Here is a 144179-nt window from a genome sequence, read left to right on the forward strand (position 1 = left end):
AGCAGGGTATCAAGCTGATGGCATCCACAACAGGTGTGAGCAACTCTGATAGTCTGGCGGTAAGACTTTTTCGACTCTGGCAGTTGTTGGTTGGAGGTGGTCCTGGCGGTGGTGGAGTGTGCATCCTGCGGTGATGCGAAGTCCACGCAGGTCAGGACTCGATTTGATGTATGAGCCCTGGTGGACCACAGTTGAGGCCGGAGGCAGCGGAGAGTGCATTGCGCTGAAGACCCCCAGGCCATCAACCTTGAGGCCATCCAATATTCGAGGAGTGTGTGGCTCACTGGTTAGAGGCGGCAGACCCGGGAGCAGAGGATGGCCCAGGACCAGGGTTCAATTCCCGACGCAACAGGGTTGTGGACCAGGGTCAGCGGCCTCGATAATTCTTACCTCAGTGACTACTCTAACCAGGGATCACACTCTGCAACTCTGGGCATTAGCTTGCCTCATCTCTACATCAGCCCCCCACATACGCCGGGGATGCCTGGTTTCACCTTGGAGATACCCAGTAAGGACCATCTCACAGGGAAAGCCAGGACGGGTTCCCCAGCGGTCTATTGCGCAGAGATACTCCTTTGGGAGTCGATTCTAGCGCGTTAGAAACCCACAATTAAATTAAATTAAATGACTTGAGCTGCACGGAGTTAGTGGTTCCTGATGCACTGCGGCCAGCACAGGCACACCGCCATGCGAACTGAGCGGTCTTCGTTGATGTTGAAGGTGAATGTCACGGAGTGTTTGGGGGGACAGTGGAAGGTGTCCTTCCAGGGAAGGATGTAGAGGGCAGAGGCAAGCAGAAACAGGCAAATGGAGGAGTAGAATGCTACAGACTCATCATTACCACCAAGTCAGTATCAGCTACATGATGATGAAGACAACCCCCTGGCCATAGACTCAGACGCCACCAAAGTTCAATCAGAGTATGTCCATGAATTTCGGGGCACAGAGTCAGTGGCACCAGGGCTGAAAGGAAATGCAGTCTGTGATGAGACCTGTACAATAATAAAACTCTGCCATACATAAATGAAGACTCAGTTCCAAATGTGTGACCTACTTGGCAGCATTGTAGGCTGGAGGCAGCTCTCAGCAGGGGCCCACAGCCATGTGTCTTTGGTTTGCGAAACACAGAGTTAGTGGCACCAGAGCAGTTTTTGGTAGTGTTCGATCACCTCCGAAACAATGATCCTTTTTTCCTCCAGAATGAATGGCATCTTCCTCTTACTCCTCTCATTGCGTACAATGAAATGTACTCTGTCATAATGAATTCAAGACTCAGTTCCAAATGTGTGACCTACTAGACTGCAGTGTAGTCCAGAGGCAGCAGTGGAGTACATCAACGACAAAGGAGTAATGCAGGTCTGTGTCGCAAAGGTCGTAATGGTCTGAGGAGGCTGCCAAGGTTGTGAGCCTCAGGCTTGGAGCTTGCACCGGCACGTGGTGGGCCCTCTTTGACACACGCCGGTGTTGGCAGGTGAGGAGTAAGGCCTGGGTTTGGGGACCTGCAGCCCAGGGGGCAGCAGGTGCACAGGATTGCAGGCAACACCGCTCACAGTGTCGGCCTCGTGGCGGTGTGTGATGCGTCACCCTGGCAGACACGTTGGCCATTCCGGAAGAGAACCACACCCAGAGCAATGTGCTTTTTATTCAGACCCCTATGCTGGCCTGGCATACGTTGGGCCAGCCCACTCTGCTCATTGTTACAGGGGGGGGGAGTAACAAGCTACTTTTCCGCCACCTTCCCCACTGGCTGAGGTGACATGGTTGCGTCCACCATCCACTGCACTCCAAACACCAGAAGTGTATGTCGACATGGACATGTCTGTGGTCTGCATACTGAAGTCTGTTCAGCACATCCACGCCACACTTGGCATTGTGTACATTCTGATTTAAGGGTCAGTTGCCTCCTTTGCACATGCCTGGTTCCCACCTCTCCCCACAATCTGATAGTGTGTGGCTGAGTTGCCATGCCGTTGATGGCTTATGTACATGACTAGCCCAGGTTACCACAGTAAGTTGTGCTGTTGTGTCTAGAAGGTGGGCATGTTGTTTGGCATGTTGTATGTGAGTTTGGAACATGTGCATTCCCAGAGTTGCATGATTGTGGAATTGAGGTGTGTGTTATGTTTATTTGGTACTTATCAATGAGCAGAGCATTTCCGTAGGCGCCACCCTGGAAGCGCCAGTTGATGATGGACTGTCAGAAGATGTAGGAATCGTGCACACTGCCTGGGTAGTTGGCGACGACATTGGTGAAGAGTCCCCAGTGGTCCACTATTGCCTGCACATTGATGGAATGCGTGTGCTTTCTGTTGCGGTAATTGTGTGCAATATCGTCAGGGGGCACAAGTAGGACATGTGTGCAGTCAATGGCCCCCAACAGGTGTGGGAGCAAGCTATGGCATAGAAGCTGTGCTTGGTCTTCAGATGTTCCTGCGTAGTGTGGGGGAAGTGAAGATGCTCGGGTACCAAGCTGATGATGGTCTCCAAGACAGTTGTGAGGATCTTTGATAAGGTTGGCTGGGAGACTCCTCCGTCTGGCAGTTTTGGTTGGAAGGTACCAGAGGCCAACAGATGCAGCACAGCCACCAGCTTTGTCTGAGGAGGGATACGGGTTGTCCGCTGTTATAATACCATCGATTCAGAAAAGGGGGTGGTGATGAACAGAGTGTCTGAATTAAGCAGACCACTCTTACCCAGTCCAAAGATCAGGGCTTGATCCATCACCGTTATTTATCTCACTGCCCCATCCCAGCTCAGAACCTGGCTATATGCAAATCAGTCTGTCCCTGGCCCAGTGCATCATGGGAACAGGGCAGACTAAACTACCAAGCCAATTCTTCACCAGAAAGGAGACAAGCTACCGGGGACCGGTTTCTGGCATTTCAGCCGTCTTCGGCCCGGCTTGCTTGAATCCTGATGGAGCAGTGAGAAAGGGACTCATGTCTGAGTATACCCTGCCACACCTATAGTGGCCAAAAACGATTCAGAGAAGGGGGTGGTGATGAACAGAGTGTCTGAATTAAGCAGACCACTCTTACCCAGTCCAAAGATCAGGGCTTGATCCATCACCGTTATTTATCTCACTGCCCCATCCCAGCTCAGAACCTGGCTATATGCAAATCAGTCTGTCCCTGGCCCAGTGCATCATGGGAACAGGGCAGACTAAACTACCAAGCCAATTCTTCACCAGAAAGGAGACAAGCTACCGGGGACCGGTTTCTGGCATTTCAGCCGTCTTCGGCCCGGCTTGCTTGAATCCTGATGGAGCAGTGAGAAAGGGACTCATGTCTGAGTATACCCTGCCACACCTATAGTGGCCAAAAACGATTCAGAAAAGGGGGTGGTGATGAACAGAGTGTCTGAATTAAGCAGACCACTCTTACCCAGTCCAAAGATCGGGGCTTGATCCATCACCGTTATTTATCTCACTGCCCCATCCCAGCTCAGAACCTGGCTATATGCAAATCAGTCTGTCCCTGGCCCAGTGCATCATGGGAACAGGGCAGACTAAACTACCAAGCCAATTCTTCACCAGAAAGGAGACAAGCTACCGGGGACCGGTTTCTGGCATTTCAGCCGTCTTCGGCCCGGCTTGCTTGAATCCTGATGGAGCAGTGAGAAAGGGACTCATGTCTGAGTATACCCTGCCACACCTATAGTGGCCAAAAACGATTCAGAAAAGGGGGTGGTGATGAACAGAGTGTCTGAATTAAGCAGACCACTCTTACCCAGTCCAAAGATCAGGGCTTGATCCATCACCGTTATTTATCTCACTGCCCCATCCCAGCTCAGAACCTGGCTATATGCAAATCAGTCTGTCCCTGGCCCAGTGCATCATGGGAACAGGGCAGACTAAACTACCAAGCCAATTCTTCACCAGAAAGGAGACAAGCTACCGGGGACCGGTTTCTGGCATTTCAGCCGTCTTCGGCCCGGCTTGCTTGAATCCTGATGGAGCAGTGAGAAAGGGACTCATGTCTGAGTATACCCTGCCACACCTATAGTGGCCAAAAACGATTCAGAAAAGGGGGTGGTGATGAACAGAGTGTCTGAATTAAGCAGACCACTCTTACCCAGTCCAAAGATCAGGGCTTGATCCATCACCGTTATTTATCTCACTGCCCCATCCCAGCTCAGAACCTGGCTATATGCAAATCAGTCTGTCCCTGGCCCAGTGCATCATGGGAACAGGGCAGACTAAACTACCAAGCCAATTCTTCACCAGAAAGGAGACAAGCTACCGGGGACCGGTTTCTGGCATTTCAGCCGTCTTCGGCCCGGCTTGCTTGAATCCTGATGGAGCAGTGAGAAAGGGACTCATGTCTGAGTATACCCTGCCACACCTATAGTGGCCAAAAACGATTCAGAAAAGGGGGTGGTGATGAACAGAGTGTCTGAATTAAGCAGACCACTCTTACCCAGTCCAAAGATCAGGGCTTGATCCATCACCGTTATTTATCTCACTGCCCCATCCCAGCTCAGAACCTGGCTATATGCAAATCAGTCTGTCCCTGGCCCAGTGCATCATGGGAACAGGGCAGACTAAACTACCAAGCCAATTCTTCACCAGAAAGGAGACAAGCTACCGGGGACCGGTTTCTGGCATTTCAGCCGTCTTCGGCCCGGCTTGCTTGAATCCTGATGGAGCAGTGAGAAAGGGACTCATGTCTGAGTATACCCTGCCACACCTATAGTGGCCAAAAACGATTCAGAAAAGGGGATGGTGATGAACAGAGTGTCTGAATTAAGCAGACCACTCTTACCCAGTCCAAAGATCAGGGCTTGATCCATCACCGTTATTTATCTCACTGCCCCATCCCAGCTCAGAACCTGGCTATATGCAAATCAGTCTGTCCCTGGCCCAGTGCATCATGGGAACAGGGCAGACTAAACTACCAAGCCAATTCTTCACCAGAAAGGAGACAAGCTACCGGGGACCGGTTTCTGGCATTTCAGCCGTCTTCGGCCAGGCTTGCTTGAATCCTGATGGAGCAGTGAGAAAGGGACTCATGTCTGAGTATACCCTGCCACACCTATAGTGGCCAAAAACGATTCAGAAAAGGGGGTGGTGATGAACAGAGTGTCTGAATTAAGCAGACCACTCTTACCCAGTCCAAAGATCAGGGCTTGATCCATCACCGTTATTTATCTCACTGCCCCATCCCAGCTCAGAACCTGGCTATATGCAAATCAGTCTGTCCCTGGCCCAGTGCATCATGGGAACAGGGCAGACTAAACTACCAAGCCAATTCTTCACCAGAAAGGAGACAAGCTACCGGGGACCGGTTTCTGGCATTTCAGCCGTCTTCGGCCCGGCTTGCTTGAATCCTGATGGAGCAGTGAGAAAGGGACTCATGTCTGAGTATACCCTGCCACACCTATAGTGGCCAAAAACGATTCAGAAAAGGGGGTGGTGATGAACAGAGTGTCTGAATTAAGCAGACCACTCTTACCCAGTCCAAAGATCAGGGCTTGATCCATCACCGTTATTTATCTCACTGCCCCATCCCAGCTCAGAACCTGGCTATATGCAAATCAGTCTGTCCCTGGCCCAGTGCATCATGGGAACAGGGCAGACTAAACTACCAAGCCAATTCTTCACCAGAAAGGAGACAAGCTACCGGGGACCGGTTTCTGGCATTTCAGCCGTCTTCGGCCCGGCTTGCTTGAATCCTGATGGAATAGACTAATTTGCATACAGCCAGTTTCTGAAACTGGGATGGTGCAGTGAGCTAAAAAACGGTGTTGGATCTAGCCCTGATCTCTTGACTGGGTGAGAGCTTTCTGCTTAATTCAGAGACTCTGTCCCTCACCACCCCTTGTTGTAATTATTTTTGTCCACCCTAAGCGTGGAAGGGTATTCTCAGATGTGAGACCCTTGCTCATTGCACCATCAGGATTCAAGCAAACCGGGCCGAAGACGGCTGTAATGCCAGAAACCGGTCCCCGGGAGCTTGTTTCCTTCCCAGTGTAAGAATTGGCTTTTGTAGTTTGGTTTGCCCTGTTCCCATCATGCACTGGGACAGGAACAGACTAATTTGCATACAGCCAGGTTCTGAAACTGGGATGGTGCAGTGAGCTAAAAAACGGTGTTGGATCTAGCCCTGATCTCTTGACTGGGTGAGAGCTTTCTGCTTAATTCAGAGACTCTGTCCCTCACCACCCCTTGTTGTAATTATTTTTGTCCACCCTAAGCGTGGAAGGGTATTCTCAGATGTGAGACCCTTGCTCATTGCACCATCAGGATTCAAGCAAACCGGGCCGAAGACGGCTGTAATGCCAGAAACCGGTCCCCGGGAGCTTGTTTCCTTCCCAGTGTAAGAATTGGTTTTTGTAGTTTGGTTTGCCCTGTTCCCATCATGCACTGGGACAGGAACAGACTAATTTGCATACAGCCAGGTTCTGAAACTGGGATGGTGCAGTGAGCTAAAAAACGGTGTTTGATCTAGCCCTGATCTCTTGACTGGGTGAGAGCTTTCTGCTTAATTCAGAGACTCTGTCCCTCACCACCCCTTGTTGTAATTATTTTTGTCCACCCTAAGCGTGGAAGGGTATTCTCAGATGTGAGACCCTTGCTCATTGCACCATCAGGATTCAAGCAAACCGGGCCGAAGACGGCTGTAATGCCCGAAACCGGTCCCCGGGAGCTTGTTTCCTTCCCAGTGTAAGAATTGGCTTTTGTAGTTTGGTTTGCCCTGTTCCCATCATGCACTGGGACAGGAACAGACTAATTTGCATACAGCCAGGTTCTGAAACTGGGATGGTGCAGTGAGCTAAAAAACGGTGTTGGATCTAGCCCTGATCTCTTGACTGGGTGAGAGCTTTCTGCTTAATTCAGAGACTCTGTCCCTCACCACCCCTTGTTGTAATTATTTTTGTCCACCCTAAGCGTGGAAGGGTATTCTCAGATGTGAGACCCTTGCTCATTGCACCATCAGGATTCAAGCAAACCGGGCCGAAGACGGCTGTAATGCCAGAAACCGGTCCCCGGGAGCTTGTTTCCTTCCCAGTGTAAGAATTGGCTTTTGTAGTTTGGTTTGCCCTGTTCCCATCATGCACTGGGACAGGAACAGACTAATTTGCATACAGCCAGGTTCTGAAACTGGGATGGTGCAGTGAGCTAAAAAACGGTGTTGGATCTAGCCCTGATCTTTTGACTGGGTGAGAGCTTTCTGCTTAATTCAGAGACTCTGTCCCTCACCACCCCTTGTTGTAATTATTTTTGCCCACCCTAAGCGTGGAAGGGTATTCTCAGATGTGAGACCCTTGCTCATTGCACCATCAGGATTCAAGCAAACCGGGCCGAAGACGGCTGTAATGCCAGAAACCGGTCCCCGGGAGCTTGTTTCCTTCCCAGTGTAAGAATTGGCTTTTGTAGTTTGGTTTGCCCTGTTCCCATCATGCACTGGGACAGGAACAGACTAATTTGCATACAGCCAGGTTCTGAAACTGGGATGGTGCAGTGAGCTAAAAAACGGTGTTGGATCTAGCCCTGATCTCTTGACTGGGTGAGAGCTTTCTGCTTAATTCAGAGACTCTGTCCCTCACCACCCCTTGTTGTAATTATTTTTGTCCACCCTAAGCGTGGAAGGGTATTCTCAGATGTGAGACCCTTGCTCATTGCACCATCAGGATTCAAGCAAACCGGGCCGAAGACGGCTGTAATGCCAGAAACCGGTCCCCGGGAGCTTGTTTCCTTCCCAGTGTAAGAATTGGCTTTTGTAGTTTGGTTTGCCCTGTTCCCATCATGCACTGGGACAGGAACAGACTAATTTGCATACAGCCAGGTTCTGAAACTGGGATGGTGCAGTGAGCTAAAAAACGGTGTTGGATCTAGCCCTGATCTCTTGACTGGGTGAGAGCTTTCTGCTTAATTCAGAGACTCTGTCCCTCACCACCCCTTGTTGTAATTAGTTATAATACCATCAGCCTGTGGGCTATGATGTTCGTGATGCGGAGGATGGTTGTCCTTTTGAGCCTGTAGTGTGCAATGACATCCTCTGTTGTTAAGTCTGTGAGGCTGGTGCGTTTTCGGAAGGTGGGAGGACATGGGAAGGTCGGGTGGCCTGCCTGTGGGTGGTGGCAGTGGGTGTTGTGGCCCTCTTGGGGCTCCGAGCTGCATGATCCGTAGCTCCATGGCATCTGTTGTTCTTCTGGTGTGGCTTGGGCTGGGCTACCTTTTATGGTGCAGGTTGTTGTCCAACTTTACACCAGGTAAGAGCAGGTGTTAAAATCCTGCTGCTAATGCGCCTTAGCACCTGTTTTACAATCTTATCGCCGATCTGGCTGGTCGGTGAGAATGTTGCAGAGTGGTTTCGCAACTTTTTGCACGGGAACGCCTACTCTGCATATCATTAGCGTTAGATGCCAGGGTCACCTGTGGCAATGTGTTCTTGCGGCTGCTATCGCAGGTAAACTGGTGATATCGGCTGTTAGCACCAGCTTGTGAATGGGGCGATGTATCTATCGCCACTTTGGCTACGATATAGTGCTGATAACTCGAAGATAAGTCCTTGAGAATATGCCCCAAAGTTGTCTTAAATTCCAGGGGTTGCAAAAAGTACTTCAGAGGTGTTTCAAGGAGCAGCAAATATAAAGCAGTTTTCAACACTAATTACCAATAAAAGTGATCCTTAGAATCAGAGGTGAGAGAATTTTCCATATGGTAAGCAAAACTCTTGATTTTTGCCTATTTATTCCAGCAGCAGGATATAATTGGAGCTGCTCCGTTTGTGTAAGGAACCAAAGAGAACAACTGGCTTTAGGAGCATTGCGGGGGCCTTTGCAATGTAATTACTTTATTGCTAACTGCATTAACGTACATTTATTGCCTGGTCTGTATGTCTGAATGTCTATGTGTAGGGCCTGCCTGTGGGATATCCTCCTGGCAGGCACACGCTAAGCAAAAGGTCCGCTGCTGATAAAGTTGGTTTGAAAAGCATTGTAAAGGAATGGTGATTACAATTAACTTAATATAATTACTATTAAGTGAATTACAATGACTGGCCCCTGACAGCGCTGGGTGGAACAAGAATTTCTAATACCTTACATTCCTTAATATTCGGAATGAGGAGTTCTCATTTTATAGGAATTTTGTCTACATTACTCCATTTCCAATTCGTGGTAGATGGATATGGAAAAATTGGAATTGCCGAGTGTTGCACATCTACTAAGCTGGTACTGGAAAAAAGGAATTTCACCCATTCCCTATTTAATGACATAGCCAGTGGTAGACTTTCATAAGATCAAATTCTGTACAGCTTAAGTGGCAATGTTAATTAACATAATACATGGGCATCTGAAGTGGGTTCAATGTTCAGTATATAACTGCAATGTTAATGTCCTTTCAATTAATCTAACTGGAAGTAATGTGGACAATCGCTCAGCAATCTGGATCTCCTGGACCAATGTTGGGCACCCAAGTGAAGTAGTGTGGCTCACTGGTTAGAGGCGGCAGACCCGAGAGCAGAGGACGGCCCGGGACCAGGGTTCGATTCCCGGCGCGGCAGGTTTCTGGACCAGGGTCAGCGGACTCGATAATTCTCTCGCCTCGGTGCCCACTCTGATCAGCGATCACACTCGGCAACTCTGGGCATTAGCTTGCCTCATCTTCACTAACGGCCCGGCTGGGGATGCCTGGTCTCACCCTGGAGATACCCATTAAGGGACCATCTCTCAGGGAAGCCAGGTAGGGTTTTGCAGCGGTCGAAGTGCCTTGGGACCCTCCGGGTAAGTAGTGCGCTATATAAATGCCTATACATTACATTTACACCCATGATTTATTATATTTTCCGAAACTTGCCATTACATTTCATTCAAAATGTGGCATAATTGTTATGAGTTGTTTTTGATATTCTTTGTTATATAGCTATCATTTATGTCACAGGTATTTGCAACAGTTTTGTAGTTTTATTGGCAAATTTTACAGGATTGTTATAACTTAGTTGTTCTTGAAATTCTAGATTATATATCTGCATTTATGCCATGTACTTGCAACAGTCTAGTATTGTTATAGGCAAAGCAGTTTTATAATTAAATTTTTCAACGTGAGATGAGAAAATGCATCATCATGAAAGTAGCTTAGTGGATAATGCTCGCAGCAGAGGCCTGTTTGCTTTTATAAACACCCTGACTCTGGGTGGGAAGTTGTATCAAATGTGTCCACAAAGTAATTTTCAACTTATTTCATTCAGGCATAACAACAAGTTCAAATCAAATAAAATGACCACGAGGGAATGTCAGCTCTTGTAGGAGAATTCAGATTGAAGGTCTACTTGCAAGAAATGAGGAGAAAAGCTGAGCTTGAATCTGTAATTTAACAGGATTATATTTCAATGCCAGAGGACAGTGAAAAGTATGCCTTTCACTTTCGTTTGTGATAGAAAACATTTACGGCTAGATTCATCAACGTAAAATCGGCTCGCAAAGGGCCAGATTCTGAGAATCTGGCCCTTTGCGTGCGCAATTTTTGCATTTGGGATTCATCATCCCAAATGCAAAAATCGCTATTATAGAATTCGCAAATCTGTGAGGAATTGCATTTAAGAAATCTCTATTTGAGATTCCTTAAATGCAATTTATGAAACATTTAAAAATTGCGATTTTGCAATTTTGGGCCACTATTTACTTTCGAAGTCAAACCTCGTGGTAAATAGCGGAAACTTAGAAAAATGCACTTAAGTGCATTTTTCTAAGTTGTATGTTACATACACACATGTCCTTGGGACATGTGTGTGCGTAACACCAGTGTCCAATATCATTTCAGGGGTGCAACAGGGTGTGCTTTGGACACCCCTGCACCCTTGAAATCGCAATTTCAAAATGCGAATCGCTAATAGCGATTCGCACATTGATAGGTCTTTAGGCCCATAAGAATGAATGGGGAGTTATTCCTTATTAATCGCAAATAAGGAAGCTGTAGGAAACGCAAAATAAATTGCGATTTGTACATGAATCCCGTTTTGCGAGTCTGTAATAGCGATTCCTTAATAATCGCTATTACAGACTCGCAAAACGGGACTTTGATGAATCTAGGGGTTAGGGCCTCATTTATGAGGCCCTTTGCGCCGTCGGAACATCACTTTTTGGGACTTTATGTGGCACAGAAGCCTGCTCCATATTTACGAGGCAGCACTAAGCCACTTTTTTAGGGGCATGCAATGAGTGTTGCTGGGGCGTTCCCAGCAACATCCATGGCATTTTGCCACTGATCCAGATTTACAAGAAATTGTAAATCTGTGTCAGCACCAAAAACTTCCACCTCCCCAGGGGAGGCATAAGGGAGGCACAACAAGGAGAAATATCTTTATTTCTTCTTGTTTTTTCTTTTTCAATGTGTGCTGCACACATAGAAAAATGAAAAAGCTTTTTGTGATTATTTTTGTGCTGGAAAATTTCCCTTCCTGCCCAAAATAAATGATCCTCTTAACGCAGGCACCCTTGCACCATGGCGCAAAGGTGCCTACATTGGCGCACAGCAGTCCATTGCGCACTGACACAGGGGAAAAGGACAGGAATGCGTCATATCTCATAGATACGTGCATTCCTGCCCTTTTCTTTTACCGCAGGGCAGCGCAGCAGGGAGGCCTGCAGCGCTGCCCTATGGCAAAACCTCATAAATTAGGCCCCTTGTTTGTTAACTTTAAATTCTAGTTGAGTTGATAAGTTATAACATACAGCACAATTCGTCAAACATCCTTGCAGCCATGGAGTAATCTAAAATTTGTTGGACTGAAATTGAGGAAATTCAGTGCTCACATGCTTTGGTCTGTAGAAGATGGAGCAGGAACTTTCTTGAGTCTGAAACTAAAATATTCTATAATATATCAGTGTATTTTATTTTAAATAGGTTAAAAAAAAGTGAGTGAGGTCCCATGTAAAAAATATTGTATGTGAAATACAGCTAAACAAAATAAAAGACCCCACAACCCTTTGTGCTGAGAAAGGTGACTGGTTGGAAACCATTGAGAAAGTGAGGCTAAGACCACTTCCAAAAAGGCGGGCTGAGAATAATAGTATTTTTGATTTTATACATCATGATTACCACCAATCACTGAAAATGATCATTTTTGTAAAAGTACACTTCACACACCATTAGAAATTGTAGAAAAGACCAGTGTACCGTAGTAATTTATTGAAAGATTCATTAGGCCTTCTTTGTGTGTTACTGCAACCGTAGTCGAAGATAGGTTACAGGAATTGCTCCCTTAGCATACCTTATAAACATTGACTCCACAAGTGGCATTTAACCAGTCTTTAGTTCTAACTCCTGAAATATTAAGGGCCTTAGTATGAGTATGGGGGTCAGCCCACATTATTCTGAGTAAATCAAAGATCCTGCTGGGCCGGCGGTCTGCAACCAGCCTAAATAAGACGGTGGTGCTTATGCTGAAAGAGTATTATGAGTTGCCTTTTCACCACCCTTTTCATGTGTGGAAATAAATTACATAAAACTAAATAGTCAAATAATGACAGGCATGTTACATCTTTGTGATTCCAGAAAAAACCTGGCCTGTATGACAGTTCAACATAGCAACAAAAAGTATGCCACAAAAATTGTCATCAGACTGGAGCTTGGCTTCTGCAATGGAGGCTTAAACCAGAGGGAGTCCCATTCCAATTTGAGAAGAGTGCCATTTTAAGGCTGGGGAGTGTTATTGCTAGAACTTGGACCTCATGGGAGGGAAAGAAGCTGAAATAGTGTCCTTTGGTGGTGGAAGGTTCAATGCGGTCTTGAGATAATATTGCCACATAACACAATTGATCATCCTGGAATAGACGTGCCATTTGCCGAATGAACATAAGAGTGAACAGTTACTCGGGTGTGTATCATAGATAATGTACTGTCTTATATGATTGTACACACCTATTTAATGTGAACGGTTATTAGATTCCATTAAAATGAAGAAAAAAAGGGAACATTCCGTTCTGTCAGATTCTTCAAAGTATATACTGTGGTTGTCGGATGTTGCCATAGAATCCTCTATCTTGCTGAAAAACAAAAGTGACTGGAGTCATTGTTTGCCTACATTTCATATAGGAATTTAATCCTGCTATATTATGAAGAGTCACACTTCATATTTCTCTTCCTCTCAGTGAAAAACACACCCTGCTCCCTGGGTCCATTGCTAGAAAATACAGAATAAGACCTACAACCAGATCACCGAAATGGATATTACTGCTAGTCTCTCTTCCGCTCAAGGCCTCTTGATATACAAACTGTTGGCAGGAGTTGTTTGTAACAAGTGGCTTCAATATGTGTTTTTAAATAGACCACTACCCTCTACTCAAAAATCGAAAAAGCAGGTGCCACATAATTTGATACCAATAACAGGCAATATTAAAGGAAAATGCGGTAACTATTTTTGGTGTGCTCTCAGTAAATTGTGAAGATCAATCAATCAATCAATCAAAGCATTTATAAAGCGCACTACTCACCCGGAGGGTGAGTAGTGCGCTAGGGGAGGGGGGGTCCGCTACTGCTCAAACAGCCAGGTCTTGAGCTGCTTCCTGAAGGCAAGGTGGTCCTGGGTCAGGCGGAGGTGAGTCGGGAGGGAGTTCCAAGTCTTGGCGGCCAGGTAGGAGAAGGACCTTCCCCCTCTGGTGGCTGTTCGGAAGCGGGGGACGGCGGCGAGGGCGTGGCCGGTCGATCGAAGCTGGCGTGTGGGAGCGTAGAAGTTGAGGCGGCTGTTGAGGTATCCTGGGCCTTGGTTGTGTAGGGCTTTGTGTGCGTGGGTGAGGAGATGGAAGGTGATTCTCTTGTTGACCGGGAGCCAGTGCAGGTCTCTCAGGTGTCCGAAGATGTGGCTGCGACGGGGGATGTCCAGGATGAGTCGTGCTGAGGCGTTCTGGATCCGCTGGAGTCTCTTCTGGAGTTTGGCGGTTGTACCGGCGTAGAGGGAGTTGCCATAGTCCAGACGGCTGGTGACGAGGGCCTGGGTGACCATCTTCCTGGTCTCGGTGGGGATCCACCGGAAGATCTTATGTAGCATACGCAGGATATTGAAGCACGACGAGGAGACAGCGTTGATTTGTCTGGTCATGGAGAGGGAGGAGTCCAGGATGAAGCCCAGGTTGCGTGCGTGGTCTGTTGGTTTGGGTGCGCTGCCCAGGGTGGGGGGCCACCAGGAGTCGTCCCAGGCGGAGGGTGAAGATCCCAGGAAGAGGACTTCCGTCTTGTCCGAGTTCAGTTTCAGACGGCTGTTCATCATCCACTTGGCTACGTCTGTCATCCCTTCGTGTAGGTTGGCTCTGGCGGTGGCGGGGTCGTTGGTGAGGGAGAGGATCAGCTGGGTGTCGTCGGCGTAGGAGATGATGTTGAGGTTGTGTTGGCGTGCGATGGCTGCGAGGGGGCTCATGTAGACGTTGAAGAGGGTTGGGCTGAGCGAGGAGCCTTGAGGAACGCTGCAGATGACTTCGGTGGCTTCTGATCTGAACGGGGGAAGGCGGACTCTCTGTGTCCTTCCGGCGAGGAAGGAGATGATCCACTTCAGTGCCTTCTCCTGGATTCCGACGTTGCTGAGGTGCTGCACTAGGGTACGGTGGCAGACAGTGTCGAAAGCCGCGGAGAGGTCTAGGAGGATGAGGGCTGCTGTTTCTCCGTTGTCGAGCAGGGCTCGGATGTCATCGGTGGCAGCGATCAGGGCGGTCTCGGTGCTGTGGTTGGCCCGGAAGCCAGACTGCGAGAGGTCGAGGGATCCGTTCGTCTCAAGGAAGGCGGCCAGCTGCTTGTTGACGGTCTTCTCCATGACTTTTGCAGGAAACGGGAGCAGCGAGATGGGGCGGTAGTTCTTGAGGTCGGTGGGGTCGGCTGATGGCTTCTTTAGTAGAGCGCTGAGTTCGGCGTGCTTCCAGCTCTCCGGGAAGGTAGCGTTGTCGAAGGAGGTGTTGATGATGTCCCGCAGGTGGGGTGCGATGACAGCGTCGGCCTTGTTGAAGATGTGGTGAGTGCAGGGGTCGGTCGGAGATCCGGAGTGGATGGAGTTCATCGTGCGGACGGTGTCTTCGGTGCTGATCAGGGTCCAGGCGCGGAGGGTGGTGGTGGGGGGCGGTGGTTCGGTCGTGGCGTGCGTCGGTTAAGTGCTGAAGCTGTTGTGTATGTCCGCGATCTCGTTGTAGAAGTAGGAGGCGAGGGAGTTGCAGAGGTCTTGTGAAGGGGTGATGTCGTTGTTTCCGGCGTTGGGGTTGGAGAGCTCTTTAACGATGTTGAAGAGTTCCTTGCTGTTGTGTGCGTTGTTGTCCAGTCATTCCTTGAATGCAGTTTTCTTGGTGGCGTGAATCAGTTGGTGGTGTTTTCGGGTGGCGAGCTTGAGGGCAGTCATGTTGTCCGGTGTTGGGTCTCTGCGCCAGACTTTCTTGAGGGCTCGGCAGTTCCTCTTGGAGCTCTTGAGTTCGTCGGTGAACCATGGGGCTTTCTTGCTGCCGGGTCTGCTAGGCGGGGTCCGCAGAGGGGCGAGGTCGTCTGCGCAGTTGCTGATCCACTTTGTGAGGATGGTGGCCGCTTGGCTGCGGTTCGTTGCGCCGGTGGGAGGGTTCTTGCTCAGGGAAGTCACGAGCTGGTCGGCTGTGATCTTGTTCCAGCTTCTGCGTGCAACCTGTTGCTGGTGGTGGTGGATCGTGGTCCTTCTGAGGCTGAAGTGGACGCAGCTGTGATCCATCCAGTGGAGTCCGGTGGCATGGCTGAAGGTGATGTCCTTGCTGGATGAGAACACGGGGTCGAGTGTGTGTCCGGCGTAGTGGGTGGGGGTGGTCACCAGCTGCTTGAGTCCGAGGTTTGCGACGTTGTCCAGCAGGGTGGTGGTGTTGCGGTCGTTGTTGTTCTCCAGGTGGAAGTTGAGGTCCCCGAGGAGGATGTAGTCAGCGGAGGGGGGGCTTGCGGGCTGACGAAGTCTGCGATGTCTTCGCTGAATTGTGTGCGTGGTCCCGGGGGTCTGTAGATGAGGGTGCCTCTGAGGGTGGTCTTGGGGTTGATGTGGATCTGGAAGTGCAGGTGTTCGGCGGGTGCGAGGGTGTCGTCGGTGTTGGTCGTGATGCGGATGGTGTTCCTGTGGATGATGGCGATGCCTCCTCCTGTCTGGTTGACGTGGTCCCTCCGGATGATCTTGTAGCCGTCCGGGATGGCGATGGCGATGTCGGGCGCTGAGGAGGCGTTCATCTAGGTTTCCGTGAGGAAGGCGACGTCAGGGGCTGTGGTATCGAGCAGGTTCCAGAGCTCAACGGCGTGTCTGTGGACGGAACGGGTGTTGAGCAGGATGCACTTCAAGTGGCTGCTGCTGGTGCTCGTCTTGGTCGGTGCTGGTGTAGTGCAGGTCCGGATGCACGTGAACTTGGCACAGTAGCACCCCGGGATCCGGCCGACGTTGAGTGCGTTGAGCTCGGTGGCATCGTAGGTCCGGCGGGTGGGCTGGTGTCTGCAGGGACCAGGGGTTCTGGTGCTGGGCGCGGTCCAGGCACGGACGGGCGCAGACGGGCTTACTTTTGGCGCACCTTCCGCGCTCAATCGGTGCTCCCGCTGCGCGGTCGCTCTGGGGGCGTCATAAGTAGGGGGACGGGAGGGCGGGTCAGCTGGGTAGCCGGAGCGGGGCGGCCAATGGGCTGGTGGTGGCCGGGGACGCAGGGGGGCAGCGGCGGGAAAAACTGGCGGGCGGGCGGCTCAGCGGTGGCTGGGCCGCTCGGGGGGCAGGGAGGGCGTCGGCGTCGGCGGCAGGAGCTTGGCAGGCGGGTGACACAGCCGGAGGCAGGAACAGGAAGCGGCAGGAGCAAGGGGGTGACCCGGCCTGGTGAAAGGCGTGGTTAAAAAACGGAACTTTTTGCCTTTTACAAAAGCTCATCCACAAATAAAATATTGTAGATAAAGTGGAAATTCAAATATTTTTACGACAGGGGTGATGACCACTTTCATTGAACATACGAGCATTCGATGGTGGCAAAGCAATATGTAAGTATTCACAGTCAACCAAACAATTGTACAGGGGACAGACATCTTTTATTGCATTGATATTGTGGAACCTCTGTAGTAGATTCGAAACATTGGTTACCCACCCTTGCGCAGGGGATGGTTGCAATGGCCTGTCCCCAAGGATGGGGAGAGGATGTGACCTAACTTCTAAGGTGGTCAATCTCAAATCTAGAGAACCAGGTTTGAGTCTCGGTAATGATGCTCAACATCCTGTGATTCTGGGCAAATCACTTACTCTCCCTGTGCCTAACAAAAATAAATGTGTCCTGTGTAATGCAACTGGTGCTCATGTAAATTACTCTGATACCTTCATGTCAAGTTTGCGCTATATAAAAACCCCGAATAGACCCAAATCCCAACCTGGTCCACCTTACGGGGAACCTTCTTGTGGAAACATATCTTATTGATAGTCTGAAGAACTATAACCACATCAACTCTATCCTGATGAAACTCCATTCATTCTCCTTTCCAGCATGCACTATCTTCAAAACCAGCTAGATTATTTATAGAGCTATCATGACCAGCACATCTACAGTCAAGACTCGAGGCATAGAAGGGTACGAGAGAAAAACACAAGCCAACAGGCTTACTTTATCTAGGCACCTAAGATGTGGAACAATATACCTGTATAAATTGGGGCCACGCCAAATTCCAGCTTAGCACCAATTTCGAAAAGAGCTGAAGGTGCATCGCTTTGAAAACACTACATTGTGAGGAGGTAACAATCCACGTATGCGCCAAGAACTCAGATTCCACAGCAACCATTAGTTGACTATGTTTGCCTTCGATACTATATTGCGACCCATACATTCTAGGTTTGCGCTATGAAAATACCACATACATACATTAATATATAGAAAATTGCAGTGTTGGAAGATGGCAGCAGCACTTGCAGTAGTGGTGACATAGTGTGAGGATATAGCTATTAGCGCAATAGCCATTTGCAAGTGGTCTAGCACAGATGGGTTTACAAATGATGCCAGCCAAAACAGAGGCTAAACAAGGACTGCAGCTATGTACAGCTATGTGCATCCCATTTACTGTAAACAACCACTTGGATGCAAGTAAGATGTCTTTCAACTGTGACCTTAAGGAATGGAGTTTGCTGGATGCAGACCTTTTTATATGGAAAGTGTACGAAATTGGGTTACTGGTTCAGTCGGGGAAACCCTATTTCAGCAGCAGCGACAATCCTTGTCAGGGTGAGGCACAAACATACACCAAACTAACCTGTGCCAACCCTCTGGTAGCTTGGCACAGAGCAGTAAGGCTTAACTTAGAGGAAATGTGTAAAGTGTTTGTGCTACCACAAAAAGGGGGAACCAGGAGTGCTTGTAGGTCCAGTATGTGTGCTCCAAGATAAACCACCACCTTTTTATTTGGACGAGCATACTAATGTATTAAAATCCAATCCAAAGAATTGCTTAGTCCAGTTTAAATCATGGTTTTTCATGCACAGACTACAATTCATCATTCTACACTCTGGGCCTTATACTTGCACTTTCCATACGGCATTGAGACAAAAGATCTCTGATAAAGAGCCACATTGAGGGAGCCTGTCAGGCATTGTAGCGCTGGCCTGACGAGAACAAAACCCCTATGATGAAGCATGACACCCATTTGGGTGTGTGAGGACCCATGTTCCTAAAAGGACTGTCCCCCACCTTCAGGTCCTCCTTCTCCCACCTGACTATTTCCCTCTTAGCTCCCCCAGGAACTGCATACCCTTTGTTGTTAGGATAAAGTATTTGTGCAACATTTCAAACAGTAATAAAGTGAAAACCCCACACAAAAAGGATCGCCCACCTGGTTATAGACATGTAGTAATTGTTCATAAATGAAACAAGACCAAGACAACGTAAATTAAATCAGTAGAACTGGAGATATGCAATTGTAAAGATTTTCATGAAAATAGCACCAAAAACCTCAAAGCATCAACTGTGGATATCTGGTTGTGCCAGACCGGGACAAAGTCACATATTTAGGCTGACTACAATGAAGTGTTGGCTAGCTACAGGGACCCAGTTCGGCCCACTGAACAAAGTACCTTCAATTCGGGATTGCAGATTGTTGCAAAGGTTCATGTCGAAGTTGCGTTGCATAGTCGAAGCGATGCATCAGTTCCAAGGTACTGCGAGGCTGAAATGCGAGGTCCTGCTTCTCTGTCGAGTATTACAATATTAGAATTGGATAAATGCACAGCGATTTGTTACCTCTCAAAGTTCAACAGTTAATCGTTTTTTTGGTGCACCGTAAGGTGGCGTCGAGGGTCCTGCGACGTCAAGATACACAGCACTGATGTGGCACTAGAGGATCTCTAGTGTCATCCCTTACCGGGCACACAAATATTTGTCTTCCCACTCAAAGAAGACTTTCAATCCAGTGTTTCAATTGTTCATGAAATTTATTTTATATTTTTAGAAGAATTTATCATCATCATTTCATGTTCGTTCAATATGATTCTCATGTTTGTAAATCAGACATTGTCATAATAAGGCATCCAATGCATTTCGGGCATTATATAGCATGCCCTTCATCAGGGAAATAGACACTGTAAAACAAGGAATAATAAAATCATATCATCAAAAAGGTTCTGTGTGAGTCTTATTAACATCAATCATGACATAAACAATACAAGGTCTGCTTGATATGTGCTTATAAGTCAATATGAGCTGTGTGTGAATCACATGCTGTGGTTAGTATTAGTGAAAAAACTGAAAGAATCTTCTCAAAGAAAAATACTCTAACTCACATGGCTGGGTCTCTAACAATACTTGTAGTTCTGCAAATCAAAAATAAAGCAGTGTTACAAAAACAGCCTCACATAGGGAGGCAGTTCATAAGGCAAAAACATACTAACAACCAGGCTGGTGGTCTATAAAGTCCCTCACAACTAACCTTGCTCAAGAATAGGCGCGCGATTACGTCCTTCTCTCCTCGTACTCCGCGATGGCTCAATGAAATGCCGATCGCGTTCACCTATTTAACCTGGATTTTGGTCATGTGACAAGTCACATGGCATGGCCATAGAAGAAAGACTCATTATCGAAGGTAGCGAACCAAAGTATGCTGTCTTAAGTAATACCCGAGTCACTGATCTAAATGCTAGTTATCATGATGGGTGGCCAGGAGAACCGGTTGCGAAAAAATTCTAGAAAATATTGAAAAGGATATGTATAAGCTAACGAGATTAAAAAAATTAGGTTAAAAAATGGAAAATGGTTAAAAAGAAATACCGGGAATCGAACTAATCACTGCTGGGATGTTAGATGAGCTGTTCTATGGTTAGTGCTATTGTAGAAAGTGAAGAAATGGAAAAGAATATAAGGAGTGTAAGTGTCAGATGTGTGTATGAACTCACATAGTATACACAAGGAACAGTCAGGGGAGCAATTAATTATAGGTAACATGCAAATTCAATTCTTTCATTTAACCCCAATGGTTTCTGGCAGGATAAATTTTGTATCCAATAGTTCTCTCTCTGCAGAAGGTATTTGGAATTGTCTCTGCCTTCTACTTTCTGGACCGTTTCAAGGATGATGAATTTGATCTGGGAGATGTTATGATGTTCTTCAACAAAATGGGAGGATAATGCAGATTTCATATTTTTCAAACGAATGTTGGACTTGTGTTCAGTTAGACGTACTTTGATTCGACGTTCCGTCTTACCAACATACATTTTGCCACAAGGACATCTGATTCCATAGATGACATTACTCGATTCACAGGTGGCATTTACCTTTAGTTTGATGGGGTAACCTTTTGAAGGATGACAGAATGTGTTACCACGGATTACGTTGTTGCAACTTCCACAATTAAGGCAAGGTTTCGTACCAGAGAATTTCGTTGCAGGTGTTGAGGTTGTACATATTTTGTGTTGAAGAATTTCTCCAAGATTCTTTGATCTAGTGTAAGCAAAGATGGGAGGTTGATTAAACGACTGTTTGAAATCGGGTTCAAGATTCAGTATGGACCAATGTTTTAAAATGGTTTGTTTGTATTTCCTGCTGGATGTAGAATATCTAGATACCACCACTGTACGTGTTTGTTCAGATTTAGTTTTGATGGTTAGAAGTTTCTCTCTGTCCAATGTTTCAACCTTTTTCTTTGATTCCTCTAGTAGAGATTCAGGGTAACCTCTATCCAAGAATTTCTTTTTGACTTCTCTTAGTTTGACACCTAATGCATTTTCATCTGAGGTAATTCTCTTTACTCTGGCCATTTGAGAAAACGGCAGGTTGTTAATCAAGTTGGGTTGATGAAAACTCGAGTATAACAACATGTTGTTCCTGTCCGTTGGTTTGGTGTAAACCTCTGTTTTAAACCCTGTTGGAGTTCTAGTGACTTTAACATCCAAGAAATTTACTGCGGTTTCTGATGTTGTCCATGTCAGTTGGATTCGTGCGTCCAGATTGTTGAATTTAGTGAGTTCCGTTATTAGTTTCTCCTCTGTGTTAGACCAAAGAATGAAAAGGTCATCAATGTATCTGATCATTGTTTTGAGATTGCGAGACCATTCTGTATTCAAAAAGATATGTTGATTTTCATACCACTGCATGAATATGTTGGCATACGAGGGTGCTGCCGAATTGCCCATAGCCATGCCGGTTAATTGTTGGTACCAAGCTTCATTGACCTTGAAATAGCTGTGATATAGAATAAAACACATCAGCTCCATGAGGAAAGTTTGAAATTGTTGATCAAGATCTGTGTTTAAAAGAGCAGACTCTATTGCCTCTAAACCCATGTCATGGGGTATGCTAGTGTATAAACTGCAAACATCTGCAGTACACATAACTAGTTTTTCTGATGGATCCAGCTTAATTTGTTGAAGTATTTGCAAAAACTGGGATGTATCTCTGACATAGGTTTGCATCGATTGTACTGTCGGCTGTAGATACCTGTCGATAAGTTGACCAATCGGTTCATGTAAGCTCCCTCTCGTCGATACTATAGGTCGCATCGGGGGGTCATAGGTATTTTTGTGAATTTTTGGTGTCATCCGCAATGTGGGACTCTTGGGATTGAGTGTAACCAAGAAGTTCTTTGTCCGGTCAGAAATGGTACCTTGTTTGTGTGCGCCATCAATGATGTTTTTTAACACTTTGGAGTACTCCAGTGTAGGATTGTGATCCAATTTGCAATACGTGTTTGTATCATTGATATGTTCTGTCACTTTGTTGTTATACATATCCATATTCATTATGACGATCGCGCCGCCTTTATCAGCTTTCGTGAACATGATTTTGTCGTTGGAAGCCAATTTCTGCAAGGTGTCAAGATCCTTTTGTGTGGTGTTCCTTCTTTTGGGTTTATAATGTTTGATCTTGCGGAGGTCTTGTTTCACCAAGTTTTCAAATAGGTCTAGCGTCTTGTGGCTAGTTGGAGCTTGAAAAATACTGTGGGGTCGTAGGCCTAACAGTTGGTCTTTCTCGATGCTCGGTCGGTCCGGTATTGTGTTGTCAAAAAAATGTCTGAGTCTAAGTTTCCGCATCAGTTTAAAAAAACTGACTTCAAGTTCCAGACTGTTTGTAGTAGTAGTTGGGACAAATGATGTTCCTTTTTGCAATAGGCTTAACTCATACGGGCTCAAAGTTTGGTCACTAATGTTGATTACTAATTGTTCTGAGGCTGAGTCTTTTTGAGTTTCTTCTCTTTCTCCTTCTCCTTGGCTATAGCTGACGTGCTCCGTGTAGTCGGCGCGTCCCTTTCTTTGTCCTTTTCCAGTTCCTTTTCCTGACCCTCTCCTGGGTCTCCTTTTTGGGCTTGGCCCTGGTCTAAAAAAGGACTAGTGTCTGTGGTTTTGCTGGTAGTGGGTTGATCAGTTGTTGTTTGCTCCTGTGGTGCCGGGGTCGATTGAGGTTTACGTGGTCTTTGACTAGTGTCGCTATCTGAGGAAGATGTCGTAGTATTTGAATTGTAAGGACGATTTTTACGTTTTTGTGCATATACCTCCGCCCATGTGTATACTTCTCCTAAGCGGTAGTCCAGTGTATCTCTTTTAAATTTCCGGATTTTCCGTTCATTGATTTCTTTGGAATGTCGATCTATTTGACTTTTGATATCCTCTAAGGTAGTTTTTAATTCATCTTCCGTCAGCATCTTGGATAATTCAGACTGTGTTTCCTCAATTTCCATACTTAATTCTTCCAGAATGGAGGATAATTCTTGTATGATCAAGAGAATTAAGTCTAAAGAGCATTTATTCAATATTTCATACCAGCGCTCCTGGAATTTTTTGGAATGTTTACAAAGGGATGGTTTGAGTGCAATTCTTAGCCCCCTAGGTATGCGTGCATTCCGATGGTATTTTATGAGAGTACTAGCGTGGAGTTGCTGATTGGTTTTCCTTTTTAGTAGATAAATTAGTTGTCATATGTTTTGCTCTTTTGACCGGCTCGTGGTTTCCTGTGTGAGTTCATCCCTGATTAGGGAGTAAATTTGGTCAACATCCTTTGATTCAAACGCAAAAGTGGAGGCTCTGGCCTCAGTGGTTTTGGAGATGTCATCGTAATTACTCATGTTTCAAGTTATGCTGATTTTTGGTGCGTGCTATTAATCCTTGGGACTCTGAAGTGATACAATATTAGAATTGGATAAATGCACAGCGATTTGTTACCTCTCAAAGTTCAACAGTTAATCGTTTTTTTGGTGCACCGTAAGGTGGCGTCGAGGGTCCTGCGACGTCAAGATACACAGCACTGATGTGGCACTAGAGGATCTCTAGTGTCATCCCTTACCGGGCACACAAATATTTGTCTTCCCACTCAAAGAAGACTTTCAATCCAGTGTTTCAATTGTTCATGAAATTTATTTTATATTTTTAGAAGAATTTATCATCATCATTTCATGTTGTTCGTTCAATATGATTCTCATGTTTGTAAATCAGACATTGTCATAATAAGGCATCCAATGCATTTCGGGCATTATATAGCATGCCCTTCATCAGGGAAATAGACACTGTAAAACAAGGAATAATAAAATCATATCATCAAAAAGGTTCTGTGTGAGTCTTATTAACATCAATCATGACATAAACAATACAAGGTCTGCTTGATATGTGCTTATAAGTCAATATGAGCTGTGTGTGAATCACATGCTGTGGTTAGTATTAGTGAAAAAACAGAAAGAATCTTCTCAAAGAAAAATACTCTAACTCACATGGCTGGGTCTCTAACAATACTTGTAGTTCTGCAAATCAAAAATAAAGCAGTGTTACAAAAACAGCCTCACATAGGGAGGCAGTTCATAAGGCAAAAACATACTAACAACCAGGCTGGTGGTCTATAAAGTCCCTCACAACTAACCTTGCTCAAGAATAGGCGCGCGATTACGTCCTTCTCTCCTCGTACTCCGCGATGGCTCAATGAAATGCCGATCGCGTTCAACTATTTAACCTGGATTTTGGTCGTGTGACATGAATCGAGTAATGTCATCTATGGAATCAGATGTCCTTGTGGCAAAATGTATGTTGGTAAGACGGAACGTCGAATCAAAGTACGTCTAACTGAACACAAGTCCAACATTCGTTTGAAAAATATGAAATCTGCATTATCCTCCCATTTTGTTGAAGAACATCATAACATCTCCCAGATCAAATTCATCATCCTTGAAACGGTCCAGAAAGTAGAAGGCAGAGACAATTCCAAATACCTTCTGCAGAGAGAGAACTATTGGATACAAAATTTATCCTGCCAGAAACCATTGGGGTTAAATGAAAGAATTGAATTTGCATGTTACCTATAATTAATTGCTCCCCTGACTGTTCCTTGTGTATACTATGTGAGTTCATACACACATCTGACACTTACACTCCTTATATTCTTTTCCATTTCTTCACTTTCTACAATAGCACTAACCATAGAACAGCTCATCTAACATCCCAGCAGTGATTAGTTCGATTCCCGGTATTTCTTTTTAACCATTTTCCATTTTTTAACCTAATTTTTTTAATCTCGTTAGCTTATACATATCCTTTTCAATATTTTCTAGAATTTTTTCGCAACCGGTTCTCCTGGCCACCCATCATGATAACTAGCATTTAGATCAGTGACTCGGGTATTACTTAAGACAGCATACTTTGGTTCGCTACCTTCGATAATGAGTCTTTCTTCTATGGCCATGCCATGTGACTTGTCACATGACCAAAATCCAGGTTAAATAGGTGAACGCGATCAGCATTTCATTGAGCCATCGCGGAGTACGAGGAGAGAAGGACGTAATCGCGCGCCTATTCTTGAGCAAGGTTAGTTGTGAGGGACTTTATAGACCACCAGCCTGGTTGTTAGTATGTTTTTGCCTTATGAACTGCCTCCCTATGTGAGGCTGTTTTTGTAACACTGCTTTATTTTTGATTTGCAGAACTACAAGTATTGTTAGAGACCCAGCCATGTGAGTTAGAGTATTTTTCTTTGAGAAGATTCTTTCTGTTTTTTCACTAATACTAACCACAGCATGTGATTCACACACAGCTCATATTGACTTATAAGCACATATCAAGCAGACCTTGTATTGTTTATGTCATGATTGATGTTAATAAGACTCACACAGAACCTTTTTGATGATATGATTTTATTATTCCTTGTTTTACAGTGTCTATTTCCCTGATGAAGGGCATGCTATATAATGCCCGAAATGCATTGGATGCCTTATTATGACAATGTCTGATTTACAAACATGAGAATCATATTGAACGAACAACATGAAATGATGATGATAAATTCTTCTAAAAATATAAAATAAATTTCATGAACAATTGAAACACTGGATTGAAAGTCTTCTTTGAGTGGGAAGACAAATATTTGTGCGCCCGGTAAGGGATGACACTAGAGATCCTCTAGTGCCACATCAGTGCTGTGTATCTTGACGTCGCAGGACCCTCGACGCCACCTTACGGTGCACCAAAAAAACGATTAACTGTTGAACTTTGAGAGGTAACAAATCGCTGTGCATTTATCCAATTCTAATATTGTATCACTTCAGAGTCCCAAGGATTAATAGCACGCACCAAAAATCAGCATAACTTGAAACATGAGTAATTACGATGACATCTCCAAAACCACTGAGGCCAGAGCCTCCACTTTTGCGTTTGAATCAAAGGATGTTGACCAAATTTACTCCCTAATCAGGGATGAACTCACACAGGAAACCACGAGCCGGTCAAAAGAGCAAAACATAAGACAACTAATTTATCTACTAAAAAGGAAAACCAATCAGCAACTCCACGCTAGTACTCTCATAAAATACCATCGGAATGCACGCATACCTAGGGGGCTAAGAATTGCACTCAAACCATCCCTTTGTAAACATTCCAAAAAATTCCAGGAGCGCTGGTATGAAATATTGAATAAATGCTCTTTAGACTTAATTCTCTTGATCATACAAGAATTATCCTCCATTCTGGAAGAATTAAGTATGGAAATTGAGGAAACACAGTCTGAATTATCCAAGATGCTGACGGAAGATGAATTAAAAACTACCTTAGAGGATATCAAAAGTCAAATAGATCGACATTCCAAAGAAATCAATGAACGGAAAATCCGGAAATTTAAAAGAGATACACTGGACTACCGCTTAGGAGAAGTATACACATGGGCGGAGGTATATGCACAAAAACGTAAAAATCGTCCTTACAATTCAAATACTACGACATCTTCCTCAGATAGCGACACTAGTCAAAGACCACGTAAACCTCAATCGACCCCGGCACCACAGGAGCAAACAACAACTGATCAACCCACTACCAGCAAAACCACAGACACTAGTCCTTTTTTAGACCAGGGCCAAGCCCAAAAAGGAGACCCAGGAGAGGGTCAGGAAAAGGAACTGGAAAAGGACAAAGAAAGGGACGCGCCGACTACACGGAGCACGTCAGCTATAGCCAAGGAGAAGGAGAAAGAGAAGAAACTCAAAAAGACTCAGCCTCAGAACAATTAGTAATCAACATTAGTGACCAAACTTTGAGCCCGTATGAGTTAAGCCTATTGCAAAAAGGAACATCATTTGTCCCAACTACTACTACAAACAGTCTGGAACTTGAAGTCAGTTTTTTTAAACTGATGCGGAAACTTAGACTCAGACATTTTTTTGACAACACAATACCGGACCGACCGAGCATCGAGAAAGACCAACTGTTAGGCCTACGACCCCACAGTATTTTTCAAGCTCCAACTAGCCACAAGACGCTAGACCTATTTGAAAACTTGGTGAAACAAGACCTCCGCAAGATCAAACATTATAAACCCAAAAGAAGGAACACCACACAAAAGGATCTTGACACCTTGCAGAAATTGGCTTCCAACGACAAAATCATGTTCACGAAAGCTGATAAAGGCGGCGCGATCGTCATAATGAATATGGATATGTATAACAACAAAGTGACAGAACATATCAATGATACAAACACGTATTGCAAATTGGATCACAATCCTACACTGGAGTACTCCAAAGTGTTAAAAAACATCATTGATGGCGCACACAAACAAGGTACCATTTCTGACCGGACAAAGAACTTCTTGGTTACACTCAATCCCAAGAGTCCCACATTGCGGATGACACCAAAAATTCACAAAAATACCTATGACCCCCCGATGCGACCTATAGTATCGACGAGAGGGAGCTTACATGAACCGATTGGTCAACTTATCGACAGGTATCTACAGCCGACAGTACAATCGATGCAAACCTATGTCAGAGATACATCCCAGTTTTTGCAAATACTTCAACAAATTAAGCTGGATCCATCAGAAAAACTAGTTATGTGTACTGCAGATGTTTGCAGTTTATACACTAGCATACCCCATGACATGGGTTTAGAGGCAATAGAGTCTGCTCTTTTAAACACAGATCTTGATCAACAATTTCAAACTTTCCTCATGGAGCTGATGTGTTTTATTCTATATCACAGCTATTTCAAGGTCAATGAAGCTTGGTACCAACAATTAACCGGCATGGCTATGGGCAATTCGGCAGCACCCTCGTATGCCAACATATTCATGCAGTGGTATGAAAATCAACATATCTTTTTGAATACAGAATGGTCTCGCAATCTCAAAACAATGATCAGATACATTGATGACCTTTTCATTCTTTGGTCTAACACAGAGGAGAAACTAATAACGGAACTCACTAAATTCAACAATCTGGACGCACGAATCCAACTGACATGGACAACATCAGAAACCGCAGTAAATTTCTTGGATGTTAAAGTCACTAGAACTCCAACAGGGTTTAAAACAGATGTTTACACCAAACCAACGGACAGGAACAACATGTTGTTATACTCGAGTTTTCATCAACCCAACTTGATTAACAACCTGCCGTTTTCACAAATGGCCAGAGTAAAGAGAATTACCTCAGATGAAAATGCATTAGGTGTCAAACTAAGAGAAGTCAAAAAGAAATTCTTGGATAGAGGTTACCCTGAATCTCTACTAGAGGAATCAAAGAAAAAGGTTGAAACATTGGACAGAGAGAAACTTCTAACCATCAAAACTAAATCTGAACAAACACGTACAGTGGTGGTATCTAGATATTCTACATCCAGCAGGAAATACAAACAAACCATTTTAAAACATTGGTCCATACTGAATCTTGAACCCGATTTCAAACAGTCGTTTAATCAACCTCCCATCTTTGCTTACACTAGATCAAAGAATCTTGGAGAAATTCTTCAACACAAAATATGTACAACCTCAACACCTGCAACGAAATTCTCTGGTACGAAACCTTGCCTTAATTGTGGAAGTTGCAACAACGTAATCCGTGGTAACACATTCTGTCATCCTTCAAAAGGTTACCCCATCAAACTAAAGGTAAATGCCACCTGTGAATCGAGTAATGTCATCTATGGAATCAGATGTACTTGTGGCAAAATGTATGTTGGTAAGACGGAACGTCGAATCAAAGTACGTCTAACTGAACACAAGTCCAACATTCGTTTGAAAAATATGAAATCTGCATTATCCTCCCATTTTGTTGAAGAACATCATAACATCTCCCAGATCAAATTTATCATCCTTGAAACGGTCCAGAAAGTAGAAGGCAGAGACAATTCCAAATACCTTCTGCAGAGAGAGAACTATTGGATACAAAATTTATCCTGCCAGAAACCATTGGGGTTAAATGAAAGAATTGAATTTGCATGTTACCTATAATTAATTGCTCCCCTGACTGTTCCTTGTGTATACTATGTGAGTTCATACACACATCTGACACTTACACTCCTTATATTCTTTTCCATATCTTCACTTTCTACAATAGCACTAACCATAGAACAGCTCATCTAACATCCCAGCAGTGATTAGTTCGATTCCCGGTATTTCTTTTTAACCATTTTCCATTTTTTAACCTAATTTTTTTAATCTCGTTAGCTTATACATATCCTTTTCAATATTTTCTAGAATTTTTTCGCAACCGGTTCTCCTGGCCACCCATCATGATAACTAGCATTTAGATCAGTGACTCGGGTATTACTTAAGACAGCATACTTTGGTTCGCTACCTTCGATAATGAGTCTTTCTTCTATGGCCATGCCATGTGACTTGTCACATGACCAAAATCCAGGTTAAATAGGTGAACGCGATCGGCATTTCATTGAGCCATCGCGGAGTACGAGGAGAGAAGGACGTAATCGCGCGCCTATTCTTGAGCAAGGTTAGTTGTGAGGGACTTTATAGACCACCAGCCTGGTTGTTAGTATGTTTTTGCCTTATGAACTGCCTCCCTATGTGAGGCTGTTTTTGTAACACTGCTTTATTTTTGATTTGCAGAACTACAAGTATTGTTAGAGACCCAGCCATGTGAGTTAGAGTATTTTTCTTTGAGAAGATTCTTTCTGTTTTTTCACTAACACTAACCACAGCATGTGATTCACACACAGCTCATATTGACTTATAAGCACATATCAAGCAGACCTTGTATTGTTTATGTCATGATTGATGTTAATAAGACTCACACAGAACCTTTTTGATGATATGATTTTATTATTCCTTGTTTTACAGTGTCTATTTCCCTGATGAAGGGCATGCTATATAATGCCCGAAATGCATTGGATGCCTTATTATGGCAATGTCTGATTTACAAACATGAGAATCATATTGAACGAACAACATGAAATGATGATGATAAATTCTTCTAAAAATATAAAATAAATTTCATGAACAATTGAAACACTGGATTGAAAGTCTTCTTTGAGTGGGAAGACAAATATTTGTGTGCCCGGTAAGGGATGACACTAGAGATTCTCTGTCGAGTATCCCATTGATGAGGGCTGGCGATGCAAAGTCCAGCGTCGAGGATGTGTTGTGCAGTCGGGCGATACATCAGTTCTGGGGAGCTTCAACGCTGCGATGTGGAGTCCTGCATCATTGTTAAGTAAGGGCTGTCTCTGCGAGGGATGCGGACATGTATGCCAAGGATGCATGGTGCTGTTCTGATGAGGTTGTGGGCGGCTAAGGCAATGTGGCTGTTTGTGACAGGGAAAATCCATGTACCAGCTGTGATGTTTCGGTTTTGCTTGGAGTTTCACCCCACAGCAGAAGAGGTGTGTCAATGCCGTTGGGTCCACAGAAGCTGCAGAGCACCTTAAGCCCACTTCTAGGGTCCAGGACTTTGGTGACAGATCTTGACAAGGTAGACTCACAGATGGCAGAATCCAGGTGCAGGTGTTGAGGTTATTGGAGCCAAATGTCCCTGAGGCACAAGTCAGGAGGTCAGCCAACTAGCCCTTGGAGTCACTTTAGTGTCCTAAGTTCAACAGATGCATGTCCAGTCTTTCTCACCCAAGCAGAAGAGCAACAGCAGCAGGTCAGCACAGCAGGGAAGCAACCTCAGAGCAGTAGTCCAGCAGAGGGGCGGTTCTTTCAGTAGCAATACAGTCCTTCTTCCTGACAGAGTATTCACATGTCCAGAAGAATACTCAAGGGTTGGTGTCTGGGATCCAATATTTGTACCTTGGCTTTCATTTAAAGTGGGAGAAACCTCTGGGTGTTTAACTTTGAAGTCCCCAGACATCATGACTTATCTGTCCTGGGTCCATTCTAACTACAGGGGCTTTGCAACCCTGTGTGTAGAGGCAGGACACAGCAAACACAAGTGTAAATAAGGCTGCACCCAGCTTTGCCCTCCCATCCTGCCAGTAATGGCCCATTCAGGTACAGCTAATCTCTCTATTGTGTGTGGCTGTCTAGGAGGAATACACAAAGCCTACCTCTCCTACTTCTAGTCATGTGACCCAGAGACTGGCTGTTTGCACTAAATAACTAACGCATGAAAGTGCCAACTTGCTAAAAGTATAAAAAAGCAGCTGTTTTGCACTCAGTAAACTAATTCAATAACTTGACAATTAAACAACCAATATCATTTTATATCAAAGTGTGGCGTGCATCAGGTAAAAAGGCACTGCAGGCCTTTCGTACAATAAAAGTGACAAATTTCCAGATGTCTAGCTGCAATTACCAATGGACTACTGGAACTCAATAGAGTGTATGAGCTTTTTAACAATATTTCACAGAATTATTAAATCAATGTACACAATGGATTCAATAGTACACATCAAAGTAATCGCTGAAACAGTGAAGAAAAATGTTTTGAAATCTTCAAGCGTTGAACATAATCATGTATAATGTTCTTGATAGTTGCGGCAATAATTCATAAAATCCAAAAGGTGGTTGACATCAGCATCAATGGTTGAAATTAAAGAATCCCAATGCATTTTGGGCTAACAACAACAGCCCTTCATCATGGGACTCTGTCGAGTAACAATGCAAACCATTACTACAATTTAAATAGTAGTCACCAATTACTCCAGGTCCCAAGATTAAGAAGAACCAGACAAGGAGGTCGCGCCCTCTCCTATGAAGGCCCAGTTCTTTGGAATTCTCTCCCCCCATGTTGAAGCAAATTACCAATCTAGAATCCTTTAGGAAAAATCTTAAAACCTATCTATTCACTCAGTTTTGAGAATCATTTTGTCATCAGCACATGATCATGTTTTGAGTCAATCAAATAGGAGCACAAGCGCGGAGATATCCCTCCGGGGATCGAATCAGGCGCTATATAAGAATATAAATAAAATAAAATAAATAAATATAATCAGCGGAAATCTTAGTGACTTATCTAGGGGGTAAGGAGTGCACAATGTCACTAAAGTGGCTGTATGACAAGGAGTAGACCTTAAAACTGACCATATGTAGAAGTGCTCACGGTATTCAAATTAAAGGGTGAAATCGAAGTTCAGACAAAAGTGGCAAGGTTAAAGTGTCGAAATGAGAGGAATGTGCAGCACAAGATAAATGGAAATGAAGAGAGATGCTAGTGGGGAAATGTGCCAGAATTACTCGTGAAAAGAAGGGAACTAGAAAAAATCCCAAATTGTACACTTGAAACTTACCAAGGGAAATCGCGTAACTAGCCGGAAAGGCTGAGTTACCCGATACTTATCAGTTATTGGCCTTAATGTCGTTGGAGCGCATAGTTCCCCGTGGCAAGATATTCGGCATGCGTGTGAAGGACAAATGCTATAAAGAATCGAAAGATAGTAAAATTAACATTTAAATTAAAATGTTAAAAAATAGTGACTGATGAAAGAACATTTACTTAAAAGACTCACCCGCCTCAGTTCGAAAATCTAGGGAGTGATGTGATTCAATGAGCACAATGGGCCTGAAAATAAGCATGCTCGAATTAGATGCCATGGCAAAAAGTGGGCGCTGCCGTAAATAAAATAGTGAGTGAATAATAAAAAGACTCTCACCAGCAAATGATGTTCATGTCCGGACATCTAGGAAAACAAGTCTTGATTGTAAAGCAACTAAGACGCCATGGTGGAAACCGGCGTTATTAAAAAAACGAACACAAAAAGTGGACATGGGGGGGCCTAGAGGGCGCACAACTGAATGGCCGCACTTGCGTGAGGCTCCCGAGGTCCGGAGTAATTATCCTATATTTATCCTTATAACAACTGGGAGTGGGAGCCTGATCAGCGAGTGTCCTGTACAATAGGACCTGAAGAACACTCAACACGATTCCTGGGCAGATCGGATGCAGCGTCTGCACACAGGAGCCGTATAACAACTGACCAGCTATAGAGGGGCAGGCCGGTGGTAGTGCGGAGCGGCAGGAGCGGCTGGGAAAGTCCGAGGTCTGCGGGGCGGAAGCTAGGCCCTGGGCTGAGTAAGAGAAACAAGGCGACCAGGCTCCTGGGAGCGGTTGTGACCTGATTGCCGACACTGCAGTAGGACTATTCTCCCACACACGACCCATCACGGTGGCCTGTGCGTTGCATCGTGCCGTGAGTCTGAACATTGGTGCATGGCCCCGCAGGCCGAGAGGAGGAAGTGGCGCCGAGGGCAATAGCGGCGCACACCGCGGCCGCCGTTTTTTGAAATTGTGTACTTCAGCGAGACGCGGGGGCCTCGGAGAGTGGGCTCACCCATATCAACAGTGGTGAGGGGAGGACTGTCATAAATAGCCCGTAGCGAAGGAGGGCATCGGGGCACTGTGTTGGTGAGCGGCAGTGACCTCCTGCGCCGGCCAAACCTGACTCGAATGATCGGGCCCGCCGTGGCTGTGGAGGTTCTTGAGGAGGACAGCCCGGGACTCCCGTCAGACCGAGACCACAGCCCGGCTCAGGGTGGATTTGCGATAACTGCAGGGAGCAGAGAGTGTGGCTGGAAACATACTTCCTGGGACCTAAGCGCCTGCTGCATGACGCTGAGTCTAGAGGCCCCCTCTTGAGAAGGTGAGGGTACCACAACTGAACTACCCCTATGCCACGGTGGGCGGGCGACGCTGCGGTCATCGGAGGACAGCCGCTGGGATCTGGGTCATTGTGTGGGACTCCCCCCACTCTCCCCGTGCCTGCCGCTCTAGTGACCAACGTGAGACACAGAGCCTCCCTGAAGGCGAGGGTGCGGTGCGGAATAGCGGTGCTCATCTTCTAGTGGGGGACACTGCAGTCAGACGTGGGGGGACACGGCTTGGCCACCTCCCGGTAGCCACTTCTAGAGGGGGCGTAGGGAAGACACCCCCACAAACCGGGGAAGGCAATACAGCGTGTGGTAGCTGGTGATACGCCCCCCCCCCCACCCCAGTGACACTGAGCGGCAGTGGTATACCGGAGGCTCGAGTGCTGATTGGCAGGGATAGTGGAAAGCTCTGATCAGATTGTTGATGCGCCCTAAGTGAGTGGACACTCTAACCGTACACGTTGCAAAGACCCCCACCGTTCCGCAAGTGGTGACAAGGCTGTGCACGCAATGGGCAAGCCGGATGCCAGGCAGCCGAAACTCACCTTCGAGGCCGCTAGATCCAGTTCTAGAGGAAAACAGCCAGACATGGGAGCGACAGGGAGTGAACAAGCCACTGGATCGCAAGGGGCGGACATGGAGCATATATTGCAAGAAATGCGACAGGGGTTCGCGACCGTTGTAGACAAGGTGGACCGCATGTCGTCCAGGATGGATGCCATTGCACATAAATTAGACGCACACGAGGAACATTTTTTCTTCACTGTTTCAGCGATTACTTTGATGTGTACTATTGAATCTATTGAATCCATTGTGTACATTGATTCATTAATTCTGTGAAATATTGTTAAAAAGCTCATACACTCTATTGAGTTCCAGGTAGTGCATTAGTAATTCCAGATAGACATCTGGAAATGTTTACCTTTCTAAAAAAAGTGACATTTTCAAAATGGCAATTTAAAATCCGACTTTATCATGATCGATTATTGGTCATTACAATTTCAAAGACACCAAATATGAACTGGTTACCATTTGGAATTTATCATGTAATAGCTCCCTTGTTAGCCTGTAGGAGAGGTAGGCCTTGCAGATATAAAAAACAAATGTAAGATTTTTTCACTTACAGGGCATGTAAACCTAAAAAGTACATGTCCAACTTTTTAAATACTGTGCACCTTGTCCTCTGAGCTGTCAAGGACCGACCTGTGGGGTGACTTACATTTATTAAAAAGGGAGGTTTGGGTCTTTGTGTCCAACCTGCGACAATGGCGGTCAGCTTGAACTTGTGACTTTCTTCCAGTCTAACATGACCAGATGACCGCAAGTGACGTTTTGTGCTTCTAGGTGCTACTGACATTAACAAATCTGAGCACACCATAGGTTCTAATATATAGACTCCTTTAACGGTTGATATGTGATGTTTCTTTATTTCATTATACTTGATTAGATATTCAATTCCTATCCATTGCGTTCTTATTTACGTACAGATTCCTTTGTATTCATATTCAAAATTCATTCTGAAACGCTCCAATGCATTTTGGGCTTCATAGCCCTTTGTCCAGGAGCACGACAAACAAAAATAAATGAGATATCCCATGTAACAGATTGATTCCAGGTATACAGTCTGATATACATACAAATGGGTTAGTGTACCTTGTGTACATGCTTTGTGCAAAACGTGTTGTGTGTGAATCACATGCTTTAAAAAAACGTGAGTCGCAAAAAAGTGAAGCCGACGTGGTACATGAGCCTGAACCTCTAACACTATAGTATATATAGTACTTACACGAACTCAGGTGTGGTGAGTTGATGGGTCCTAGGTAGAAATAATAACAGGGTAATTAAGATTAAGGTATACCCTCAATGCGGGGTTATACTCAAAGTTATATAGGCGAGCATACTGCAACTTACTTGGCAAATGCTACGCGTTTCAAAAACGTTCGAAAAACCAGTCTCCGGCGGGAACCGCGGTACGAGTGTCAGTGATCCCGGAAGTGTCGGTATATCTCATGTGATGTGATCACGTGTTCGGCTGTTTGAATCTCGGGTTAAAAAACATCAAAAACGGACTATTGTAACCGGGTGCCATGTTGGGTGTGGGTGTATGTGATATGAATATGTTATGGTGAAGTGTAAACAGACAGCACCTATGTCATAGAGTATTTAGTAGATAATACTAGTATGAACAGTTATAAACAGGTATAAAACAGTTAGCAGCAAAGATACAGTTAGTCAGAATACCACAAATGTGGTTAAATGAAACAACTGAATTCTGTCCGGTCATTAAGCCCGAAGGGCTTCATTGATTGTAGGCGATATATCCAAGCTATTTCGCGTTGGAGTAAGGTTCTGTTATTTTCTCTTCCCTCACATTTTTCAATTGTTTCAAGGACCAGGAATTTCAACTGTGCAATGTTGTGTTGCTGTTCCAATAAATGTGCTGCAATGTTGGATTTCATGTTTTTTGTGCGTATTTTCGATTTGTGCTCATTAAGGCGTATTTTTATTTTTATTTCTGTCTTTCCGATGTAAATTTTCCCACAAGGGCATTTGAGAAGATATATTAGATTTACTGAGTCGCATGTGGCATTTACATGAAGTTTGATTGTTTGACCTCTCATAGGGTGTGAGATGGAGTCGCCTTTAATAACATTATTGCAACTATTGCAATTCAAACATGGGAGAATTCCTCTTGTCTTTTCTTGAGTAGGGGTTTCTTTTGATAGTATTTCTTTGATATTGTTGCTTCTTGTATATGCAAAGAAGGGTGGTTGGCTGAAAATGTTGTTGAAATCTATTTCAGATGAGAGGATTGCCCAATGTCGCATAATGATTTTTCTGTATGTGGAGCTCGCTGTAGAACATTTTGATACCAGGACCATCCTGTTGTCTTTAGATGTTGTTGTTCTTTTTAGTGCTTGTTCTCTAGTGATTCTGGATACTCGCTGTGGAGCTCTCTGTATCAAAATGTTCTACAGCGAGCTCCACATACAGAAAAATCATTATGCAACATTGGGCAATCCTCTCATCTGAAAAAGATTTCAACAACATTTTCAGCATGCTCATGCCCAGTTTCAGGAACGGACTTCGGCGTTCGTGTGGACATTCAGTTAAGCATGTGGGCCTAGGGTCCGGAACATAACAATGGCGATGAGGCGGGTCTTACTCGCGTGCCTTAGAAGTGGTAAACAGCTCTGCCAGAGCACCGCTGTGTTCGCCTGCCTGAAGGAGGGGATCGAAGGCTCCACTGCCGGAGGGAGTGAACACATTGCCCTGCATAGGAAGTGACCCCTGTTCCTCCCCACTACTGCCTGGCTGCTGACAGGGCGGGGGGGGGGGAGGGGTGGAGAAGGTAGCACAGAAACGTGAACATGGTGCGAAGCAGCGCCATCATGGAGAGAATAGCTCTACCCGTCAGGTATGACCAGGCGCCACCAACGCTATGCCCCCACAGATTAGGCATCTGCAAGCGACCCTCGCCTGACACAAGTAAGCCCTGGCAGAAGGAGCACCCCTCAGCAGGTTGGCACAGCCACACCACGATGTGTGCGGAGTGAACATGAAGGGGACACTCTGCCAGCAGAAGGGGGAAGAAAGAGCCCACACCAGAAGGCAAGCTACTTCTGCAGGACGCAGGGGAATGAGATGGCTGCCACTCACCAGTGTGGTATACACCTTGCAGATGAGGGAGAGCACCGAGACTGCATCCGCCCGGTCTGGTGCCCGCATGTTCCATAGACGGCAACGTGGAGAAACCACCGCCGAGAGCTCCGTACGTGAGGTGCCATCTTCACCTCCAGCAAGAGAACATACCCTGCTGTGCCCCCTACCTTCACCTGCTGTCAAGGCGGTCCGGAGGTAGGCGCGCAACCGATGACTGTGGCGGCCAGCACGCCTCTGGGCTGAGCATCATGTGCTGCTTCGGAGCAGTATCCGGCCTTCGCGGCTGATGGGGAGAGGCGTGGTACCCCATCGGTTATGGAAGAGTGGCCGCACCTGAAAACTCCAGCTTGCAGAGAGAGAGAGACTGCTGCGATGAAGTGACACCAGTGGGCAATGAATTAAAGACCCCTGCAGTCCAACCGAGCAACATTCAAAAGCTCTGCTGTCCAGCGTGGAGCTAGCTCACAGTGCTCGCACATGCCTCTGCTAAAAGCCCACAGACGATGTGCTCCAATCTTGCACATGAAAGCTGCAGGCCTGTGGCCTCACGAAGCTTTTGGGGACTGTGCATGATAAATGCAGCACCACCTGCTGGTGTCTCACCGCACAGAGTCCGGTATTGGAAATAGCCAGCCACCGCCTGAAGCACATTTCTTGTGCCACAGAGAAAGCATACGACGCTCCACAGACATTACCTGGGACAAAGGCCACTAGCCTCCTGCCTGCAAAATGGTATGTGGTGAATGAAGGAAGGTAAAGTCTTTTCCCAGGGGAGACACACATCTAAAAGCCAGGTGTGCAAACAAGGAAAGGCAGCACTGCCAGCAGGACCACTGATCTGCCTGATGAAGATGTCAGCTACAGGAGGCCTACAACCGCTGAACTAGAATAAAGTGCAACAGAACTGGGGGCACAGAAAAGATTGCCTGAGGCACACAGATAATGCCCAGTCAGGGAAACACACAACAGCAGCAGTTCAAAGCAGCAGTGGATACAAAAGATCTAAAGCCACAGAAATGAACTGCTCAAGATAGTGCCACATGGCCCCATGGACTGCATGTCAGTTTGACATAGAGAGACTGCTCACTCTACAGAAAGCCTGAAAAAGAAAGGGGTTAGCAGCCACCAGCACTCCGCCATAGGAGCAAGTCTAGGTAGAGGTAGAGCACTGCGTGCAAGCTGGCCAGAGAAAAGAGGCCGCAGGTGGAAAAGCAACATCCTTGGGAAAGAAGACAGTGCAGCACGTCCCCAACATGCAAACGTCCACCACTAGTAGAGGTAAGTGAGTAAGCAAGATGCCAGTAGACACTGAATAGTAGCGCCAGCACTGCCTGACGGGGCATCAACTCAGGTCTGTTGCATTGGAGGGGTGAGACTGTTAATCCCCACAAGGAGCCTCAGGGAAGACTGATGGAGAGCGTAACATCAGTGCCTTTCTTACGCCATAGCAAGTGCGAAGGGTGCGCCACACGCTCCTGGCGGTGAACGACCATCACTGCAAGGAGAAAGAGCAGGCAGGCGGTTGCCAGAAGAGGGCGCCCTAGCAAGGAAGAGTGCGCAGTCCAAGGTGCGGGCCGCATGCACCCAGAGCGCGCCAGCAGAGATGAACGCACAGGAGGAAAAGAAACCTCTCCAAAGGAAAGAAGCACTGCTGGAACCAGCAGGGAGATCTCATACATCTCCACAGCAGCAACAGAGCCCAGAAGGGGCCAAACACAGCACAGTGTCCTCCCTCACGCTGCCTCAAGCAGGAGTTGTGAGTGATTCAAGGATGACGAGAGGAGAGTCGTACACTACGAGTGGCCAGATGCCACCACAGCTCTCTACTGCCTGTGGAAGCAATTCCCTGGAGAGGGAACACCCGGAGTAAGAGCATCAAGAAGTGACAGCTCATCACTGCCCGTGGAAGCCATTCTCTAGAGAGGGAACACCTGGAGTAGGAGCATCAAGAAGCTGCCTGAAGAGGGAGCGTCCAAGATGAGTGGCTGCTCGCCATGCAGCTGAGAAGAGTGACTGAAGGTTCCCCTGAGTGGTCCAGAGACCGTTGAAGTTCAACAGCCCGTTGACCTTGGTAGAACATGGTGCATGTCATTGCACCCGAAAAAGAAGAAGACTGGAAATCGTGTCACCCAGAAGAGCTGGACAAATACAGGTGCATCAAAGACAAGGAGAGGAGAAGCAGGAGGACTCGTAGCACCACAAGCCAAGAACACCTTCAAAGACACCAGGAAGCCACCAAGGTGAATGAGGAGAGCCACACGTAAGCCGCAGCAAGGGCAAACCGTGTTGCTCTTATCGCTTCACAGTGAGACCGCCTAGCACCGAGTGTCGGCAGTTGGAGTTGAGTGGCATCCCTGCTCCTGATCGCAAATGCCAGAGGGGCAAGACAAGATTCAGAAGAGGCCACGAGTGTGGCCACGACGTCCATCCAGAATCTTCCTCTCCTAGTTGATCATCGCTACCTGTCGTCCAGGCCCAATAGCAGCTACGTCATCACTGCCATGTGCATGACACCACACTCAGCAAGAAACTTTGAAGTGTGACTGGAGGGTCTACACCAAGAATCAGACAACCAGCTGAGGTCAGAAGTGGAAGTCGTGAGCAGCAGGGCCGGACAATGAAGAAAACCCAACCTACAACAGGAGTGAGTCCTGACACAGCGACAGCAGGGGAAGAGAGGGACAACTTGAAAAAGGAACTGGCAACCGCACAGCGGGAGTCTGTGGGTAAGCCACACAGCCTGCGCAAACCGAGTCTCATGCCTCATGTTTCTCAGCGTGTTCATCACCCCTCCGTCATCCAAGTCCCAACAGCCCAATAAGTCCAAGTACACGAATGCAAGTGCCTTCCTAAAGAAAATGGAGGTACCTGGCCAATCGCTGCCTCAGGTGATCGACTCCAGACTAGACACCTGCATCCATCAAGGCAAGTCATCACCATCCTTTGTCCTAATTCACCAGACGTCTGGCAATGCAACCATGACAGTCCTCATCAAGTGTGTCTATTGACACCATCTCAAACACACATGGAGTGGAGTCCTACGCTATTGCCAAGCAAGCCAGCAAGAAAACACAGAGGCTACTTGCTAACCTGAACTGCTGCAGCAAGAGCATGTCCTGACCTAGACCCATACACCCTTGAGGTTTGTGCAAAAGACCTGCTACTGGCTCCTCAGTATTTTGCAGCTGCCCACAGCCGCATACACGCAGCCCCATTGCAGCCTACCAGCAGTCCCGTGGCAAGACTGATGAAGGGCCTCCCCAGGTGGGGGAGCTTGAGTAGACATTGCCCCACCGACAGGTCACCGGACACATCCGGCGCACCATGGCGCAAGGATTGAAAGATGTGTTAGAAATTCTGACGCATCTGTTGTCCCAATATTGATGCTTTGCTGGAGTAGCTCATGAAAGTGACGTAACTCCAGCAATGCACCACAACAGATAGGTGAGCATAAAGCCTTACGTCATTCCTTATGCCTGGTATGAGCAAGCGTAGGGATTTTGGCGCTGTGAAGGTATAGAGTGATACAGTGAAATTTTAATTTCACTGTATCAGTTCTACATGGCTTTTTCCGTGGGAATGCCTACCCTGCATACATTATACCTGACACGGGTATAATATGACACAGGGCTTCACAAGGTGACAAATCTCTCGAGATGAGTCAAATTGTAAATTGGCCGCAACATGGCACATTGTTTACGCTGCTCCTGCATCACAAAGAGTGTCAAAAACTGCACAAAAGTGACGCAAGGGGCTTGTAAATCTGCCCCTTAGAATCTGAGATAAAAGTATTGATTTACATTTGAGAAGAACAATGACTATCTGAAGAGGTTTCAAAGAAAATATAAGGTGATAGCTGGCTCAGACGGCACTGTTGCTCAGATGGTCAGAGGACAAGTGCCTTAAAGTAGTTATTTAATGTTGCTACTTCTGAAGAATATTCACACTGCTGATTAAATTGGGGTAGCGTTATAAAAAGTGAAATACTTGTGATTGAAATACTATTGTAATTTGGGCCCACTAACAGATTCCTGATGTTTAAACTTCAATTCGTCCAGCTTGCAAGGGCAGCCCACAATATATTTTATTTCCTCTCAGTAATACTTTCCATCTATACAAAAACATGGGAAGAGGTTGTATTCCAGCTAGTATACAGTCCACCATTCGCAGTAAGCTGAGCTGTTTTGTACCTGCATGAGTCGCCATCTTAAACCAATGTCCATTGCTGACTGTCATATAGAGTGCTCTGGAAATTTAGTCTGGTTTGCTTTGGGAAAATGTGCAGGAACTTCATCAATGTGCACACTTATTAAATCTCTGTTCTTTGTCTCAGAATAATGATGATACATTATTTTCAGATATGTATGATACTATTCCAGTGACTAGGTTAGGAACAACATGCAGAGCAATTGAGACGGTTCGGAGGATAATCAACAAATTCCAGTCCCTCCCCCAATCACCTTTTGACAATATCACTGGCATGACAAACATTTAAGGTCTTATTTGTTACATTTACATCCCTAAAATTAAGCACAAGTTTACCTATCTGTCGGAAACTCCAACTATAGTGAGGTACTGGGTTTTTCGGAACCGATATTATTACAATAACCCAGCGGTGTCAGGGCAGCACCCAAAGACCCCGGATTCCCCTGTCTTGGGAAACAGAGACACAGGATACTTCTCAATGACGTCAAAGACCAAAGTTTATTGGCTGCAACCAGGGACAGAGGTCTACGAAGTACACACGGGTAGTTGGACAGAGACTGCACCACGTCAATGAACAAAACTCGGTCTTTTATGCCAAAAATTACGCCTCTGGCAACATCACAATTTACATTTGGTGCATACAAACTGACCAATGAACAAGTAGCATTTTAAAAAGTAACGAATGACGACAGTCAAAGTTAATCCCACTTTCCATTGTCCAGCCCACAAAAACGATCGCACACATGCTTGGTTTCCTGTTCGATCAGGCCGGACAAACCCATCATAAAACCTTCAACCCAGATCGATGAACATGTCGTAAAGGAAAGGCAGAAACAGATGGAAAGGAGATAAAGGAGTGAGAACGGTGTGCCATAAAATCGGACACGTCCTGCTCTTTGATCTTTATCAGGCCAGCTGCTGAACAAGGAACTGGCTCAGCGGGATTTGCCCCAGGCGAGGAGTCAGTTCGGCCAGGTCAACCAGAAGTCAACTAAGGCGTACGTGTCAAGGACTCGTTCGGCCACAATCATCGGGCCTATGTTAGGGCAACCACACAAGATGGCTGCCACACACAAAATGGAACCCAAGGGTTCAAACTAAATCCTCAAATGCAGAGTGTTCTCCTATATCGATTCATACGAAAACACTCAGACATGTTACACTCGCCATTTGCGGTCTGTAGAGACCAAAAGCGTCCATTTCCGACGATCTTTATAAATCGGCTTTCAGAACTATCGAACCCAATTCGGGACCACGGAACCACAGACCCTCCTTTTGCCCTATCATAGGCAATAAACCCAGACCCATTTTAATCTGAATCCGGATTTATATTCATCAGGTCATCGATATGCTGCTGTAGCATCATCTTATTACTATGCATTTCTCTCTGGACAGGTTTCCGTACGCACAAAGTAGCACACAGGCCACAAATAGCCAGGGCACACTGTACACAAAGACAAAACATGAACAGAATCGCTAAGACCATCCCAATGACCATCAAAATCTTCCGACCCCAAGTGGATATCAATCCCCATAACCATCTCATCAAAGACCAATCCCCTTTGTCCAGATAGACAGAATCGGAGATTTTGTGCAATTTGGAAATGGCCTGGAGGACTGACGGAGCATTGTCGGGAATAAAAATGCAGCAGCTCGATTGAATCAATCTACATACTCCATCTCGATCTGCCAAGATAACGTCTAGGGCAACTCTATTCTGCAGTGTCATAAGTCTATCCGACTGGAGCTCAGCAGTCAGGTTACCAAGGGCACCGGCGGTCTCAACTATGGTGGACTCAACCACTCTCGTAAGCTGACAAATGATCCTACTGTTAGCCATAGGTCCCCAGAACGGCAGAAAACCCTTGAAGAAATCACCCAATTCTTGTCCTGCAGTGTCTTCTTGGTTAAAGACACCTCTAGCAATTCTCGTCTTGTGGTAATCTGCCGCAGCTGTAAAAGTGGGGGGTAACAGAAAGGAAACAAAACATGTGCCCGAAAAGTCGGGGGGCAACCATGTATACGCTTTGTCATAGCAAACAAAGTAGGTACCCTTAGCAGCTAAGAACGCTGGAGAAGACTGAGACGGAAACACATAAGTCTCAGCGCAAACGCTCTTCCCTAACTGAGCCTTCAGATTCTTACCGTTGCCCTGCAGACAATAGTAGCCCTTATGGGGCACTATCCAGATCGGTAGAGGACTTTTCGCTCGCTGGTTAATACTCAGACTAACTCCATATCCAGTAACGTTCCAATCACTATATGGTTGCCTCTCATCTTTCGGAATAGTCTCTACTGCATTAGTCCCTTTAATCATGTCGACTATGCCTCTAGCTATAGGACTATTCTTCGGATTATCTCTCGGTGAACGTAAGGGGTCAACACTGTGGGCATATATGAACATGGTTCTATAAGCTCGAATCGAACCATTCAAACTAAAGGGCAAGACCAAATAGGGAATACCTTTATCGGTTGTATGAGGCATCAAACCACAAATCCAGCAGTTTGTTGTATTAATCACTAACTGATGCTGGTGCAAAAGCTGTATGAAGGAATTATTAGAGAATTCCTTACGTCTGACTACCTCATATTCAGGCAAAGGGTGGAAAGAATGAGAGGAAACAGTAGGTGAAGGTGTAGGTTGCACAGTGGAATTAGACGTCATTTTAAAAACAAATGCTACATAACCAACTATGAAAATTACGAAACTCAATGGCGAAAGTATGCAGGGTATCAAAAAACCTTTCTTCGACATTATTTTGCATATACGTTTTCTAAAAGTCAGTGTCTGCACAGGTCTCTCCAACTCAAAGAAATCCATCCTAAACTAAAGTTGCTGCCCGCTTTGGTTGGTTGATTCTGCTTGAGAGTGCCTCTGCTGCACCCAGGAAAACTGCCTCGGACCAACAGAACCCAAGACCTAGTGTCTCAGGCTTACACTCCCAAGACTGGTAGCAACCGCGACCCTAGCAGCAAGAACCGTATGGAAGTTCAGAAAAACAAAAATGAGCAGATCCTTGGTGGAGAATTAACCTGCAAATGGTTAAAAAAATCAACTTTATTAATTTTTTATTTGTCCTTAATTCTCGATCTCAAATTGTATCTGTTTCTTCCAGGTAACTCTTGATCGGCAAACAAAAGATGAGGCTCGGTAGTGTCCAATCGGTCTGCAGAAGGTACTGATGCTTGCAAAAGTTGATCACTCTCCTGTTCTGAGCTAGTCCCAATCAAACGAGCATCACTGAACGTTACAAACTTCGGGATTGTCTCGGTCTCAGAATCTGCGGGACCATCCTGAACCCACTTATCGTACGGCAAAGGTAAGGGTGCTTTCTTCGTGTGGGAGCCGTGTATCCAGTGGCGTTTCCCACGTACTCGCACCGCAGATCTTGTCGACAAAAGGACCTGGAAGGGTCCAGTCCAGCAGGGCTGATCGTTCTTCGTACGCTGGAAATTTCTAATAAAGACCCAGTTGCCAGGTTTGATCGCGTGGCCTGGATCTTCTGTAGCTTATGGAAGAGTATCATGTACCTGTTGGCGTAAAACACTCATTTTAGTTGTTAATTCACGCAAGTAATCAAGCAAAACAGGGTATTCGAGGTCACTAAACCTCGTCGGTCTTGGTACGCCCCAAATATTCGCCGGGCGACCAAACACAACCTCATACGGACTCAAACCCATTCGTGAGTGCACAGTCATTCGGGTGGACAAAAGTGCTAATGGCAAAGCATCTGGCCATTGTAAACCAGTGCTCTCTTGAATTTTGGCCAACTTAAGCTTAAGAGTGCCATTATAGCACTCAACTAAACCAGCTGATTGTCGAATCGAAACCGCCGCTGCTGCAGTTGCTCTCAAGCAACTCGGCAACGCTCTAGCTACAGGATCTAATGTTGACGAAAAGTACGCACATGGGCGTTGCTTCCCGCCAAATTGTTGAGTCAGAACCGATAATGCACATCCCTCTCTCTCATGGACATACAATGTGAAAGGCTTGCTGTAGTTGGGAGTACCCAACACAGGAGCCGAACACAACGCATTGCGTAACTCAGAAAAACTCTTTTGGCATTCCTCAGTCCAAGGAATCGGATTTGGAGTATCCTTAACCGTAAGAGCTATCAAAGGTTTCGCTAGAAGGGAAAAATTTGGGATCCACGTCTGCAGTACGACGTAATACCCAAAAACGCACGTACTTATCTCTGTGTCGTAGGGACACTCATTCTCGCAATAGTCTGGATTCTTTCTGGGGTCAGTTTCCTTCCCTCCTTCGATAAGAGGTGACCTAGATAGGTAACTTCTTGGCGACAGAATTGCAATTTCGAGAGAGAAACTTTATGATGGCATTCAGACAAATGAAACAACAAAGACACAGTGGCATCCTTACATATGTCTTCAGTATCGGCAGCGACCAACAAATCGTCGACATACTGAATAAGGGCTGCACCTTCAGGTAGAGTTAACAAGTCAAGTTGCGTCTTCAGAGCTTGACTGTAAATTGATGGACTCTCACAATAACCTTGAGGAGCGCGCTTAAAGCGGAAACTTCGTCCTCCTAAAGAGAATCCAAAGATCTCTACTCTCTATGGCAATCGGGATGCTGAAGAAAGCATTCTTCAAATCGATCACCGAAAACCAAGTGGCAGAAGCTGGAATCAACGTCAATAATGCAGTAATGTCGGGTACAACAGGGAACTGCGGAACAACAATTTTGTTCACTTCACGAAGGTCGATAACAAACCTATATACAGGAGGCTGTGAAGAATCAGTTCTCTTCAAGACAGGCAAAACCGGACTATTACACACATTACCTCGAGTCTCTTCGATAACGCCCTTGTCAATCAGATCATAAATGATCGCCAAAAGCGCTCGTTCACCATCACTTGAAATGCGATATTGCGGAATGCGTGGTAACTGAGCATTCGCTTTCAACGTCACAACATATGGGGGAATGTCTAACAGGCCCACATCATTTGGACCCGTAGCCCATAACGAATCTGGTAACGAAGACAATCCAGGTGGGAGACAATCTTTCGAAACATATATCGGAGAGATCACATTCTCACCCAAAGTAAGATGTACTCCTGACGGAGAACAGTACAAAGTTGCATACAATCTCTTCAACAGGTCAAGGCCTAGCAAGTTCTCATTACAACCTGTAGTCAAAAGAAGGGGTGCTTCAAACTTACGAGGACCAACAGAAAGAGGCAATGGAACGGAAATCGGATTCATAACGGGGTCGCCAGAAAAACCTATAGAAACATTATTAAAGCCAGACAGAGGTGCGCCAGGGAGTTTGGAATGCATAATAGAACTCTTCGTAGCACCAGTGTCTAGCAGAAAAGGCTCTGACACACCTGATGCAATCACTTCCACGTAAGGTCCACTCTGATCTACCGGAACTGAAACAACTCCCTCTCTTTGTCCATGGCTGTCCTAACAATCATTACCTTGCTCTCTATCGCCTTCAGCATAGTAATCATCTACATAGTACTGTGTAGACCTACCAGACGAATTCTGCTGTTGATCGAAACTGTTCATTGAATTCTGCGGAGGCAAAGGGCGCGCGTTCTGTCCGCGACCTCTACCTCTAGGCGCTTGTTGAGTGCCTCTACCTCTAACACCAGGAGCACTATTTGCACGTTGCAACAGAACCGGACAACTGTTCTTATAATGGCCCCCTTCTCTACAATATGCACACTGATTAGGCCCATACTGAATACACTGTTGTTGAGGAGTCTCTTCTCTTTATGAGTTCCTCAAATACTGTTGAGGTTGCTGATAATCGCGCTGATTATTATCACGGGGTGGATAAGCTTGTTGTAGAAGAACTTTAGTCTTCAATTCCTTAGTCTTCTTATCCGCCCTCTCTAACTTATCTTTACGCCTATTCTCGTAGTACTAAGCCGTCGCAAGAAACTGCGCCGAAGTAGAAACGGGCCAAGCACTCTCAGAATCCTTCAACTTAGTACACAACTCAGGAAGAAGATTGCGCACGACTTTATCAACGAATAATCTCTGGCCACCCTCGGTAGCCATATCCTGACCACTATGATCAACAAAAGTTTCCTCGAAACGCGAGAAAAAGTCTGAAACAGACTCATCTTTCTTCTGCTTACAAGCTGACAATTTGTCCCAATTAACACGGACTTCAGGCATTAAAGTCTTCATGAAAGTGATAATTCTACCAGGAAGTTCAGCAATAACATCTTCAGGCTTAGCACCTCCAACTTGTCTATCGTTCGCTGCAACAAGATTCACCCACGAATCGCCCAATTCATTATCATGATCTGTATGTCGAATGACATTCCAGATGGACTGTGGGACAACATTCCCAAACAACATATCTATATCCGCCAAATTCATAACGCACAAACTCACAGTTTGCGTAAGTTCTTTATAATATCCTGCCGGATTCTTCTGCGGATCTGGTGGAGTCTGTTTAAGCGCTAAAACTTCTGCACGTTTCCATGGGACATGAACCCACACTCGCTGAAAGTGCGCTAAAACAGGTGGCTGAGCAGCAGCATCAGCAGGTCTCCATACCAGAGGAACCTCTCACATCGGATACTGACGCGCATGTCTCCTAACTGATGAATCTGGCTCAAACAGTCGTTCAGTAGGGACATCACTACGAAGTGACAATAACGTCGATACCGCTTTCTCAACATCGAGCAGACTCACTATCGTTCCTTTGGCAAACTCTGAACGTAATCGGGACAATTCTACAGGAACTCTACCCAATTCGTCCATCCATTGTTCATGGAGGAACGCACACATAAGCTCAAAAACATAACGCTGCTTTGGTGCTTCACATTGTCGGAAAACATCCATAATACCTTCTAGATCATACTGGGACTTATACGTCACCCATCTACGCGCCATATGATCCAGAACCACTCTCTCATCTGTATCGGGCAATTGGCTACGCAACTGTCTACGCTCACTCACAGGAGACATACCCATCTGTCCCAACAGAGGAGTTAGAAAATTAGAAAAGGCAGCGGTCATCCGCTGTCTAGGAGAAGGAGCAGTCGGAAGGACAAGAGGAGACGAAGCAGTAGTAGTAGAATCCATAGTCGGAACAGGCATAGAGGCAGTAGCAGCAGGAAGAGGCAAAGTTGGCAACCCTTGAGCAGGCTGCGCATAAGGAACAACAGCCAACGAAGAAGCTGGCTGCGGAGGAATAACAGGAGGCAAGGCAATAGGTGCTTGCGCAGCCACAACCGGTGGTGGTTGTGGTGCCGTAGCATTCTGCACATAAGGTGGTGGTGAATTTAGCAAATGCGACATCAAAGGGTCTTTCACAAGATCTTTCTCGTCTTTCTGCTCTTTAGCCGGCAGGACTGGGTAGCATCTGTCTACCGCTAACTTCCTCACTCTAAGCATCTGCTCGCTGTCTTTCTCTTCTTCATTATCTCTGTATGCAATGGCAGCTTGCACCATTGACATACCCTTTCTATTCTTCTTCGCTAACTTAATTTCTTTCTGTTTGGCTTCTTTGCGCCATATGCGGAAAGAGTCAAACATTGCCGGCCGGGCTTTCTTCTTGAACAACCTCACTTCAAGGTTATCTAAGACTTCTGTCTCAAAACTACCATAACGGGGCCACTGTAGGACACCGTCATTCTTCGTATATTTTACCCAAATCTCATTGTAGCTAATAGGACCTACACCATGTTTCACATATAACTCGTATGTAGGAGTTCCGATCGGAGGAACCGGACACAAATCCTCTAACCGGAAATCCCTCAAAGTACCACAACTAAACAAATTCCTAAGACTGCTAAAACCAGGCATCTTGCTCACTAGTCTAGCTTCAAACAACAAGGGCAATCTAAAATCGATAAGCTCGTGAATACACGAATCCCTTGGCTTTGGGGCCTGCAGGTACCAAATCAAAGCTATCCACTAAAGGATACAAAACAAACTAAGAACTAGGAGACGCTCCTTTTATACTTAACTGAATTGTCTATGGAGTCACCAGAAGACCTGTCAATCGTCTCGCTCTACAATCGTCTAAGGCTCCAAAACAGGGCGACAGTCAGGGCAGCAGTCCTTCGTAGCCGCCGGGACGCGGGAAACCTCGCAGCAAAGACCTTTGGAACCACGTCGACATACAGGGGTCGCTGAAGTGGCTGGCTGTCCTCTGGAATTTTCACACGAAGCTCCTCACGAACCTCTGGCTTGGACCGGTACCACTGAAGTCGCCCCACGTTGGGCGCTGTTAGACCTGACGGGTCGGTCATTGCGAGACCCACGTGCAGTCTTGCACTGTCACGTCGGTTGCGCAGGTATACCTACCTGCCAACCCTCCAACCTTCCCTTGACTTCATGTTAGTCACCCCTATGGTAGGCCCACGGGCAGGGTGCATTGTACGTCTAAGGTAGGACACGGCTGACCAAGTTGGCATGTCCTGATAGTGAAGTACCGCCATCTTAGTGCTTCACTATTGCGAGGTAGCCTGCTCTCCGTTGGATAGAATGGGCCGCCGGGATTATTAATGCTATGATCCTAGCTGGCTCGGAGAGTACGGTGCAATGTCGAGTTTGGTATCCCTGAACTCGGGGTTTAATTACGCATCCGTTGGTATGGATGGTTTTTGGACTCTGGGGTCGAAAGTAGTACTTTTAGAAAGTGTCTATTTTCTTGTCTAACCATATCTGGTCTCTGCTGGTCTTACGTGTGTGTGACAGGAGCTGGGTGGCTCCAAGAGGTCTGGATGAGTCAGTGGGGGATGAGTGGGACATTTACGTTGAGAGTAGGGGGAGAGTAGTTGTTGATAGCCTGCCTTGCCTGATACAAGTTAGAGTTGAATCCCTCTGGTGGCAGCATTCCATCCGAGCCTGCAGAAAGTAAGTTTTACTTCCCGAAAGATGTGATCAAAGATTACAATAAGAATGAAGATATTGGTCAATGGTTTAAAGCATATGAGTTAGCATTGTTGGCCCACCAGGTCCCTGAGAAGAATTGGGGAGCGGGGTTGTGGGGTCGCTTTGTGAATGAGGGAAGAGATACCCTGTTAGACATGCCTGTTGCGGATAGGATGTCGTATGCTCATATGAAAGATGCTTTAATGTTGCGATATGGTTTAACCCCCGAGCAGTACAGACAAGCTTTTAGAGAATGTAAGAAGTTGCCTGGTACGACGTGGGTTGAATATGTGTCTTATTTTTGCAGAGCCATGGATGGTTGGGTAAAGGGCAGCAAAGTGGAAAGTTATGAAGCTCTCTATGATTTGTTTGCGTGGGAGCACTTGTCTAATAACTGTTTTCCAGAGCTGCGCCAGCACCTGATTGATAGCAAGATATCTAACCCTAGGAAACTTGCTGAGGAGGCGGACCGCTGGGTCAGTACCAGGGTCCACAAGGGTCCAGTGGGAGACTCAGCCAAAGGTGGGCAGGGTCCCCAGCAGAAGAGTGGGGGGGACAAGGGTAAACAGAAGGAGTCTCAGAAAGGGCCCCAAAGTAATTCCCAAGGGAACCAAGGGAAAGGTTCCCAGCCTCCCCCTGAGAAGAAGCCAGGGGCCCCGACGGGTAAACCTGTTCATAGGGGCCCCCTAACCTGCTACGGTTGTGGGCAGGTGGGACACCGGTTTTATGACCCCCAGTGTCCCAAGAAGGATTCGAATGCACCGCCGCGTGCACCCCCTCGTCAGTTGGCAAGTGTAGCCTTGGGAGGGGAGGAGATGGTTGTCCATGGTGGGAGGGGTCCCGCAGAAATGTCCCTGGTCTCGCTAGGAGACATGCAAATGGTCCCTCCACCCCCTCTGCCTAGTAACACTAGTAAATATAGGCAGAGGGTGACCATTAATGGCCATAGAGTGGAAGCTCTCAGAGACACCGGAGCGAGTGTGACAGCTGTCAAGTGTCACTTGGTGTCCAGAGAGCAGGTGGTTCCCCACGCATTCTACCCCGTGATAGCTGCCGATAACTCCCAGAAAGAGTGTGAGGTGGCTCAGGTTTCCTTTGAATGGGGGGGAGTTTCAGGTACTCTTCAGGTTGCTGTGAGGCCCGCCATGCCTGTCGACTGTCTCCTGGGCAATGATTTGGAAGACTCCCCTTGGGCTAAGGTGGAGCGAGCGGCGCACTTGAAAATGTTGGGTGTACCGGAGTTGGTGTGTGCAACCACTCGATCCATGACAGCGAGTAAGGGTGTTGATGGGGTCCCGGAGCCTGAAAGTACGTCCCAGGACCCAGCTGTGAAGAGAAGAGGCAGGAGGCGCGGGAAACCGGCCCCCGTTGTTCCCGTGGTCCAGAAGGAGGTAGACCCTGAGGGGGATGCCCTGGAGCCCACAGGGGAACAAATTGCCGAACTGGGAGATCTGCCCGAGCTGACCCACTGGCAGCAGGATGGTGGTCCCTCCAGGGAGGAATTCTGTGCGGAACAGAAGGTGTGCCCTTCTCTTGTGGGCATGAGGCAGCAGGCCTCAGCCCAATCCTCAGGTGATCAGTCAGGGTCACATTTTGTGTACTGGGAGAACGACCTCCTGTATAGCGAGCCTAAGGCTGCTGAGCCTGGGTCAGCCCGTGTGCTGGTGGTACCCCAGCGCTTCAGAGCCTTCCTACTGGGGTTGGCTCATGACGTACTGTTAGCTGGACATCTGGGGCAAGACAAGACCTATGACAGGCTTGTCACCCATTTTTATTGGCCTCAGATGCGTAGGGATGTAGACATCCATTGCAAGACTTGTCGCACTTGCCAGGCAAGTGGGAAAAGCGGAAGGAAGCAGAAGGCTCCCCTCCAACCTTTTCCGGTGGTCAGCACCCCCTTTGACCGGGTGGGTATTGACATTGTTGGGCCCCTGGACCCCAAGACAGCCCTGGGCAACAGGTTCATCCTGGTCTTGGTGGACCATGCCACGAGGTACCCGGAGGCCATCCCTCTCAGGACAGTGACGGCCCCCGTGGTGGGACGGGCACTGATGGGTGTTTTTTCCCGGATGGGGTTCCCCAGAGAGGTGGTGTCCGACCGAGACACCAACTTCATTTCGAACTATATGAAGTCTCTGTGGAAGGAGTGTGGGGTAACCTACAAGTTCACCACTCCTTACCACCCTCAAGGAAATGGGCTGGTTGAAAGATTCAACCGGACCCTGAAAGGCATGATTATGGGTCTTGAAGAACCAATGAGGCGGAAATGGGACGTCCTCTTGCCATGCCTGTTGTTTGCTTACCGTGAGGTGCCGCAGAAGGCTCTAGGGTTCAGCCCCTTTGAGCTCTTATACGGTCACCCGGTAAGAGGACCTTTGAGTCTGGTCAAGGAAGGCTGGGAGCAATCTCCCAGGAAACCTCCCCAGGATGTATACAGCTACATGCTGGCCTTTCGGAACCAGACTCGGCGCTTCAGAGAACTTGCTCAGGCAAATCTGGAGGCCAGCCAGGAGGAGATGAAGCGATGGTACGACCGGAATGCCACTCTGGTAGAGCTTCAGCCTGGTCAGGAAGTGTGGGTCATGTCCCCTGTGGAACCTTGTGCGCTCAAGGACAGGTGGACTGGACCGTTTAAGGTTGTGGAGAAGAAGAGCGATGTCACCTACTTGGTGGACTTGAAATCTCCCAGGAACCCCTTGCGGGTCCTGCATGTCAACCGTTTGAAGCCCCACTTAGAAAGGTCCGAAGTGGGCATGCTCCTAGCTACAGATGATGGCATGGAGGAGGAGAGTGAACCTCTTCCTGACCTCCTGTATGCTAAAGAGCAAGACGGGTCAGTGGATGGTGTGGTCCTCTCTGACACGCTGACCCTTGAGCAGAGACAGGATTGTCACCAACTGTTGGGGCAATTCCCGGATCTGTTTTCCTTGGTTCCGGGTGTCACGCATTGGTGTGTCCATGACGTTGACACCGGAGACAGCCCTCCTGTGAAGCACAAGGCTTACAGGGTGACTGACAAGGTCTGAGCGTACATTAAGGAGGAGGTCTCCAAAATGTTCGCGTTAGGGGTGATTGAGTCCTCTAGCAGTCCTTGGGCCAGCCCAGTGGTCTTGGTCCCGAAGGCTGCAGCGCCTGGTACTTCACCGGAACTGCGTGGACTACCGAGGGCTCAATTCAGTCACGAAGACTGACGCGCACCCCATCCCCAGAGCGGATGAGCTCATCGATCGGTTGGGGGCTGCCCGGTACCTTAGTACGTTTGACTTAACGTCTGGGTACTGGCAGATCGCCTTGACTGATGGGGCAAAAGAGAGGTCAGCATTCTCCACACCAGATGGGCTATACCAGTTCCGGGTGATGCCCTTTGGGATGAAGAATGCCCCTGCCACCTTCCAGAGGTTGGTCAACCAGGTCTTGGCTGGACTGGAGGAATTCAGTGCCGCCTACCTGGACGACATCGCAGTGTTCAGCGCCAGCTGGGAGGAACACTTGCGCCACCTCCAGGAAGTGTTGTTGGCCCTGCGCGGAGCAGGCCTCACAATCAAAGCCTGTAAGTGCCAGATTGGGCAGGGTTCTGTGGTGTACTTGGGGCACCAAGTAGGGAGCGGTAAGGTGGCCCCCCTGCAACCCAAGATTGATACCATCCTGGCTTGGTCACCGCCCAAAACCCAAACACAGGTGAGAGCCTTCTTAGGACTCACGGGTTATTACAGGAGGTTTGTCAAGGATTACGGCAACATTGTGCACCCCTTGACCTCGCTGACTTCTAGGAAGCAGCCACGAAACGTGATCTGGACTGATGCCTGTCAAACGGCCTTTGACACCCTGAAAACTGCAATGTGCACAGCACCTATACTCCAGGCACCCGACTTTTCGAAAGAATTCATTGTTCAGACGGACGCTTCAGAGCATGGCGTGGGGGCTGTTCTAGCTCAGGTGAATGAAGAGGGCCGAGACTTGCCGGTAGCCTTCATCAGTAGGAGGTTACTTCCCAGGGAAACGAGGTGGAGTGCGATAGAGAGAGAAGCATTTGCTGTGGTCTGGGCGCTGAAGAAGCTAAGACCCTACCTGTTTGGGACTCACTTCCGGGTTCAGACAGACCACAGGCCCCTCAGATGGTTGATGCAAATGAGGGGTGAGAATCCAAAACTGTTGAGGTGGTCCATTGCTCTACAGGGGATGGACTTTACGGTGGAACACCGCCCTGGTACAGATCACGCCAATGCTGATGGTCTGTCCAGATTTTTCCGCCTTAGTGATGAGGACTCCCTAGGTTAAGGGTAGTTCTCCCCACATTTCAGCTGGAGGGGACACGTGTTAGACCTGACATCATTGGCTTGAGTCTCTCCTCCATTTTTCTGTTTGCCTCTACTGTTTTACGATGTTTTGCTGGTATATGCTTTGGGCGCCGTGTCACTGCTGATCAGTGCCATAGCGCAAGTGCTCCCTATGTTAAAATGATGTATCTATTGTATCCATGTTTGGCTTATTTGGTTTACTGTCAGTCCCTAGTCTAGTGCACCAGGAGTGCCGGGGCTTGTAAATACAAATGCCGCTCGTGGGCTTGCAGCACGTGTTGTGCCACCCACAGGAGCGGCCTCGTAAAAGAATGTCTATGGGTCGGTCATTGCGAGACCCACGTGCAGTCTTGCACTGTCACGTCGGTTGCGCAGGTATACCTACCTGCCAACCCTCCAACCTTCCCTTGACTTCATGTTAGTCACCCCTATGGTAGGCCCACGGGCAGGGTGCATTGTACGTCTAAGGTAGGACACGCCTGACCAAGTTGGCATGTCCTGATAGTGAAGTACCGCCATCTTAGTGCTTCACTATTGCGAGGTAGCCTGCTCTCCGTTGGATAGAATGGGCCGCCGGGATTATTAATGCTATGATCCTAGCTGGCTCGGAGAGTACGGTGCAATGTCGAGTTTGGTATCCCTGAACTCGGGGTTTAATTACGCATCCGTTGGTATGGATGGTTTTTGGACTCTGGGGTCGAAAGTAGTACTTTTAGAAAGTGTCTATTTTCTTGTCTAACCATATCTGGTCTCTGCTGGTCTTACGTGTGTGTGACAGGAGCTGGGTGGCTCCAAGAGGTCTGGATGAGTCAGTGGGGGATGAGTGGGACATTTACGTTGAGAGTAGGGGGAGAGTAGTTGTTGATAGCCTGCCTTGCCTGATACAATGCTGGCTCCACCTCCTGCCAAGCGACTGATGGCTCTGTGCCTGCCATGGACGATCCTAGCCCCACCTCCTGCCAGGAGGGCGATAGCCTGCCTTGCCTGATACAATGCTGGCTCCACCTCCTGCGGGGCGTCTGAGGACCCGGCCCGGCTCAATGAATAGGCCAGGTGCGACTACCTAGCTCCACCCACCGCAGACCCAGGGTGTTGGGAAACCCCCGGCATAGACAAAGGGATCAAAGACGAAAAGGGGTATAAGAGAAGGACCCCTGAACTAGGAAATCAGATCACTTCTGACAAGGAACCCTGTAACCAAGGACAAGAAGCCTGCTGATCTAAAGGACTGCCTACCCCTTCTGCCAGTGTGCTGTTGTTGGGGGAATCCTGCAGTGCTTCTTTATTTTTGCCTAGGAACCAGGAGAGAGGAACTGTGTGTGTACTCTCACGCTTGCTAAGAAAATCTCCAAGGACTGGAAGAGTGCCAGTCTCCTGCTGAAGTCACAGGGCTAAAGGACTTCACCTGCTAAAAGTGCTATTTGCTGGAAGTGTGAATCCAGCACCTCTGAAAGAACCAGCAATCACGACGATCGGACGCTGGGCCCGACCGACGCAAGCAGCAACGCCAGTGAGTAGGAGTACGGCTCTAACTCCAGAGGACCTCGTGTCTGCCCCGCTGCTGATCGCATCAACCGTGTGCCTTCGACGCCGTGAGCGCTGCTCACTCTGTGCAACTGCATCATCGACAACGCCTGCTGAGGCCCGATCGACACCGAAGACGCGACGCCGGATTGCTCGACGCCGCTGATCATCGTGTGCTTCATTTTCCTAAGGTACTGTGTTATTGGGGGTCCGTGTGACTCCAGGCCCGGCGCAGCGCTCCTCGCGGTCGACGCCGAACCTGTGGATTATCTTTGCCCCGGCGTTGTGTAGCTCCCGTGTGAGTTACCCTGTTGCTAAGAACTGTGTTTCCAAGAAGAAGATTGCTTGATACTACAGACTTTTGTGCTAACGAAGAAACTACCTTTGAACTATCCTTTTTCCTTCCTGAACGTATTTATTCCGATTGTGTACAGTTTCGCCGTTATTTGGTCTTGTGCTAAGTCTTATATAAAAATACTTATTTTTATAATACTACTGTGTCGTGTCCATTTGTAGTGTATTCACTTTATTACTGTATGTGGTCATAATTGCTTAACACACAGCCTCTGAGATAAGCCTGTTCTGCTCTGCCAAGCTACCAAGGGGGTGAGCAGGGGTTATCGAAGGGTGTGATCCCCTTGCCCTGACTAGAAAAGGAGTGTCCCTATTTGTCAGAAGTGCATACCTCTGCCAACTAGAGACAGCCGGTTCTAACAGGCGCCAATTGAGGTACTTGGTTTTACTGAACCAATATTATTACAATAACCCAGCGGTGTCAGGGCAACACCCAAAGACCCCGGATTCCCCAGTCTTGGGAAACAGAGACACGGGATACTTCTCGATGACGTCAAAGACCAAAGTTTATTGGCTGCAAACAGGGACAGAGGTCTACGAAGTACACACGGGTAGTTCGACAGAGACTGCACCACGTCAATGAACAAAACTCAGTCTTTTATGCCGAAAATTACGCCTCTGGCAACATCACAATTTTTATTTGGTGCATACAAACTGACCAATGAACAAGTAGCATTTCAAAAAGTGCGTTCCAGGCTGGGCGGGATACTCGCTATCTCCCTATCCTGCCAGGCTGATAACAAGCTGACTAATAGCTTTTTAAAGCGGAGTTGCGCATTTCGCGCTGTGTATTTTAACTTACTGTATTAAATTGTAAAACTCTTTCTGGCTTCTCGCTTAGGGACTGTGAGAGTTCTCACCTGTTTTTTATACGCTCTAGACCCCGGTCCGCCCCGGCTGAGTGCCGTTTGTGCGGAGGGTCGCATTGGAGAGCGCCATTCCCTGCATTGTTTGATCCACTTCCGCCCTGCCTCTTACCGCGCAGGTTAGCGGTCTAGTGGCTATTGACCGTGGTGTATTTATTCCTGATTCACTCGAGCCACAGTTGACAGACGTGGCGTTCCAGGCTGGGCGGGATACTCGCTATCTCCCTATCCTGCCAGGCTGATAACAAGCTGACTAATAGCTTTTTAAAGCGGAGTTGCGCATTTCGCGCTGTGTATTTTAACTTACTGTATTAAATTGTAAAACTCTTTCTGGCTTCTCGCTTAGGGACTGTGAGAGTTCTCACCTGTTTTTTATACGCTCTAGACCCCGGTCCGCCCCGGCTGAGTGCCGTTTGTGCGGAGGGTCGCATTGGAGAGCGCCATTCCCTGCATTGTTTGATCCACTTCCGCCCTGCCTCTGACAGCGCAGGTTAGCGGTCTAGTGGCTTAATGCCTCATCCACATAAGATGACGACATGGCGGAAGCGCAGCGGACGAGCGCAGCGGGAGCGCCGACTTCGCGCCGAAGTCAAGCCTAAGTCCTGCCCGTCTGCGCCCGTCCGCGGCCGGCTGCGTCCTGCGGCCCCTCACCCTACCCAAACATTCAGGTATTCGCCCGCGGACTTGTATTCCCTTCAACACCCAGTCCCCCTGCCACCCGAGGCCATCAGGCGGGCTCATGAGTGCGGCATTTCCACCACTCCCTGCTTGGTTCTCCCTCCCCTGCCTGGACCTGTTCCCTCCCATGTTTTCGCTAACTCCCCATCACCTACACCTGCCAGTTGTACTCTTACTATCCTCTATTTGAATACGCGCTCCTTGGTGAAACATCAACTAGAAATCTACTGCTTACTAGAAGATACTAATGTAGACATTCTCTTCTTATCTGAGTCTTGGCTGACGGAGGACTCTGCACCCGATATTCTGGCCGCCCTCCCCATCGGCTATTACATCCTTCATGTTAATCGCCCCGGGGGGCAAGCTGGCGGAGGAGTAGCAGCTATTATTCGCAAGGAACACGTATTCTCTACCTTAAACTGCACTCCCATTCCCAATTCTCAAACCCTCGTTATTCAGCTTCGCTCAACCACTACCTCCCTTATCTGTGTCCTTATGTACAGACCTCCCACCTACATGCCGGCTTTTGCTGAAGCTGTTGGGGAACTTCTCTCCCAGCTTCTTATAAATCACTCCAGAATTCTTATCTTGGGAGATTTTAATTACTGGCCCACTGACCCCCAAGAATGCCGACTTTCAAAGCTGTTCTCAGACACCCTCACTAGCCTGAACTGTCAGCAATGGATCTCTGCCCCCACCCACTGTAAGGGTCATATACTCGACCAGGTTTGGACTGCCAACCTCGATCTTTCACCTCCATCGATCACCCCCTGCACCTGGTCAGACCATTACTTTGTCTCTTTCTCCATTGATCTTCCCAGTTTTTCTCGCCCCCCGCGCCCCGCTAACATCATAGCTCGCAACTGGAAGAATGCCGATGTGTCAATACTTCATTCTCTTCTGGCGGCCTCAGTCCCTTCAGCCTCAGAATCTGTCTCGGACCAAGCCTCTGCTCTCGAGTACTGGGTGAAGACAGCTGCTGATACTGTAGCCCCTTTAAAGGCTATTAAAGTCTCACGTCCCCACGATGCCCAGCGCTGGTTCACTGACCAGCTGAAACTAGACAAATTGGCTCTTCGGCAGGCCGAACGGCGCTGGCGCCACACATATGACCCAGCACTCAAGACTGAATTTACAAGCTTACTTGGCAAATACAAATCCTCCATTCTAGAGGCCAAGACTTCCTACTTCTCTGGTAAAATCCTGGCGTCGGCTTCAAAAGCCAAAGACATCTTTTCAATAGTCAACGAGCTCTCCCTTCCCGATCGTGTCACCCTCCCACCTGTTCCCACTCAGGCTTTGTGTGATGAGCTCAATGCTTTCTTTCAAGATAAGATCTCCACCATCAAAAACAATATCTCTCCACCTTCCCCTTCCAAATCACTTCCCCTCCCCCCGGAAAACCTTCAGAAATTTCTATCTTTCCCTCCCATTTCCATCACTGAATTCAACAGTCTCCTTCACAAAGTTAGCTCTGGGTCCCCGAAGGATTGCTGCCCCCCACATATTTTCAAAGAAATCTTTATGCACTGCCCTGACCCCGCTCTTGCCCTTCTCAACTCCTCTTTAACATCAGGCGTCGTCCCAGAAGCTTTCAAGCAGGCGGTAGTGTTACCCATCCTGAAAAAGCCCAGTGCAGACCCCCTAGTGCTAAGCAACTATAGACCTATTTCCCTTCTCCCTTTCTTGGGAAAGATCTTAGAGACCTACGTCACTAAATGTTTGAGCACTTTTATTGAGTCTTCCTTCTTCCTTGATCCCCAGCAGGCGGGCTTTCGCCCCCTGCATTCTACGGAGATGGTGATTGCAGCTGTGATGGACACACTTCGAATTGGAGCCGACAACAATATCCCCCAAGCCCTTGTACTGTTAGACCTGTCGGCGGCTTTTGACACGGTTGATCACACTATCTTGATCGACCGTGTCAGAAACGCCGGCATTCGGGGCACTGCCCTTGACTGGGTTCGATCCTTCTTGCAGGACCGCTCCCAGGCAGTCCACCTTTCCACCTTTTCTGCTTCTTCTCTCCCCCTCACTTGTGGTGTTCCCCAGGGATCTGCTCTTTCTCCCCTCCTTTTCAATCTTTATATGCAACCACTCATGGCTTCTCTTCGCCATTCCTCTGCCACAATATACAATTATGCCGATGATTTACAATTGATTTTTCCGCTGGACACTACACCTTCCTCTCGCCTCAAATTCCAAACAACCATGTTACTCATCTCGGACTGGATGGCTCACAGCCAGCTCAAGCTGAATCCGTCTAAAACGGAACTTGTCCTGGTGGGCGGTCCGTCCAATCCTTGGGATGATAACTATTGGCCCCCCTCTTTGGGTCTCCCCCCCTGCCCGGTCAGCTCTGTGAAAAGCCTAGGAGTGATCATCTCGGAGGATCTCTCCATGAAACCTCAGATCTCAGCGGTAACATCATCCTGCTTTTTCCAGCTACGCAGGATTCGCAAGATCTGTAGATTTCTAACCAGAGAGGCACTCATTCTAGTAATACTGGCTCTGGTCATCTCCAGAGTTGACTTTGCCAACATCCTGTATGTGGGGATTCCTGTCTATCAGCTTCATAAACTTCAGCTGATCCAGAACCAGGCAGCACGCCTGGTGTACCACCAACCCAAACACCAGCATGTCTCCCCCCTCCTGAGGAGCCTTCATTGGCTCCCAGTGGCTAAACGATGTTCCTTTAAGCTAGGCTGCACCCTATTCAAATCTTTGCTTAACCAGGCCCCTGAGTTCATTTCCTCCAAACTTAAGCGTTACTCTCCAACCCGCAACTTACGGTCCTCTGCCAATAATCTTCTCTGCATTCCATCCTTCCGCCGTAAAAAACATGGAGGATTATGCTTTTCTTTCCTAGGCCCCTCCTACTGGAACTCCCTCCCTTCTTCCTTTCGCCATCTTACCTCATATGAGCTGTTCCGCAAAACCCTAAAACACACCTTTTCAAGGTGGCTTTTGAGTAACTCTCCTGCCCTGGCTAGCTATGTTTGTTATGAGCGCCAAGAAACCGTCTCGGTGTACGTGCGCGGTATAAATTTTTTAACATAACATAACATAACATAACATAAAGTAACGAATGACGACAGTCAAAGTTAATCCCACTTTCCGTTGTCCAGCCCACAAAAACGATTGCACACATGCTTGGTTTCCTGTTCGATCAGGCCGGACAAACCCATCATAAAACCTTCAACCCAGATCGATGAACATGTCGTAAAGGAAAGGCAGAAACAGATGGAAAGGAGATAGAGGAGTGGGAACGGTGTGCCATAAAATCGGACACGTCCTGCTCTTTGATCTTTATCAGGCCAGCTGCTGAACAAGGAACTGGCTCAGCGGGATTCGCCCCAGGCGAGGAGTCAGTTTGGACAGGTCAACCAGAAGTCAACTAAGGCGTACGTGTCAAGGACTCGTTCGGCCACAATCATCTGGCCTATGTTAGGGCAACCACACAAGATGCCTGCCACGTACAAAATGGAACCCAAGGGTTCAAACTAAATCCTCAAATGCAGAGTGTTCTCCTATATCGATTCATACGAAAACACTCAGACACGTTACACTCGCCATTTGCGGTCTGTAGAGACCAAAATCGTCCATTTCCGACGATCTTTATAAATCGGCTTTCGGAACTATCGAACTCAATTCGGGACCACGGAACCACAATAGGGTCCAAAGAATTTCCTTTACCAGAGATTTCAATATAAAGTAGAGCAATCTCATTTACTTCAAACCTTGTGACAAAATATTGCAATTAGCTTGTTCTCCAATGATATCCTTGTCCAAATTAGCTATCCAGGCTTACTACAGTCACGTCTAGAAAAGAAGTCCTCTATCACTACGTGAAAAACTCATAATTCCAATACTGTGGTTTGAGTACTTGGGGGGAGACTTCGCTAGGGCTCATACTGCTCATGCGATGTCCTCTCATGTGTCACCTGGAAAACTAGGCTAGAAGTCCTGAGTTCATCCACCCCCTGACAGATACCATTGTGAAGGCACTGTTTGTGAAACTCTTTTAGAGAATGAAATCACTGTAAAAGAAACGTCACAAGCTACTTAGAGTGGGATAATATGGAAACTCGCCAAATTGAGTCACCTAGTGCATGATGGCATGGAGTGTTAGCGATTCGTTTACTGGTTGTTCTGCCCTCTTTCAGTTGCAAACCATCAGAAAACATGGAGTCCGGTAATAAAGTCAAGTGATGGGATTGTGTATTTTAAGTGCCAAGAAGATGGTCTGTGCATTTTAAAAATGATAATAGCAACAAAAAAACAAAGACTACGAACCTTTAGTTTACCACATAAAGAGCATAACAACACGGAAGAAATATGAGCATCTATTTTTCCCTGGATTCTCAGCCATTCAGTTATAAGGCCATGTATATTAAAAAAGGAGGAAGGATGCTTGTTTCCGGTCCAGGGAAGACATGGCTTGGCAGTTCGGGCTGGACTGTTCCCATGACCCACAGGGTCAGACTGATTTGCATATGGCCATGTCTGAACTGGGGTGGCGGAGTGAGCTAAAGAATGGTGATGGATTAAACCCAGATCCGTTGACTGGGGGTGAGTGTTTGATTTGCTCAAACGCTCTGTCCATCATTCCCTTTTGTATTGCTTTGTTCGCTCTAAGTTGGCAGTGTATGCTCAGACGTGAGTCCCTTGCTCACTTTGCCACTGAATTCAAGCAAGCCTGGCTGATGAGGATTATGAATCCGAAACCGGTCCCAGGATGCTTGTTTTCGGTCCAGGAAAGACATGGCTTGGCAGTTCGGGCTGGACTGTTCCCATGAGGCACAGGGTCAGACTGATGTGCATATGGCCATGTCTGAACTGGGGCACCGTGCACCGTCCATCATCCCCTTTTGATATCAAGAAAACAAATGCTAAAAGCATGTTAACGAGTCCTTGTAAATAGCGCAATAAAAAATTGCAGTTTCATTGCAGAAAAAGCGCAGCTAAACTGGCGAACATTCGCTTGATAATATGCCCCTCTGTCTCTTACCCAGCTCCTCGAGGTTAATTGCAACAAACACAGAGAGGTTTCAAAAAAGCGCGGAAGAGGGAGTTGGAAGGTAGAGAGAAAGTGATAAAGGAGGAAGGGAGAGAGAAGAGAGCGGTTGAGTGGGAATAGAGGATGGAAAGACCGTTTTTTCCCGGCCTGCTTCTGGTTCCCCAGTTCAGCCATGCTCAGGGGGGTTTTAGAATAAAACAGGCAGAGTACGCGTCATTATCCTGTTTTTGTACTGCACAGACACAGCTCTGACTATGCTTGTTCTTCTTCTGAAATTGGGCTCTCTGCAGCGCATACATTAACTCGATATAAACTGCAGGCAGCACTGTGCAGAAACAGCACGAGGTAATTCCGTCTTTGTGCTTCCGATCTTTGGTGACTGCAGCTCATGCCCTCCCTCGGAGATTTTCCAAAGTAATGTTTGAGATGTAAACGGCACAATTTCGGGGGAAAAAACTGAGGCTTACGGCCATTTGGCAGCTGAGCAATTTAATAATGGGAATATGATACGGCCTTAAGTGAAACTATCATATATGAGATTAAATAACTAAAGAATGGCATATGTTACGCGTTTTATAATAAGTAAGGTCATTTCTGTGCCGCGTTTAAAGGCGATGGACGTGACCGTAGATTTAGTGGGGTGTTTGGGGTGTTTACACCCCAGTAATAAATTAATTCTGCAGTAAATAGTTGGGTACAGGTGCTTTAAGTCGGGTACAGTGAGGTGTTTCCCGGATTACTCTTGGAATTTTTCCATACACATGCAGACAAAACACACACACACACACACACTCGTCTTTGATTAAAAGGTCTCAAAAATGTTTGAGTTTGCACACCTCTCCATTCTTACTGCTCCTTAAGCCCTCCTCCTGTTCTGTCTGTCATATAATGTATTTTATCAGCGTGATTTTGGGGAAATCTGGATCTCCCCTCCCCGATTCCCCCCCTCCCCCCCATTTTACAGATAAAACTACACCCCTGGCGATGGACTGCTGTAGTCTTCATTCCTTTCAATACATTTCTTCACGTATTATTCACTTTTTGTCCCAGGTGCTGCCCCTTAGTACCTCGTGACCTGCTGGATAAATGGAGGAAGGCTTTTATATTATCTCCTGACAGAGTAAACCGGAGACTGGACGTGCACGTAAGGCAGATCATAGTTAGAGCAAATGGATCAACTGGTGCAGCATATTCTCTCGGCGTACAGTGTGCAAACTGCTGTTTACAAGCAGGAATAAAGGGGATGCCCAGGTATCATTTTTTTGCATGGCACCTTTGACTCCTGAGATAGTTGTGTGACCTCTGCTCTTAAACCTCATAGCAACTTCAATTCTGTCACCACTTTGAGTTCTACACAATGAAACACGTAAGTGATGTAGGTATCTGCTTAGTAACACATTTGGGTGAGATTTACAAACATTTTGCGCTGGGTTAGTCACAAAAGTAATGCTAATCAGCGCAAAACGTTTTTTTTGCTATTAACTTTCCACAACAAAACATATTTTGCGCTTGAAAGCACCCTCAAAGAAGAGCAAAGCAGCTCTGTTAGAACTGGGGGTCTCTAGTTGGCTGAGGTAGGTATCTTAGTCCAAATAGGGACCCTTGCTTCTAGTCATGGAATGGAGGGACACAATCTTAGATAACCTCTGCTCATCCCCCGGTAGCTTGGCACAAGCAGCCAGGCTTATCTTCAAGGCAATGTGTAAAGTATTTGCAACCACACTCCCAGTGACACAGTGATAACACCACAAATGGACACCACACTGATTTAGGAAAATAGCGGTATCTTTATCAATAAGAAATGCGATGAGACCAAACAATAAAAAATATCCAGCATATGCGTATTCGTAATATTTCACTGGGCCGGTTATTAGGCCAACATTCACTTGTAGGTACTGGCGGTATTAATGAGCAGTTTTTGATGATCGAATACACTCCTAATGCAATGCTTTGCAGTTCGTAATGCAGTTCATAATGTAGGAATAAGTCAGTCCTTAATGCAAGTTCCAATGCAGTTCGTAATGCAAGAATAATGCAGTTCTTAATACAAGAATAAGGCAGTTCTTAATGCAAGAATAATGCAGTTCGTAATGCAAGAACAATGCAATTCTAAGTGCACGAATATTGCAGTTCATAATACAAGCATAAGGCAGTGCTTTATGCAAGCATAAGGCAAATTGTAATGCAAGAAATAATGCAGTTCTTTATGCAAGCATAAGGCAGGTCGTAATGAAAGGAATAATGCTTTAAGCCAATCTTCACGGTCAGCTCGGGCACCACTAGGCCCCAACAACAGAGACAACAGTCTTAAATTTAAAGGGGCGGCCCGGTACTGCTGGGCAGGTACGGGCCGCTCAGGGACTCAGCACGTCTAAAGCGGAGCAGCAGGAGAGAGATCGGAGCACTCCTGTACTCCTCCTGCACGTCTCCCCAGGCCACACATGCACGCAGCTCCTGACCGGAGTCCAAGCCTTACCGGGGGGGTGCACTGCCTCGCTCTCTCTCTCTCTCTCTCCCCGCTCGTCGGACATCCTGCTGAGCTGTCCAGATGACGTTGCAGCTCCGTTGATAGGCGACGCTGTAGCCGGAAGGGTTACAGCACTGCCTTCCCTTTCGTTGACGATCTTGGGCAGATTCCTCTTGGCGAACAATGATCACGATCCCTTTCACCTTGCAGCTTCCTTAGCTTCAAGAAATCCTTTAGCACGTTGTGGCTCAGGCCGGCGGCGGCAGTCCTTACTCACAGCCTCGGTTGCGATGACGGCTCGGACCACAAACAGCAATGCAGTAGCGTGGACGATGTTTCACGCTGCGGGGGCAATGCGGTCATGGGGCTCCTCGTAAATAGCACCACAGACCACACAGCTGTCTCAGGCGTGCAATAGCACATGCACTATACGTCGCTGAGACACGGTTGGAAACTTTGATTTTCTTGAGGTTATACAACAGGGGACCAGCTCTCCTCAGGCCCTTGGAGACAAGTTACTTCAGGACACAGCACACAGCAAAGTTGTTTCAAGCAGGGGTACACAGCAAAGTCCCTTGTCCTCGCCTTAGTCAGATCAGCAAACTGCAGGCCAGCCCCAAAACACACAGCAAGGGCAGTCATTCTCTTCAGTCTCTTCAGCTGCTCTTCTTTGGCAGAGGTTCCTCTTGATCACAAAGTAGTTTCAATCCTTTTTCAGTCTTGAGTTCAGTTTTAAGTTCATGGGTTTCAGCTCTCACATTTATAGCCCTAAATGCCTTTTAAGCCTTTGTCTTCAGGGGGGCTCTGAGCCCAGTCCAAACCAGACCTGGGTGTCTTCCTGCCAGTGCACACCTTCTTCCTTTGATAGTGATGGTCTGGGCCCCTGACGCTCCACAGGAGGTGGAGCCATTCTTTTGTGGCAGCAGCACAGCCCTCTTCGCATCAAAGGGGCTACTTCTCCCACCACACCAAATGCAGGCCAGCCTGTTGCTGTCCCACCTCCTCCTCCCTGGTGTCAGGACGCTTTCCAGACCGTGTCACATCCAACCCTAGACAGTAAATACACAACCAGGCAGAGGCCCGCAGGAAGGTTAGGACAAGAAACCAGCCACTTCTAAAAGTGTGATTTCTAAACACACAATTCAAAAACCATATTCACAAAAAGATGTGTTCTAAGTTCAGGCACACTAAACTCCATCTCTCCATCTTATGCCTAAGGGAAGATATGCTGGAAACATATGACACAGCATTCCCCATTCTGTCCCATGGGCAAGATGGCCTTGGAACAGTGAAGAACGGATTTAGCAGTATTTCACTGTCAGGACATGGTAGACACCACAGTATATGTCCTGCCTTTCACATACACTGCACCCTGCCCAGGGGGGTGCCTTTGGGCCTACTATAAAGGTGTCTGATGTGCATAAAAAGGGAAGGGTAAGGCCTGGCAAGTGGGTGCACTTGTCTGGACAGCAAGGCAGTTAACAAACTGCATGCAGGCACTGTAATGGCAGGCCTGATATCTCTTTTTAAGTCTACTTGTGTGGGTGGCAAAATTAGTGCTGCAGGCCCACTAGTAGCATTTGCATTACCAGCCCTGGCACACATAGTGCTTCATGATACCAGCAATGTCAGCCAGGGATGTTCGAGTCTAAAGAGTGAAGGGTAGGTTCTTCTTATAGCATCCAAGGTGTCCTTATGGGGACTGGGACATCTAGGGACTGCCGCTAGGGTGCCTGCCAGGGTTTCCATCACCATCTGCACTACAAGTACCATCTCCTCCTAGTCTTCTATCGCACATCATTGGAATTCAACGTGGGCGTCCTCAGTGGGCAGGTGTTTGGTGAGCTGGCAGGTGGTGATTATCGGATGATGGGTGGCTCCTCTGGAAACCCCCCAACGCTGTTGGCCCTTTCAGTAACTGGAGATGATGTTTCAAAGGATTCCAGGATTTGTTGGAAGATCTCTTGGTCAAGGCTAAGCATGTTGTCATTCTCAGCCAGATACCCATCCCAGACAGGCAGCTGGTCAGGAGGTGAAGGTACGTCCTCTGCAATGAGAGAGAGACGTTTTAATGGTATTCTATATTAGATGTTTACATGAGTGATCTGAATGACAACCTGCTAATATTTGGCTTTCAATACAACAGTGTTGCATAGAATGTCTATTGCACAGAGGTATAGAGTCTGTGTTGCACTATAGTTGCCTTTCAGACGGCAGTATCTCTGCATACTTCATACAACCACTTTGTGACAAGGCTGACTTTTTGTCTCATGACACATATTGCAACACAGTTACACAGGTCACTGGGCTTACCATTCCTGGACATATAGGAAGAGGTCAGGTCCATATCTGCCAAGGTAATTTGCAGTCCTTTTCATGATATCTATGTTGATTGTGTTTTAACATATTGAAACCACTATTGGTCCTATTCTATCTAATCTCCAGGGTGCCTGCATTCACTATGAACAGTATCCTGCCCACTGCTCCTCATCAGGTTATGTCGGTCTGGTCATGAATTAGTTATGATCCTGCCATCAATCTTTCCAAACTGTACTCAATAGCACAAAGGTTGATTTTGTAACACATATCATACACAATACTATACACCGACCAACCTTGCTACACTGCAGGAATGTGTGAGGGCATGAACTTACAATGTATTTCATATTTGTGGATACTCATTTGCTTTGATTGGATACACATTTGACTTCATCTTTGTGGACCGAAGGCACTGTGTACCAAATTTGAAGGGCTGGGCCTTGTCACACTATGTCGGTTGCTAACACGGACACTCACCATAGTTAATAATTGCCAGAGTTGGGTATATGCATAGTATGACACATCCTGTGACTCAGTCATGCTCACTTGTACATGTAAATGCCTCCTATGCCACATCTCATTTTTTGCCAGTGACTCAACTTAATACCATATGACGATGTAACCCGGATCATACATTGACTCGCATGTGCCTACAACACTGTCAATATGTGTGACCATATCCAGTGGACTGATATGTCTGGCTGTTATTCAAGGCTATGGTTCAAGCTGTTTCCACCCTGTTAGTAGTGCTGGAATTGGTGAAATGTATCAACCCAGAGTTGCAACATTACTAGGCACATCCACCTGTGTAACCATTGATGACTCCTGCCCTTTGTGGTGGCAGACTAGTTTTTCATCTCCATTGACAGATCCCTATTTCACATCCTCCTACTGAGACATATGTGGCATGGTGGGACAATTTCCCTTCAGCATCCCCCCTGGCACATGCTACATCTTTACTCAGGGCCACAGAACATGCAGGATGTTGTACCTCAATGGGTTCTGCTCTGTCATCCCTTCCCAGTTGCAATATAAGTTTGACACTGTCAGAGACAGTGGTACATGTGCATTAGGTAGGGTACTGTGCAGAACACATATCCATTCTGACATCCTTGCTATGCAATAACTCCCCATTCAGACACAGTGGCAGTTCAACCTACTCAGCTAGCACTTACAATGCTCTGCACAACCAGGGGCTCACCCGGGCCACACATCATCTTTGGTTTCAACACACGTGTTCCTCTGGTGTGCATCATTTGCATTAGCCCTAACCCAGTCAGATTTCGTTCATGGCATGAGCTCTAGTTGACTCTACCATGGCAACTGACACCTCTGTGGTCCCAAACCAAGTGTCAGGACAGCGGTGTACTATGTATTATCATGCCAGATAATGTACATGTGGCGCTTGGCATGTTTCTGTGTGTTTACACTTCACATGCCCCACACCTGACCACCCTTTCATGTTAGCAGTTTTTCCTCTGAAAAGCTCACGCTATTTGTTTGCTTTACAGTGCAGATTTGTGCGTATGGGCCCAGGTAACACACAGTGTCCTCATGGCACAAGGTGGCTGCCATTGACACAATCAGGTTGTGTAGGGTTCAAGTGTCCATGTGTTGGTCCAGTCCATGGGCATGCATATTTACATGCAGCTGGGGCCACCGGTTTGTCACTTTTTGTGACACACCGGCAGAGCAGGCTGCAGACCCATATCTACAAGGTCACACAGAGCCACTATGCATGACTTTTTTATGGCCTTTTATAAATGGTGTAAGACAAGGCAGCACAAGTCGCTGCATTGCCTTACTCTGCATCAAGGGGAAGTATAGTGGGCATTGCAGTTGGTTTTCCCATGCAATAACCATGAGTTTTGATGCATTTCCAGATTCACACCTGGTAATGCATCAAAACCCTACACCTACCCAGGGGTGGGATAACAGAGGTTTTTGTGAGGGAAGGTGCCCATTCCTGCACAAATACAACCTGATTTCAATGCAGGCAATCTTTCACCATGGCGCAAGAGTGACTGCATTGGCGCTAGCCAGCCATTTGTATACCAGTGCAGTGAAAGAGGACAGGAATGCACCACATCTCATAGATATGGTGCATTCCTGCCCTTTTTTTATACATGGTAGTGCAGTAAATTAACATGCAACACTACCCTGAGTCAAATTGTAGTATAGAAGCCCCTCATTTGTGCACTCAATTACATATGGGACTATACAAAGGTGGTCAGATACTGAAGATACACTTCACACATGGAATGGACAAACACTGTAGAGCTGGACAGAACTGTGCAACATGTAAATTGGCAGTGACATTTATGGGCCATATAATGGGGCAAGCTCCAGATAACTGCCCTTTGCACTGCACACAGTGCAATGGAGCACTGGAACATAGCTGTGTTCACTGCACAACATAACCTTTTTGCCTACATTGCCCCTGTTAATAAGTTTCCTGCAGCACTTTTGGTTCTGCATGTGTGGCACTGTTGTATCCTGGTACTCCAGCCAAAAACTCATCTGGTATGACAGCTGCCAAGGCATCCATCTCCTCCTGATGCACTGGGCTCCATCTTCCAGTCTGCATTGCTTCCTTCAGGTTATTGGTCAATTTCTTCTTTGTCTGGCACTTATGATCATGCCAGCGCTTCTTGCAGTCAGTGACAATCCTCTTTGCTTGCCCCACAATCTTCTCCATGATGGACTTCCAGTTGGCCTCTTTCCTCCCTAGCTGCAATTTAACCCCTTCTACGCTCATGACGAGCTGGGCTCGTCATGGCGTAGCCCGCTCGCACGCTGACGACGAGCCCAGCTCGTCACGCAAAGTGCGATTTTGAAAAACCCAGCGCGCTAGAGGAATTCCGCTAGCGCGCATGCGGTTAGAGGTGACAAAGAGCTGGTGTTAGTGCTCTGTCACCTCCATCACTTCTGTGATTAAGATGTCATTCTCTGCACTGAAGTTGGACTTCCTCTTCCTTTTCCCTTGGAGGAATGCCTAGACATCCTGGATGGTGATGGGGTTGTTGTCCTAGCTTCTGCTGCCTGCTCTCTGCTCCTTTGCTGTAAAGTGTGCTTTTTTTTCCCTATTGCGTCAGTGTTTGTACTTTTTTTATGCATTCCACACTCAAAAGTGATGTTGGGGTGATTTACGTCACTTTACATCCTGTAAGCCAGTCCTGTGTATCTTTTGGAACAGAAGCATCAGATTTTGTTATGACATGGCGCACATGAATAGATCTTTCTTTTTTTACACACACAGATTCTTATGCCATGGTGTGCTGTGTTGTAAATATGATGCCTCCATGGTGTAGGATTGTGTCATACCAAACTGCAAGTTGTTTTGATGCATCGCCTATGCAGCGCAGTGATACATCATTTCTTATAAATATGCCCTTTATATCTTTAGCATACAAATGCACCATATTCTTCTGGGTGAGCATTCATTACATTCACGTAACTTTCCACCAGAAGAAAAAAAAAACATCAAAATATATTTTATTTATTTATTTTTTACACACGTTTTTCATGCTCATTGGTCATGCTGGAAAATAGCATCAGAATATATAATAATATGAGAAAATGTATATGTTACATCTATTAGTGATGGGAAAATAGATCAAGAGGGATATTTACAAGTCCTGTGCTCCCTCGGAATGTCACTTTTTGAGACGTTTCCGTGGCTCACCGAGTTTAGCCATATCTACAAGTCGTCTAAAGCCACCCAGCTTGGCTTTTCATGAACTTGTAAATATGGAGTAAGGCAAATCAGCACATGTTGTTGCTGCCTTGCCTTACTCTGCATCAAAGAGGCATTCCATGGGTGGTTGCTGTAGTGTTCCCATGCAACACCCATGGACTTTGACGCTGCCACTTTTTTATGATATCTCACAAACCTGGGACAGTGCCAAAACCTTGTGCCTCCCTAGAGTAGGGGTAACAAGGACAAATGTTTACATTTCTTCTCTCTTTTTACTCTTTCCATGTGTGCTGCATTCTGCAGCTCCAATGGAACAAGGAAAACACCCTTTGTGATTGTTTTTGTGCAAGAAGGTGACCTTTTCTGCACAAAAACTATCCTGCCAACAATGCAGACTCCTTTGCACCATGTTGCAAGAGTGCCTGTATTGGTACTCAGCTACACATTGTGTGCCGATACAGGCAGAAATGACAGGGATGCAACATAGCTTGTAAATACGGTGCATTCCTTCTCTTTCAAATTGGCCTGGGGCGGCCCTGCAAAATGCCTTGCGGCGCTGCCCTAGGCCAGTTCTTTGTAAATATTTCTCCAGGAAGTCAGGCAGTTTAAACAATATTTTTCTACCCCACAGAGAAAGAAACTCATCCACATGTATTAGTAATGCACATATTACAGCCTGTTGAAATATCAACTGCAAAATGATGTTATGTACATTTTTTATTTGTAATTTAGCTTTCTCCAAAGTAGCAGCAGTGTTGCAAACAGATAATATGAACCCCAGATTAGGTGTCTCCATTGAGTTGTTTGTGAGGTACCAGTAGCTCTCCAGCTACCTGTGAGTAGCTCACTTGTGTGCAGCCCAGCCTACGATTATCAAAGCTTTTGCTTGGTTGAATTATTATATGTATACCAGAATTAAAAAGCATGCATACAAGATGCAAATGTGTGTATTTTCACAACTCATAATCTTATGTCATTAGAAAAATAGTTGTATTTTAAAAATGTGTTTAAAGCTATTATTTCAGTTGGGGAGATGTATTACTCATCTTTATACCTTGGTGCAATGGGAATTGCAGCTATCGTTTGTATGTACCACCCATGTAATATTTCAGTTCAAATTGTCAAAGCCTGTTTGACATTATTGCTGAAAACCGTGTGTAATGCACCAATGTGATCACTGTGGACACTCTTGGATGGGGTGTGCACTTTTACATTACTGGTATTAGTAGCTCTCAATGATTTTCATTGAACATAAGTAGCTCTTGGTAGAGTAAAGGTTGGAGACACCTGCCCTAGATGTTTAACTCGACTGCATTCGCCCAAACAATCAAGTGGCAACATAAAATTCATATGATACTTTAGCATACCTACAGATCAGAGGGTTTCAAACTTGAGGGTGCACCCTGTTTGGGGAAAAGGTGAACAGTGTAGTTATTGAAAAAAACAGAGCAATACTGAGTCATTCTGTGATGAATCTTCAGTAACAACATTTGACACTCATGCCCTGGCTGAGGGTAGGTGTCTCACTGGTCTAGGTGTCAAAGCACTAACTAACCCTGAAAGTACCTTCTCTTATTTCTGATAAAAGGTAAAACTGTGGTTACTATAACACTTAAGGGGGACCTGTCTTCCTTTAGCAAATAGCCAATCTTGTATTTGCATTTTTAAAAGGGGTAACTGAATATAACTGCATCTTTTGAATTTTCAAATATATTTAGAATTGCCAAATGTACAGAATAATGGTGAAAAGAATATGCTTGTCATTCTGAGGAAATCTTTGTTTATATGTTTGTTACATGAGGGGAGATGGGGCATTAAAAAGATTGAAGACTACTGCAATACAACTTCAATGATATTCTACCAAAGCCTGTCTTTCTATGAGTCCATCCCACCATGAGCAGTAGGGAAACAGGCAACTAAAATCACATTGCTTCAGCACTATGGGCATATTTACAAACCCTAATGCCACCGGAGTACCATTTTTTTTAATGCTCCAGGGGCGCGGGGTGCTGGTCCACATTTTGCGTGGCTTTACACAACCTTGTAAATATGGCCCTCTTTCACGCAGTACTCTGTCCTGGGGGTTGCTTTTGGCATTCTACAGCACACATACAATGAGCAAAATGCCATAAATTATTGTTTTTGTGTAGGAAGGTGTACCTTTCTGCGTAAACATAATCATCCTTACAACACAGGCACCCTTGCACAATGATGCAAGGGTGCCTGCATTGGGGCACGGCTGCTGTTTGTGAACCAATGCAGGGAAGATCACAGGGGCATGGCACATCCCTGTGTTTCTTAAATGATGTAGCACAGTGCAGCAAAATTGGATGCAACATCGCGCTGACCCATTTCATTGTAAATATGCCCCTATCTTTAGTTAATGTTTTGAATTAAAAACATGCATTGATAAGAATTCAAAAGTTTTATTTCAGTTTTAAATTAATGTTTGAAATTGACTTTCTTGTTGGCAGAGATATGCACCCTGGCCAAGCAGCAACCAAAATCTTAGTCACTGTAAGTCAGATGCCCACCATAATTTAACTCGTGCTCACCCTCTGGTAGCTTGGCACAGAGCAGGCAGGTTTAAGTTAAGTGGCAATGTGTAAAGTATTTGCGCAACACATCAAACAGTAACACGTGAAAACACCACACAAAGACTATTGTTTATAAAGTAAACAAGACCGAAATGACATAAATCTGACAAGTAAAAGTAAATATATGAATTTTAAAGATTTAATGCTAAAATTTGGGATTAGAAGCAGTAAGTACCCAAAGAGGTAATTAGTAGCACTGGGTTTGAACAAATACAAAACTCAGGCCCTTCAGGCCTCCGCTGAGCAAAAGAACCTTAATTTTGGTTGCAAATAACAAGGTGCAGGTGCAGGTGAGCGATGCATCTGTGCTGATCCTGCAATCAAGGAGATGTGTTGGTTTTCTCCATGCAACAGTGGTGATGCATCAGATCCTCAGGTGAAGCGCCTGTTCCGAGATGTGCTGGTTCTAAAACCGATGTGTCGATTGTCCTTCTGCAATGGCGACAAAGCAGTGATTATTATGGCTGTTCGATGACGATGCATTGGTTTCAAGTGTGATGCCCTGGTTATGTTCCTGCAAGCGTGGCGATAAGTTGATTCTGCTCTCGCATCGCCTCAGTTTCACTGGAAAAAACACTTAGGTCCACTTCAAATGACCTAGACACAAGAGCAGGAGAGAAGGCTTTCATGTTTCTGAGTCTTCCTAAGGACAGGAGACTAGTCAACTAGCCCTTGGAGTCACTCTGGGTCAAGTGACGAAAGTCCAGTAGAAGATGGCAGCAGGCAGCATGGTAGCACAGCAAGGCAGCAATCCTCCTGAACCGCAGTCCAGCATTGTGGAAGCCCTTAGCACCCCAGTTCTTTTTCTTGGTAAAGTTGGATTCAGGTCCAGAAGTGGCCTGAGTAGGTGAGGTCAGAGGTCCAGGACTTATATCAGGTTATGCCTTTAAAGTGGGGGTGACTTCGAAGAAGGATCTTTGAAGTGCATAGAGGTAATTTCTTTTTGCCTTGGCTTCCGACTCGCAACATGGAATGCAACCCTTTGTGAATTGGCAGGAACCACCCTATTCAGCTATAGGTGTGAGGCTGTGCCCAGCTCCTTCCTTCCTTCATCCCAGGTAGATGCATAAATTTATACCCAGCCTCCTTGGGTGTGTGGCTATCTACAAGGAATACACAAAATTAACTGCCACCCAACCCAGTCAGTGATCTGACACAGGCAGCAAACACCAATCGGCTAACAACAGGAACATGGAAAACTTTCTAAAAGTGACATTTTCAGATTAGTAATGACAAATTCAACTCAACCATTAAAGAGAATTTATCATTACCATTCCATAGGTACAAAACATGACAACTCTACCTATCTCAATTAGGAATTAGAGCTCATTAAATGTAATAAGGAATCCCCAATGAGGTATTAGTCTCTCAGTAGTGAAAAAAACAATTTTGTAGTTTTTCACTTCAGGACTTGTAAAACTTAAAAGTACAAGTCATTCTCTTTAATCACTTAGCTCCCTGCCCTATGGGCTGCCTAGGGCCTACCTTAAGCGTGTAACAAAAAGGGGAGTTTAAGGCTTGGGGTTTCAAATGCCAATTTGACATCGCAATGTAAACTGCACACACAGATGTGTTTAAGGGCTGCTTGAGTGGGTGGCACAAGCAGTGCTGTAGAGCCACTCGTAGTGTTTAATTTAAATGCACTGGTCACATGTAGTGCATTGTACTAGCAACTTACAAGTAAACTAAATATGCCAGTTGTGGACATACCAATCAAACCAGGACTTAGGAGAGAAGAACATGCACTTTAGCACAGGTTGGCAGTGGTAAAGTGCTCAGGTAAAGTGCTCAGTGTCCTAAGTCAACAAAAAGAATGTTTCAGAAAGACCACCCTAAGACTGTCAGGCCCAACACTTATTTCCAATTACAATTGCACATATAATTCAGTATAAATAGGAGCTATCACACAATATGTATTTGTATCAGTCTAAAATCACCTAGGGGTAGTAAGAGCTATAAAATACAATTTAAAATGAAAAACATTCCAGCAGTTGGGATGTGTGGAAATATAGTCATCAAAACGTTATGGGGTTCACAGAGAACGTAGCAGGAGCTCATGTAAATAAAAGTCCTAAAAGTCCTAAAGCAAATTGTACTTACTCCCAATGCAGTTTTTTTACCACTTGTTTCTGAATTCGGAGGGGACATTTTTAAGAACAAAAATACCTCATGGAAGAATATTTCAAAAGCAATTCGAAGATAGTCATTTTTAATGATCTTAATCTATATGAGTTTCGTTTGATGTATGAAAAGTCGCTCATAGCTTGGTCGTATTTAAAATCAATAGGCAAGTTAAATATTGAAAAAAAATTTTTGACAAGGAATGCATTTTGGGCCTCACTAGGACAGGGTTGGGAATTTCAACATGCTATTACTTTTTTTAAAAACAAATCCACATCACAGGATCGGTAATTCTGGGAAGCTGGGATGCCATGGCATTCAGTGGGTGACCCTGAGCATCACAATGGAATGGGGAATAACTGAGAGCAGTCAATGCTTTTGTAGCCCATTCCTACTACGATTTCCCAGTTTTATCCGGTTCCCATCCTGATATTTCAACAGCTTCTAGTTGATAAAATTCCAAAGTATGAAAAATCCGAAATGCTAATTTACTGCATCCGTTTTAATGTTGGATTTGGCTGGTTACAAGAGCGTCTAGATCCATCAGAATTAAGGCCACCTGTAGTGACGGTGTTAAGTATTTAATATTGTTAACAAGGTAACATAGCCACGTAGCTCTGGATAAAGAAAATCTTGTTTCCCTCAAATTGTGCTGCTATTCACACTTGTCCCCTAATATGTTCCATTACAACATGTGAATTATATGACAGTGGTGAATCTCTTGTAAAGGCATTGATGCAGAGAAGTTGCATGAGCCAGTGCACGCCCAGGGCACATGGAAATGCCTAACACTGGCCGAGTATAACAAGTCCTACTATGAGAAAAACTATGAGAATGGCACACACATGTGCTCCACTGCTTGTTAGTTGAATGAGTTGAATGAGCATTGAAATGTCCTTTTGCCTCCCAACATTGAGTTAGCAGTGTCGATGTAATGAAGAGCTTTGGTATGTGCAGAGTATGTACGGACTACGCATGTCAGCACTAAGCCCTTTGCTGAAGTCAACTAACATTAACTTAACTCTTGCTTTATTCATGTGGCTCATTGCAGTCAGTGCATGTTAGGGCAGTGGGCACACTTGTGCTGCTCTAGTATTCAAGAGGGCAGGCTTGCACCTGCCTGACACTCGCCCAAATCATACCTCCCATGTCTCTCTCCCAAGTGCTGCTGGCAGGGGGTGTAACGATTGCACAACACCTCCATGTGGTGGGCTGTCCACATCCACACAGCTTTTCTGCCTTTTCATTCCTGTATGTAGTAAGGCGCAGGGAGAAAGGCAACTTGTGCCTTCATTTGAATGAGATATAAGTAGGGGGTTGTACCCAACTAATGTCACTGGGACCTGGGTGATCAATGTAATAAAAGGAAGGAGTCCCAGTAATCAAGAAACGGTTTACAAGGCAAAAAATAAATAAATCAATCACAAAAAAATCTGTTCACATTGTTTTAATCACAATGTGAATGTTTGTAGCAAATATATAACGTATCTTAACACGTAAACATAGTTCGTGTAGTGCCCCAAATATAGTGGAGAGACAGGGGAGGGGGGAGTGATCCTGTGAGGAAATAGTGGAGGGAAGGAGAAAGAAAATTTGTTGTGACAATTAAATCAATCAATATGCATCATTTGTCCATACTACACAGTGTGTGTAGGAATGGGGACCACAAGGTTCAATTTGTCATTTCAACAGAACAACATACTCCACAAAGTTCAGATAATGAAGACGTTAGGGCGTGGAGTTGATAATAAGGATGGTTGTCGACGTTTCGACCCTCTATTGCGCAGGTAGAGTTGCTATCCTTGCTGTGGGGTCTTCATCAGGACAAGGGTGGGGACACACCTATTCAATGTAAATATATAAATTAAAATTGGGAGATGAATCCCTATATTGTTCCGAGGGGAAAGCACATCAGTATTAGCATAAGGTCGTAGGGAATAGAATCCTTCCTGTGCCACAAAATTAAAGCGAGTATATTCATACGCCACACAGTTAATATGGGTATAGTTAATAGACCCAGTGGGTATTAAGTGCACCTTAAATAAAAAGCAATTGAAATTGCACTAAATTAGTTGATTACATCAAAGGGTTTCTATGGAAAAAAGAAGGGAGTATAGCCAGTCCGAAGTGGCAGCAACCGGACATTTCAGTATCTGTGGGATAAAGTAGGCTCAAGATAATACCGAGCAATTATTCGGTGTTAGTAAGTCAAAATAAACTCACCACAAAGTAGTATAAACCTGGACCGTGGTGCCGTCTGACGGCGTGGTCCGAATGGATCGTCTATACTATGAAAGCTGTTGATTTACAAAAAGGGCGGGCAATTAGACAAGTTTGAGTATACAGTAGTTGATGGTAAAGTTTAAAATAAGAGTGGGGAGCTTACCACGAATTAGTATCGGGACGACCCCAATGCAATTTAGTGACGTGGTCTGAAGTACCAGCAATTGTGGCGGAGCTGAGGAGTATAAATACAGAGGACCCGGATTTAGCAGAGGAGAGGCTAGCAATAACACAAACTTTAAAGTTCATCAGGGAGTTGCACTCACCAAGAAGACGCAATCCAAATAGGGTCGTAAGGGGGTCTGGCCCATTCACATGGGTGCTTTGTAGATAGTTCTAAAAGTAAAGGACCAGAGTCTCAGCACAGGGGAGGTTAACTGTGCAACACCAGTAAAAGTAAATCGGGGGTTGAACTCACCGCGCAAAAACGATCGGAGTCCGATCGTGGGAGGTCCGGATCAGTCGGACAAAATGCTTCGTGGAGTAAACTGCGGGTAAAAGCGGGCAACAATGTTGAGAGATACCCATTGAGGGGTAATGATTTCAACAAGTATCCAACAACTAAAAAAGCGCTTACCGGGTTATAAATCAATCACGTCCCGCAACGAGCAAGGTTCGCAATGGCGATGCTCAGTTCCGGGTTTGGAGATATCTCCATAGCAATGGAATCACGTGGTGCAAAGCACCCGTGTGAACATAGTGAAAAGACTGCAGTTACAGCCAAAGTGCGGTAACGTTACAAGTCAATCCATTGATACACGATCTAATGATTAGACAGAGAATTGGTGAATTACCTCTAAATTACCCTGATTGTGCAGAGTCAAAGGAACGCAGTGTGGGTCTTAATATAAAAGCATATCTATTAACTGATACTACCCGCCAGTAAAGGGACTCACTGAACTCTCAATCGAGTGAGGATAATGTACCTATATCCACTGGTATAGCTTCACAGTCTAAACATTCACAAAATTAAAACACACATTCACAGAGAAACAACATGTAGCACTTTTGAGTAGACGGTATGACAATAAATGTAGTCACGTTGGATGGTGACAGTGTCGTACCGAGGTATAGCGTACCTCCAACACGGGGGTAAAGGCCACAGGTCACGTAGATCCTCAAAGGTAATATCAAACACATATAGTAGTAACCATACTTGTGAGTGGACGGTAGGTTGCATGGCGTACCTCTCACAAGAGGGTAAAGGCCATCCGAAACCATGTTAAACTTTAGAGTAGACAGTATGGCAGTGGATGCAGTTCAGTTGGATGGTAACAGTGTCATAACAGGGCGTAGCGTACCTCTCACACGAGGGTAAAGGCCACAGGTCATGTAAATCCTCAGAGAGTAATATCAAACATATATAATAGTAACCATACTGTGAGTAGATTGGAGGTTGCACGGCGTACCTCTCTCAAGAGGGTAAAGGCCATCCAGGATCTCAGTACCGATTGACAGTTATATAATTACAGAGTCGCATACTACTGAGCACAGGGTAAAGGCCACATGCGATTTATATGTCTTACAGAGCTGCATAACATTACATTCAAGTAAGTGATAAGGTTGCCAGTTGTGAGAAAGAGCTATCTTGTTCATTGAGCCCATTTTCAATGGAATCAAACCTTAACATCCATTTCAGCTCCCGAATATTCAAAATATTCGCGATATTTCCACCCCGGGGTCCTAAGGTGGCTTTTTCAAGGATTACCCATTTCAGACTATCCGGTGTGTGACCGGCTGCGGAGAAATGTTCGACCAAAGGTGCACCTGGTGCTAGGCTCCTGATCCTACTCATATGCTGGAGGATTCTGGCCTTCGCTTTCTGCTGTGTCTGACCAACGTATATCATCGAGCATGGGCATAGGATGGCGTATATAATGTTTGATGAATTGCAGTTGGTATGCGTTCTCAGCGAGATTTTTTGATCGCGATAAATGAATTCCTTGGTTTGGATGACACTGTCGCATGCCTTGCACTGACCGCATCTGAAATGGCCCACTATAGCAGGCAAGTTCCAAAGGGTTGCGACCGTAGGGTCATCTCTAGTCTTCAAAAAGGAACGAACTACATGATCCTTTATACTGCGTGCTTTTTTGAATGCATGTAGAGGCGGGTTCGATTGTTTGATGTCATCTGATATCAATTCCCAATGGCGGTTGATGATGCGTTTAATTTTATTACTCTGTGTGTTAAAAGTGGTAACGCATACAATCCTTTCTTGTTGATCTCCCTTATCAGTTTTGGGGGTGAGCAACTCCTCCCGGGGGTAGAAACAAGCTCTTTTCCTTGCTCGCTTGAGTAGTTGTTTAGGATATCCCCTGCTTAACAGTCGTTGTTTCAGTTCTTCAGATTCGGTGAAGTAATGGTCCTTGTTGGAACAATTTCTGCGGATTCGCAGGAATTGCCCAAACGGTAAATTGTCTCGTAGCGCTCTGGGGTGGTGACTATTATAGTGTAATAATGAATTCCTTTCGGTGGGCTTGTGATAGAGTGTAGTTAGTAAATGACCCGAACATTCATAAATGGTGAGATCAAGGAAATTGATTTTGTGGCTGTCTGATTCAATCGTGAATTTAAGGTGTCCCGATTGGTTATTTAACCAACCAAAGAACAGCATTAGTCCATCCAAGTCTCCGTTCCAGATTAGCAAGATGTCATCTATATACCACATCCAGAGACCCAGCTGGTCTCTGAATAGGTTGACTGGACTAAGAATAGTATCCTGTTCGAAGGCTGCCATATACAAAATGGCCACATCAGGAGCAAAGGGCGCCCCATTGCAACTCCTGAGGTTTGAATGTAGAATTTGTCTCTGAATATGAAAAAATTCTTAGTCATCGCTATGCGCAATAGGGCAACAATGAACTCAGTTGGTACTTGAATTGGTGCCGGGCGTTGGTTCAGGCAGCGTGTGATGACCATTAACGCCTCATGTTGGGGAATCGACGTATAAAGAGATACCACATCACAGGTGGCAAGGCGTTGTTTTGAGGGATCAAATGCAGAGTTCTCAATAATGTTGATGGTGTGCATAGTATCCCGAAGATATGCAGGAGTGTCTTCCGCCAATGGTTTCAGGAAGAAATCAATATATTTCCCAAGCGGCTCAAGCATGGAGCCACACCCCGAAACAATGGGACGGCCAGGGGGGGCTATCATGGACTTGTGAATCTTTGGCAAGGTGTAGATGGTTGCAAGGCGTGGATACTTCTTGTTCAAGAAGTTAAATTCTAGTTCCGATAAGAAACCTTGTTCAAGACCCGCTTGAGTTAACTCCAAGATTTCGTTGGCGATAGTCTTTGAGGGATCTGATCTCAGTTGCTGATAACTTGTTCCATCATTCAATTGTCTCAAAATTTCGGACTCATAGGCGGTGACGTCCTGCACCACAATTGCTCCGCTTTTGTCGGCAGGTTTAATGATTAGTTGTTCATTGTTGGCAAGCGATTGCAAGGCCATTTTCTCTTTCTTGCTGGTGTTGTATCTGATGAATGGTTTAGTTCCCAACAGTTGTAACACATCTCTGATGACAATGGATTCATAGGCAAGAATCTTATGTTTCTTGATTACTGGGACTCCTTCCTTTTATTTCATTTGAATGAGTCATGTCCAATGAAAATGAAGGAGCACAATCCTACTTAACAAACCTGGCTGTTTTGACAGTGATCTGGGGGGGTCCCGACACCGTTCTTTACTTCTGAGATCCAAGCAAAAGGATTTCTAGTGGAGTTTGGTGTATCATTTTCTTTCCTTTCAGTTTCAGGAAAAGATAATATGGGGTTGGTGATGGGGGTAGGTAAAGGCTCTAATTTCATGTTTTCACTTATGGAAATGAGGGCAGTGGAAATAAAGGGTTGGTCGTACTGATTTGATTACTGGTTGGAGAGGCTGCACTCATTTGCCACATACTGATGCGTTCACTGAACACTTTTCAGGGTTGGGAGGGATAGGAGGGTGGGGGGTGTGGGAGTGGGTGAGGGGTCCCAGGGTGTAGGAGGATTGGGGAAGGGGGTTGCAGGGTTGTTTGGGGTGGAGTGGTTGGGTGGGGGTAAAGGGACTGGGGTAGTTCATTAACAAAAAAAGCCCAGAGAGGGTGTGTGGGAAAATAAATACTTGGAGAATAAGCAGAATGGCACATTTCTTGATAGCAAATGGGTAAAATATCCATGTGCTCGGTACATGTGGGTGATTTGAATGACAAATCTAATCGGTTGAGTGTTGAAGAGGTACTTAGATCGCTGAGCCCTGATATAATATGCCAACAAGAAACACATATTCCATGAAGGAAGAGGGAAATGTTGACAAACAGAGGATATGCTTTGCTAGCATGCTCAACTCAGAGCTCTACCATGAGGTGTGTCACTATTCTTGCCAGAAATCATATTGGGCCAGCAAAGTAAAAATTGGTGGATAAGTGGGGTAGTTCGATGGTGATTGAACTCATCATAGTGATGACAGGTTATACTATCTATGACTCAAACCAGGATGATACTAAGCTTCTGGAGGATTTGTAGGTGGACCTAGCATCCTGGCTAGACTCGTTGATAATTTGTTGTGATTTAAATATACATCAATAGGTAGATGGGTTCAAATAGGTAAATATCGGGGGAAAGAAATTGCAAATTTATAGGGCTCTGGTTTCACTTCGGGCTAGTCATCATGGTCTGGCTTATGTATGGAATACCAAGAAACCTTTTGATCCACAATATACGTACTTTTCTTGCCCAGACAAAAATGTATGTAAGATTTAGAATATTTGCTGGTGTATTCAGGAATATTAGATAAAGTAAGAATCAGCAAAATACAGATACTTCTGTCAAATCGTGATCCATTAGTTTAAGGAAAATTTTAAGGGTCAGTACAATGGACTTTTGACAGTTAATTGCTTTCCCATAACTTATTTGTTAACCACATGAGGCGTTGGATGGTATGGGTTTGTGATGTTAATCTATACAGTGCTTCACAGGGAGTGGTTTGGGATGTCTTTGAAGCTGGATTAAGGCAGGAGATTATTAGTTTTTTCTTTTTGTCAAATCTGTTTATTGGCATTTGCATTTTATAAGGAGATTATTGGTTTTGTGACATGAAGGAGGAAGCAAAAAGAGGTTGAGATCAGGGGTCTGATTGAAAGGCTAGCTACACTGGAACAAACTCATATTGCAGTGATAAGGCAGGGGCAGGAAGTGGCAGAAATACAGTTCGAAGTAGTAATGTCAAATACAGAGATACATAGGTATTATAGTTAGAGGATTGGAGAAGGATTAAAAGCATATACGAATGAAAGTTATGAATATGGAGAGCCAGTGGGGAGACTTTTAACACTACGCACAAGACAGAAGGTAGCCAGGAATAATATTACTAACATTAAAATAAAAGATAGGCCATGAATAATGGATCTTAATGACATTCCGGGTATATTTGAAGAATTCTACAGAGAATTTTAGTGAAAAGATGTCCATCTCCGATTTCTGGGGGGAGAACAAAGGGCAAGGAGGGACTCGGGTAGGATTGATCCAACAGTAAGTCGGGAGATATAAGCAGATATTACATCAGAGAAAGTCATGGCTGCATTACACCTGATGGCTTCAAAAAGGCGGTTGGCCTTGACAAGATCCTTTAAGAACTGTATAAGGTGCTTCACGGTGAATTACTTCTGCTCCTCTTGGATCTATTTCTAGTTGTACAGCAGAATGGACTTCCTCCTCAATCTTGGCAAGGTTCTGATGTAGTTATTTTCCTAAAGAAAGGTAAGCCTCTGGAAAAAAACATCCTCATATACACCACTCTCCCTCATAGACTCAGATTCCAAGCTCTTTTCAAAATTCCTAGCTGTCCATCTGGGGAGGATCATGGCTAATCTGGTCTCACCATGGCAATATGGATTTATTCCAGGTAGGGGAACTACTGATCATATTAGGAAGGCCATATCCCTATTCAATTTCGCAGAAATAACAGGTGGCAGGCTGGCTATGATACTCCTTGACTCAGAAAAAGCCTTTATCCAAGTGTCATGGCAGGATTTATGGGAAATTTTAAAGCAAAGGGAGTTTGGCTCACATTTTATTACCACTATTGGGCAGTGTACTTTGTATGACAGACTTCAAATGATGGGTAAAGAATCTGGAAGAATAGAGGAGGCAAGAGGGACAAGAGAGGGGTTTCACTGTTCTCCAATTTTGTTTGCCCTCTATATTGAACCATTCATCACACAAATTTTGCAAAGTCAGGCAATCCAGCCAGCTCAAATGAATGGCTTTGACACAAAGGTTCTGGCATACATGAATGACATTGCCATAGCCACCTGTGACCCTGAGAGTACGATGGTGGCAGTTGAGAAGGGGAATATGGGAGGAAGTCAGGGTAAATACTGAACAAGGAGAAAACTCAGAATGTCTGCACAGAGAATATCCTTTTCTCAAGTAACCTGTGGAAGCATAGGCCTACGTATCTTGGGATTAGGATAAACCCTAAGGTTGATACTATATGTCATATTAATTATGTAACTCTGCTGAGAAAGATCAGCACAGACTTAAGATGTATGAATGGGCTGCACCTATCGATAATTGGTTGAGGGAATATTCTCAAAATGATAGTGCTACCTGAGGTTCATTATCTTTCCCGCTCTATCCCCCTGGAGCTCGAAGACCTTGGGGCAGATTCACAGAACTAACTTTACTACTACTAAATGCCTTTTGTGAATAACACAAGTCGTAAAGTTAGGATTTGGTCTAAGTTTAGTGGAAGTAAAGTTAGGAGTCCTAACTTTACTACTGCTAAATTCCTTCTGTGAATACCAAAAGTAGTAATTTTAAGTTTAGGGTTTTATCTCAGATTAGGTCTGTGAATCAGCCCCCTTATATTTAAGAAATTGGATTCTATTTTTATAAACTTTATATGGCAATATAGGAAAATGAGGCGATCTTTCAAATGTTTAACTCTTCCTCAGAAACGGGATGAATGGGCTGTCCCTAACTTTTGTTTTATTATTGGTTGACTTTCCTACAGTAGATGGGAGTGCTGTTTCTAGCAGGAAATATGAATAGGGAGGTTTAGGAATTCATCCCGGCAACCTACCATTCATGAGCTTACCATAGGTAAGTTCAAACACCGTCAAATTTGTTATAGAGGACACTATAAATCACTTTCGACCGGCACATCCACACATCCAGCACAATAGTTATGCATGAAAATAACATCTATGTTCCTGTGGAGGTAGACATATATATAGGAAAGCTGTCACGGTTGATGTGACTCATTACAAAGGGTAGAAGACCATTGAACATATTGTTGTACTGCAATGGAACTTTGGGCATTTTTAGAATAACATAGGAATAGCTACCTTTTCACAGAATCTTTGGTTTGGTATGTTATTTTTGCCCTACATCCAGAGTAGACTGCTCAACTTAATGTATGGGAGAAACTGGTCCGAGCAGCATCCTGGATTAAGAATAGGCACCCACACCTAAAATTATACCTGTCATTGAAATGGGTAATTGCTCCCTTTATGTGTAATGAATCCTGACACGCACAGACAGGAAGCTCAACAAGTGCATATTTTCCAACATCACAGCTGAGAGTTTCCACATTCAGGATGGCAGTTGATGGGTAGGCGTTCGGAAAAAACAACTGAATGATGAAGTAAGTTCCACCTTGATGCTAGGCCTAAAACTGTATGTACTTATTCCTGAGTTTGGTATTTTATTTCTTCATGGACTACACTTTGCAGGTGACCAGTGGATAGTTGAACATCCCGCCACTCTCAAGGGGCCCTTCTACCTTAGGATTAGGGTAAGCCTGCTTAATGATGTAAGCACTGAACATAATAGACGGGTACAAATATACATTCTGCCACTGTTATTGACACAATAAGTATGAAGATGGACGCTTGAAATTCTAAACTGCATGAGACTCTGTGAGAAAGAACACCCTAGAGACTAAGGGGCTCATTAGGATGACGGGCAAACTTAGTCCGCCCGCCATCCTATCGGTTTTTGGGACCGCCTGCCTTAAGGGCAGGGGTCCCGTCAGGGGTATTAGGATGTGCCCGCCACTGTGGCGCGGTGCATCCTGCATTTTTAGCATTGTGGCGGGCGGTGTTCTCAGCACCCCCTGTCACAATGCTAAAAATGCATGTATGCATTTGCATAAACAAAGTGACAGGTACCGCGTGGTGCCTGCCGCTTTGTTTATGCAAAGGCAGGGGGTACCACAGGTACCCCCCGTATGCACCCCCCATCTCTCCTTCACTCTGGGTGCCCACAGAGGGACCTCAAAGTGAAGACTGCATGCCTTTCCGTGCCTTTCCGTGGCAGAATCTGAAAAAGCCCACGCCACCATATTGGACCGTTTCCACCCGGGTCGCAAGGTGACCGGGGCGGAAAAGCGGCGGGCTGTCTTTCCATCTGCCGCGGTACCCCCGCCATCCTAATATGGCAGGGAGTCATTTAGGTGAGGATGGAGGGTGGATTGCCCCCGCCAGGCCGGCGGTGGCTACCACCAGCGTGGTGGGGCAATCCACCCACCATCCTAATGGGCCCCTAAATATTTATGCGTGAGGGGTTGACAAATAAGCCTTAGTTGTGAATGCATGGTAACTTTTGATGTAAGATCAAGCATGAGATATCTCAATTCCATTCTCACCTCGCATGTAAAATAGATTGTGGAAGTGGCCATTGGGCACCTATAAACTATCTGTGAAACGTGCATAAAACACAGTTCAAAGTATTGTGCACCACGTGCAGACAAACAAATCAATTGAGAGTACAAAAAAAATATTGTTGAGTATGGAAAAGAGTTCTGAGTAATGTAAAAGGCCAGATGGGGTGTATTTGTAAATGGTTTCTGGGTATGTATATGTAAAAAAAAATATATGTAAGCACCTGTTCTCTTTTTTCTAATCTAAGTCATCAAGATTAAAATAAGGAACACTTACGGAGTAAGGGTGGAAGTTCAGGTACATTATTCTTACCACACATAATGCTGTGAAATGGTCACTTTAACACTGATTAAGCTTTCCCTACCATAGTTGATTAGGTAACTGATAGGTCCAGAAGAAGTTGATTAATCTTAGGACAGATTAGGCGCAAAATATCTCGTCCAAGTAATGGGATCTAGGAATCATAATACACACCAATAATCCATTGATTATTGCTTTTATCCTATCAACAGAGGCCTCAAAAATAAAATAGTCTTAAGAGAGACCTCTTGTTATTTTAACATTTTTGTTTTGAGACTAGTCTGCACATTTGTGTAGCTCTTTTCAAACCATTTTATGAAGGGATTGTTGGCCATATACTCTTGTCCAACAGGCAATATAAATAAGATCTCTAGAAAAAGGCCCTGTGGGGCATGTTGGGCTTTGCAGCGCCAACCTAATGTGAAGCCTCATGATAAAGCATGCCACCATTAGTGGGTGGGAGCTTAAGCTCCTCAAAGGAGCTGCTACTGGATGAATTGTTGGGGTCAGACCGTCACAATTTTGGATCCCAATTTTTTGACAGAACTTCATATTTTTGTAGCTGAATACATATCTTGCATCTGCCAAATCTGGTGTTCCAATGAAAAAGGCAGGACATGGTCACTGAGGATGCCTCCAAAAAGTCGGATGCATCAGATTTATGGTCCAGCTAAAGCCTTGGATTTAGCATCAAATTCTCTGAGCAGGACAATCATGAAAATTGTAGTTACCAAAGTCTTCCCATCAGTGATGTCCCCTTGAAGCCTTCAAATACTCTTGTTCTCTATATGCACACCTGCACACCTTTTTGGCACTCAAGAAAACCAGCCTTGGCAGATGTCCACAAGAATGGGTATTGCTTTCCACTAACCTTCTTAGCATTTAACTGCACTGTCAAACATGTTCTCAGTTCAAACTTTTTAGGATTTTTTTTCAGAACATACGTCAAGCTCGAATCTCTGACAGAATATCAACTTACAAAACATTGACGCTGGAATATCGAAGGCAAGTATATCGCAACCCTATCTACAACATGGTAAGTACAAAAATATTGAAACAAAAATATCGATGTTAAAAATATCGTAATGAAAAATTGCTTTTTGTCTGTAAAAAAAAAGTAACATAAAGTAAATAATACTTATTATTAAAATAAACATATTTAAACATATTTAATAATGTTTAAAATTAATAAATAATACATATAGAATAATAAAACTTTATTAAAAATAAACAAAACATATAATATATACTTACTTAATAATAAATGTTATTAATTATTTTAATTACTTATAAATTAATAAAATATACTATAAATTACAAAAATATCTACACACATAAAATAATAACATAAATAAAAATAAACAATTATATTTAATAAATTAAAACAAATTAAATATACTTTCAATATTTTTAAACTTAATTAAATACAACATTATCTAAAATAATACAAAAAATATTAAATACATAAATAAATAATACTACTATCTATAGCGTACAATGTAAAATTACTATTCCCTCTCCAGAAAATTAAACAGTAGGGAATGCGTTAAATAGCGTAGGGGTAAAAATTACTATTCCCACTCCAGAGAGTGCAACAGTAGGAAAAACATTGGATAGCGTAGAGGTAAAAATTACTATTTCAACTCCAGAGGGTGTAACAGTAGGGTAAACATCGGATAGCATAGGGATAAAAATTACTATTCCAACTCCAGAGTGTGTAACAGTAAGGAAAGCGTTGGATAGCGTAGGGGTAAAAATTACTATTCCAACTCCAGAGGGTGCAACAGTAGGGAAAGCGTTGGATAGCGTAGGGGTAAAAATTACTATTCCAACTCCAAAGGGTGCAACAGTAGGGAAAGCGTTGGATAGCGTAGGGGTAAAAATTACTATTCCAACTCCAGAGGGTGTAACGGTAGGGTAAACATCTGATAGCATAGGGATAAAAATTACTATTCCAACTCCAGAGGGTGTAACAGTAGGGTAAACATCGGATAGCATAGGGATAAAAAATACTATTCCAACTCCAGAGGGTGTAACAGCAGGGAAAGCGCTGGATAGCGTAGGGGTAAAAATTACTATTCCATCTCCAGAGGGTGCAACAGTAGGGAAAGCATTGGATAGCGTAGAATTTAAATATAACATACTTATAAATAATTTTTATATTTAAAATAATGTATAATTACATTTTTAAATAAATCTACATCATTTACAAACTATTAATAGTTATTAAAAGCAATTACATTTGAATAATTAATTAACAATAAATAACAACAAATACCAATAAATATTAATTAATACATATTACTCACCAAATAATAAATATTAAACAATAACATATTTTTCATTACAAAAAAACATCATTTTAAATTAATTGACAATTAAAAATTATTAAACAATAAAATTATTTGTATACCAAATAATACTTTTGATAAAAAATTGATTACCAATGAATTACAAATATTTTCCAATTATAGGAAATAATTACCAATTAAAAATATTAATTGTCAATTAACAAAATTATTTTCCAATTAAATAATTAATTACCAATTACAAAAATTATTTCCCAATTACAAACATGAATTATCAATAAAAACATTAAATAACTATTAAAAACATTAATTACCAATTAAAAAAATAAATTGTCAATTTAAATAATAAATTGCCAATTAATCATTAATTTTAAATAAAATAATTATCCAAAACAAAAAAATAATTAAATCATTAATTAATTACAATTAAATTACTTCCCACCCAATTCTCCTATAAACACACAACCCGCTACAGAAATAAAAACAAAAATAAATTAAAATTAATTAATAATTCCTAAAAATTAATAATTCATTTAGTATATTTGAATGACTTCCCACCCTATTCCCCTATAAACCCACAACCCGCTCCGGTATTAAAACATAACATTTACTTAAAAATAACATTATTTATAATTTTATAAAAATAATACACATATAATTAAAAAAAATTCAAATACTTTACAAAAACATATAACACATACATAATTAAAAACATAAAAATAATACAAATATCGATAATAGTAACATCAAAATTAGTTACATCGATATATATGCTATCGATATTACTAACTTCGATATTACTTACATCAGTATAAATAAATTCGATATTACTTACCTTAGGGTCGACATTCTGTCCAACGATATTCTTGACATCGAAATACTGTACCTTCGATATTTCCAACTCGATATTTGTGTAGGTCGACAATTAGGAATCAATATTTAGACTGTGTACCGTCAAGCTCTCACACTCCTATGGAAATTCCATTGTATCAGGCCACACATATATGTAGAAGAGAAATTCAACCACACTCTTTGGCCTGGGCCTATGAAAAATCCAGTCCTGAATGGGCAAATGTTTTTTAGTAAGATGCCTTTCTTTTTGCTTTTTGTCCCTGGGCCTACAGGATGTCATCTGACATTAACCTTGAAAATCACTTCAGAGCATAGATAAAAGGGAGACCAGGAACCAATGTCTTCCTCTTTTTTGTCTTCTTCCAATTACATTTGTTTTCTAATTCACGGCTGTGGGAGCCCCATGAAATGATAGTACCTCAGCAGTGATTGGTGGAAGATCCTGAGCTTATTGATGCCTAGTACCCACATTAGGGCCTTCACAACTTTTTCACTAGTGCTTCAGACAAGGGATAAAACAATCCAAGTAGTTATAGTGGTGGCGTTGGGGGTTACGGAGACATAAGGCCACCTCCATTACTGGAGCGCCTTTAGCTCCCCCATCCACTTTTCTACGAAGATGTGGAAAACAACCAGACTGGTTAAGACCACATGGCATCCACTTGATTGATAACAGCCAGCCAGGATATAGGATTGCCAGCAATAAAACCAGGCCAACAACACTGTGCTATAGTGGTATAAACATGCTACTATCAAAATATGTTGTATTTCTTCTGTGTGGTCATTTGTCATTTGTCATTTCATGTCAACTGTTCTTTCCTCCCTTCACATTCTTTAAACAACTGCAGGTGGCTGTTCTTGTGATTAACATCCCCTGCCTTTGGTCCAAGAAGCTTGCAGTGGGGTTGCTGTCCTCTCTAGCCCTTTGTTTTCTGGGTCTCCTCTGATGTATGCCAGTCACACTTTCTGTTGGAATCGGGCAATCTACATGAAGTAAACGCTGGGGATTTAACCCTTTGTGTGCTTCGAACTGCCCCGACTGTCTGTCGCCACGGTGGTCGTGTGCTGACAACAGCCGGGGGCCATCGGAATCCCGCCCACTCAATAAAACCCCCGCACAGCGTGAAAATTCACGCTGTGAGGAAAGAGTTAAAAAAAATCAACGTTGTGGCTTTTCTGCTAAAAATGCAAGTTTACGAATTAATTACATTTGTATTATATAGCAAAATGCTGTAAATATTAACCCATACCCTTTTTCGAGCCAAGTTGGATTTTATACCTAAAGCAGCTGCTCTATCAAATGCAGTATTTGCCTTTTTGAATCCTGTTACTTCAGAGATGTCAGATACACGTTTAACTTGTGTGCACTACTACATAATATGCACCTTTGCATTGTGGGGCCAAAGGATTCATTGACAGATGACTTAGGTAATGACAGAAGTAGGCTTTTAAACACATCAAAAAGGTTAATTATGGCATGGTGTTATTGCAATTTCATTCTCCGCATTGCAAGATATTGGTTTACAGGCAGCCCTTATGCCATGTTTTTAGGGTTACTGGTGGAAGTTGTAAGTCCTCACTGCAGCAGGGATCATTCTGAGACATACCGGCTCCAGGAGGGGTCGTTACTCTGCACCAGCACAGCGCCACTGGGTTCCTGACGTTGTGGCCGCCCCCGCCGCTGTGCAGCGCCATCGCACGGCCGCGGAGCGGAGCGGACCACAACTCCCAGCGTGCCTAGCAGTTTCCCACCGCCCACTTCCTGCTCAAGCGCCAGGAGGCGCAACAAAAGGCAGCAGCACCCGGTGAGGTGCGGGGATCATTCTGAGACATACCGGCTCCAGGAGGGGTCGTTACTCTGCACCAGCACAGCGCCACTGGGTTCCTGACATTGTGGCCGCCCCCGCCGCTGTGCAGCGCCATCGCACGGCCGCGGAGCGGAGCGGACCACAACTCCCAGCGTGCCTAGCAGTTTCCCACCGCCCACTTCCTGCTCAAGCGCCAGGAGGCGCAACAAAAGGCAGCAGCACCCGGTGAGGTGCGGGGATCATTCTGAGACATACCGGCTCCAGGAGGGGTCGTTACTCTGCACCAGCACAGCGCCACTGGGTTCCTGACGTTGTGGCCGCCCCCGCCGCTGTGCAGCGCCATCGCACGGCCGCGGAGCGGAGCGGACCACAACTCCCAGCGTGCCTAGCAGTTTCCCACCGCCCACTTCCTGCTCAAGCGCCAGGAGGCGCAACAAAAGGCAGCAGCACCCGGTGAGGTGCGGGGATCATTCTGAGACATACCGGCTCCAGGAGGGGTCGTTACTCTGCACCAGCACAGCGCCACTGGGTTCCTGACATTGTGGCCGCCCCCGCCGCTGTGCAGCGCCATCGCACGGCCGCGGAGCGGAGCGGACCACAACTCCCAGCGTGCCTAGCAGTTTCCCACCGCCCACTTCCTGCTCAAGCGCCAGGAGGCGCAACAAAAGGCAGCAGCACCCGGTGAGGTGCGGGGATCATTCTGAGACATACCGGCTCCAGGAGGGGTCGTTACTCTGCACCAGCACAGCGCCACTGGGTTCCTGACGTTGTGGCCGCCCCCGCCGCTGTGCAGCGCCATCGCACGGCCGCGGAGTGGAGCGGACCACAACTCCCAGCGTGCCTAGCAGTTTCCCACCGCCCACTTCCTGCTCAAGCGCCAGGAGGCGCAACAAAAGGCAGCAGCACCCGGTGAGGTGCGGGGATCATTCTGAGACATACCGGCTCCAGGAGGGGTCGTTACTCTGCACCAGCACAGCGCCACTGGGTTCCTGACGTTGTGGCCGCCCCCGCCGCTGTGCAGCGCCATCGCACGGCCGCGGAGCGGAGCGGACCACAACTCCCAGCGTGCCTAGCAGTTTCCCACCGCCCACTTCCTGCTCAAGCGCCAGGAGGCGCAACAAAAGGCAGCAGCACCCGGTGAGGTGCGGGGATCATTCTGAGACATACCGGCTCCAGGAGGGGTCGTTACTCTGCACCAGCACAGCGCCACTGGGTTCCTGACGTTGTGGCCGCCCCCGCCGCTGTGCAGCGCCATCGCACGGCCGCGGAGCGGAGCGGACCACAACTCCCAGCGTGCCTAGCAGTTTCCCACCGCCCACTTCCTGCTCAAGCGCCAGGAGGCGCAACAAAAGGCAGCAGCACCCGGTGAGGTGCGGGGATCATTCTGAGACATACCGGCTCCAGGAGGGGTCGTTACTCTGCACCAGCACAGCGCCACTGGGTTCCTGACGTTGTAGCCGCCCCCGCCGCTGTGCAGCGCCATCGCACGGCCGCGGAGCGGAGCGGACCACAACTCCCAGCGTGCCTAGCAGTTTCCCACCGCCCACTTCCTGCTCAAGCGCCAGGAGGCGCAACAAAAGGCAGCAGCACCCGGTGAGGTGCGGGGATCATTCTGAGACATACCGGCTCCAGGAGGGGTCGTTACTCTGCACCAGCACAGCGCCACTGGGTTCCTGACGTTGTGGCCGCCCCCGCCGCTGTGCAGCGCCATCGCACGGCCACGGAGCGGAGCGGACCACAACTCCCAGCGTGCCTAGCAGTTTCCCACCGCCCACTTCCTGCTCAAGCGCCAGGAGGCGCAACAAAAGGCAGCAGCACCCGGTGAGGTGCGGGGATCATTCTGAGACATACCGGCTCCAGGAGGGGTCGTTACTCTGCACCAGCACAGCGCCACTGGGTTCCTGACGTTGTGGCCGCCCCCGCCGCTGTGCAGCGCCATCGCACGGCCGCGGAGCGGAGCGGACCACAACTCCCAGCGTGCCTAGCAGTTTCCCACCGCCCACTTCCTGCTCAAGCGCCAGGAGGCGCAACAAAAGGCAACAGACCCCTCCGCCTCGCGGACGCGCGCGGGCGGCGCCGGGCGGAGCCCGGGTAGAGGGCGGGCCGTCTGTGGCCGTCCGGGGACGACAGGGGACGGGACGGGCATCCCCCCTTCGATTTGCACACTGGACAATGGGTAAGCGCAAACTACAAACTTCTGTTAATGGGGGTACAACTAAGGCTAAAATTGCGCGGAAAACCCCTGCATCTTCTAACATTATGTCGTTCCTGACCTCAGCTGTCGGTAAGCTAAACCAGGAAATTGCTGATAAAGAGCGCGAACTAGGCTTGGACCCCATATCATCGGATAGTCAAACTTTGCCTACATTGTCTAGACAACCAATCCCTTTGGACCCGGTAATTTTGGTTGAAAAAGTACCTATTAGCAAGCGCACTAATAAACAAAGGACACATGGTGCACAGCGTCGTAAGCAACAAAATACCCCACTGAGTGCCCTAGAATCCTCTATCAAGGACATGGTGGAGAAGGTCCTGGTTGACAAACTTGAAGGGGGTACTCATACAAATCTCCACAGATATTATTGATACTTTAAGGGATTGTGTTTCCGATATTCTAAAGAAATGTGACAGGATAAATAAATTTGTAACCTCTTTTGAGAAAGATCATCGGTGCCCACCACCCACAATCACCCCACAATCCCCTTCTAACCCACAGAGGCAACCCCAATCCCCTATGGAGCAGGGAAATACCGTACTAGCCAATCCCCAGTTTCCACCTGCACCACCACTAGGGTCAATTGGTCATGGAACGGGGCAAGGGGACAGCACAATTATCACTAAGCTGCCCTTTGCACCCAAACCCTGCCCACCACAGACAATGCCCCTGACATCTACCCAAGATGGGTTTAACTCAGCAGGGTCCAGAAGACCTCGCCCGAGACCACCAGTTCACCTCCCACCAGAAGCAACACCTTTTGTTGCAATTTTGGTAAATATTCCAGTATTAAAACCTGGGGAAATTGAGTCAAATGACTCAGTGCTGGACAATATAAAAACATGGTGCAATGCTAATTGTACCGGCCCTAACAATATCTCTGAATACATCCAGACAGGTAGACGTGTGGATTGGGTGGGATATACAAAGAAGAAATTCTCTGGGGATTGTCTAATTGTTAACTTCAACAGACCCCATGAGGCATCCCGCTTATTTTGGGATGCAACCGAGATTAGAGAGGATAGAATAAGAGCAGTCCCCTTAGGTTTCTTCTACCCCCCACCAGCACCCCCAAAAAAGTTCCCTGAAAGGGCAAGTCGCAATGTTCTCCCAACCAAAACTCACCGTATTAGCCCTTGGGCAACACAAACAACTGGTATGTTACCTAAAATCCATGGAAACCAGGGTTGTGAATTAAGTAATGGTCTGGAGCTATCAAATATGTTTTCAGCACTATCAAATCTGGAGGAAATTGATTGACTAGTTTCTTATGACAGTATTACTGACCCAACGTCTACAACTAATAATAGCAACGTAAGGGGTTCTATAGTTAACCTAATGAGTTGGAACATTGCAGGACTCCGCTCTAAAAGGGAAGATATAAATTGGTTGAATATATTGAAAAAGTATGATGTGATAGCGCTGCAGGAGACATGGGATATGGATTGTGATTTTTGGATAGATGGGTATACATCCTACTTCCTTGCTGCACAACCCTCAAACTCTGGTCGAAACAAAGGAGGTTTACAATTTTTAATGTCAGTTAAAATGAATGGAACTGCGAAAGTAATAAACACGCTATCCCAAAATTTTCTAGCTTTGGAAGTCACATTGACTAATAATTCTAAATGCGTTTACATTAACTTCTATAATGCTACCCAAGGCACTGGCGATATCGTAAATCTCAATTCCCTGAATACGTTTTTGTGTAATTTTAAAGAGAGTCAAACCGCACCGACATATTTTATTTTGTTGGGAGATTTTAATGTACATTTATGTCAACAAAACTGTCATTTAATAGATAATTTGAATGTAGATATGTTCCAACCCCCACACTTTGAACATTCTGTTAAAGGGTCGACCCTAGAAGATTTGCTTCTTGAAAATTAACTTTACGAACCAGAGTTCTTTGATAGTAAAGAAAGGGTCTCAACCTACAGAGCTAGGGATTGTAACACTATTATTGATTATATATTTATCTCACCAGTTATGTTGCAGAATGTTATTTTTTATAATGCTATACATACCACACATAGTGACCACAACCCGGTTGTGCTGAACATGGAGGATAATATTTTATCACTGTTTAATAAAAACTCTGAAGTAGATATCGTTGCTGATATCACTGCAAAGGATCAAGGGAGACGGGTGAAATGGAGTAAAGTTATACCTGAGGAGTTCCTTTACTCCCTTAACGAGAAAGTGGGCAGTGACATTAATGTTTGTAGGGAGCCATTGAGATTCAAAGGGAATATCATTGGGTCCTTTGAAGCCATCTGTCGCCAGGTGGCAGATGACTTAAAATGTAAATCCACAAACAGAGAGAGAAAGGCTGAGGGGTGGTTTAATAATGCATGCTCCAAATCACATCGAGTACTCCATAAAGCACTGAAAAAGGTACACCGTGATAGAGTTGAGGTGGCGAGGCTTAGGAAGCAGTACAATCAGGATATCCAAGCAAGGAAAAAGGAAATCAAGAAACAGGCGTGGGATAATCTGTATGAAAAAGCTACCCTGAGGGATAGCGCAAAGTTCTGGACCATTGTTAATACACCTTTGTTCAATGGGAAAGAAAATGCGCCACTGGAGTTAAATATTCCAGAGAAGGAATGGCTGGACCATTTCCAAAAAATGTATGGCAGCAACATCGACTTAGGACCTCCTAATTTAACACCGATCGACACTCAAGCCCCCCTTCTAAGTTTTACTATTAAAGAGGTACAGAGTGCTATTGAGGGCATGTCATCACAGAAGGCCCCCGGCCCAGATGGCGTACCCGCAGATATGTACAAAACAAACTCAGCAATGTGGTCAGTTGTACTTACTAATGTTTTTAATGTAGTTGGTATAGACAAGATAAGGCCTCCAACTACCTGGTCACAGGCTGTCATCCTCCCCATATTTAAGAAGGGTCAAAGGGGGGACCCTAGATGCTACAGACCCATATCCTTGCTAGATTCCTCATTTAAAATCTTGGGTAAAATAATACTAGAGAGAATCTCAGCTTGGACCACCGATAAAAACATCTTGTGTGAAGCGCAGTATGGGTTTAGATCTGCCAGAGGTACAGAAGATCAATGCCTTAATTTGCACCTTATACTGAGCAAATACACTGTAGCTTCAAGGGGGATGATGTACTTGGCCTTTATGGACTTGTCCACAGCTTTTGACCTAGTTAATAGGTCAAAGCTGTGGACAATACTCCTAGAAAAGGGACTGGATCGTGCACTCGTGGATTTTTTGGCGCGACTCCACAGTGATTTAAAGGCAACTATCCGCATGACCCAAGAAGGGAACTGTACCTCTTTTTTTAAATCGGGAAGGGGAGTGCGCCAAGGGTGCATTTTGGCGCCTATGCTCTTCTCCCTTTATATTAACTCCCTTGGTGAGTCCCTAAAAACTGCCTCTGCAGACGTGCCCTGCATGGGTGGTTCCGTGACGCCGGTACTTTTATATGCCGACGACACGGTTCTGATGTCAAGGACCCCGAGGGGTCTTCAACATCTACTTAATACTTTTGGGGCTTTTATGCAAGATCTGGATTTAGTGATTAATGCAGGAAAGTCGCATGTCATGGCTGTGGGTAATTCTAAAAGTAACATTAGAACCCTGACCTGTAATGGTGCCGCACTCACTAAGGTTAAAACCTTCACATATGTAGGAGTGGTGTTCGACGTGAAAGGGACATGGGCACCACAAATCCAGAACAAGACCGCAGCTGTAAAACGATCTTCTGCTGCTATATTGGGGTTCGCCAAACGTCTTGGCGGCAAACCTCCAGAGGCTATATTATCCATATACAAAGCCAAAACCCTGGCAATAGCCAGATATGGAGCCTCTATTTGGGGACATAAGAACACAACCCAAATCCAAAGGGCAGAGAATATATTTCTGCGATCTGTTCTGGGCTTACCAAAATCCACACCTGCTCACTCAGTACATATGGAACTAGGGGTGGGTTATATTGAAGATATGTTGTCTCTTGCACCACTAAGGGCATGGATTAAAACTTGGCTTAATCCCAACTTAACATTAAATCACACGATTATTAAAGACTGTATGGGGCGGGATCGTGTGGCAGAGATTGAGTGGCTTTCATACATCAAGAAAATAGCACAATACCTGGGCCGCCCTGATCTATATACCAACCCTGAAGGCCTACAAAAAGATGACATTAGTTGGGCAAAACTGGAATATATAAAGAAAAGAGAAGCCGAAAGAGAAACTCGCGAAATTATGAAGCCAACCGTGAGGTCACATTTTTTGACAACAACATCTTTAGCTATCGAACCATACTTGGCGGTAGTAAATAAACCTTTCCACCGGTGGCTTCTCACTAAATTTCGCTTTAATCAGTCTCACTTCTTGCTGGGTGAATACAATAAATGGTGTAAACCCCATGAGAACGCCCCCTGTAAGTGTGACGATTTCTCAGACCAGGATTCTCTCCATTTTTTCTTTTTTTGTCCTTTTTTTAGAATTGCAAGAGAGAAATATATTAAGCCCATACTAAAAGATCAAAAGTTTACCCAAGTCAAACCGGCCTTTCTGTTTTTACAGTTAATGGAAACACCTCTAATCATGTATGGGGTAGCAAATTTTCTTACAATGTCCATCAGGTCTCGTCGAAATAGATCTCAGTCACTGATTAATTGACCTAGCCTTTGTTAAAAATTGTACGCCCAGTTGGGGCAGCACTGTTAAATGATTGTATTATAGGTTTGTAAATATTATTGTAAATAGATCATTGAACAAACCCCATATTACAAACCGTAAAAATGAAATGAAATTTTGTAGGAAACCACAGACAGTGCAAGTAGGAGGACAAACATTTTAATTTTTTTTTTTTTTAAACTTTGTAAATATGAAATTTGTAAATATGAATTTGTATTTGTATATAATGTGTCTTGTTTTTAAGCTATTTATATACAAATTCTTTATATACTCCAATAATCAACTATGAATGTATAGCATACTTTTGTGATTTTAATTTAATCGAATAAAGTGTTTTTGACTCTGACTCTGACTGCAGCCTATATGTTACATCTAACCTTTATGTCACAGTTGCATCGTCTCTGCCACTTTACAGCAACCTTATTTAACATACGAAACAAAAGGAATACCCTCTCCATCAGATGGATGTGCATTTTAACATTTGCTTCATGGTCACTTCTGCAATCTTTCTTGTGGGCACATATATAAACATTATTTTAGTCCATGAGATAAATCCTGGTGTTCTGGGAATTTCACCAACATGTAAAATGTCTAGAAAACAGTAAAACGCATTTAGGTAATTCAACCTACCAGTAGATTTGAACTCCAACAGCCTTTCTTCTCCAGACACACATAGGTGCCAAGGTTTTTGGTTTTCAAAAAACACAATACAAATTCCGTAAACGTTCTCTGGCATCCCAAATCTCAGTGATCTTCCATCAGTGTCTTCTGAAGATTCAACGCAACAAAAGCCCCCCATTAGAAAAGCCAACGTAACTTCTCCAGAGAAGTTACAATAGTGTTATTTGGCCTATTGCAATACAATCAGATTAACCAATTAACCATGCACTTTCATTGCAACTACATGGTAATCCATGCTTTCTTTACTGTGCTCCCCAATTTTCTTTTTTTTCCGCTCCTGGCATCTGGCATATATATATATATATATATTCACTGAAAAAACCATAGGTTATAGACCATATATAGTTAGGGATTCGCATTTACAAAACCTTAATTTACTCGCACAAAACCATAGAAATTCGCATATATAGTTAGTTGCAATAACTATATATCGCGCACCCGCAATCCACTGCTGATGATGTCACATATTACATCATTCATGACATGGTCAGTGACATCACTGATGACATCACTGATGACAACACCCAGTGACTGTATGTTTCTGTAAAGTTATAATGTGTCTTACATATTGAAGAATGAGTGGATGTATAAGTGTCTGGATGAAGGATTTAGTAGGTGCATGACTGACTGTATGAGTGAGTGATTTAATGTGTCTCACTGAGTGCATGGGTTAGTGACTAAACTGTCTTAATTTGTGCATGATTATGTCTGTTGTTCTGTAAACTGCTGCATGTGTTGATCAGTAGCTATATGAGTAACTATATGGGTTATTGATCGGTTGCCCAAGTACTTGTATGGGAGACTGAGTGTGTGTGTGGGTGGCTGGGAGGTGTGTGACTCTGTGCATAGATGTGTGAGTAGTTGATTCACTATATGTATGGGTTCAAAAGTGCATGTGGAAACAGATGTATGGGCGGTTGACTGTCTGCATGAGTGTATTGGTGATTGAATGGATTTCTCAGTGCTACATGTCAAAGTAAGTACATATGTAAAACACAGTACATTTGAGAGTTGACATATATAAATAACTGTGCATAAGAGCCAGTGAATGTGTGAGTGGCTGTATGGATCATTGTGAACTTGTATCAGGGATTGTATAAGAGAGTAAATATGTGTTAGTATATGTTTGAATAAGTAAGGTGTGTATAACTGTATAGTTGAGGAAATGGAGGAGTGATTGATTCTTTTCATGACTGACTAGATGTATGAGTAACTCCATGGATGAGTGACAATCTGTGAGTGTCTGTTTACACTGATTGTATCTAAGGTTATATTTGAGTCTGAAGAGGTTCATCGTATTATCACATGAATGATATTATCAGTGATGTGATCAGTAATGTCAAATGAGATGTCATCAGTGATGTCATTTGAGATGTCATCAGTGATGTCATTTGAGATGTCATCAGTGATGTCATTTGAGATGTCATCAGTGATGTCATTTGAGATGTCATCAGTGATGTCATCAGTGATGTCACTGACCATGTCATGAATGATGTAATATGTGACATCATCAGCAGTGGATTGCGGGTGCGCGATATATAGTTATTGCAACTAACTATATATGCGAATTTCTATGGTTTTGTGCGAGTAAATTCAGGTTTTGTAAATGTGAATCCCTAACTATATATGGTCTATAACCTATGGTTTTTTCAGTGAATTTCAATGGTTTTTTAATAGCAAATATTAAAAGCTGTAAAATGTCAAGTACGTGGTAGGTAAAAACATTTTCGTATTTATGCACGCTGATGTGCTTTGAACGCTGCCCCCCCCCCTCCTCTTTTCTTTTAGGAGTATTCTCTCTTTGCAGATAGTGAAGGGTAGGTAACGTAAGCCTTTGCCGCCGTTGTAACCTGTCGTGCCTGCTTCCCTCTACATTTGATTGATTGTTATCCAAGCATTTACTGTTTTAGAATTGGGTGCTCTCATGCTGATGCCAGCTTCAATCTGAAACATCCAGAAACACTGTAGACTACCAATTCGATCAGTTCCGGTGGAGCCCCAACGTGACCCGGTAGAGAAGAACTTGCCCTCCCCTCTTTGACTGATTGTTCTTGTTGCCTGTCCCTTCTCTTGTCATTTAACAGAACTTTTTGGACTGCTGAAAGGAGTTGTATTCCAACCGCTGGTTGGTGGAGACATTTTGACTATATTCTGGACCTGCGTTTTCGCGTAATGCGTCATATGACGCGCCGCGTTAGCGCACCCGGAAGAGCTCCGATGCGCAAGGCGCAGCTTCCCGCAAACGATCCAGAGCGCGGCGCGCAGCGCGTAACGTAAGCATAACAGGTCATGTGACTTGTTAATAAAACTTTTCATTGGTTCATTTTACTTTTGCTATTCTAATGATGAAAGGCTTGGTCATATGACCTAAAAATAACGCTTTTCATTGCTTTCGAACATTTTTTTTTTCCCAAATGATGAAAGCCCCACTTTTTTTTTTCTCACTCTGACTTGTAAAGCAAAGGACCCAGATGCATTTACAGTTTATCACTAACAATGTTCCAAGCTTATGTATTTTCCCGGGAAATTTACAACTGTCCTGCAAGTTAAATATTCCTTTTTCGAGAAAAAGTGCGTTTCTTCGTCCCATGAGGGAGCCGTTGAGCAAAAGAGGCTCGGCCTGCTGTCTTAGTCGCTGATAGGCATGAATATCAGATTCTTATCGATCACTTTATATTGCAGGAGTAGAAAACACAACAGCCCTTGACCATTTTTCTTTACTGCGTTTCTGCGTATTATACCTTTTAACAGTCATGTAATTGGGCTGCTTTATTTCACTTGCCTTTTACTGATTCGAAAACAGTGACTATTATTCAAAACTTTACCAATGTAGGTACTACTACCATGTTTTTTTAAAAAAAACCTTTATTGTGAAAATGTCAGTATACAAATACAGGCCTATAACCACGTGGGCCGGCCACAGAGCAAACTGGAATCGTATATGATGAGGGCACATTTACACTGTAGAAGAACATAACGGGCAACCCATTAGATTGCAAGAACTAAGGTGTCTAACATTTGCGGAATCGGTGGACGTACATTTTATAATTAAAGTACGACAGGGCCAATTACAATAAAATTATCTAGATATACATTTGCGGGCAAGTACCATGGGTGATGTTAATTCGAACTTTCAATAGTACAGTAATCAATAACACATCAGAACTTAATATCAATAGGGATGTCAAAATGTTCAATCAATTCTCGTCCCCGCCCACCATGTGCTTCAAAACTGCATACGTATCTCGTGATATCAAGGTTGGGCAACCAGTACACAACAAGGAGTTACGAGTCCCATTTATACCGGCGCCATTTTGGGCGAGGCCGGGCAGGTCCAGGATATAGTCAAAATGTCTCCACCAACCAGCGGTCGGACCAGAACCATTTTCGGCAGTCCAAAAATGTTCCGTTAAATGACAACAGAAGCAATAGGCAACAAGAACAATCAGTCAAAAGAGGGGACGCTTTCGTGAATGGGGCCCATGCCCTAGCAGGCAAGCGTCCGAGTTCCAAGGTGTCCCAGAGCCATTTTAGTGGACCAGGCCCAAATCCAAAGAGCTGGTTGCCATTTTGAGAGTCTTGTTGCAGCCGGCTATCGCTGCACCACAAGAATAGCCGCAATTTAGCTGGATGGCGGGTGAGTCACTGTACAGCAAGAGCGGGTGGAACTCAGCTGGATGGGGTGTGAGGCACTGTGCCGCAAGAGCGGGCGGAACTCAGCTGGATGGCGGGTGAAACGCTAAGAGGCGCCCCACTGCAGATGAGGTGCCTCCACCTGGGGAGGAGGTAGAGGCCCGTTTGCGCTGCCTACCCCCCCCCCCCCCCGGGCACCCCACGCCGTCTTTCGGCGCAGCATTGTAGGATGGCCACACCAGTGCGGCAACTTGCTGGACACCACCTCGGTGCCATCCGGATCTCGGCGCGTTCGAGTCACTGTACCGCAAGAGCGGGAGAAACTCAGCTGGACACGCCGTCTTTCGGCGCAGCATTGTAGGATGGCCACACCAGTGCGGCAACTTGCTGGTCACCACCTCGGTGCCATCCGGATCTCGGCGCGTTGTGCTGCCTTCGGCCTACTGTAGCAGCAAGTGCGGGCGCAACTCGGCTGGATGGCGTGTGAAACCCTCAGGGGCGCCGCACTGCTGGGGAGGCCGAAGAGGGCCGTTCGCGCCGCCTCCCCCCGGGCACCCCACGCCGTCTTTCGGCGCAGCATTGTAGGATGGCCACACCAGTGCAACTTGCTGGACACCAACTCGGTGCCATCCGGATCTCGGCGCGTTGTGCTGCCTTCGGCCTATTCGCACATCAGTCCGCTACTGACGCCGCCTCATGGGCCAACGGATTTTGTATGCTTTTTATAGCCCAAAGCCGCATAACAGGTCATGTGACTTGTTTATAAAACTTTTCATTGGTTCATTTTACTTTTGGTTTCCTAATGATGGAAGGCTTGATCATATGACCTAAAAATAACACTTTTCATTGGATTAAAAGATTTTTTTTTCCCAAACGATGAAAGACCCACCTTTTTTTTTCTCACTCGGCAATCAAAAAAGGTTCCGTTAGATGACAACAGAGGCGACAGGCAACAAGAACCATCAGTCAAAGAGGGGAGGGCAAGTTCTTCTCTACCGGGTCATGTTGGGGCGCTACCGGAACTGATCGAATTGGTAGTCTACAGTGTTTCTGGATGTTTCAGACTGAAGCTGGCGTCAGCATGAGAGCACCACCATCTCGTAGCTCCGTCGTGGCCATTCCACAAGCAATCATGGCAGCCGCTCCCCACCGGAAGCCTGCGGGAGTCGGGGGCCCCCAAGACTTTTGTAGAATCTTCAAGGCTGAGGGGACGCTTTCGAGAATGGAGCCCAAGCCCTAGCAGACAAGCGTCCGAGTTCCAAGGTGTCCCAGGGCCATTTTAGTGGACCAGGCCCAAATCCGAAGAGCCGGCCGCCATTTTAAGAGTCCTGTGGCAGCCGCCTATCGCTGCACCGCAAGAGTGGGCGCAACTCAACTACATGGTGAGTGAGACCCTGTAGCCGCAAGAGCGGGCGATAAACAGCTGAATGCAGGATGAGGCACAGTGTAGCGAAAGCGGGCGGAATGGCAACTGAAACGGTAAAGGGGCGCCCCACTACAGCAGACGAGCCTCCACCTGGGGAGGCCCGTTCACGCCGCCTCCCCCCCCCCGGGCGCCCCATGCCGTTTTTCGGAGCAGCATTGTAGGATACCAAAAAAAGTGCGACAACTTACTGGACATCACCTGGGTGCCATCCAGATCTCAGTGCATTCTGCTGCCTTGGTACCATTCGCACAACAGACCGCTACTGACGAGGCCTCCCCCCCCCCCGGGGCGCCCCATGCCGTTTTTCGGAGCAGCATTGTAGGATACCAAAACCACTGCGGCACCCAGGTGACATCACCTGGGTGCCGTCCAGAACTCAGCACGTTGTGCTGCCTTGGGACTATTCGCACAAAAGACAGCTACTGTCCATTATTGCTTCTGTTTTAAAACATTTTTTTTAATGTGTTTACTGTTTTTGTTGCGTTGTATATATTTATAAGTTATTAAAGTTTTATAATCCTACTACTTTGTTGAAGTGCTATATATTTTTAATGTGACACATAATTGTAAAAACTTTGATGTACAAAGAGGCATCCCTGGAATCTTCCGCTTCAGGCTCGGTCCCACACACCCTCACAGTGAGAATCCCCTCCCCAATCACAATATAGGATGGTTATCAGATAGTAGGAACGCGTGTGGTGTGACGGATCTCATCGGGTGGGGGCCTTGATCTACTGTAACTCCTTTGAAGAGGGTTGATTCTTTACAGTTGAGGCCATAAACTACATCCGCAGGGCTACGTGATAGCCTGGGACCGGCCTGGACAATCAGACACAAAGGAAGAGGAGTGTCAGAGGGTGCGGTAGATGATAGGGTGAAAGGGTGGTGTCGGGCGGGCACAGGGTGTGATTCTCAGGGAAGAGCAGCGCAGATGGGGGGAGGTTTATGGCCCATGCATAAGACAGAGAGCCGGGGTGACCAGTGCGTGGGGGAGATGCTTGCGAAGGTGGGGAGCCATGCTGAGGATTGGCGGCGTGCAGAGAGTAGGTCTGGTCAAGGCATCTAAAATGGCTGCCGTGCACAACAAAAGTGTGGCATTGGAAAAAAAGCAAGATGGCGCAGACAATGTTTATCAATACGAATTAATTTATAAAAATTATTTTTAACAATATATTTACTCGCAGTGTCAAAATGGCGGTCAACACTTCCTGATTTCCTTTGAATCGAATGTTAACAGACGTCACGCAGAAAAAAAAAAAAAAACGCTCACGCGCAGCCGCTGGAAGACAAGTATCAACATATATGAGCCTCCTCAGCCCCCCTCAGAAAACATAGGGTGTCAAGATACGTCTCCCGTACCCCCTTATACCCATTTCTCACATTGTTTTTCCTCCATCTTGTAATTTAATTAAATCGAAACACAAAATGGCGAATTCCCGTTTCGCGTCCCGGTTCACCACCCGGTTCGCGAACCGGAAAGCGCTTCTACCGCAAAAAATCAATATTTTTTTATTTGCCCCACGGGACCCTTTAATAACCCCAACATCATTCCTAGGGGGTCAAGAAGGGTCTACCTTGCCCCCTTTCATTAAATTCCCCTTTCGTTTTTCTCCTCCTCTTGTCTCTTGATCCTACCGAGAGACAAGATGGCGGCCGCTCCGGACTGTTTAGAATGTTGACAGACACCGGAGAGCCAATCAGCTTCGCTACGCAAAGTTCCGTTACGCGAAAAGTTCGCAAACCGGTGCGCTATCTGGGACGTTGTCACAGATATATCTGTTTTTTAAAACGTTAATTTCTCAAAATCCACTGGAGCACATATATTGAGACCCAGCAAAGGCACATCGGGCTAACAGTCCCTACAATTTTGCCAAGTTTCGTGCAAATCCATTCAGCCGTTCGAGCTAAAAGTGAGTCCAAACGCCCTATAGAAAACTCAATGTTAAAAACGCGTTTTGGGTCCCCCCTTTTTTCTCGGCCCCCCCTTGACGAAACCCCCCCCAAATTTTCAGGGGCTGCTCAGAAACATAATGTGCCATTTTCCTGATAATTTCAGCCGATTCCGTCCACAAACGCCAAAGTTATTAGACATAGAATTTTCAAAAGTTCCATAGAGAAAAAATCCTAACTATATATATCTACTGGCGGGCGCCAGTAGCTAATATATATATATATATATATATATATATATATATATATATTACCTACTGGCGGTCGCCAGTAGGTAGTTATAGTTAGGATTTTTTTCAATGTTAAATCTCAAAATTCTATTTGGAATAACTTTGGCACCGGTTGACGAATCTGCCTGAAAATTTCCTGAAAATGGCCTCGTCGAGCTCCGGTCCTTCCTTGAAAGTTTGGGGGGGATACGTCAAGCGGGGGCCGAGATAAAAGGGGGGTCCCAAAACGCGTTTTCCCCATGAAAATTTCCATAGGGCGGTCGATTTCACTTTTAGCCCGAACGGCTGAATGGATTTCCAGCAAACTTGGCAAAATTAAAGGGACTGGTAGCCCGATGTGCCTTTGCTATGTCTCAAGATATGTGCTGCAGTGGATTTTGAGTAATTTAGGTTCAAAAAAATATATATATCTATAGGCGCTCTCCGGTGCGCGCACCGGAGTGCGCTCCAGGCGCGACACGCGACTTGCGCGCAGGAAGCTGATTGGCTCTTGGGTGTCTGTAAACATTCTAAACAGTCTGGAGCGGCCTCCATCTTGTGTCTCGGTAAAATCGAGACACAAGGGGTTTGAACAAAAAAGGGGCAAATGACCATAAGGGGGAAGAGTAGACCCCCTCTGACCCCCTAGGTTTGATGTGGGGGCTAAAATAGGGTCCTGCGGGGCATTACATTTTTTTTTTTTTTTTTCGTTTTGCGCGGGGGAAGCGCATGGTACGCGCACCGACGAAGCACGGGGAAAATCCAGGACCATATTTATGAAGGCCTTGCGCTGCCAGTTTTGCGCCGCCTGTGCGTCAATTTTTGTGACGCACCAGCGGTGTAAAAAAATGCGCATTGTTACGCAATATTTAAAAAGTGACGCATCTATCTAGATGCGTCACTTTTTAAATATAGTGCAACGAGGCACATTTTTTTACACTGCTGGTGCGATGCGTCACTTTTCTGTGCGCACTCCTTATGACATTCCAGATGTGTCATATTTAATGTATGACGAATCATGTTGCAAGGAGTTACAGATATATCAGTATTTCTGACATATCTGTAAACATAAAAGTGACGCGAGGCAGGCGCAAGATTTTGACGCAACAGCATCCTAAAAGTGACGCAGAGAAATCTCATAGATTTCAGTACGTCGTTATTACCAAGCTTTTTGCGGGGGAATGCCCCCTCTGCATACATTCTACCTGACGCAGATATAATGTGGCGCAGAGTTTTAAAAAGTGACCCATGTACCTAGATGCGTCACTTTTTAAAAATAGCGTCAGGTATAATGCATGCAGAGGGGGTGTTCTCCCGCAAAAAGCTTTGTAATAGCGACGCAGTGAAATCTTTGAGATTTCACTGCGTCACTTTTAGGATGCTGTTGCGTCAAAATCTTGCGCCTGCTTTACAGCAGGTGTTAGACTGACGCAAGACCTTTCACATGGTGCTTTTTCCATGTGAAAGGACACATTACTGGAGTTGCGTCACTTTTGTGACGCACTCCAGCAATGCGTTACTTGGAATGTCATAAGGAGTGCACACAGAAAAGTGACGCATCGCACCAGTGGTGTAAAAAAATGTGCCTCGTTGCGTTATATTTAAAAAGTGACGTATCTAGGTAGATGGGTCACTTTTTAAAATCAAGCGCCACATTATATCTGCGTGAGGTATAATGCATGCAGAGGGGGTGTTCCCCCGCAAAAAGCTTTGTAATAGCGACGCAGTGAAATCTTTGAGATTTCACTGCGTCACTTTTAGGATGCTGTTGCGTCCTTTAAATATAGTGCGACGAGGCACATTTTATTACACTGCTGGTGCGATGCGTCACTTTTCTGTGCGCACTCCTTATGACATTCCAGATGTGTCATATTTAATGTATGACGAATCATGTTGCAAGGAGTTACAGATACGTCAGTATTTCTGACATATCTGTAAACATGAAAGTGACGCGAGGCAGGCGCAAGATTTTGACGCAACAGCATCCTAAAAGTGACGCAGAGAAATCTCATAGATTTCAGTACGTCGTTATTACCAAGCTTTTTGCGAGGGATTGCCCCCTCTGCATACATTATACCTGATGCAGATATAATGTGGCGCAGAGTTTTAAAAAGTGACCCATGTACCTAGATGCGTCACTTTTTAAAAATAGCGTCAGGTATAATGCATGCAGAGGGGGTGTTCCCCTGCAAAAAGCTTGGTAATAATGACGCAGTGCATCACTTTTAGGATGCTGCTGCGTCAAAATCTTGCGCCTGCTTCACAGCAAACCTTTCACATGGTGCTTTTTCCATGTGAAAGGACACATTACTGGAGTTGCGTCACTTTTGTGACGCACTCCAGCAATGCGTTACTTTTGTGTTTACAGATACGTCAGAAATACTGACATATCTGTAACTCCTTGCAAATTGATTAGTCATATATTAAATATGACATATCTGGAATGTCATAAGGAGTGCGTCCAGAAAAGTGACGCATCGCTGTTTTCACGTAGCGATGCGTCACTTTTCAGAAATGAGGCCTCCAGTTTATTCACTGTGTCATAACTTTCTTTTCTAACACTCACCTTCTTTCATTCCTCCTACTTCACTTCCTTTCACCTCTCATACCTTTCTGTTCTTTCTTACTCATTCTCCTTTCAATTATCAATGCACTATATTTCACTTACTCTTCATTTTTTTAAGAATATAGCTCTTTGATGAGAATTGGAGGTAGTTCTGAAAAGAACTTTTGGTTTTCTTCTTTTAACTGAACAGGAACAAAAACAGGGAATGGAAACTGCTCAACAGGAGCAAAAAGAAAACAAAAAAATTAGGGGTGGGAAGGGCAGCGATGGTTCTCAAATGCTCGAACCATGAGCAGGACACTTTGCTCCCCATAGGTGAGGAGTTGATTGCAGTATCTGCATTTGACGACCCCATGGTTAAATGCAGGTTGTATGTTTGGCACCTGCTCCTGCGATTGCTCTCTCCCAGAAGAAGTTGCTCCTCCGGTTGATGTAGAGGCCCCATCTCTGGGAACCTCTTGTGCCAGAGCCCTGACACTTTCCCGGGCAAAATTCTGGGGGTGCCTCCTCTCCACATGTCGAATCATGGTAAAGTTCCCAAAAGAGTACTTTTTTGGGGGGTTACCCCGTGACAGGACCTGTTTGCAGATCCTGCACTCCACTTTTGGTGCATTCACCTTTTTCTAGTCTGCTGGAAACTTAAAAAATTTCCAAATGAAATGCTCTTTCACCTTTGGTTGAGGAGGCTCTTCATCGATGAATTCAGGCTCATCTTCACTGCTGGATGGTCTGGCAGCCATGATTAACCAAGAAATATGCAAGAGCAAAAAGGCAGGTCTTTCAGTCACAAAAGTGAAAGAAGAAGTGAAGGAAATGGGTGGGGATTTCATTCATTGTAAAAAAAAACTGTTAGCAACCAATGAAAAGTGTTATTTTAGGGTCACATGACCCGACGCGTTTACGCTGCGCGCTCCGGAGCACTTCCGGTGCGTTTACGCAGCGCGATCGTAGGCGCTTCCGGGGCGCAAACGTGGCGCGATCGTAGGCGCTTTTGCGTGCGTTTACGCGCCGCGAACGTAGGCGCTTCCGAGGGCACTTACGTTGCGCGCCGAAGTGACGTCATCAAACTTTTACAGAAATGCATAATCATTTTCCTTATTAAAAAAAACTCATTTTATTTGTATGGTACGAAATGTTTTGCATTATTATTAACTTTTCATTCATATTTTTTTTCACGAACGACAGTAGCGCTCTGGATGCGCTTTCAGATGAGCTCACGGAAAAGCTTACCGGAGAGCTTAGCTGAAAGCTTCCCGGAGCGCGCACCCAGAGCGCAAAAGAAAAAAATTATATAAAAAAAATGAATACTTTAAAAAAAACAGCAAATTGTAAAAAAAAAAAAAAAGGTTAGAAACTCGATATACAAAGGAATTAGCATTTTAAAAACCTATGAAATTCAATGAAAAAACCATAGGTTTCACACCAGTTATAGTTAGGAATTAGCATTTAAAAAACCTATCAAATTCACTGAAAAAACCATAGGTTTAACACCAGTTATAGTTAGCTGGAAATTTTACTGATATAAAACCATTGAAATTCCCACGTTATAGTTAGATGGACTCACTATAACTTGCGCGTGCAATGCGCTGCTGATGACGTCACATATTACATCACTCATGACATGGTCAGTGACATCACTCATGACATCACTGAAGACATCATCCTTGAGACAGAGTGACAGACCTCCTTTCAGTGTAATGTAACCCATGAAACACATATTCAAAAATAGAAATTAACATTTTCAAAAAAATGGAGATACACATAAAAGTTACAACAACCAATTCAATAATTCCACCATCTATATACACATCCACTCATTCACCAACAGTTCTATATAGTCACTCATACATATACTCACTCATCATATGTAGTGATACACCTATACATCCTGTTACACACCAACAGTCATCCAAAAGTTACTCTCACACATACTCACACATGCAAGTAAACTATTGAACATCCATTTATTTGCATATACATCTAAACACACACTACCACCTTACTTCTAAGGAAACTTACACATACTTATTCTCTTAAACAATCACTTATAGAAACACATACTTATTTAAACAGGAACTCTTACAATCTCTTACTCTCACATATACTCACTTATATACATCAATATTCACATATACTAGATTAAAACATATGTAGTTACTGATAAAGACACTAGTGAGACAGTCATTCACGCAGTAACACACACATATACACACTCATCCACCCATACAGTCCTGCACATATGCTGTCTTCAAAACACATACAAAGAGAGAGTCAGTCATTCATGCATCTATGTGATAAGTAATACCCCCACCAAACCATACAAACACTCATACTGATACTAAAAAAACATCTAATAACCCATATACCTACACATGTAGCTACTCACCAACCCATGCAGCCACTTATAAACAAAGTGAAACACTAATACATATATTTAAATATTTAAACATTACTCACTAATATATGTATTCACTAACATACACTTAATAAGCCAGTTAACCAATCAAATTTTTTTTAAAAACCATCCATTTAGACACTTATTTAAACATTTATTCTTCCATCAACTTTTACATATACATATATAAAATATATTTATTTTTCAGAAAGACACACATTCACTGGATGGTGTCATCAGTGATGTCATGAGTGATGTCACTGACCATGTCATGAGTGATGTAATATGTGACGTCATCAGCAGTGCATTGCACGCGCAAGTTATAGTGAGTCCATCTAACTATAACGTGGGAATTTCAATGGTTTTATATCAGTAAAATTTCCAGCTAACTATAACTGGTGTGAAACCTATGGTTTTTTCAGTGAATATATATATATATATATATATGTCCTGAATTCGGGTAGAGGAATGATGAATTATAAAAGAAATTAGTATTGTTTCTTATTCATTCTTTCACAGTTTTGTTCCACTTTGATCGATTGCTTTATTTTATAAATTGCATTTTCTTTAAAAGCTTCTTTGAAAATGACATTGGAAAATAATAATCTTTGACTAGATTGTTGTGCACGATGATAACATGTGTAAATAACTCTTCCATTTCTATGAATTTGTTTGTCACGTGATGTATCACGTCAGCACTGAGCACTTTAAATGTATGTATGTGTTAGCACAAAAACTATCGTGACCAAGCCTGCTGGGTCAGGCGAAACGCGTCGTAAGCGACTTTGAAAAATAAAGAAAGTTCCATCACCACGCTGTGTCGTCTCCTTCGGAAATTGTTTCGGAGTTTGGAGCGCTTTATATATATATATATATATAGATATATATAGATATATATATTCACTGAAAAAACCATAGGTTTCACACCAGTTATAGTTAGCTGGAAATTTTACTGATATAAAACCATAGAAATTCCCACGTTATAGTTAGTCGGACTCACTATAACTTGCGCGTGCAATGCACTGCTGATGACATCACATATTACATCACTCATGACATGGTCAGTGACATCACTCATGACATCACTGATGACACCATCCTTGTGACACAGTGACAGACCTCATCTCACTGTAAAGTAACCTTTGAAACACATATTGAAAAATAGAAACTAACATTTTCAAAAAAGTGCATATACCCATACCAGTTACAACAACCAATTCAGTAATTTCACCATCTATATACAAATTCACACATTCACCAACAGTTTTATGTATCCACTCATACATATACTCACTCATCATATGTAGTGATACCCCTATTCATTCTGTTACACACCGACAGTCATCAAAAACTTACTCATACATATTACTCACACATGCAAATAAACTAATAAACATCCATTTATTTGCATATACAACTATACACACATTAGCACATTACTTCTAAGGAAACTTACACATACTTACTCTCTTAAACAATCACTTATAGAAACACATACTTATTTAAACGGGAACTCTTTCAATCTCTCACTCTCACATATACTTACTTATATACATCAATGCTCATATATACAAGATTAAAACATATGTAGTTACTCATAAAGACACTAGTGAGAGAGGCATTTACTCACTAACTCACACATATACACAATCATCCACCCATACAGTCCTGCACATATGCTGTCTTCAAAACACATACAAACAGTGAGTCAGTCATTGATGCATCTATGTGCTAAGTAACAGCCCCACCAAACCATACAGACACTCATACTGATACTAAAAAAACATCTAATAACCCATATACGCACACATGTAGCTACTCACCAACCCATGCAGCCACTTATACACAAAGTAAAACACTGATACATATATTTAAATATTTAAACATTACTCGCTAATATATGTATTCACTAAGATACACTTAATAAGCCAGTTAACCAATCAATTTTTTAAAAAAAAACATCCATTTAGACACTTATTTAAACATTTATTCTTCCATCGACCTTAACATATACATATATAAAATATATTTATTTTTCAGAAAGACTCACATTCACTGGATGGTGTCATATATTTTTATATATGTATATGTTAAGGTCGATGGAAGAATAAATGTTTAAATAAGTGTCTAAATGGATGTTTTTTTTTTAAAAATTGATTGGTTAACTGGCTTATTAAGTGTATCTTAGTGAATACATATATTAGCGAGTAATGTTTAAATATTTAAATATATGTATCAGTGTTTTACTTTGTGTATAAGTGGCTGCATGGGTTGGTGAGTAGCTACATGTGTGCGTATATGGGTTATTAGATGTTTTTTTAGTATCAGTATGAGTGTCTGTATGGTTTGGTGGGGCTGTTACTTAGCACATAGATGCATCAATGACTGACTCACTGTTTGTATGTGTTTTGAAGACAGCATATGTGCAGGACTGTATGGGTGGATGATTGTGTATATGTGTGAGTTAGTGAGTAAATGCCTCTCTCACTAGTGTCTTTATGAGTAACTACATATGTTTTAATCTTGTATATATGAGCATTGATGTATATAAGTAAGTATATGTGAGAGTGAGAGATTGAAAGAGTTCCCGTTTAAATAAGTATGTGTTTCTATAAGTGATTGTTTAAGAGAGTAAGTATGTGTAAGTTTCCTTAGAAGTAATGTGCTAATGTGTGTATAGTTGTATATGCAAATAAATGGATGTTTATTAGTTTATTTGCATGTGTGAGTAATATGTATGAGTAAGTTTTTGATGACTGTCGGTGTGTAACAGAATGAATAGGGGTATCACTACATATGATGAGTGAGTATATGTATGAGTGGATACATAAAACTGTTCGTGAATGTGTGAATTTGTATATAGATGGTGAAATTACTGAATTGGTTGTTGTAACTGGTATGGGTATATGCACTTTTTTGAAAATGTTAGTTTCTATTTTTCAATATGTGTTTCAAAGGTTACTTTACAGTGAGATGAGGTCTGTCACTGTGTCACAAGGATGGTGTCATCAGTGATGTCATGAGTGATGTCACTGACCATGTCATGAGTGATGTAATATGTGATGTCATCAGCAGTGCATTGCACGCGCAAGTTATAGTGAGTCCGACTAACTATAACGTGGGAATTTCTATGGTTTTATATCAGTAAAATTTCCAGCTAACTATAACTGGTGTGAAACTTATGGTTTTTTCAGTGAATTTAATAGGTTTTTTAAATGCTAATTCCTAACTATAATTGGTGTGAAACCTATGGTTTTTTCAGTGAATTTCATAGGTTTTTTAAATGCTAATTCCTCTCTATAGCGAGTTTCTAACCTTTTTTTTTTTTTTACAATTTGCTGTTTTTTTGTAAGTATTCATTTTTTTTATATAATTTTTTTCTTTTGCGCTCTGGGTGCGCGCTCCGGGAAGCTTTCAGCTAAGCTCTCCGGTAAGCTTTCCGGTGAGCTCACCTGAAAGCGCACCCAGAGCGCTACTGTCGTTCGTGAAAAAAAATATGAATGAAAAGTTAATAATAATGCAAAACATTTCGTACCATACAAATAAAATCAGTTTTTTTTTATAAGGAAAATGATTATGCATTTCTGTAAAAGTTTGATGACGTCACTTCGGCGCGCAACGTAAGTGCCCTCGGAAGCGCCTACGTTCGCGCCGCGTAAAAGCACCCAGAAGCGCCTACGATCGCGCCACGTTTGCGCCCCGGAAGCGCCTATGAACGCGCTGCGTAAACGCACCCGGAAGTGCTCCGGAGCGCGCAGCGTAAACGCGTCGGGTCATGTGACCCTAAAATAACACTTTTCATTGGTTGCTAACAGTTTTTTTTACAAAGAATGTAATCCCCACCCATTTCCTTCACTTCTTCTTTCACTTTTGTGACTGAAAGACCTGTTTTTTGCACCTGGATCTTTCGTGATTTACCATGGCTGCCAGAGAATCCAGCAGTGAGGATGAACCTGAGTTCATCAATGAAGAGCCTCCTACCCCAAAGGTGAAGGAACATTTCATATGGAAATTTTTTAAGATTCCAGCTGACCAGAAGAAGGTGAATGCACCAAAAGTGGAGTGCAGGATCTGCAAACAGGTCCTGTCACGGGGTGACCCCAAAAAAAAGTACTCTTTTGGGAACTTTACGATGATCCGACCTGTGGAGAGGAGGCACCCCCAGAATTTTGCCCGGGAAAGTGTCAGGGCTCTGGCACAAGAGGTTCCCAGAGATGGGGCCTCTACATCACCTGGAGGAGCAACTTCTTCTGGGAGAGGGCAATCGCAGGAGCAGGTGCCGAACATACAACCTGCTTTTAACCATGGTGTCCTCAGATGCAGATACTGCAATCAACTGCTTACCTTTGGAGAACAAAGTGTCCAGCTCACGGTTCGAGCATTAGAAAACCATCGCTGCCCTTTCCACCCCTAATTCTTTTTGTTCTTTTTGCTCCTGTTGAGCAGTTTCCATTCCCTGTTTTTGTTCTTGTTCAGTTAAAAGAAGAAAACCAAAAGTTCTTTTCAGAACTACCTCCAATTCTCATCAAAGAGCTATATTCTTAAAAAACTGAAGAGTAAGTGAAATATAGTGCATTGATAATTTGGAAGGAGAATGAGTAAGAAAGAACAGAAAGGTATTAGAGGAAAAAAGAAGTGAAGTAGGAGGACTGAAAGAAGGTGAGTGTTAGAAAAGAAAGTTATGAGAAGAAGAATGAATATGGGGAATGTTGATATTCAAAGAAAATGTTGAAAAGGAGAGGTGTGGAAGGGTAAGAAAAGATGCATTGCTGGAGTTGAAGGTAGAAGGCCTCATTTATGAAGCCAAGCGTCACTTTAACGCCACCAAAGCATCACTTTTTGTGACACAACATTCCAATAAAAAATGCACCTTATTTATTCATATTTACAAAGTGGTGTTTCTTGGTAAATACATCACTTTGTAAACCCCTGTGCCACATTATTCCTACGTCAGGTGTAATGTATGCAAAAGGGACGTATTGACGCAAGAAAGAGTCGTAGAGGTGACACAGTGAATAAACTGGAGGCCTCATTTCTGAAAAGTGACGCATCGCTACGTGAAAACAGCGATGCGTCACTTTTCTGGACGCACTCCTTATGACATTCCAGATATGTCATATTTAATATATGACTAATCAATTTGCAAGGAGTTACAGATATGTCAGTATTTCTGACGTATCTGTAAACACAAAAGTAACGCATTGCTGGAGTGCATCACAAAAGTGACGCAACTCCAGTAATGTGTCCTTTCACATGGAAAAAGCATCATGTGAAAGGTCTGCTGTGAAGCAGGCGCAAGATTTTGACGCAACAGCATCCTAAAAGTGACGCACTGAAATCTCAAAGATTTCACTGCGTCGCTATTACAAAGCTTTTTGCGGGGGAACACCCCCTCTGCATGCATTATACCTGACGCAGATATAATGTGGCGCAGGATTTTAAAAAGTGACCCATCTACCTAGATGCGTCACTTTTTAAATATAGAGCAACGAGGCGCATTTTTTTACACCACTGGTACGATGCGTCACTTTTCTGTGCGCACTCCTTATGACATTCCAGATATGTCATATTTAATTTATGACTTATCAATTCACAAGGAGTTACAGATATGTCAGTATTTCTGACGTATCTGTAAACACAAAAGTAACGCATTGCTGGAGTGCGTCACAAAAGTGACGCAACTCTAGTAATGTGTCCTTTCACATGGAAAAAGCACCATGTGAAAGGTCTGCTGTGAAGCAGACGCAAGATTTTGACGCAACAGCATCCTAAAAGTGACGCAGTGAAATCTCAAAGATTTCCCTGCGTCGCTATTACAAAGCTTTTTGCGGGGGAACACCCCCTCTGCATGCATTATACCTGACGCAGATATAATGTGGCGCAGGATTTTAAAAAGTGACCCATCTACCTAGATGCGTCACTTTTTAAATATAGCGCAACGAGGCGCATTTTTTTACACCACTGGTACGATGCGTCACTTTTCTGTGCGCACTCCTTATGACATTCCAGATATGTCATATTTAATGTATGAGGAATCATGTCGCAAGGAGTTACAGATATGTCAGTATTTCTGACGCATCTGTAAACACAAAAGTAACGCATTGCTGGAGTGCGTCACAAAAGTGACACAACTCCAGTAATGTGTCCTTTCACATGGAAAAAGCACCATGTGAAAGGTCTGCTGTGAAGCAGGCGCAAGATTTTGACGCAACAGCATCCTAAAAGTGACGCAGTGAAATCTCAAAGATTTCACTGCGTCGCTATTACAAAGTTTTTTGCGGGGGAACACCCCCTCTGCATGCATTATACCTGACGCAGATATAATGTGGCGCAGGATTTTAAAAAGTGACCCATCTACCTAGATGCGTCACTTTTTAAATATAGCGCAACAAGGCGCATTTTTTTACACCACTGGTGCGATGCGTCACTTTTCTGTGCGCACTCCTTATGACATTCCAGATATGTCATATTTAATGTATGAGGAATCATGTCACAAGGAGTTACAGATATGTCAGTATTTCTGACGTATCTGTAAACACAAAAGTAACGCATTGCTGGAGTGCGTCACAAAAGTGACACAACTCCAGTAAGGTGTCCTTTCACATGGAAAAAGCACCATGTGAAAGGTCTTGCGTCAGTCTAACACCTGCTGTGAAGCAGGCGCAAGATTTTGACGCAACAGCATCCTAAAAGTGACGCAGTGAAATCTCATAGACGTAGATAATCTACCTAGATGCGTCACTTTTTAAATATAGCGCAATGAGGCGCATTTTTTTTTACCGCTGGTGCGATGGTGCTTTCCCCTTGTGAAAGGACGCATTACTGGAGTTGCGTCACTTTTGTGACGCACTCCAGCAATGCGTCACTTTTATGTTTACTTTTAGTTCAAAAATACTGACGTATCTGTAACTCCTTGCGACATGATTCGTCTTACATTAAATATGTCACATCTAGAATGTCGTAAGGAGTGCGCACAGAAAAGTGACGCATCGCACCAGCGGTGTTAAAAAATGCACCTCGTTGCGCTATTTTTAAAAAGTGACGCATCTAGGTACATGGGTCACTTTTTAAAACTCTGCGCCACATTATATCTGCGTCAGGTACAATGTATGCAGAGGGGGCATTCCCCCGCAAAAAGCTTGGTAATAACGACGTACTGAAATCTATGAGATTTCTCTGCGTCACTTTTAGGATGTTGTTGCGTCAAAATCTTGCGCCTGCCTTGCGTCACTTTTATGTTTACAGATATGTCAGAAATACTGACGTATCTGTAACTCCTTGCAACATGATTCGTCATACATTAAATGTGTCACATCTGGAATGTCATAAGGAGTGCGCACAGAAAAGTGATGCATCGCACCAGCAGTGTAAAAAAATGTGCCTCGTTGCACTATATTTAAAAAGTGACGCATCTAGATAGATGCGTCACTTTTTAAATATACCGTAACAATGCGCATTTTTTTACACCGCTGGTGCGTCACAAAAATTGACGCACAGGCGGCGCAAAACTGGCAGCGCAAGGCCTTCAAAAATATGGTCCTGGATTTTCCCCGTGCTTCGCTCCCCGGTGCGCGTACCATGCGCTTCCCCGCGCAAATGGAAAAAAAAACAAAAACTTTAATGCCCCGCAGGACCCTATTTTAGCCCCCACATCAAACCTAGGGGGTCAGAGGGGGTCTACTCTTGCCCCTTATGGTCATTTGCCCCTTTTTTTTTCAAACCCCTTTTGTCTCGATTTTACCGAGACACAAGATGGCGGCCGCTCCAGACTGTTTAGAATGTTTACAGACACCCAAGAGCCAATCAGCTTTCTGCGCGCAAGTCGCGTGTCGCGCCAGGAGCGCTCTCCGGTGCGCGCACCGGAGAGCGCCTATAGATATATATATTTTTTTTAACCTAAATTACTCAAAATCCACTGGAGCACATATCTTGAGACATAGCAAAGGCACATCGGGCTACCAGTCCCTACAATTTTGCCAAGTTTGGTGGAAATCCATTCAGCCGTTCGAGCTAAAAGTGAAATCGACCGCACTATGGAAATTAACATGGGGAAAACGCGTTTTGGGACCCCCCTTTTATCTCGGCCCCTGCTTGACGTATCCCCCCCAAACTTTCAAGGAAGAACCGAAGCTTGACGAGGCCATTTTCAGGAAATTTTCAGGCAGATTCGTCAACCGGTGCCAAAGTTATTCCAAAAAGAATTTTGAGATTTAACATTGAAAAAAATCCTAACTATAACTACCTACTGGCGACCGCCAGTAGGTAATATATATATATATATATTCCGCTCTTCCGAAACGCGTCGGGCCTATTACAAGCACGCAACTGCCCATACCAACTAACGCCTTGGGGAAGGCGCACGCAGGCTCCAGTGCTACCCGCTTTTTGGACAACCCCACGGAGCAGAATGTATTAGCGGCGGTCCTGCCGCTGGGTAGCATCACCCCGAAGAAACGGGGGCCACGAGACCCTCTGTCCAAGGAGTCTCACATGTGGAGCTGCGCGATGGATGAGGACAGGAGTGATGTTTGGGGGCTCATGTTAGAGCCTTTGGAACGAGCAGTAATTTGAAAGTGCATCCATCCAGGATAATATGGACTACATCTCCCACAAGCACTTGCTTGGTTTAATAAAGGGAGATGGTAGACGTCGTGCACTTTACTGCTGGCCCCTGATGAGGAAAATAATTTCCGAAACGCGTCGGGCCTATTACAAGCACGCAACTGCCCATACCAACTAACGCCTTGGGGAAGGCGCACGCAGGCTCGAGTGCTACCCGCTTTTTGGACAACCCCACGGAGCGGAATGTATTAGCGGCGGTCCTGCCGCTGGGTAGCATCACCCGAAGAAACGGTGGCCATGAGACCCTCTATCCAAGGAGTCTCACATGTGGAGCTGCGCGATGGATGAGGACAGGAGTGATGTTTGGGGGCTCATGTTAGAGCCTTTGGAACGAGCAGTAATTTGAAAGTGCATCCATCCAGGATAATATGGACTACATCTCCCACAAGCACTTGCTTGCTTTAATAAAGGGAGATGGTAGACGTCGTGCACTTTACTGCTGGCCCCTGATGAGGAAAATAATTTCCGAAACGCGTCGGGCCTATTACAAGCACGCAACTGCCCATACCAACTAACGCCTTGGGGAAGGCGCACGCAGGCTCGAGTGCTACCCGCTTTTTGGACAACCCCACGGACGGAATGTATTAGCGGCGGTCCTGCCGCTGGGTAGCATCACCCCGAAGAAACGGGGCCACGAGACCCTCTATCCAAGGAGTATCACATGTGGAGCTGCGCGATGGATGAGGACAGGAGTGATGTTTGGGGACTCATGTTAGAGCCTTTGGAACGAGCAGTAATTTGAAAGTGCATCCATCCAGGATAATATGGACTACATCTCCCACAAGCACTTGCTTGGTTTAATAAAGGGAGATGGTAGACGTCGTGCACTTTACTGCTGGCCCCTGATGAGGAAAATAATTTCCGAAACGCGTCGGGCCTATTACAAGCACGCAACTGCCCATACCAACTAACGCCTTGGGGAAGGCGCACGCAGGCTCGAGTGCTACCCGCTTTTTGGACAACCCCACGGAGCGGAATGTATTAGCGGCGGTCCTGCCGCTGGGTACCATCACCCCGAAGAAACGGGGGCCACGAGACCCTTATCCAAGGAGTCTCACATGTGGAGCTGTGCGATGGATGAGGACAGGAGTGATGTTTGAGGGCTCATGTTAGAGCCATTGGAACGAGCAGTAATTTGAAAGTGCATCCATCCAGGATAATAAGGACTACATCTCCCACAAGCACTTGCTTGGTTTAATAAAGGGAGATGGTAGACGTCGTGCACTTTACTGCTGGCCCCTGATGAGGAAAATAATTTCCGAAACGCGTCGGGCCTATTACAAGCACGCAACTGCCCATACCAACTAACGCCTTGGGGAAGGCGCACGCAGGCTCGAGTGCTACCCGCTTTTTGGACAACCCCACGGAGCGGAATGTATTAGCGGCGGTCCTGCCGCTGGGTAGCATCACCCCGAAGAAACGGGGGCCACGAGACCCTCTATCCAAGGAGTATCACATGTGGAGCTGCGCGATGGATGAGGACAGGAGTGATGTTTGGGGGCTCATGTTAGAGCCTTTGGAACGAGCAGTAATTTGAAAGTGCATCCATCCAGGATAATATGGACTACATCTCCCACAAGCACTTGCTTGGTTTAATAAACGGAGATGGTAGACGTTGTGCACTTTACTGCTGGCCCCTGATGAGGAAAATAATTTCCGAAACGCGTCGGGCCTATTACAAGCACGCAACTGCCCATACCAACTAACGCCTTGGGGAAGGCGCACGCAGGCTTGAGTGCTACCCGCTTTTTGGACAACCCCACGGAGCGGAATGTATTAGCGGCGGTCCTGCCGCTGGGTAGCATCACCCCGAAGAAACGGGGGCCACAAGACCCTCTATCCAAGGAGTCTCACATGTGGAGCTGCACGATGGATGAGGACAGGAGTGATGTTTGGGACTCATGTTAGAGCCTTTGGAACGAGCAGTAATTTGAAAGTGCATCCATCCAGGATAATATGGACTACATCTCCCACAAGCACTTGCTTGGTTTAATAAAGGGAGATGGTAGACGTCGTGCACTTTACTGCTGGCCCCTGATGAGGAAAATAATTTCCGAAACGCGTCGGGCCTATTACAAGCAGGCAACTGCCCATACCAACTAACGCCTTGGGGAAGGCGCACGCAGGCTCGAGTGCTACCCGCTTTTTGGACAACCCCACGGAGCAGAATGTATTAGCGGCGGTCCTGCCGCTGGGTAGCATCACCCCGAAGAAACGGGGGCCACGAGACCCTCTGTCCAAGGAGTCTCACATGTGGAGCTGCGCGGTGGATGAGGACAGGAGTGATGTTTGGGGGCTCATGTTAGAGCCTTTGGAACGAGCAGTAATTTGAAAGTGCATCCATCCAGGATAATATGGACTACATCTCCCACAAGCACTTGCTTGGTTTAATAAAGGGGGATGGTAGACGTCGTGCACTTTACTGCTGGCCCCTAATGAGGAAAATAATTTCCGAAACGCGTCGGGCCTATTACAAGCACGCAACTGCCCATACCAACTAACGCCTTGGGGAAGGCGCACGCAGGCTCGAGTGCTACCCGCTTTTTGGACAACCCCACGGAGCGGAATGTATTAGCGGCGGTCCTGCCGCTGGGTAGCATCACCCGAAGAAACGGGGGCCATGAGACCCTCTATCCAAGGAGTCTAACATGTGGAGCTGCGCGATGGATGAGGACAGGAGTGATGTTTGGGGGCTCATGTTAGAGCCTTTGGAACGAGCAGTAATTTGAAAGTGCATCCATCCAGGATAATATGGACTACATCTCCCACAAGCACTTCCTTGCTTTAATAAAGGGAGATGGTAGACGTCGTGCACTTTACTGCTGGCTCCTGATGAGGAAAATAATTTCCGAAACGCGTCGGGCCTATTACAAGCACGCAACTGCCAATACCAACTAACGCCTTGGGGAAGGCGCACGCAGGCTCGAGTGCTACCCGCTTTTTGGACAACCCCACGGACGGAATGTATTAGCGGCGGTCCTGCCGCTGGGTAGCATCACCCCGAAGAAACGGGGGCCACGAGACCCTCTATCCAAGGAGTATCACATGTGGAGCTGCGCGATGGATGAGGACAGGAGTGATGTTTGGGGGCTCATGTTAGAGCCTTTGGAACGAGCAGTAATTTGAAAGTGCATCCATCCAGGATAATATGGACTACATCTCCCACAAGCACTTGCTTGGTTTAATAAAGGGAGATGGTAGACGTCGTGCACTTTACTGCTGGCCCCTGATGAGGAAAATAATTTCCGAAACGCGTCGGGCCTATTACAAGCACGCAACTGCCCATACCAACTAACGCCTTGGGGAAGGCGCACGCAGGCTCGAGTGCTACCCGCTTTTTGGACAACCCCACGGAGCGGAATGTATTAGCGGCGGTCCTGCCGCTGGGTACCATCACCCCGAAGAAATGGGGGCCACGAGACCCTCTATCCAAGGAGTCTCACATGTGGAGCTGTGCGATGGATGAGGACAGGAGTGATGTTTGAGGGCTCATGTTAGAGCCTTTGGAACGAGCAGTAATTTGAAAGTGCATCCATCCAGGATAATATGGACTACATCTCCCACAAGCACTTGCTTGGTTTAATAAAGGGAGATGGTAGATGTCGTGCACTTTACTGCTGGCTCGTGATGAGGAAAATAATTTCCGAAACGCGTCGGGCCTATTACAAGCACGCAACTGCCCATACCAACTAACGCCTTGGGGAAGGCGCACGCAGGCTCGAGTGCTACCCGCTTTTTGGACAACCCCACGGACGGAATGTATTAGCGGCGGTCCTGCCGCTGGGTAGCATCACCCCGAAGAAACGGGAGCCACGAGACCCTCTATCCAAGGAGTATCACATGTGGAGCTGCGCGATGGATGAGGACAGGAGTGATGTTTGGGGGCTCATGTTAGAGCCTTTGGAACGAGCAGTAATTTGAAAGTGCATCCATCCAGGATAATATGGACTACATCTCCCACAAGCACTTGCTTGGTTTAATAAAGGGAGATGGTAGACGTCGTGCACTTTACTGCTGGCCCCTGATGAGGAAAATAATTTCCGAAACGCGTCGGGCCTATTACAAGCACGCAACTGCCCATACCAACTAACGCCTTGGGGAAGGCGCACGCAGGCTCGAGTGCTACCCGCTTTTTGGACAACCCCACGGAGCGGAATGTATTAGCGGCGGTCCTGCCGCTGGGTACCATCACCTCGAAGAAACGGGGGCCACGAGACCCTCTATCCAAGGAGTCTCACATGTGGAGCTGTGCGATGGATGAGGACAGGAGTGATGTTTGAGGGCTCATGTTAGAGCCTTTGGAATGAGCAGTAATTTGAAAGTGCATCCATCCAGGATAATATGGACTACATCTCCCACAAGCACTTGCTTGGTTTAATAAAGGGAGATGGTAGACGTCGTGCACTTTACTGCTGGCCCCTGATGAGGAAAATAATTTCCGAAACGCGTCGGGCCTATTACAAGCAGGCAACTGCCCATACCAACTAACGCCTTGGGGAAGGCGCACGCAGGCTCGAGTGCTACCCGCTTTTTGGACAACCCCACGGAGCGGAATGTATTAGCGGCGGTCCTGCCGCTGGGTAGCATCACCCCGAAGAAACGGGGGCCACGAGACCCTCTATCCAAGGAGTCTCACATGTGGAGCTGCGCGATGGATGAGGACAGGAGTGATGTTTGGGGGCTCATGTTAGAGCCTTTGGAACTAGCAGTAATTTGAAAGTGCATCCATCCAGGATAATATGGACTACATCTCCCACAAGCACTTGCTTGGTTTAATAAAGGGAGATGGTAGACGTCGTGCACTTTACTGCTGGCCCCTGATGAGGAAAATAATTTCCGAAACGCGTCGGGCCTTTTACAAGCACGCAACTGCCCATACCAACTAACGCCTTGGGGAAGGCGCACGCAAGCTCGAGTGCTACCCGCTTTTTGGACAACCCCACGGAGCGGAATGTATTAGCGGCGGTCCTGCCGCTGGGTAGCATCACCCCGAAGAAACGGGGGCCACAAGACCCTCTATCCAAGGAGTATCACATGTGGAGCTGCGCGATGGATGAGGACAGGAGTGATGTTTGGGGGCTCATGTTAGAGCCTTTGGAACGAGCAGTAATTTGAAAGTGCATCCATCCAGGATAATATGGACTACATCTCCCACAAGCACTTGCTTGGTTTAATAAAGGGAGATGGTAGACGTTGTGCACTTTACTGCTGGCCCCTGATGAGGAAAATAATTTCCGAAACGCGTCGGGCCTATTACAAGCACGCAACTGCCCATACCAACTAACGCCTTGGGGAAGGCGCACGCAGGCTTGAGTGCTACCCGCTTTTTGGACAACCCCACGGAGCGGAATGTATTAGCGGCGGTCCTGCCGCTGGGTAGCATCACCCCGAAGAAACGGGGGCCACGAGACCCTCTATCCAAGGAGTCTCACATGTGGAGCTGCACGATGGATGAGGACAGGAGTGATGTTTGGGGGCTCATGTTAGAGCCTTTGGAACGAGCAGTAATTTGAAAGTGCATCCATCCAGGATAATATGGACTACATCTCCCACAAGCACTCGCTTGGTTTAATAAAGCGAGATGGTAGACGTCGTGCACTTTACTGCTGGCCCCTGATGAGGAAAATAATTTCCGAAACGCGTCGGGCCGATTACAAGCACGCAACTGCCCATACCAACTAACGCCTTGGGGAAGGCGCACGCAGGCTTGAGTGCTACCCGCTTTTTGGACAACCCCACGGAGCAGAATGTATTAGCGGCGGTCCTGCCGCTGGGTAGCATCACCCCGAAGAAACGGGGGCCACGAGACCCTCTGTCCAAGGAGTCTCACATGTGGAGCTGCGCGATGGATGAGGACAGGAGTGATGTTTGGGGGCTCATGTTAGAGCCTTTGGAACGAGCAGTAATTTGAAAGTGCATCCATCCAGGATAATATGGACTACATCTCCCACAAGCACTTGCTTGGTTTAATAAAGGGAGATGGTAGACGTCGTGCACTTTACTGCTGGCCCCTGATGAGGAAAATAATTTCCGAAACGCGTCGGGCCTATTACAAGCACGCAACTGCCCATACCAACTAACGCCTTGGGGAAAGCGCACGCAGGCTCGAGTGCTACCCGCTTTTTGGACAACCCCACGGAGCGGAATGTATTAGCGGCGGTCCTGCCGCTGGGTAGCATCACCCGAAGAAACGGGGGCCATGAGACCCTCTATCCAAGGAGTCTCACATGTGGAGCTGCGCGATGGATGAGGACAGGAGTGATGTTTGGGGGCTCATGTTAGAGCCTTTGGAACGAGCAGTAATTTGAAAGTGCATCCATCCAGGATAATATGGACTACATCTCCCACAAGCACTTCCTTGCTTTAATAAAGGGAGATGGTAGACGTCGTGCACTTTACTGCTGCCTCCTGATGAGGATAATAATTTCCGAAACGCGTCGGGCCTATTACAAGCACGCAAATGCCCATACCAACTAACGCCTTGGGGAAGGCGCACGCAGGCTCGAGTGCTACCCGCTTTTTGGACAACCCCACGGACGGAATGTATTAGCGGCGGTCCTGCCGCTGGGTAGCATCACCCCAAAGAAACGGGGGCCACAAAACCCTCTATCCAAGGAGTATCACATGTGGAGCTGCGCGATGGATGAGGACAGGAGTGATGTTTGGGGGCTCATGTTAGAGCCTTTGGAACGAGCAGTAATTTGAAAGTGCATCCATCCAGGATAATATGGACTACATCTCCCACAAGCACTCGCTTGGTTTAATAAAGGGAGATGGTAGACGTCGTGCACTTTACTGCTGGCCTCTGATGAGGAAAATAATTTCCGAAACGCGTCGGGCCTATTACAAGCACGCAACTGCCCATACCAACTAACGCCTTGGGGAAGGTGCACGCAGGCTTGAGTGCTACCCGCTTTTTGGACAACCCCACGGAGCGGAATGTATTAGCCGCGGTCCTGCCACTGGGTAGCATCACCCCGAAGAAACGGGGGACACGAGACCCTCTATCCAAGGAGTCTCACATGTGGAGCTGCGCGATGGATGAGGACAGGAGTGATGTTTGGGGGCTCATGTTAGAGCCTTTGGAACGAGCAGTAATTTGAAAGTGCATCCATCCAGGATAATATGGACTACATCTCCCACAAGCACTTGCTTGGTTTAATAAAGGGAGATGGTAGACGTCGTGCACTTTACTGCTGGCCCCTGATGAGGAAAATAATTTCCGAAACGCGTCGGGCCTATCACAAGCACGCAACTGCCCATACCAACTAACGCCTTGGGGAAGGCGCACGCAGGCTCGAGTGCTACCCGCTTTTTGGACAACCCCGCGGAGCGGAAAGTATTAGCGGCAGTCCTGCCGCTGGGTAGCATCACCCCGAAGAAACGGGGGCCACAAGACCCTCTATCCAAGGAGTCTCACATGTGGAGCTGCGCGATGGATGAGGACAGGAGTGATGTTTGGGGGCTCATGTTAGAGCCTTTGGAACGAGCAGTAATTTGAAAGTGCATCCATCCAGGATAATATGGACTACATCTCCCACAAGCACTTGCTTGGTTTAATAAAGGGAGATGGTAGACGTCGTGCACTTTACTGCTGGCCCCTGATGAGGAAAATAATTTCCGAAACGCGTCGGGCCTATTACAAGCACGCAACTGCCCACACCAACTAACGCCTTGGGGAAGGCGCACGCAGGCTCAAGTGCTACCCGCTTTTTGGACAACCCCACGGAGCAGAATGTATTAGCGGCGGTCCTGCCGCTGGGTAGCATCACCCCGAAGAAACGGGGGCCACAAGACCCTGTATCAAAGGAGTCTCACATGTGGAGCTGAGCGATGGATGAGGACAGGAGTGATGTTTGGGTGCTCATGTTAGAGCCTTTGGAACGAGCAGTAATTTGAAAGTGCATCCATCCAGGATAATATGAACTACATCTCCCACAAGTACTTGCTTGGTTTAATAAAGGGAGATGGTATACGTCGTGCACTTTACTGCTGGCCCCTGATGAGGAAAATAATTTCCGAAACGCGTCGGGCCTATTACAAGCACGCAACTGCCCATACCAACTAACGCCTTGGGGAAGGCGCACGCAGGCTTGAGTGCTACCCGCTTTTTGGACAACCCCACGGAGCGGAATGTATTAGCGGCGGTCCTGCCGCTGGGTAGCATCACCCCGAAGAAACGGGGGCCACGAGACCCTCTATCCAAGGAGTCTCACATGTGGAGCTGCACGATGGATGAGGACAGGAGTGATGTTTGGGGGCTCATGTTAGAGCCTTTGGAACGAGCAGTAATTTGAAAGTGCATCCATCCAGGATAATATGGACTACATCTCCCACAAGCACTTGCTTGGTTTAATAAACGGAGATGGTAGACGTTGTGCACTTTACTGCTGGCCCCTGATGAGGAAAATAATTTCCGAAACGCGTCGGGCCTATTACAAGCACGCAACTGCCCATACCAACTAACGCCTTGGGGAAGGCGCACGCAGGCTTGAGTGCTACCCGCTTTTTGGACAACCCCACGGAGCGGAATGTATTAGCGGCGGTCCTGCCGCTGGGTAGCATCACCCCGAAGAAACGGGGGCCACAAGACCCTCTATCCAAGGAGTCTCACATGTGGAGCTGCACGATGGATGAGGACAGGAGTGATGTTTGGGGGCTCATGTTAGAGCCTTTGGAACGAGCAGTAATTTGAAAGTGCATCCATCCAGGATAATATGGACTACATCTCCCACAAGCACTTGCTTGGTTTAATAAAGGGAGATGGTAGACGTCGTGCACTTTACTGCTGGCCCCTGATGAGGAAAATAATTTCCGAAACGCGTCGGGCCTATTACAAGCAGGCAACTGCCCATACCAACTAACGCCTTGGGGAAGGCGCACGCAGGCTCGAGTGCTACCCGCTTTTTGGACAACCCCACGGAGCAGAATGTATTAGCGGCGGTCCTGCCGCTGGGTAGCATCACCCCGAAGAAACGGGGGCCACGAGAACCTCTGTCCAAGGAGTCTCACATGTGGAGCTGCGCGATGGATGAGGACAGGAGTGATGTTTGGGGGCTCATGTTAGAGCCTTTGGAACGAGCAGTAATTTGAAAGTGCATCCATCCAGGATAATATGGACTACATCTCCCACAAGCACTTGCTTGGTTTAATAAAGGGGGATGGTAGACGTCGTGCACTTTACTGCTGGCCCCTAATGAGGAAAATAATTTCCGAAACGCGTCGGGCCTATTACAAGCACGCAACTGCCCATACCAACTAACGCCTTGGGGAAGGCGCACGCAGGCTCGAGTGCTACCCGCTTTTTGGACAACCCCACGGAGCGGAATGTATTAGCGGCGGTCCTGCCGCTGGGTAGCATCACCCGAAGAAACGGGGGCCATGAGACCCTCTATCCAAGGAGTCTAACATGTGGAGCTGCGCGATGGATGAGGACAGGAGTGATGTTTGGGGGCTCATGTTAGAGCCTTTGGAATGAGCAGTAATTTGAAAGTGCATCCATCCAGGATAATATGGACTACATCTCCCACAAGCACTTCCTTGCTTTAATAAAGGGAGATGGTAGACGTCGTGCACTTTACTGCTGGCTCCTGATGAGGAAAATAATTTCCGAAACGCGTCGGGCCTATTACAAGCACGCAACTGCCCATACCAACTAACGCCTTGGGGAAGGCGCACGCAGGCTCGAGTGCTACCCGCTTTTTGGACAACCCCACGGACGGAATGTATTAGCGGCGGTCCTGCCGCTGGGTAGCATCACCCCGAAGAAACGGGGGCCACGAGACCCTCTATCCAAGGAGTATCACATGTGGAGCTGCGCGATGGATGAGGACAGGAGTGATGTTTGGGGGCTCATGTTAGAGCCTTTGGAACGAGCAGTAATTTGAAAGTGCATCCATCCAGGATAATATGGACTACATCTCCCACAAGCACTTGCTTGGTTTAATAAAGGGAGATGGTAGACGTCGTGCACTTTACTGCTGGCTCGTGATGAGGAAAATAATTTCCGAAACGCGTCGGGCCTATTACAAGCACGCAACTGCCCATACCAACTAACGCCTTGGGGAAGGCGCACGCAGGCTCGAGTGCTACCCGCTTTTTGGACAACCCCACGGACGGAATGTATTAGCGGCGGTCCTGCCGCTGGGTAGCATCACCCCGAAGAAACGGGAGCCACGAGACCCTCTATCCAAGGAGTATCACATGTGGAGCTGCGCGATGGATGAGGACAGGAGTGATGTTTGGGGGCTCATGTTAGAGCCTTTGGAATGAGCAGTAATTTGAAAGTGCATCCATCCAGGATAATATGGACTACATCTCCCACAAGCACTTCCTTGCTTTAATAAAGGGAGATGGTAGACGTCGTGCACTTTACTGCTGGCTCCTGATGAGGAAAATAATTTCCGAAACGCGTCGGGCCTATTACAAGCACGCAACTGCCCATACCAACTAACGCCTTGGGGAAGGCGCACGCAGGCTCGAGTGCTACCCGCTTTTTGGACAACCCCACGGACGGAATGTATTAGCGGCGGTCCTGCCGCTGGGTAGCATCACCCCGAAGAAACGGGGGCCACGAGACCCTCTATCCAAGGAGTATCACATGTGGAGCTGCGCGATGGATGAGGACAGGAGTGATGTTTGGGGGCTCATGTTAGAGCCTTTGGAACGAGCAGTAATTTGAAAGTGCATCCATCCAGGATAATATGGACTACATCTCCCACAAGCACTTGCTTGGTTTAATAAAGGGAGATGGTAGACGTCGTGCACTTTACTGCTGGCTCGTGATGAGGAAAATAATTTCCGAAACGCGTCGGGCCTATTACAAGCACGCAACTGCCCATACCAACTAACGCCTTGGGGAAGGCGCACGCAGGCTCGAGTGCTACCCGCTTTTTGGACAACCCCACGGACGGAATGTATTAGCGGCGGTCCTGCCGCTGGGTAGCATCACCCCGAAGAAACGGGAGCCACGAGACCCTCTATCCAAGGAGTATCACATGTGGAGCTGCGCGATGGATGAGGACAGGAGTGATGTTTGGGGGCTCATGTTAGAGCCTTTGGAACGAGCAGTAATTTGAAAGTGCATCCATCCAGGATAATATGGACTACATCTCCCACAAGCACTTGCTTGGTTTAATAAAGGGAGATGGTAGACGTCGTGCACTTTACTGCTGGCCCCTGATGAGGAAAATAATTTCCGAAACGCGTCGGGCCTATTACAAGCACGCAACTGCCCATACCAACTAACGCCTTGGGGAAGGCGCACGCAGGCTCGAGTGCTACCCGCTTTTTGGACAACCCCACGGAGCGGAATGTATTAGCGGCGGTCCTGCCGCTGGGTACCATCACCCCGAAGAAACGGGGGCCACGAGACCCTCTATCCAAGGAGTCTCACATGTGGAGCTGTGCGATGGATGAGGACAGGAGTGATGTTTGAGGGCTCATGTTAGAGCCTTTGGAATGAGCAGTAATTTGAAAGTGCATCCATCCAGGATAATATGGACTACATCTCCCACAAGCACTTGCTTGGTTTAATAAAGGGAGATGGTAGACGTCGTGCACTTTACTGCTGGCCCCTGATGAGGAAAATAATTTCCGAAACGCGTCGGGCCTATTACAAGCACGCAACTGCCCATACCAACTAACGCCTTGGGGAAGGCGCACGCAGGCTCGAGTGCTACCCGCTTTTTGGACAACCCCACGGAGCGGAATGTATTAGCGGCGGTCCTGCCACTGGGTAGCATCACCCCGAAGAAACGGGGGCCACGAGACCCTCTATCCAAGGAGTCTCACATGTGGAGCTGCGCGATGGATGAGGACAGGAGTGATGTTTGGGGGCTCATGTTAGAGCCTTTGGAACTAGCAGTAATTTGAAAGTGCATCCATCCAGGATAATATGGACTACATCTCCCACAAGCACTTGCTTGGTTTAATAAAGGGAGATGGTAGACGTCGTGCACTTTACTGCTGGCCCCTGATGAGGAAAATAATTTCCGAAACGCGTCGGGCATATTACAAGCACGCAACTGCCCATACCAACTAACGCCTTGGGGAAGGCGCACGCAAGCTCGAGTGCTACCCGCTTTTTGGACAACCCCACGGAGCGGAATGTATTAGCGGCGGTCCTGCCGCTGGGTAGCATCACCCCGAAGAAACGGGGGCCACAAGACCCTCTATCCAAGGAGTATCACATGTGGAGCTGCGCGATGGATGAGGACAGGAGTGATGTTTGGGGGCTCATGTTAGAGCCTTTGGAACGAGCAGTAATTTGAAAGTGCATCCATCCAGGATAATATGGACTACATCTCCCACAAGCACTTGCTTGGTTTAATAAAGGGAGATGGTAGATGTTGTGCACTTTACTGCTGGCCCCTGATGAGGAAAATAATTTCCGAAACGCGTCGGGCCTATTACAAGCACGCAACTGCCCATACCAACTAACGCCTTGGGGAAGGCGCACGCAGGCTTGAGTGCTACCCGCTTTTTGGACAACCCCACGGAGCGGAATGTATTAGCGGCGGTCCTGCCGCTGGGTAGCATCACCCCGAAGAAACGGGGGCCACGAGACCCTCTATCCAAGGAGTCTCACATGTGGAGCTGCACGATGGATGAGGACAGGAGTGATGTTTGGGGGCTCATGTTAGAGCCTTTGGAACGAGCAGTAATTTGAAAGTGCATCCATCCAGGATAATATGGACTACATCTCCCACAAGCACTCGCTTGGTTTAATAAAGCGAGATGGTAGACGTCGTGCACTTTACTGCTGGCCCCTGATGAGGAAAATAATTTCTGAAACGCGTCGGGCCTATTACAAGCACGCAACTGCCCATACCAACTAACGCCTTGGGGAAGGCGCACGCAGGCTTGAGTGCTACCCGCTTTTTGGACAACCCCACGGAGCAGAATGTATTAGCGGCGGTCCTGCCGCTGGGTAGCATCACCCCGAAGAAACGGGGGCCACGAGACCCTCTGTCCAAGGAGTCTCACATGTGGAGCTGCGCGATGGATGAGGACAGGAGTGATGTTTGGGGGCTCATGTTAGAGCCTTTGGAACGAGCAGTAATTTGAAAGTGCATCCATCCAGGATAATATGGACTACATCTCCCACAAGCACTTGCTTGGTTTAATAAAGGGAGATGGTAGACGTCGTGCACTTTACTGCTGGCCCCTGATGAGGAAAATAATTTCCGAAACGCGTCGGGCCTATTACAAGCACGCAACTGCCCATACCAACTAACGCCTTGGGGAAGGCGCACGCAGGCTCGAGTGCTACCCGCTTTTTGGACAACCCCACGGAGCGGAATGTATTAGCGGCGGTCCTGCCGCTGGGTAGCATCACCCGAAGAAACGGGGGCCATGAGACCCTCTATCCAAGGAGTCTCACATGTGGAGCTGCGCGATGGATGAGGACAGGAGTGATGTTTGGGGGCTCATGTTAGAGCCTTTGGAACGAGCAGTAATTTGAAAGTGCATCCATCCAGGATAATATGGACTACATCTCCCACAAGCACTTCCTTGCTTTAATAAAGGGAGATGGTAGACGTCGTGCACTTTACTGCTGCCTCCTGATGAGGATAATAATTTCCGAAACGCGTCGGGCCTATTACAAGCACGCAAATGCCCATACCAACTAACGCCTTGGGGAAGGCGCACGCAGGCTCGAGTGCTACCCGCTTTTTGGACAACCCCACGGACGGAATGTATTAGCGGCGGTCCTGCCGCTGGGTAGCATCACCCCAAAGAAACGGGGGCCACAAAACCCTCTATCCAAGGAGTATCACATGTGGAGCTGCGCGATGGATGAGGACAGGAGTGATGTTTGGGGGCTCATGTTAGAGCCTTTGGAACGAGCAGTAATTTGAAAGTGCATCCATCCAGGATAATATGGACTACATCTCCCACAAGCACTCGCTTGGTTTAATAAAGGGAGATGGTAGACGTCGTGCACTTTACTGCTGGCCTCTGATGAGGAAAATAATTTCCGAAACGCGTCGGGCCTATTACAAGCACGCAACTGCCCATACCAACTAACGCCTTGGGGAAGGTGCACGCAGGCTCGAGTGCTACCCGCTTTTTGGACAACCCCACGGAGCGGAATGTATTAGCCGCGGTCCTGCCACTGGGTAGCATCACCCCGAAGAAACGGGGGACACGAGACCCTCTATCCAAGGAGTCTCACATGTGGAGCTGCGCGATGGATGAGGACAGGAGTGATGTTTGGGGGCTCATGTTAGAGCCTTTGGAACGAGCAGTAATTTGAAAGTGCATCCATCCAGGATAATATGGACTACATCTCCCACAAGCACTTGCTTGGTTTAATAAAGGGAGATGGTAGACGTCGTGCACTTTACTGCTGGCCCCTGATGAGGAAAATAATTTCCGAAACGCGTCGGGCCTATCATAAGCACGCAACTGCCCATACCAACTAACGCCTTGGGGAAGGCGCACGCAGGCTCGAGTGCTACCCGCTTTTTGGACAACCCCGCGGAGCGGAAAGTATTAGCGGCAGTCCTGCCGCTGGGTAGCATCACCCCGAAGAAACGGGGGCCACAAGACCCTCTATCCAAGGAGTCTCACATGTGGAGCTGCGCGATGGATGAGGACAGGAGTGATGTTTGGGGGCTCATGTTAGAGCCTTTGGAACGAGCAGTAATTTGAAAGTGCATCCATCCAGGATAATATGGACTACATCTCCCACAAGCACTTGCTTGGTTTAATAAAGGGAGATGGTAGACGTCGTGCACTTTACTGCTGGCCCCTGATGAGGAAAATAATTTCCGAAACGCGTCGGGCCTATTACAAGCACGCAACTGCCCACACCAACTAACGCCTTGGGGAAGGCGCACGCAGGCTCAAGTGCTACCCGCTTTTTGGACAACCCCACGGAGCAGAATGTATTAGCGGCGGTCCTGCCGCTGGGTAGCATCACCCCGAAGAAACGGGGGCCACAAGACCCTGTATCAAAGGAGTCTCACATGTGGAGCTGAGCGATGGATGAGGACAGGAGTGATGTTTGGGTGCTCATGTTAGAGCCTTTGGAACGAGCAGTAATTTGAAAGTGCATCCATCCAGGATAATATGAACTACATCTCCCACAAGTACTTGCTTGGTTTAATAAAGGGAGATGGTATACGTCGTGCACTTTACTGCTGGCCCCTGATGAGGAAAATAATTTCCGAAACGCGTCGGGCCTATTACAAGCACGCAACTGCCCATACCAACTAACGCCTTGGGGAAGGCGCACGCAGGCTTGAGTGCTACCCGCTTTTTGGACAACCCCACGGAGCGGAATGTATTAGCGGCGGTCCTGCCGCTGGGTAGCATCACCCCGAAGAAACGGGGGCCACGAGACCCTCTATCCAAGGAGTCTCACATGTGGAGCTGCACGATGGATGAGGACAGGAGTGATGTTTGGGGGCTCATGTTAGAGCCTTTGGAACGAGCAGTAATTTGAAAGTGCATCCATCCAGGATAATATGGACTACATCTCCCACAAGCACTCGCTTGGTTTAATAAAGGGAGATGGTAGACGTTGTGCACTTTACTGCTGGCCCCTGATGAGGAAAATAATTTCCGAAACGCGTCGGGCCTATTACAAGCACGCAACTGCCCATACCAACTAACGCCTTGGGGAAGGCGCACGCAGGCTCGAGTGCTACCCGCTTTTTGGACAACCCCACGGACGGAATGTATTAGCGGCGGTCCTGCCGCTGGGTAGCATCACCCCAAAGAAACGGGGGCCACGAGACCCTCTATCCAAGGAGTATCACATGTGGAGCTGCGCGATGGATGAGGACAGGAGTGATGTTTGGGGGCTCATGTTAGAGCCTTTGGAACGAGCAGTAATTTGAAAGTGCATCCATCCAGGATAATATGGACTACATCTCCCACAAGCACTCACTTGGTTTAATAAAGGGAGATGGTAGACGTCGTGCACTTTACTGCTGGCCTCTGATGAGGAAAATAATTTCCGAAACGCGTCGGGCCTATTACAAGCACGCAACTGCCCATACCAACTAACGCCTTGGGGAAGGTGCACGCAGGCTCGAGTGCTACCCGCTTTTTGGACAACCCCACGGAGCGGAATGTATTAGCCGCGGTCCTGCCACTGGGTAGCATCACCCCGAAGAAACGGGGGACACGAGACCCTCTATCCAAGGAGTCTCACATGTGGAGCTGCGCGATGGATGAGGACAGGAGTGATGTTTGGGGGCTCATGTTAGAGCCTTTGGAACGAGCAGTAATTTGAAAGTGCATCTATCCAGGATAATATGGACTACATCTCCCACAAGCACTTGCTTGGTTTAATAAAGGGAGATGGTAGACGTCGTGCACTTTACTGCTGGCCCCTGATGCGGAAAATAATTTCTGAAACGCGTCGGGCCTATCACAAGCACGCAACTGCCCATACCAACTAACGCCTTGGGGAAGGCGCACGCAGGCTCGAGTGCTACCCGCTTTTTGGACAACCCCGCGGAGCGGAATGTATTAGCGGCAGTCCTGCCGCTGGGTAGCATCACCCCGAAGAAACGGGGGCCACAAGACCCTCTATCCAAGGAGTCTCACATGTGGAGCTGCGCGATGGATGAGGACAGGAGTGATGTTTGGGGGCTCATGTTAGAGCCTTTGGAACGAGCAGTAATTTGAAAGTGCATCCATCCAGGATAATATGGACTACATCTCCCACAAGCACTTGCTTGGTTTAATAAAGGGAGATGGTAGACGTCGTGCACTTTACTGCTGGCCCCTGATGAGGAAAATAATTTCCGAAACGCGTCGGGCCTATTACAAGCACGCAACTGCCCACACCAACTAACGCCTTGGGGAAGGCGCACGCAGGCTCAAGTGCTACCCGCTTTTTGGACAACCCCACGGAGCAGAATGTATTAGCGGCGGTCCTGCCGCTGGGTAGCATCACCCCGAAGAAACGGGGGCCACAAGACCCTGTATCAAAGGAGTCTCACATGTGGAGCTGAGCGATGGATGAGGACAGGAGTGATGTTTGGGTGCTCATGTTAGAGCCTTTGGAACGAGCAGTAATTTGAAAGTGCATCCATCCAGGATAATATGAACTACATCTCCCACAAGTACTTGCTTGGTTTAATAAAGGGAGATGGCATACGTCGTGCACTTTACTGCTGGCCCCTGATGAGGAAAATAATTTCCGAAACGCGTCGGGCCTATTACAAGCACGCAACTGCCCATACCAACTAACGCCTTGGGGAAGGCGCACGCAGGCTCGAGTGCTACCCGCTTTTTGGACAACCCCACGGAGCGGAATATATATATATATATATATATATATATATATATATATATATATATATATATATATATATATATATATATATATATATATTCACTGAAAAAACCATTGGTTATAGAACAAATATAGTTAGGGATTAGCTTTTTCAAAACCTTATTTTACTCACACAAAACCATTGAAATTTCATATATAGTTAGTTGCACTAACTATATATCGCGCACCCGCAATCCACTGCTGATGATGTCACATATTACATCATTCATGACATGGTTAGTGACATCACTGATGACATCACTGATGACATCTCAAATGACATCACTGATGACATCTCAAATGACATCACTGATGACATCACTGATGACATCTCAAATGACATCACTGATGACATCACTGATGACAACATCCAGTGACTGTATGTTTCTGTAAAGTTAAAATATGCCTTACATATTGAAGAATGAGTGGATGTATAAGTGTCTGGAAGGAGGATTTAGTAGGTGCATGACTGACTGTATGAGAGAATGATTAAATGTGTCTTACTGAGTGCATGGGTTAGTGACTAAACTGTCTTAATTTGTGCATCATTATATCTGTTGTTCTACAAACTGCTGCATGTGTTGATCAGTAGCTATATGAGTAACTGTATGGGTTATTCATTGGTTGTCCAAGTATTTGTATGGGAAACTGAGTGTGTGTGTATGGGTGGCTGGGAGGTGTGTGACCCTGTACATAGATGTGTGAGTAGTTGATTCACTATATGTATGGGTTCAAAAGTGCATGTGGAAACAGCTGTATGGGCGGTTGACTGTGCATGAGTGTATTGGTGAGTGAATGGATATCTCAGTGCTACATGTCAAAGTAAGTACATATGTAAAACACAGTACATGTGAGAGTTGACATATATAAATAACTGTGCATAAGAGCCAGTGAATGTGTGAGTGGCTGTATGGATCATTGTGAACATGTATCAGGGATTGTATAAGAGAGTAAATATGTGTTAGTATATGTTTGAATAAGTAAGGTGTGTATAACTGTATAGTTGAGAAAATGGAGGTGTGATTGATTTTTTGCATAACTGACTAGGTGTGTGAGTAACTCCATGGATGAGTGACAGTCTGTGACTGTCTGTTTACACTGATTGTATCTAAGGTTATATTAGAGTCTGAAGAGGTTCATGGTATTATCACATGAATGATATCATCAGTGATGTGATCAGTAATGTCAAATGAGATGTTATCAGTGATTTTATCAGTGATGTCATTTGAGATGTCATCAGTGATGTCATCAGTGATGTCATTTGAGATGTCATCAGTGATGTCATTTGAGATGTCATCAGTGATGTCATCAGTGATGTCACTAACCATGTCATGAATGATGTAATATGTGACATCATCAGCAGTGGATTGCGGGTGCGCGATATATAGTTAGTGCAACTAACTATATATGAAATTTCAATGGTTTTGTGTGAGTAAAATAAGGTTTTGAAAAAGCTAATCCCTAACTATATATGTTCTATAACCAATGGTTTTTTCAGTGAATTTTCAAGGTTTTGTAAATGCAAATTCCTAACTATATATGGCCTAAAACCTATGGTTTTTTTCTGTGAATTTCAATGGTTTTTTAATAGCAAATATCAAAAGCTGTCAAATGTCAAGTACGTGATAGGTAAAAACTTTTTCGTGTTTATGCACGCTGATGTGCTTTGAACACTGCCCCCCCCTCCCCTCTTTTCTCTTAGTAGTACTCTCTCTTTGCAGATAGTGAAGGGTAGTTAACGCAGGCCTTTACCCCCGTTGTAATCCGTCGTGCCTGCTTGTCTCTCCATTTGATTGATTGTTATCCAAGCATTTACTGTTTTACAATTGATTCTCTTTGGTTCATTCTCTATTTACAAACAAGCACAAAGTCGCAATACTCTGTTTAGTCTTTGCAGATAGTGAAAAATCGTGTAAAAAAATAAAAGTAATCGAGCAAAATCAGTAGGCCACTAATTGGATCTCTTTTTGACCTCGCTAAAATAGAAACATTAGGAACAACCCTTCATGAGAAATACGAAAATAGTGAGATGAACTGAGCTCCACACCATGAGGGCTGCAAGACAGCTCGGCTCTGTCACCCACCCCGCCCAAAATAACGACAAACCCTATGCAAATATTAAAAATATGTACAACACACCAGCAAAGTAACAGGGTAAAACATTTTATTAAATAACTATTTACATAACTATTTTATACTTTTTGTTGCCCGATCCGGCTAGCTCAATCGATCGAGCATGAAACTCATGCACTCTGATAGCAAGCGTTGCTGCTGATGCTATGCAGACCAAAACTGGTTTTCAGTTTGTACATTCTTCTAGATTTTTCCATCCAAGGTTGGTTGAGTTTGTAGAACAATGGCTTCAGATTTTCAACATACGGTGTGGTGGCGCGGACTGGGAGGGGGCGCTTGGCTCCTGCCCCCTCCCCAAGTAAGATTTTCATACGTGAAAGTACGTTAATGGTTTTGGTCCCTGAGTTGCTTCGATGTCACTGCCATTCTCAAATGGCATAAGTTCTGGATGTTGGGTGCCATAGTTCAGAGTTCTGAGCAGCGCTTGTAACACTGTCTGAAGCTTATTTGCACCTACTGCAGCTTCACTATTCTCAAAGTAAGTGAGGGCCGTTTGTGGACCTGACTGCATTTGAAAACAATGTGATATGATACCTCCCTAAACCGCTTGACGGAGGCCCCCGAGGGGCGGTGTGATGGCACGGACTCAGAGAAGACGCTTGGCTCCGACCCCCTCCCCAAGTCTTATAGCACTGGTGTAGCCTGAGATCGCCCCCGACATAGGCGGCCGGCTCCCGGGGTCCGGCGGAACTTTTTGCCTTTTGATGACTCTTCTATTCTGGACCTTGTCCCACAATCCGTTTGACCTGAAGACACGCTGTAGTGGGGCGCCCCTTTACCGTTTTAGTTGCCATTCCGCCCGCTTTTGCTACACTGTGGCTCTTCCGCCATTTAGCTGTTTACCACCCGCACTTGCGACTACAGCGTCTCGCTCACCATGTAGTTGAGTTGCTCCCGCTCTTGCGATGCAACGATAGGCGACTGCCACAGGACTCTCAAAATGGCGGCCGGCTCTTCAGATTTGGGCGTGGTCCACTAAAATGGCCCTGGGACACCTTGGAACTCGGACGCTTGCCTGATAGGGCTTGGGTCCCATTCTCGAAAGTGTCCCCTCAGCCGTGAAGATTCTACAAAAGTCTTGGGGGCCCCCGACTCCCGCAGGCTTCTGGTGGGGAGCGGCTGCCATGATTGCTTGTGGAATGGCCACGACGGAGCTACGAGATGGTGGTGCTCTCATGCTGACGCCAGCTTCAGTCTGAAACATCCAGAAACACTGTAGACTACCAATTCGATCAGTTCCGGTAGCGCCCCAACATGACCCGGTAGAGAAGAACTTGCCCTCCCCTCTTTGACTGATGGTTCTTGTTGCCTGTCCCCTCTGTTGTCATTTAACAGAACTTTTTGGACTGCTGAAAGGGGTTGTGTTCCGAACGCTGGTTGGTGGAGACATTTTGACTATATTCTTGACCTACGTTGTCGCGTAATGCGTTATATGACACGCCGCGTTAGCGCACCCGGAAGTGCTCCGGTGCGCGAAGCGCAGCTTCCCGGAAGCGATCCGGGGCGCAGCGCGTAACGTAAGCATAACAGGTCATGTGACTTGTTAATAAAACTTTTCATTAGTTCATTTTACTTTTGTTATTTTAATGATGAAAAGCTTGGTCATATGACCTAAAAATTACGCTTTTTATTGGTTTCGAACATTATTTTTTTTTAAACATATATGTTATAATGTTCCAGGCTAATGTACTTGCCCGGAAAATTTACAACTGTCCTGCAAGTAAAATACATTCCTTTTTCGAGAAAAAGGGCGTTTCTTCGTTGAGTAAAAGAGGCTCGGCCTGCTGTCTTAGTCGCCGATACGCCTGATTATCAGATTCTTATCGATCACTTTATGTTGCAGGAGTGGAAAACACAACTGCCCTTGACCATTTATCTTTACTGCGTTCCTACGTATTATACCTTTCACCCGTCATGTAATTGGACTTCTTTATTTCACTTGCCTTTTACTGATTCGAAAACAGTGACTAAAAGTAAAAACTTTACCAATGTAAATACTACTACCATGTTTTGTTTTAAAAACCTTTATTGTGAAAATGTCAGTATACAAATACGGGCCTATAACTACGTGGGCCGGCCACGGAGCAAACTGAAATCGTATATGATGAGGAGACATTTACATTGTAGAGGAACGTAACGAGCGGGCCATTAGGTTGCAAGAACTAAGGTGTCCAACAGTTGCGGAATCGGTGGACGTACATTTTGTAATTAAAATACGACAGGGTCACTTACAAAAAAATTATCTAGATATACATTTGCGGGCAAGTACCATGGGTGACGTTAATTCGAACTTTCAATAGTACAGTAATCAATAACACATCAGAACTTAATATCAATAGGGATGTCGAAATATTCAATCAATTCTCGTCCCCGCCCGCCATGAGCATCAAAACTGCATTCATATCTCGTGATATCAAGGTTGTTCAACCAGTACACAACAAGGAGTTACGAGTCCCATTTATACCGGCGCCATTTTGGGCGAGGCCCGGCAGGTCCAGGATATAATCAAAATGTCTCCGCCAACCATCGGCCAGACCAGAACCCCTTTCGGCCCTTTATGCTACAAGATGGTGTCTTCCATTCAGAAAATATTGTTGGCAGCATTTTGAAAGGAAAGATAAACAGCCGTTCTCCTAGTGAGTCTCACATTGTTACATTTAGGAAGAATGTTGAAGAGTAGTATGTTGAAAATCTGAAGCCATTGTTCTACAAACTCTCAATCAGCCTTGGATGGAAAAAAAAATCCTGAAGAATGTACAAACTGAAAACCAATTTTTGTCTGTATAGCATCAACAGCAACACTTGAGTCAGCTTTGTGTGAAGCCGCCATTTTGATTCAATCAATAACGTCCCCCTGCACACATTCAGGGACCTGGTCGTGTCTTCAGGTCAAACGGATTGTGGGACAAGATGCAGAAAGGAAAAGGAAAAAAGTTCCGCCGGACCTCGGGAGCCGGCCGCCTATGTCATGGGCGATCTTTGGCCACACCAGGGCAATAGTGAAGCTGCAGCAGGTGCAAATAAGCTTCAGACAGTGTTACAAACACTGCTCAGAACTCTCAACTATGGCACTCAACATCCAGGACTTGCCATCCGGATCTTGGCGCCTTGTGCTGGTTCCGACCTATTCACACATCGGTCCACTACTGACATCACCTCATAAGCCAACGGGGCACCCCACGCCGACTTTCGTTGCAGCATTGTAGGATGGCCACACCAGTGCAGCAACTTGCTGGACACCACCTCGGTGCCATCCGGATCTCGGCGCGTTCGAGTCACTGTACCGCAAGAGTGACCGGAACTCAGCTGGACACGCCGTCTTTCGGCGCAGCATTGTAGGATGGCCACACCAGTGCGGCAACTTGCTGGACACCACCTCGGTGCCATCCGGATCTCGGTGCGTTCGAGTCACTGTACCGCAAGAGTGACCGGAACTCAGCTGGACACGCCGTCTTTCGGCGCAGCATTGTAGAATGGCCACACCAGTGCAGCAACTTGCTGGACACCACCTCGGTGCCATCCAGATCTCGGCGTGCTGTGCTGCCTTCGGCCTACTGTAGCCGCAAGTGCGGACGCAACTCAGTTGGACGGCGAGTGAAACGCTAAGGGGCGCCCACTGCAGCCGAGGAGCCTCCATCTTGGGGGAGACGCACAGCCCCCACTGACTGACGCGACCTCACAGGCCAACGGGGCGCCCCACGCCGACTTTCGGCGCAGCATTGTAGGATAGCCACACCAGTGCAGCAACTTGCTGGACACCAACTCGGTGCCATACGGATCTCAGC

This window comes from Lissotriton vulgaris, chromosome 4_1, assembly GCF_964263255.1.
Source record: "Lissotriton vulgaris chromosome 4_1, aLisVul1.2, whole genome shotgun sequence".
NCBI lineage: Eukaryota > Metazoa > Chordata > Amphibia > Caudata > Salamandridae > Lissotriton > Lissotriton vulgaris.